This window comes from Scyliorhinus canicula, chromosome 10 (genome assembly GCF_902713615.1).
Source record: "Scyliorhinus canicula chromosome 10, sScyCan1.1, whole genome shotgun sequence".
Classification (NCBI taxonomy): Eukaryota; Metazoa; Chordata; class Chondrichthyes; order Carcharhiniformes; family Scyliorhinidae; genus Scyliorhinus; species Scyliorhinus canicula.
This window is the reverse complement of record NC_052155.1, coordinates 161,403,471-161,547,649: the sequence shown is the minus strand read 5'-3', so window position 1 is coordinate 161,547,649 and position 144,179 is coordinate 161,403,471. Positions and strand designations below refer to the sequence as shown.

At 47.7% G+C, this 144,179-nt stretch overlaps 2 protein-coding genes across 5 annotated transcripts; one reads left to right on the top strand and one right to left on the bottom strand.

Moving 5' to 3' along the window:
- Nucleotides 1-5,672: 5,672 nt before the first annotated feature.
- On the bottom strand, nt 5,673-60,394 carry fbxo15 (F-box protein 15). 3 transcript variants are annotated; one of them, XM_038810058.1, is made up of 10 exons: nt 60,075-60,394; nt 58,691-58,792; nt 42,757-42,861; nt 41,435-41,677; nt 27,897-28,103; nt 22,716-22,845; nt 16,988-17,070; nt 10,277-10,422; nt 8,398-8,522; nt 5,673-6,509 (listed from the first exon to the last, which is right to left on the bottom strand). In XM_038810058.1, the coding sequence occupies exons 1-10, from the start codon at nt 60,158-60,160 to the stop codon at nt 6,240-6,242; spliced, it is 1,497 nt and encodes a 498-aa protein (XP_038665986.1). In that variant the 5' UTR covers nt 60,161-60,394; the 3' UTR covers nt 5,673-6,239. The 3 variants fall into 3 exon arrangements, with proteins under 3 accessions (XP_038665986.1, XP_038665987.1, XP_038665988.1); XM_038810059.1 differs by having other exon boundaries at nt 58,691-58,786; XM_038810060.1 differs by lacking the exon at nt 58,691-58,792.
- Nucleotides 60,395-88,248: 27,854 nt separating this feature from the next.
- timm21 (translocase of inner mitochondrial membrane 21) lies at nt 88,249-128,269 on the top strand. 2 transcript variants are annotated; one of them, XM_038810062.1, is made up of 6 exons: nt 88,253-88,651; nt 101,202-101,264; nt 110,875-110,972; nt 124,924-124,997; nt 126,685-126,787; nt 127,794-128,269. In XM_038810062.1, the coding sequence occupies exons 1-6, from the start codon at nt 88,342-88,344 to the stop codon at nt 127,884-127,886; spliced, it is 741 nt and encodes a 246-aa protein (XP_038665990.1). In that variant the 5' UTR covers nt 88,253-88,341; the 3' UTR covers nt 127,887-128,269. The 2 variants fall into 2 exon arrangements, with proteins under 2 accessions (XP_038665991.1, XP_038665990.1); XM_038810063.1 differs by lacking the exon at nt 126,685-126,787 and having other exon boundaries at nt 88,249-88,651.
- Nucleotides 128,270-144,179: the final 15,910 nt, after the last annotated feature.

Below are 144,179 nucleotides of genomic sequence, written 5' to 3'. Positions count from 1 at the left end.
GACCTATATGCCAAATTGGCAGGTGGGCTTTTGTTCACGAAACTGGACATGAGCCACGCCTACCTGTAGTTAAAACTGGACAAGGACTCTCAGAAGTTCGCTACGATCAATACCCTGAAGGGCCTTTTTCGTTATACTAGGCTACCTTTCGGCGTGTCATCCGCCTGTGCTATATTCCAGCGTACGATGGAAAATATTCTGCAGGGACTACTGCAGGCGGCGATTTATTTGGACGATGTCTTAATCACGGGTAGGACAAACAGGGAACACTTAAGGAACCTGGAGGAAGTGCGTACGGCTTAAAAGAGAAAAACGTGTTTTTCTGGCCCCACAAGTGACGTACCTGGGATATAAAGTAGACGAGTCGGGCTTACACCCATTGGAAGACAGAGTAAGGGCAATAAAAGAAGCCCTAGCTCCCACCACGGTCCAGGAGCTACGATCATTTCTAGGGTTGGTAACCTATTATGGCAAATTTATTGAAAATATGGCATCCATCCTAGAACCCCTCCACCAGCTACTAAAAAAGGGGCAAGAATGGAAATGGTCCGCCCGCCAAAACCGAGCATTTAGGGACATTAAGGAACAGCTGTCATCTGAAAATGTCCTAGAGCATTATGACCCAAGGAAGGAGTTGGTGGTCACTTGTGATGTATCCCCTTACATGGTAGGAGCCGTCTTAGCCCATAGAGGAAGGAATGGGGAAGAACGGCCAATAGCCTATGCTTCGAGGACCTTGGCGATGGCTGAGAGGAAGTACGTCCAAATCGAGAAGGAAGGACTGGCGGTGATATTTGCAGTAAATAAATTTCACCAGTATCTGTACGGGTGGAAATTCACCAGTGACGGACCATAAGCCGTTATTAGGGTTATTAAAAGAAGACCAGTCAATACCCCCGAACGCATCAGCTAGAATCCAACGCTGGGCGTTGCTACTGGCGGCGTATAGATATGTTCTGGAGCACAGACCAGGAACGCGAGTAGCACATGCAGATGCTTTGAGCAGACTTCCCCTCCCGGACACCCCGCCGCTAATACCGAAAGTAGAGAAGACAGTAATGACTCTAAATTTTTTGGACACCCTAACAGTGGAAGCACAACATATTGGGTAGTGGACGCAAAAAGACCCAGTTTTAGCCAAGATGAAGCATTCACTGCTAACAGGGGAACTGGAAAGACCAGGGGAGCCCCAGATGCACCCATACTGAAGGAGAAGGGACCAAATAACCATTGAAGATGGTATCCTATTATGGGGAGCCCGGGTAATAGTCCCAGCTCAGGGCCGTCGGGCAATCTTAACCGAGTTACATCACGGACACACAGGGGTGTCTAAAATGAAGATGCTAGCTCGAAGCTACGTTTGGTGGCTAGGATTGGACACAGACATAGCAGCCTTGGTACGTCGGTGCCAGGAGTGCCAACAGGGGAAAAGATTGCCACCAGCGGCGCCATTGCACCCATGGGAATGGCCAGGCAGACCGTGGACCCGCCTGCGTATTGACCACGCCGGCCCTTTCATGGGCTCAATGCTTTTGGTGATAGTGGACGCCCACTCCAAATGGTTGGACGTCCACCGGGTAAACACGGCAAGCACAGCATCGACAATCGAAAAGCTCAGGGCCTCGTTTGGAACACATGGACTTCCGGAGGTATTGGTGTCGGACAACAGAACGGCATTCAGAAGTGGGTAATTTGGAAAATTCCTAAAAGAAAACGGAGTCCGCCACATCAAAATGGCCCCTTACCATCCAGCGTCCAACGGCCTGGCAGAGAGAGCGGTCCAGACACTAAAAGCGGGACTCGAGAAGCAGCCGGCAGCGTCAATGGACACAAAGCTCTCCCGCTGGCTGTTTGATTACAGGACCACACCGCATTCCATAACGGGCATACCGCCAACTGAACTCTTAATGGGAAGGCGACTGCGAATGAGGCTGAGTCTCCTTTTCCCAAATTTAACGGGGAAAGTGGAGAAACAACAGGAGGCCCAACGCAGGGGGCATGATAATAGTCGGCAGCAGAGACATTTCCAGGTGGGGGCACCAGTTTGGGTCAAGAGTTATCGGAATGGACCAACGTGGGTCAAAGGCACGGTAGAGTCCCAAACAGGGCCCATATCCTATGAAGTTTCGATAGGAGGTAAGGTGCTGAAGAAACACCTAGACCAAATAAGGGCAGCGGAACCACACCTGGAGGCAGGCGAAGCAGGACCGCCTCAAGCTGGGATAGCCCAGTCGGAAAAGATCCCCAGCCCCGAGCAAATTCTCCAGACCCCGTCACCCAGTCGCCAGATTCGGAGATGGACACGTTCGACGAGGCCGCTGCGACACCTCTCCACGAGGAGGAGGAAGAACAACTTCCAAGGAGGTCGTCAAGAAAAAGACGGGCACCTATAAGGTACACCCCTCCCACGTCGGAGAACGACCCGGCGGACGACACAGAGGTGACAGACCCGGACATGAAGAGCAGGAAGAAGCTCAGAGGAATGCCATCTGGCAGGAATTCCTCGGACCTTGAGGGGGAGGGGGGGGGGGGGGTGTAATGACCTCCAATTAGCATTATTGGTTGGCCAATTGGAGTATGAGCTCCCTCAATGATAGCTCATTGAGGGGGCCCATATAAGCACCTGTGTCGGCTTTGTGATCCAGTCTTAAGTTGACTGGAATGCTAGCAGCACTGTTGGAGCTGCTCTTGTATATAGTTATTGGCAATAAATATTGGTGTGGTGACAGGATTCCTGCCGCCTGTGGATTATTACACTAGGATTGTTTTCACTGGAAAGACAGAGGCTGAGGGGAGACCTGATAGAGGTCTACAAAATTGTGAGAGGCATAGGCAGGGTGAATAGTCAGAGGCTTTTTCCAAGGGCACATGTTCAAAGTGAGAGGGGGGAAAGTTTAAGGTGGGCGTTTGGTGTCACGTTTTTCACGCAGGGAGGGTAGGTGCATGGAACATGCTGTCAGAGGATGTTGAGGAAGCAGGCACATTAGCAACATTTAAGAGGCATCTGGATGGGCACATGAATAGGGAGGAAATAGAGGGATACGGACCAAGGGCAGAAGGTTTTTTTATTTCGTTTTTTAGGGCATCATGATCAGCACAGGCTTGGAGGGCCGAAGGGCCTGTACCTGTGCGGTACTTTTCTTTGTTCTTTATATTTTTATTCAATCTGGGCTATTAATGCACCAACCATAAGGATATTCAGAAATCAAGCTATTTGTTTAACTCAAAACATTTAACTTGTTAATCAACACCAATGTTATGCCATTATACAGAAGTGAAATTATATCAGGACATGGCTGACCAACTGGTCTCGTTAATGGGGAGAAGATAATTTTCAAATGCCTTCTCACTTCATTTCCTTTGGTGAATAGCTGTACAAGATTTTTTTCAGCAGAAGGAGCCAATGTGCTGCAAGGACCCAAGATCATAAGCATCAGCCTGGTTTCAGAAAAGCAGTTTCTAACACCAACTACGTTGATGAATGCGCAAAATAATTTTGCAGGTTAGAACCTTCTAAATAGCATTTGCAATCTTGGCCCTAGTACTGCAGTTAAAACAGAGCGCAGCAACTTTGCAATAAAAGGAGAAGAGGACAAGAAATACAAATGGCAATTTCAAAAAAGGATTGAACATGAACTTCCACTTCTTCTCCACTGTCCTTTCTTTTCAATCACACACATGCCGGGCGCATGTGTTCAACCCACGCAATGTGCACATGCAACACACGCACATGTACACACACATATGCACGCAGCATATGTGCATGCAACACACACACGCACATGCAAAATGCACAAAACTAATTTACAAGGGACAGGAATGAAGCTGGGTTTTAAATTTTGAACCACTTTGGACAGCTAGAATAAATGGTGTTTAAAATTGCAATTATAGCCAGTTGATTAGATGACTGTGCGATGGTCTCTGAAATATGACTGCACTCTTTCGACTTAAAACATTCTATCTTTCTATTGCCGAAGTACTTTGTGAAAACTTACAGCAATTTAAACAAATACTATAACTATAATTCAAAGGAACGACAACACAGTTAATCAACTAGTTATAATTATCTTTTTGAACCACTACATAAAATAGCTGTCAACAACATTTGAAAATACGCTGCGCCTCCTGGAAAGTCTCACTTCAGCTACTTTAATATTCCCAACAGCCGCCTAAGGCTATATTTAAAAATAATGGATGCACTTCTCTGGCCGCATTGCACCCGGCGCAAACCGAGAGAGTTCCGGGAGAGGCCCAAAACAGGATTTGAGCCGGGCGTCATTCAGTCTCTGATGTTCGCTCGCTGCAGCTGACGTCATCTGGTTCACGCAAATTAGCATATTCAAAGTAGCTTTTAGATATTCAAAATCGGCTTTAAACCAAATTCTCACTACTCCTGCCACTCTGCTGAGACAGATGTGATGACTACGGAAAAGCAGTTGTGTAGTGCAATTGTCACTGGACTAGTAATCAAGAGACCCAGGGTAATGCTCTGGGGGCCCAGGTTCAAATCCCACCGTAGCTGATGGTCAAATTTGAATTCAATAAAAATCTGGAATTAAAAGTCTAATGTTGACCATGAAACCATTGCCGATTGTTGTAAAAACCATCTGGTTCACTAATGTCCTTCAGAGAAAGAAATCTGCCGTGCTTACCCAGTCAGGTCTACATGGGACTCCATAAGCGATGCAGTGGACTCTTCCTGCCCCTACCTGAAATGGCCTGGCAAGCCACTCAGTTCAAGGGCAATTAAGGATGGGCTGGCTCTGCCAGCGACGCCCACATCCCAAAAACAGAAACACCAGGGGAGACCATTGTAGCCCTTGGGTGGTTGGGATATGGTCTGACAGTGCTCTGGCACAGCTCCCTGGCAGTGCCAACCTGGCAATGTCAGGTATGCACCACCAAAGCACAGCGTCTGAAGGAGACCCATTAAGAAGTTTCCAGTGGCCAGCGATCTTTTGGGGGAGGGGGGGGGTACGGCTGATGTCACTGGAAGCCCCAAAGCCAGCCATGGTGAGGGAGGGGGCCTTGATCATCACTTTAAAGGGTGCCCCAATCTCTGTGAAGCACGGTTTATTTAGGACCCGACCCTCCCAATGCCGGTGCAAAACACACTCCCCCTCTCCAAAAACGTTTCTCCATGTGGGTGGATTACCATCGGGACCGCGCTGACCCACCCACGGGAATTGAACCGTGTTTCCCACTGGAGAACGCACTTGGAAATGTTTTGGGAGAAATGTGCCTAATGTCATTCCCTAGCTTTTATTTGCTGGAGGTGCTTCAGGTGTTTTGAACCAAAGTAGAAGTACTCCACATTTCTTTCAAATTACAGGCATATAAATTCCAGGTACTGAAAGAACGCAGCCATTGGAAACACAAGTCCAACTTAAAGAGGTACAGTAGGGATTACACCCTACTACACAAATAGAAAATAACTGTTGGATACAGATTTGATGTTTCAGATTCACACTACACCGCTATTATATATAGGTCACCTGATGTCAGTTTACAGTCAATCATTCCTCCAGACTTATTTTTCCTTTAGTTTCTCTTTGTTGTTTTTTGTTGGAGATCTTCAGAATCTCCAAACAACATGTTCACTCAGAGTTCTTACAAGCTAACGGAGTTAAGCGAAGGTGCAAGCAAATACAGCAGCCCAGTCTTAAAATATGAATTATTCAAGGTCTTTGAAATGAGAACCACTTTATTCTGAATACAATAAACGTTAACAAGACAAACAGCAATCCACTGCACTTGGGCTGCCTGAAAACATGATTGTTACTCAGCGTAAGCAGGCAAATATTGAAGAATTTTAGCGAACATAACGCAAAACATTTTAAAATGGAAGAAACCAGCCGGAATTCTCTGGCCGTTTGCTGGCGGAATTCTCTGATCCTCCCGGCAGCAGCCCCCTGCCGATAGCGCGGGATGGCTTCAATGGGAATTTTCATTGACAGCAGCAGGAGCAGAGAATCCTCCCGCCGGCGAACGCTCCACCACCTCCGCCGCAGAGAAACACGCGGTTGGGAGGCCAGAGAATCACACCCACCATTATCGGAAAGGCTGCAATCCGACTCCTGGGATTATAACCAATTCGATTTTTTTATTATAAACGATCAATTTTGAATATTTGAAGTCCACAAATTCAGCCACATGACTCAACTCAGATTGACACCTCAATTTACTTACATTGGACAGCTGTTTGCTAAAGTCAGCCATGTAGGGGTTAATATAGACAATTAGTAATTTGTTGAAAACCAGGCATTTATTTTTTTCACAGTGAAAAAAAGGACAAGACTGACAATGTAATATTGATTTTCTTCTTCCAACCACATTAGCTCCATATGAACTTTTCCTTCAGCATCCTTATAATCAATTGCCTGTCTCTTGCCCAGGTAGCTATATCGTACGCCAGGTGTACAGTCAGGATGCATAGCTACTGGTGAGCTAACCCACCAAAATGGTTTTTCTGCTTCATCTAGAATAGTCACATCCATTAAGCAGCAGTGCTGAAATGAAATTTAAATGCAATATAATGCTTTGAAAATAAATAATGTCAAACAGTGCCACAACTTAAACCCAATCACTAAGAACAAGAATTTAGCATTTTTTTTTTGCCAACACAATATCGTAAAAATACCAGCTTGCATTTTATAGTACAATGGGAAAGCTACATTATGGCACATTTTACAGTCCAGTATAACTCATGGCTTCAAGTAAACATGCTAATCGGAAATCTGTAAATAACTCCTCGGCCCATTTTCCTTTTTCTGCTCCATGGCGGGACAAAGCCAATGCTGGAATATAGTTTCAGCTTTCTGGTAATCGTCCAAGTGCCACTCCTCAGGTTGAGGATCAGCAGAGCGTTCAATGATAGCAATACCCGATTTACTGTCACCTGAAGGTCATGAACTCCAGTTCCCATTCAGAGACTCGAGCACATAATCAATTCCATGCAGTGCAGTATCGAGACAGTAAAGCAGTCATTAAAGTGGGGCTCGGCCTGCTCTCTCGGATTGATTCCATGGCATTATTCGAAGGTGATCAGGGGAATTATCCTAGCGTCTGGCTAATACTTCTCCCTCGACCAATCTCACTCGGAAAGATTGCCTGGGCATGTACCTTGTTCTGTCATAATTTTCTTTGTTGTCCTACAATACAACAGTAACTGCATTATATGCACGGTAACACAGTGGTTAGCACTGTTGCCAGGGACCCGGGTTGATTTCCGGCTTGGGTCACTCTATTCGGAGTCTGCACGGTCTCCCGTGTCTGCGTAGGTTTCCTCCCACAAGTCCCGAAAGACATGGTTGTTAGGTGAATTGGACATTCTGAATTCTCCCTCAGTGAACAGGGCGCCGGAGTGTGGCAACTAGGGGATTTTCACAGTAACTTCAGTGCAGTGTTAATGTAAGCCTACCTGTGACACTAATAAAGATTATGTTATTATTATTAAATATTCAATAGCTGTAAAGTGTGTTGTGAGATCCTGAAGTAATGAAAAAGCGTTATCAATGCAAGTTCTCTACTTTCCTTTTACAGTCTTCATCTCAAGTCCATACAGAAATCACTGAACAATAGTCAAATAGGAGCTTAGACAAATGCCGATCACTTTAAAGTGAGGGGCATTTTTGCACCAACCTTAGGACAAATTATCCAGAAGTTGAACAGCAAAACAATTATGGCATGATAAACAAGAGATTAGTTTATCTTGAAAAAGATTTATGAGAGGAACTTCAATCATGTAACATTTCCAACTGGCATTAGCAATTGATCTTATAGCATCTACATTTGCTACAGTGGCCTGGTCTGTAAAAACATTAACATGAACAAGGTCTCAATCAATTCTTATGCCATGCTCAATGCTTAACAATGAACCATCAAAACTTGGTACCATACAGTGAAAGAATACAATGAGACTTTTCTGATTTTTCTGCCTCAGGCAAGCTCATTGGAAAGATATTGGGCGGGATTTACCACCAACCCGCTGTGACACCAGAGGCGGCCCGCCAATGGCCGGCAAAGAGATCTTCTGGTCCCGTCGGAATTTCCCTTTGAATGCACCCCTTGCTGCCTGGAAACCCGGGATGTGGGTGTGCCAGCAGCGGGACCGGAAGATCCCGCCAGCATGAATGGCCGGAAAATTCCCGCCATTGAGTGGAAGCCAAACACTTCCATCCTATGGTTAAGACAGAAAAGAAACTCCAGACTACTGTCTCATGTGATTAAGTTGCTTGTCAGAAACTACATGGATGGAAGTTCATCTCCTCCCATTTAGATCACATGAGGTGTGTGGTCCAATGAAAAATAGAGTATGGAAAAAGAGCTTGGAATCAAAGGATTTCCAAACAACTAACAAAAAATCCAATTTCAGGACAAAAATATTAATTCTCACACCTGTATATTTCCTTTTAGGAACTCCGTATTCCAAGGGAAGGAAATATTTCCACTGATGGTGCTGTGTTGCGATTCTTTCTTTGAACTTATGACTGTTATTCGCAAGAAACCATTCTGGATAGATTCTGAAATTGGGAAAGAGCATTAAGTTCACAACACCAGAATTCAGTGATCAAGCAGTTGAAACTAAAATGCAAATGGGAAGGTTGGCAACAGGTTGAGGTTCTTGCTACCTGGGTGGATCAGGATAAGGATGAGGGTGAAGTCTGCAGGTGTGGATGAGCAAACTGGTCACAACATTGTGGTACAGGAGGCCATTCAAGTGGGGGAGTGAAAAGGAATGTAGCAGTGATAGGAGACTGTATAGTGAGGGGCATAGATACCAAATCCAGGTGCTCAGGTTTCCTCCCACAGTCCAAAACATGCAGGTTAGGTGGACGAGCCATGATAAATTGCCCTTAGTGACCAAAAAAATGGTTAGGAGGGGTTATTGGGTTACGGGGATCGGGTGGAAGTGAGGGCTTAAGTGGGTTGGTGTAGACACGATGGGCCGAATGGCCTCCTTCTGCACTGTATGTTCTATACTGTTCTCTGCAGCCACAGCTGGGAGTTCCGAGGTTTTACTGTATATCCAGGGCTAGGGTTAAGGACATTTCATGGATGGAGAAGAATTAGGAGTTTGAGAGGGAGGAACCAATTGGTGTCATCCACAAAGGAACCAACAGCATAGATATGAGTAGGAATGATTTTCCGCTGAGAGTGAGTTTGAGGAGTTATCTAAATTACAATGCAGAACCTCAAGGTAACAATCCCTAGATTGTTACCTGATCCATACTCAGACTGGAATAATGATAAACAGATTAAAAGATTGAGTGCATGGCTGAAGGAGAGTTAAGTGAGGCAGAGGATTTGCTTTATGGCCCAAAGGAATGAAGGGGGTGGGAGTATTCAGTAAAGGGCAAAATGAAATGTCAAGGCTGTAAAGCAAAGTAATGATTTGGGTGAAAACAACAATAATAATCTTTATTGTCACAAGTAGGCTTACATTAACATTGCAATGAATGTTGCTGTTAGCCCTGATAATAAAAGGTTGATATTAGGACAGTACAGATAAAGGATCTTGGTGTGGATAATCAAGATGTAGGATCAGTTTGTAGGGAGCTAACGAAGAACATGGGACAGAAAACTTTGGTGCAAGCAATTTATAGGCCTCCTTAATGGTAGTTGTATTGTTGGACAGAGTGTAGATGATGAAATTAGAGGTGCATATAACAAGTGTATTGCAGCAATCATGAGGGACTTCAATAGAATTACAGAAATTTACAGAAGCATGCCATTCCATCCCTTGTGTCCATGTCAACCAACAAGTAGCCATCCAGCCTAATCTCACTTTCCAACTCTTGTTCCGCAGCTTTATAGATTGTGACACTTGCATACAAAAAACGTTTTTAATCTTTGAGGATTTCTGCCACTCCTCACTGCAAGTAGTGAGTTCCAGTTCCCTCAAATCTTCTAATTCAGAAAGGGAAGAATTTACCCTTCAACTTATAGCAAGAGAACCGGCAGCCTGGTAGATCTTGGGAAAAAAACATGTTGAGATTTGTAACAAAACAGAACAGTGAATGCAAAGATGTACATTTTATTTTCTAGTTCTCCAGTTTGCTCTGCATAGTTTGCATGGCAATAATCATAATTCCAATATTGAGGATCCACTATGTCAACGCAGCTGTGGATTCCATGGCTCAGACTAAAAGCGCAGACCAGGGAAATCTTGTCTGTTGTGTGGCAGGGCAAAGCAAGCAAGGTGCAGCTACTGGTACTGTAAATATATCCCATACCAATAAAATAGCATCACAAATTAAAATGGAAGCCTTCTTACCTTTTCTACAGAATAGGTTATGAAAATTACCGGACATGTAGGAGCTTTTTCCATTATGTAAGGTAATATGACAATGGTACCCATGCAGTCCATATTCTGGGTCAATATCATCCAATACTGGCTCATGAGATGGCGGTGAGTATTTGCTTTTATTTTATTGGCAAACAGAGAGAAGAGAAAGAAATTAGACAAATCATCATGTCTGAAGGTCATAAAACTCCAAATGCATACCACCTAACACACTAACACATTCATGAAGAAAAGGATGGCCACTATGTACTTGAAAAGGGTTGGCATTAAAGATATCCAAGCCTGCTGAATTATCACCCATGTTATAGAAATGTAGAAAGATGTATGGCATCCTATCCTTGCTGGCTGAAAACGAGTTAACCAGCCTAACTCCACCCTCCAGCCCCCAGGTCCACAGCTCTGTAGCTTCCAGCACCTCAAGTGCATACCCCAATGTTTGTGATGAGGGTTTCCACCTCCCAGGCTCGTATCCAGATCTCCACCAACCTCTGGGTGAAAAAATTCCACAACTCCCCTTCAATCCTTCACCAATCATTAAAATCTATGCCCTCTGGTTGTGGTCTCCTTTACAAATGGAAATAGGTCAGTCCTCTCCACTCCATCTGGGCCCCTCAATTTTATACATCTCAATTAAGTCTCCTCTGTTCCACAGAAGAAGATAGGAAGTCTTAGATTTATATAGCGGTTTTCACAACCCATTCTTTTTAAAAATAATTTGATTCTCCAGGGCTGCCAGCCCTTGGCAAGAATCGCAGTGGCCCGCTAAATGGTATGAGGGCAAAATTGGGATTCTCGCCAGGTGTCAAATCTGTTGAGAGTTTCCCGGCTCATCCCACCAAATCCAACGAGGTTCTCACCCAGAGCGGGCGGGAACCATGCAAACGTCTAATTAAATTTCATTACAATATCATTATCAGACAGGAAGCCCGATTCACCAAACTCTTGGGATGCTCCAGCAATCCCAGTAAGGAGTCCCACTGGCATGAAGTCGTGCAAGTACTAACAAGCGGAGACGTAGCGTCTTGCACTTCGATGGGGTTAAGGGCACCCTCTCTATCCTTCAGGGGAGGCGAGGGTCAGGAGCTTGGCCTGGGCTGGAGGGGTCTGTCCCGGGATGGGAGTCATTTGGCAGGTCGTCCCAACTGTAGCTTTGAAAATCATTAAGTGTCTTTCAGCATGTCAAGTTTCAGTTCAGTTTTCCCTCTGATGTGGTGGAACCCTTTGATGCCTCTCCCAACATGTCAAGTTCAAAGATCTGTCAAAAGACAGTGAAAGTCTTCCCTGTAGCCTTAAAACCTTGAAACTGTTTCCAAGCATGTCAACATCAATAATCTGTCAGATGAAGGTAAAAGTCTTCCCTTTAATGTGGTGGAAAACTTTGAAGTGCTTTTTTCACAGTCCCTTTCATTAGCCTTTGTTATAACCCGCAGGAGACCTGCAGGGATGGGCCAATGAGCCTCCCCGTGAGCCTTGTTGAATACGAGCTTCCCCGCTGAGGGGCGGGAACCCATCTGTGAAAATGGACTCCAGCATAAAAGCCAGCCCAGATGAGAGCAGAGTATGTGTAGCCCTGGCTGGACCCTGAAGTGCACTGTGTATATAGTAAATTTTATTTGTAATAAAACAGTTTTCTTTACGCCTTTTGTTTGGACTCCTCTGTCGCCACTAAATTGGCAACAATAATAAAGATGGAGCTATATTCAGCGCTGCTAACTGTTGGAGGAACGCTGCTCTCCTACCGCACTGCCAGAACAGGGTTTGCACTGATTTCCAAATGCCGTTCTATGGGAGGCTTGATGTATTCTATTCTAGCGTGGAGGACTGGACGTAATTTGCAGAGTGTACGTGATACTTTTTGAGGCCGCCCCTATAAGTGGTGATGAGCGACAGACAGTCATACTCCTGACTGTCTGTGGAGCCCCCACCTTTAGCGTAATAAAAAGCCTCATGTAACTCAAGGGGTCGGATGCCAAGACCTTTGAGGAGATGGTAGCACTAGTAGCAAAAGTATCACAGGGAGCAAAAGCCACACTGGGGAGAAGGGGGGGGGGGGGGGGGGGGGGGGGGGTGCCAGCAAGCCGGGGGTGGGGGGGGGGCAGCAAGCCAGCTGTCCCATCGGGAGGAGGCGTCAACCTATTTTCCCCTATTTTTCATTTGGAACAAGCTGACGGAAAATGCATGCAGCTGAACTGCATTGCAGCTCCCAACGCTGCCCACATTAGGATCACCATCCAAGTCAACGGTCACCCTGCGGCAATGGAATTAGACACGGGAGCCGCAGTCTCGGTCATAGGGGAACAAATCTTCGATAAAATTCAGTCAGGAGTACAAGTTAGTTTTACATAATACGGAGCCAAGACAGACCATCTACAGGGGGGAATTGCTTGCCATAGGGGACCATGATGACCCGGTGATTAACAAGCAGATATCTGTAAGACTGCCATTGATTGTGGGAAAAGGGCAAGGCCCTAGTCTGTAAGAGACTGGCTGCAACACCTTTGTCTAGATTGGCAGCAGATTTTTCAGATGAGTACTAGAGGCCTCGATGAGGTACTGTGGAAATACCCCAAAGTTTCTAAACCGGGCAGGGGAAAATCAAGGGAGCAATGACAAAATTAATGTCGACCATGGAACACAGCCTAAATATTTTCGGGCCCGCCTGGTCTCCTATGTGCTTTTGGCAAAGGTTGAGGTCGAGCTCAGCCAACTAGATGGCCAACTTGGGATCATTAGGCCGGTAAAATTCGCTGATTGGGCAGCAGCAGTAGTCCCCATCCTCAAACCAGATAAAAATGATCGACATTGCGGCGATTATAAATTGAAGGTACGTGCCGCAGTGGTTAGCACTGTTGCCTCACAGCGCCAAGGACCTGGGTTCAATCCCAGCCCCACTGTCCGTGTGGAGTTTGCACATTCCCCCCTTGTCTGCGTGGGTCTCACCCCCACAACCCAAAGATGTGCTGGATAAGTGGATTGCCACGGTAAATTGTCCCTTAATACAAAAAATGGTAAAAATACATAGATTGACGGTAAATAGGGCCTCCTAATGGGATAGGTATCTGATGCCATGCCTTGAGGACTTGCATGCAAAACTGGCCACTGATTTATAAAGCTTGACATGAGTCATGCCTATCTTCATCTGGAGTTAAACTCTGAGTCCAGACAATACGTAACCAGAAATAATCACAGGGGCTTTATAAGTGCACTAGATTGCCCTTCGGTGTATCGTCGGCCTGCCCCATTTTCCAGTGCATCATGGAAAGTATTTTGCGGGGCCTGCCTCATGTGGCGGTTTATTTGGATGACATATTGGTCACGGATATGATGGCGCGGGAAACTTGGGCAACTCAGAGGAGGAGGTATGCCACTGTTTCTCAGAGGCAGGCATCCGCCCAAGTGCTTTTTCCTCACAAGGTCATTCATTTAGGCTACTGCATGGACAGGGATGGACTACACCTGGTGGAAGAGAAGGTACGAGCGATCCAACAGACCCCAACACCAGTGAACACAACTCCGCACGTTTCTGGGGCTCATGAATTGCTACGGAAAATTAATCTCTGCATTCGCAAACCTGCTAGCCCCCTGCATGTCCTGAAGAAAAAACAGCCATGGGTGTGGAAAGAGCCACAGGAAGAGCCGTTTACTCAAGTGAAGGCAAAAGTGATTTCATCTGGCCTGCTGACACACCAAGATCCTGCCAAACCACTGGTGATCACATGTGATGGCTTGCCATACGGTACTAGCGCCATGTTATCACGCTGTATGGACAATGGTAGAGAGCGGCCGATTACACTTGCCTCCTGGGCGTTGGCTGTGGTGGAGAGAGCTATGCACAAATTGAGAAGGAAGGATTGGCCGTAGTTTTCGCAGTCAAAAAGTATCATCGATACGTGTATGGGCATCACTTTACAGTATTGACAGACCACAAACTGTTTTTGGGGCTCTTCCAGGAAGATAAGGCTACCCCATACCGTCTGCCCGTAACCAGAGATGGACCCTTTTGTTGGTGGCTTATAAATACAAATTTGACCGGGCACAAAGATCACAAACACAGATGCACTGCATAGACGTCCGCTGCCGACACGTCTCCCAACTCCCCCCCAAAGCCGACAAAGTGTAGCCACGTTGAACTTCATGGACACATTATCAGTCACGGCAGCCTAAATAAGTGAGTGGACACAAATAGATTTATTGTCCAAAGTCTGATATATCATGCTATATAAGGTGGTCAACACCAGAAACTGCCCAACGAGTTTTGTCGAAAAAAATGTCAAAGTTCAGCTTGGAAGACGTCATCCTTTTATGGGGCACTCAAGTTGTGGTCCCGCACAAGGGTCAGGACTTTATATTGCACAACCTGCACAACAGGCACCCAGGCGTCTCAACGGTGAAAATGCTTGCCTGGAGTTCCATCTGGTGGCAAGGCCTGGATGCGGAGATAGAGCGATTGTCCCAACAGTGCGCCGTTTGCCAGGAGCAGCAAAGGCTCGCCGCAACTCTTCACCCTTGGTAACGACTGGGTCGGCCTTTGGCGCGGCTTCATGCCAACTTTGCCGGTCCTTTCCAGGGCTCCATGTTTTTAGTTGTTGTGGATGCCCTTTCAAAGTAGCTAGAGGTCCACAGAATGTCATCCACTACTTCAAAGGCAACGATTCAAAAACTGTGGCTCCTGTTCAGTGCACATGATATCCCAGAGGTGTTGGTCACCAACAACAGCACGCCTTTTACTAGCGAAAAGTTTGGGGTTTCATTAAGGGAAATGGAATGTGGCAGATCCGTACAACCCCGTACCACCCGTTTTCAAATGGGCTGGCCGAAACAACAATACAAACGTTTAAAAGAGCCTTGAAGAAGCAGACCGCGGGGTCGCTCGGCACACGATTGGCCAGATTTTTATCCTGTTGCCGTACCACCCCACATGCCATGACCAGCGTAGCGCCGACTGAGATTTTAATGGAGTAAACACTCCAGACCCACCTCAGCCTCGTGTTCCCAGATATTGGTGGGAAAGTATACCATAGTCAAGAGCAGCAGGAGCATTGTCCTGACAGGTAAAAGCGGACAAGACAGTTCGGACCAAGTGACGTAGTTTGCATTCTAAACTTCGGACAAGGCACCACTTATTTCCCAGGAATGGTAGTTCAACAGACAGGGCCAGTTTCATACCAGGTTTGTATTCAGAGTGATGAAGAGGCATGTACACCACCTCAGACGCAGGAAACCGATTCAACACAAAGCTCCTCCGGAGGTACCAGTTTCAAGTCAGACAGCAATGACACCAATGAATGCATGAGCGTTACCTCCCTGAGTGACTAGATGCAGAGATGTGGGAGGTCGAGGACTCGGACCCCGATATGGAAACCCAGGCATCAGAAGTTTCTGACAGTGAAACAGCCAGAGAGCAGCCACCAGGGATGGCCCGACCTGTGGTGGTCAGCATAGAAACGGCATTCGCCATCCAGATATACCCCTCCTGATCCAGCCCTGCAGTCAGAAGAGGCACAACGACGGGCAAAAATGAGCAAGCGCCCTCCTGCTCCACCTTCCTCCGACAGGTCTTCAGACTTTGGAGGGGGCAGGAAATAACATAATAACATAATGATATAATAATAATCACTTATTGTCACAAGTAGGCTTCAATGAAGTTACTGTGAAAAGCCGCTAATCGCCACATTCCGGCGCCTGTTCAGGGAGGCTGGTACGGGAATGAAGTCCCGAATTTATTGTACATCCCTAATAGTCCTCAAGAAGGTGGTTGTATGCCACTTTCTTGAACCGCTGCAGTCTAAGTGCTGTTCAGGCTGTCCAGTTTCATTCCTTCTTTTAGACTTTGTAGCCATTTAATACAACTGACTGGCTTGCAAGACCATTTTTAAGAGTCAACCACGGTGCTGAGCGTTTGGAGTCACACGTATGCTGGACCAGGCAAGGGCAGCAGGTTTCCTTCCCTCAAGGAGAACTGTGAACCAGTTGTGGTTTTACACCTATCAACAATGGTTCCATGGTCATTATTAGACTTACTTTTAATTCTAGTTGCCATGCTGGAATTTGTAGCATTAGCCTGGGCCTCTGGATTACTAGTCCAACCAATTACCACTACGCCACTGCCCTCCCCTTATGGCAAATAGTGTGAAATTGCAAGCAGAGTCACAGTAGGTTGTTAACTTTTAAAATATACTGTATGAGAGTTCCACTGAGCTTTTCTGCTTTTTATGCACATTCATGTCTACTCTTAACAATTCCAAATGACACCTGACCTTTACCAAAGTGTGCCCCACCGTGAAAATGTGATTGCTGGGTTTGGGTCAGGACTTCCAGATTCAGAGTTCCAGCGCCTTTGTGGCTAAGGCACAGCCCTCCCAGCTTTGCACAAATTTAGGTCTAAGTGTTTAAACATTAAGTTATAATTTATTTTATAGGGCAGCAGGTGGCACATTGGTTACCACTGCTGCCTCACGGCGGCGAGGTCCCAGGTTCGATCCCAGCTCTGGGTCACTCTCCGTGTGGAGTCTGCACGTTCTCTCCGTGTTTCTGTGAGTTTCACCCCCACAACCCAAAGATGTGCAGGCTAGGCGGATTGGTCACGCTAAATTGCCCCTTAATTGGAAAAAATGAATTGGGTCCTCTAAATTTATAAAGAAATAAATTATTTTATAAATTGAGAGAATGCATTATTCTTACCAGGTGATTGATCCTAAAGTGCTCTTCTCAATGAGCTGATGGAAATGAAGATTTGCAATGATAACAGCCAATTCTCCATCTTCCTAAACGTTTTAAAGAAAAGCATTGGTGGTGAAGGAGAACACAATGTTTTATCTCAAGACTCTCAGTATTCATAGGGAAATTTATTCTGGTGCCACTGTCATTGCATGCGTAAAGTAAAAAAACACAACAACTTTTCTAATTGTTCGATACTATAAAGATAAAGCATGAAGTTATTACTTTCTGCTAACTGTCAGAACAGACAAGGATCTGCATATCTACTTCCTATTGGGATAATTAAAATATTGATGATTGTGAATAAACCCCTACACTGGACAACTTTGGGATATTTAAGACCACAGAAACCCAAGGCTTATTTGTGGAAATGCAGCCATTATGCAAGTATTTCTTTCGCCTGGCAGTCAGCTTGCTTTGTCAGTGACGTAAATACAGGAGACCTGAAGATGTTAAAAAGATGATCAGTAAGCAATAAGCAAAATAAATTAGAAAAAGATAGACACTTTTCTAATTTTGCATGTATTGCAATTTAATTTAGCAAAGCATAATTGAATTGAGAAGCAGTTTTCTGTGCCTTTCAGCGGGCAGAAAATAACCAATTTTTAAAAAATCAAAGTATCCCTATTATACTCAAAAACGAACAATCTACAAACTGACAATTATTCTTCTAAATTCATCTTCAAACATGTTACGTTATTATTCTTATATCATACTTTCTTAAACCTGATATTACAATTCACATGTTTCTTAGTCTGGACTCATATCAGTAGGTGTCGCAACCAGGGATATAGTAATATTTGAGACTCAACACTCCACTTCAGCCATTTAGGTAACCTCCCAATGTTTTCAAATGCAATTTTTAAAATGGCCCCCTTCACCATTGCACATTTCCTATGCTATTTGCAATTGATTCCAATACTAAATAGCATTTCTTCCCATTTTATTCAATTGCACATCATAATTTTACTGCTTTACACTAAAAATAGGTGTGACAATATGTATGTAAATGATTATTCACTAGAAAATTGTTACCTTTGAGATTTAAAAGGTTATCGTATTTTGGAGCTGCCTCTTTAAGTTAAAATGAAGGGGTCATGTGACTTTTGCTGCAGTTTGCCTCACAGCAAACCTAGCCGGACTGATTGTTAGAGATAAGGTGGTGTGGGGAGTTTACACTTTGAGACAATGGCAGCAGGAAAGTGTTGCAAATGTAGAGTTGTAAATAGTTATGCTTTATGCAGTCTTTTACTTTCAGGGAGGTATATTGAAAGACTTCATTGAAAATGTCCAGAGGCGAAGTTGAGGCTTCAGGAGCACACAAGCCTTTAAACAACCCTTCTATCCAACCCTTCAAGTACCACCTGTCTCACATCTGGCAGAGTCAGCAGGTCACACATTGGACTTGTCAGACAGCTCAGAACATATCAAATTGGAATGAAGCAAGTCATCCTCAAACATAAAGGACTGGCTAAGAGGAAAATCGCTCCTTGATCGAGTATTTTCCTACTTTTAACGTTTTGGTAAACTCATAGACACAGCCCTGCTTTTAAACCCAAGTCACCTTCTTAAACAGGGAACGGAGGGTCAATCCCAACTCTAAAATCATTCCCACCCATTTTTAATTTAACAGGCACATTCCACCCATTCAAAATTTAACAAACAGCCATCAAGAAGACAGGAAGGGGCCTAATTATCATTCAAAAGTCACTCCTAAATTACATCTCAAAGAGGCAGACCCACATTGTGGAACTCCCTTTGCAGATTTGGGAGGTTAAGTCCTAAAGATCTGTTCCTTACAATGCTCTTTGTAGGCCAGGAGGAGCGCTTCATTAACAGGAAGGGGTTCCACTCCCTGAATGTCCACCTTGAGTGCGGCCAGCACCTCAAGATCATGCACGTGTGTGTACGCATCCTCGGGAGTGTGCACGACAGCTACATCCTGGGGCGTCTTTAAGGGACACTCCAGGATGACCAGCTGGCTCTTGAGTATAAGGACTGCCTACTTAGGGCCTGACTAATGACACCAGAACGGAGACCCGATATAACGAGGCCCATGTAGCCACCTGGACTTCATTGAGCGATACATCGGACATGTGGTTCCAATGCCTCGACCTCTCTGAAGGTGCATTGCAGTACAACCCTTGAGGGTCGCCTGCTTTCTGGTGGTCTGCTGTTCCCTCCTGGCACAGCAGCGCGGCAACATGCTGGAGGTGGAGGAGGAGGAGGACAAGGAGGAACTGGACCAGGAGGGGCTAGAGGACGGGTTCAGGGAGCACCCGCGGGAGCAGTTGAAGGATGGTGGACAGGAGACAGTGCTGAAGGTCTGGCATGCCCAGAGGACCAGGGAAGCCCTCCAGGCTTCTCATAGGATGTGGCTTTGTCCGTCATCTCACCCCCTCTTCTCATCCCACCCATAGTTCCCTCCCCAACTCTTCCCACCCCTCACCACACCCGATCCATCTCTCCCTCCCCACCTACCTTTTCCACCCTCCACCTCCCACCACCCCCCGCCCAACATTCACCCCGTTCCATCACTCCAGGGTGATGGGCCTGGGCTGGAATTGCCAGCGGGTCAATATACAAGACAATAGGGTGAGGTGAGCTCTGGTGCTTCTCAATCTATGATTGCCGACAGCATGCTCACACCCATCAGCTGCACGTGATATGCCTCAGGGGCAATGGGGTGCAGGATGGCCTGTAGTGTGGAACAAGTTGACAGATGCTTTACATAAGGGGCCTCACGGTAGCATGGTGGTTAGCATCAATGCTTCACAGCTCCAGGGTCCCAGGTTCGATTCCCGGCTGGGTCACTGTCTGTGTGGAGTCTGCACGTCCTCCCCGTGTGTGCGTGGGTTTCCTCCGGGTGCTCCGGTTTCCTCCCACAGTCCAAAGATGTGCGGGTTAGGTGGATTGGCCATGCTAAATTGCCCGTAGTGTAAGGTTAATGGGGGGATTGTTGGGTTATGGGTATACGGGTTACGTGGGTTTAAAGTAGGGTGATCATTGCTCGGCACAACATCGAGGGCCGAAGGGCCTGTTCTGTGCTGTACTGTTCTATTATGTCGCCGGTGTAACGAGTTTTAATCGTGTACAATCATGGCCCTAACTATCCCCAGCTACCGATTGTGTCATCCCCCCCCCGCCACACACACACACACACACACACACACGTGTCCGTCAGTGCGCTCTCAGTGATCTTCAATCTTCCTAACCTTCCGTATACTGCCATGACGTCTAGGTGTACCCCAAAGTTGCACATCAGAGGTGGAGGTAGCCTGCTGCTTACCGCGCCCTGTGGCCTTCAATGCCCCTAGTGGGCATCCTCTGGACGCCCTGGGTTTGGAGGGCCCGGGCCGACTTGCTGGTGGAAAATGCCTCGCCATGCCACTTTCTGACAGTGATACAGCCAGAGAGCAGCCACCAGGGATGGCCCAACCTGTGGTGGTCAGCATAGAAACGGCATTCGCCATCCAGATATACCCCTCCTGATCCAGCCCTGCAGTCAGAAGAGGCACAACGACGGGCAAAAATGAGCAAGCGCCCTCCTGCTCCACCTTCTTCCGACAGGTCTTCAGACTTTGGAGGGGGCAGGAAATAACATAATGATATAATAATAATCAGTTATTGTCACAAATAGGTTTCAATGAAGTTACTGTGAAAAGCCGCTAGTCGCCATATTCCGGCGCCTGTCCGGAGAGGCTGGTACGGGAATGAAGTCCAGAATTTATTGTACATCCCTAATAGTCCTCAAAAAGGTGGTGGTATGCCACTTTCTTGAACCGCTGCAGTCTAAGTCTTGTTCAGGCTGTTCAGTTTCATTCCTTCTTTTAGACTTTGTAGCCATTTAATACAACTGACTGGCTTGCAAAACCATTTTTAAGAGTCAACCACGGTGCCGTGGGTTTGGAGTCACACGTATGCTGGACCAGGCAAGGGCAGCAGGTTTCCTTCCCTCAAGGAGAACTGTGAACCAGTTGTGGTTTTACAACTATCAACAATGATTCCATGGTCATTATTAGACTTACTTTCAATTCCAGTTGCCATGCTGGAATTTTTAGCATTAGCCTGGGCCTCTGGATTACTAGTCCAACCAATTACCACTACGCCACTGCCCTCCCCTTATGGCAAATGGTATGAAATTGCACCCCCCATGCCATTTTGTTCCGTCCACTGGCTCCGAGATGTACTGTTGGCATGAGGGGGTGATTTTGAGAACTGGTGACTGCCGTTGACTCCCTTTAGGGTGGCTCCGGGTCGGCCTCCAACGCTCCCATAGGGCCCGGAGGGGGGGGACCTTGAGATGGAGGGATGGTTGGATTGTGCTCCAGAGGCCCCTGCACCATCTGGCTCTGCCAGCCCTGGTGGCTCACCATTGTCTGTTCAATGGTGCCGATGCCCTCAGTGATGCTCCTCTGTGAACGGGCCACGCTCTGTAGTGCCACGCCAATGTCCACCTGCATTTGGAACATGCTCCACAGTGCCACGATAATGCCCAGCTGAGACTGCGACATGCTCCCGAGCGCTTTGGAAAGGTCCACCTGCGTCATTGACACATCCCCCACATGCAGCCGAGGCTCTCAGCCATGGCCATCATTGACTGAGCAAAAGATGAACAGCACCACTCGTGCTGCTGACGTCATGCTCGAGGCTCCCCACTGCGGTGGGCCCCCTGCAGTGTTGGCCTCAGTGCCAAGCATTGTCGGCACCATCTCCTGCGCCTTTAGCCTTTGGGACTCCTCCAATTGGCTATGGACCTGCTGGAGTGTCGCTGACATCCCCCTCTGAATAGCATGGCTGCACCCTAGCATCTGCATCAGCTTCAGGATAACCTGGGCCAGAGGCTCAGCATTTGACTCGGGCCCAGCTAGGTCCTGTGATCCAGCAGAACTCCGACTGCTGTCCCCCCTTGTCGTTTCTGCCTCCGCCTTATGTGCATCAGCAACTATGTGGTGCTCACCAGATTGTGCCCCAGAAGTCTGACCTCTATTTTTTCTCACCAAGGTGTGTGTCTCTGTGCTGCTGGATGGTGGGGAAGATAGCTGTGCACCTTGATGGTGCCATCCTCGGAGCTCTCCTCCGAGGTGTTCGCTTGGATGGTATTGTGTGTGTGTGTGTGTGTGTGTGTGTGTGTGTGCCGATGACTTCAGGTCTGATGGAGGGAGCTTCTTATGGCATTGGGTGGCAGTCCTCCTCGTGACACTCCCCGTGCTGACAGCCGCTGCCACTGCCTCCCAGGCAGCACCAGCTGCCCTATGGCTGACGCTCGAATCCCCTTGGGGGAAACAGGGTATCCTTTCTGGATTCCACTGAATCCAACAGTCGGGCCAGGTCGGCATCACCAAAACATAGGGTGGGTCTGCGTGGTGGCATGGTGCTACAATTCCTTACAATTTCACAGAACTTGCTTATGAAAAGCTTACTCATTCTTTGATAGGACTTATGGTAACCTAGTGCTTATGGTCGAAGATTCAGAACCGTGTTACGGTCAAATTCCATTATGGGAAGTTGTGAAAGAGTTTATGTATCATTTACTTAATTTCTGTCTTTGGGATCTTGTGTCGATCACAACAGTATCTGTACTTTAACAATTTGGGAAGTTTCAAGGCTGTGAAAGGCACTCATACAAATGTCAATTATTTCCTTTGTTAGACAAGAATGCAAAGCAAGTTAAAACTAGTTGCTAACTCACTTGCCAGCATCCCAGCAACATGCCAGGGTATAAGCACTGTAGCTTGACAAGCTTGTCACCACCAATATACGTACTCGATTCTTCCAGGTTCGTTAAATTATACTCTGCAAGTAGAGATCTCCTGCGAGGTCTAAAAATAAAGCTTGAAATTAATCACATGCATCAATTTGAGAGATTGCTCAGAATTATTTCTTATAGAAAATAAGGATTTAAAATTTTTGAAAGAACCGAATTTAAGCAGCAGATGATCATGGTACTACAGAAAGTTAAAGTGATACAGGGTAGGGGGGAAATCCTGGGAGAATTTTCCCACAAGTTTCAAGTTGAACACAAATGTGAGGTAGTTGGAAAAATGAGAGGAAAAAAGGTTTGCTTCCAATTTTTCCCTAGTTCCAAAATACAACTTCTCAAAGAATGGATGTAGTAGTGTAGTGATTATGGGTGGAATTATACAACTCGCAGGTTGGGTAGTCGGGCTAACATTGGGTGGCATGGTGGGACCACGTACCTGTATCCATTGTAATTCTATCACTGGCAGGGACCGGTCCTTGGGCCAATTGAGGTCCTTACTTATTGCATCAGCAAGGGGGGGGGGTGTCATGGAGGAGGTGTTCCCTTCCTGTTCAGACACCTTGAGCCTAACAGGGGGCCCTTACCATGTTCCTGTCCTCCCACACCTTCCCTCACCTTGCCCTCAGCAAGCACACCCCCCACTCACTTTCTACTCTGGCTCTAACATCAATTTTCATTGAGCACTGCCGCAGTCCCAGGAATGGGCAACACTCCCTGTGGCCCCACTGGGATTAGAGAAAGGTAATTTTTCATAGTCCATAATGGATCATAGGCATCTGTCTCCATTAGAGACAACTGTTTGTCTATAGACTGACGGGCACCAATTCACGAAAGTGGGGCAAGGCAAGGAGGCAAGCCCCCATGAACGGCTCCAACGCAGTTATCTATGCCCCGATTGATAAATACAAGTGTCCCATTTGCCTTCTTCACCACCCTATTAATCTGCCCTTCTGCCTTCAGAGATCTATGGACAAACATGTCAAGTTTCCTTTGTTCCTCGAACTTTCCAGTGTCATGCCATTCATTGAATACTTCCTTGTCACATTACTCCTTCCAAAGTGTATCACTTCACACTTTTCAGTGTTAAATTCTAATAGCACTTTTCTGTCTATTTGGTCACCGCTTCTATATCTTCCTGTAACCCAAGACACTTAACCTCACTGTTAACCACCCATTAAGAACCATTTGCACTTATTCACATGCTCCCGCTAGCATGGGCTGTGGACCTCATTCTCACCACCAGCCGGGAGGGGGGGTCGGAGCATCACGATCGGATGGGCGTCCGATGTCGATCCTGATTTTGCCCTGACTCCCGGTTATTCGTCCCATTGGAGTACATGATCCGGGCGTCCCACGGCGGAGAATCCCTCCCTTAAAGAGGGAATTCCAGAGCTTAGGGTCAAGGAAGTTGAAGGCAGAGCCACCCTAGAGTGCAGCAATTAAAACTGGGGTGCTTAAAGGCCAGAATTAGAGTGCAGATACCTCAGAAGATTTCAGAACTGAACATTATGGACTCACAACAGGAGTCAATGTTCACTAGGTTTGCCAGTAAACTCCGGTTTGTTTAAAACTTTGCTAAGAAACCGGAAGGCTCAGATTCCTTTCTGTATTTACCTGTTTTGTTACCCATTTCAGTTCAGTTTTCATTCAGGTCTGCCTGAAAACAAACTAAATTTAAAGGTTCCCTCACAATATCCCTAGCCTTCTAGCAACCATCCTCTAAATGGGTACAATGGCGGGAGGATGGAAGAGAGTGGCACAGCAAAAAAACACTGGTCAGGTACAGATTTATATTATCCTTCTGTGGTGATCACACAGCAATTCAATATGGATAGAGTGAAACACTCTGTTTCAGGTAGGTTTCTGGCTAAACTTCCTTTGCCCCTATATCTTCAGGAGGGCAGTCCATGATGCCCTGGATATAGGGAAAGTAAGCCATGTTTGTAAATCTCAGAGTTCTCTTATTGAGACAGGTGATGTACAGGCAGGGAAAATATAAGTGCTGTCTCCAGTTTGGAAGGAACCCATGTCCAAAAGATTAGGGGTTGGTGAGCTTGACAGCCACTGGCAATAGCTGGAATCCCTGCTTCAGCAGGCGACAGGTCTTATTAAAATAGGCTGCATAAGTCAGCAGCAGCCTGTGTAACAAAACTTAGTCTCCTCCTTCACTGCTCTTCAGAAATATCCAAGAAAATAACTTGGTTAAGCATACCTCTGGGCTCGGCAAATCCTTTTACTGTCACTTTGGCCTTCTAACAAGCACAGATACTATGGGTGCGATCAAAAGGAAATGAAACAGAGTCCCGTGTTGAGCACGTTTAGCCGGGTTTTTCCCGATTCTAGCAGCGCTAGAAAGGGACTCTGTTTTATTTTGGAACCTCAGCAGGGAAGGCCCTGCCGAGGCCACACTTAGTCTCATCATTTGAGTGGAGCTCCTCAGTGTAGGAAGCCATTTCTCGAGACCTCTCAACCCGATCCCTGGATCTCCCCCAACTCAACTATAAGTGGTCATCGAGCAACCCAAACCCCACCTCATAAGGACAGGGCACCCTCAGGCCCGATCCCCAGCATGGGCAAAATGCCACCCGGCACCTTGGCACTGCAGGCCTGGCACCCCTGCAAAACCACCTGGGGGCCCACCACTTGAAATGAAATGAAAATCGCTTATTGTCACGAGTAGGCTTCAATGAAGTTACTGTGAAAAGCCCCTAGTCGCCACATTCCGGCGCCTGTTCGGGGAGGCTGTTACGGGAATCGAACCGTGCTGCTGGCCTGCCTTGGTCTGCTTTCAAAGCCAGTGATTTAGCCCAGTGAGCTAAACAGCCCCTAGGGCCCCGAAATGCTGTTTTTGGAGATCCATGCTAAAAGGCACAGGATCTCTGAGGCAGAGGGACTTGGGTCCCAACACCTTGGGTAGATTTGGCGAGTGCATATTAAAGTGAGACTAGCTGCTGACTTTATTATGCAAATTTTCCAAATACAGATCCCACTTACGGATCACGACATCTCGCAGGATCCTGGTAGATTTAGCGAGGCATGGCGAGCCCCTCGCGAGATTTACCGGCCGTGTCGCGCCCGAGTTGGACGCGTGAGGGCCGTTAAATCACACCACAAGTATCCTGTTTCTTTAGATTGGTGTTATTGTTCCTCTTCTTTGAACTCATCCAAAAAGAGTGAAGAAAAGCAAAATTCAGAATAAAGTGAGTTTTGAATAAATCTAGGCAAAAATTAAGATGGCAGTCAAAATTGTGAACAGTGCATTTCCAAGGCATGACATCAAGATCATAATGACTTCAGTGCCTGTAAATGAACTGAAGGTGCATTTAAAAGTAACGTGAAAACAATGCTACTAACATTCACTATCATGGTCACTGGGTGGGACTTCTGCCTTGTCCAATTAAAATCATGTCAGAATTCCTTTGATAACATTTGAATTTACACCGAAGACAAATGCCTCTTTGTGGCAGATGAATTTCCACCAGTCAGCAAAATAAAAAGATGTCCAGTGAGCTTCCACTGGGAATGAAGTGATATGTCAATTTTAAACCATTTACTGACAGGGTGGGTTGGGGCAAAATTGGGTGCACTCATGTTGGATGGGGAACATCCAACACTCAAAGATACAGAATGCTGGGACAGATTCATGCTCGTGACATCCTTCTGGGAGGAAGCAAGGGTTGATCACATAAAATAATCGCACAAACCTCACAAAAGTCATTGTTATGCGCAGAATCAAAAACAGGAGGAAAACAAAAAACAGGCACTAAATAAATATGTGGTAGTTGCATGGAGATTATACTTTGAATAATAATCATTTAAAATTATTTGATTTTCCTTTCAGCACTGCTAGTTTAAATAAAATCTGAGACATTTACAAAACTACAAAAGGGCAAACCCTTGGTGCTAACAGCTCCCCGCTCTCTCCCCCCAATCTAATCAACTTGATAAAATGCAGAAAACAAAATGGTACAGTACTGAAAACAGTACATCATTTCTAAATGGTTGTCAGGACCAGAGTAATGCTCCCTCATTAACATTATGTTCTTACCTAATCTAAAAGTGACTGGATATTACAAAGAAAAAGCACCACAAGTTTCAATTTTTCAGACTGACAGATAAGCAAGTGACTGAATAATTTGATACAGAGGAACTGCAACATGAGGACAAAATACTTCAAGATTCATTAAGAGTTTAAATCAATACACAGTCTGAATAAGCACTGTGATGTTTCTCTTTATTGCAGGTGGCATGGAGCAGGTTATTGGAGGGGTGAGGGAGAGGGGAGGGGTGGGAGAAGTATTCCTATTCTGTAGTAAGGAAGCAGTTGGTAGTGACTAAGAGACCAAAGTGAACAATTTCATCAGTTGCCAAGGGGGCTTGTGGCAGTTTCCTCCCGTCAAGTCCAAATATATCACAATTGTGAAAGAACATCAAGGGAGTCACTCAGGATGGAACACTGTCACCATCAACAATAGCATGCTCCAACAAGGTTAGAAGCAGCAAAATTGTTTTTTCTAACTAAACTCTCAGGTTAGATATCAGAAATAGAATCTGTAGCATTATATCTTCCTGAAAGCAATTTGCTCTTTACACTTGGTGCTATATGAAACAGGTGCAATTTAAAGTAAGATTCCATGGAGTCAGTGCCCAGGAATCCCAAGTAGATGTTGGTTGAAACTCAACATATGCAGAACAGCTGTATAAAATAGCCGGGTCAGTTTCATTTAAATGTATTATAGAATGATATAATCTGCTTTTTATTCGTGCCATATGTAAATTCTACAGGTCAGTTGTTCCACTGTGGAGGATTTCCAAATGCTCTTGGTGGCCAGGACCACATGACTTTAAAAACAATTTGAGTGCAGGGATCACACATTCAATTGCACAAAATGTACTCTGATTACATCTACTTCAGGTGCCCACACTAGAAGCCACAGAGTAATCACAATGTTATTTAGACTCAAAATGGAGCAAAAGGATCAAAACCCATTTTCCCTCTTCATTAAAAGTTTTGTAACACTGTCTGGGAACAGGAAAAGGGACAAACAAATCACCCTTGTATCTGGTTCGCCATCTGCACTTATTTAACAATGAATCTAGTAAGCTCACCCATTTGTTGCAGGAGTTTTACTTGGTTGGAGCAACGGTGTGACTCCGTACACACACAGTACTTTCAGGCTAGAAAGAGGTGGCCAAACTGCACTGTTCCAGCACAAAGTAGCAGATGTGTCACTGAAGTAGACCTTACTCTGCTCCTTAACATGCTCTTTCCCATTTCTTTCTCGAAGAACAACCATCCATGTAATTCCAAGAGTTCTGTATACATAAAACATTTTGAAGGCAGTTAATTATAAGTTATTACTGAGGTCAATTTGATTCCAATCCTTAGAAACAAGCAAACACGCAAAGTTTGATTAAGTTGAAAGTCAATCTTATTCAGTGTGCTGTTACAGAATATTGCATCAATTAACTTGTTTATTTTTGCACCACTAATGGTTGCAACAGCAAATGATCATTTTGGGTCAGATCACAGGAAACAAACGTTAAAGATTTTAAAAACCTACAATTTTCCATCTCTCCAGATAGAGCATAATGTGAAGAACAGCAAAAGATAGTCATTTGGTAGTGCAGAATTTGAGTATTACTGAAAAGAAGCATGTCAAAGTCTTTTGTCTTGCACTCATCAAGACACTTTGCAACAACACCAATACATGGGGAAAAAACAATTTATGCTGTACTAGAAGAGAATGCTGGTTCGTTGGCAAGTGGACTCTGATTGGTAGAGGTGTTGCCATGGAGAAAGCACCATATTATGGTGACTGACAATTAACTGCCAAGCATTGTTTGAAATTTAAACCAGGCAGCTTGATCAAGGCATTGCCCCGAGGAATAAGTCAGCAAATGGCTATCACTTACTTTGTTTAGCTGAATCAGGCGCAATGTGTGTACATGTTCTTGCTGTCTGCAAATAACAGGGCCCTGTGTATTAATATATGTAGCTTTCAGGACATGCAAATATGCTGCACTGTAAGTCTGACTGACAAACCTCAATTGGTTTACAGCGTAAACCCCTGTACATTGAGGCTTATGTTAGCAAACGTTTTCCAATTGTTGAATCGCACCTAATGTTGGACACGGTGTTTTGAGTTTTGCAAGCACATGCTGGTGGGTATAGTTTGGTACATTGCCATTGCCTATTGCAAATAGCAGCTAGGACACAGTGTTTGAAACCAAAGAGCGACACGGTAGCACAGTGGTCAGCACAGTTGTTTCATACTCCAGGGTCCCAAGTTCGATTCCCGGTTTGGGTCACTGTCTGTGTGGAGTCTACTTGGGGTTCCTCGGGATGCTCTGGCTTCCTCCTACAGTCCAAAGATGTGCAGGTTAGGTCAATTGGCCATGCTAAATTGCCCTTAGTGCCCAAAAAGGTGAGGTGGGGTTACTGGGTTATGGGGATAGGGTAAAGGTGTGGGCTTAGGTAGGGTGCTGTTTCCAAGAGCGGGTGCAGACTCGTTGGGCCGAATGGCCTCCTTCTGCACTGTAAATTCTATGATTCTATAAATCAGGCAGTCCTTGAGACGTACGTATGAATTTCAGTGCCAATGTGACGCTGAGTATGTGAGATCTCAGTATATAGGCCATACATCCCAAAGACTGGCGGCGAATATATCAAATAGCATATCCCATGAACTGATGCTTTCTTCATGGCAACACCTCTGCCAATCAGAGTCCAGTTGCCAACCAAGCAGCACTCTTCTCAGACAGTGTTAATTGTTGTTTTCCCAGAATATTGGTATTATTGTGACGTGTCCTGATGGGTGCAAGGAAAAAAGCTACATGTTTCTTTTTCAGTGGAAATTAAATAATTTTATTTTTTTTAATTGAGAAATAAAGATGACAACCCACAGTTCAAAACATTAGTATAGTTGAAGTTTTCAAAAGGACTGTAATGACTTAGATGAGGAGAAAGAACTTGCAATGACTTAAAGATGGAAAGTGCTGTGCAACAGCTGTTGCACAAAAAGGTAGCTCCTGCCAAGGTCCCACTATTTTGATCCCTTTCACCTGTTTTTTTCGAGAAATTTGGCACTGAAATTCATACGTACGTCCCAAAGACTGCCTGATTCATAGCAGTTACAGTGCAGAAGGAAGCCATTCGGCCCATCGAGTCTGCACCCACCCTTGGAAAGAGCACCTTACCTAAGTCCACACGTTTACCCTATTCCCAGTAACCACAGTAGATTGGTGGAGTTCGAATAGGTTTGCTAAGGAATGTCAAAATCCTCATCGAAGGCGGCTCTGGGGAAAGAAATCCCTCGCTGGGAGCCCGACAAAGGAACCTGGGGAAAAAAAATGGCAAAGGGTACCACACCTATCACACCAGAAACACTGGCTGGGGTGATGGCACAGGAGCTGGAGAAGTTTGACAGGCAGGTGGATGGCCAATTCGATCAACAAGGGAAGATCAGAGTCATCCAAAGTCACCATCGAGGAGGTGTTGGGCCCAAAACGGGAGCAGTTGGGCAAGACTGCCAAAGCCGTAACAGAGCAAGGAGAGACGCTCAAGGGCGTTGAGAAGGCCTTGTCGAGGCATGAGGACCGGCTTGCCTCATTGGAAGCTCAGATGCTTCCCATGTCAGATGGGAATAAGGACCTGCAAGCGTAAGTGGAGGATCTGGAGAACAGGGCGAGGCACACGAACCTCAGAGTGATGGGTTGTCTGGAGGGTTCCGGGCGGACGATATGTGATGGTGGAAGGGCCATCAGAGGGGAAGCAGGTGGTTTTATGCATGCCCAGTATTGGGACGATGTAGCGTTTATGAAGTAGTTGTTGGCTACAGGCTGGATTTGGACACCACCAATTGATTTTGGGGGGCAGGCGGGGGGGGGGCTGAGATGAACAGAGTCAGACCCGCAGTTGGATCGCCCTAGGCCGAAATTGTTGGCCCCGGTGGGGATGGCTAAGGTTCATTTATGGAGGAGTTGGGAACGGCAGACCCTTTATGGTTTATGCATCCCAATGGGAAGGAGTTTCTGTTTTTTCTCTTTGGTACACAATGTGTACTCGAGGATCGATTATTTTATTATGAGCCAGGCACTTCTGGTGGGCGTGAGGATGGCTAAATACTCAGCTGTGGTTATTTCTGACCATGCTCCACATTGAAAGCGCACTAGAGGGTGGTGGTGGGATGTTGAGTTATTTGCGGACTTGGGGTTTTGTGCGAGGATCTCGAGGGCCATACGGGAATACGCGAAACGTAATGATAATGGGAAGGTTACACCCTTGATTTTGAGAGAGGCGTTGAAGCTGGTGATCGGGGAGAGATTATTACGTTTAAGGCACATGCAGAGGCGAAGGAGCAGTGCCAGAAACTGGTGGATGAGATTCTAAGGGGGACGGTAGGTATGCAAGGGACGAGACTCCGAAGCTTTTGGCATGTAGGAAAGAACTGCAAATGCATTTTGACCTGCACCTGCTGTCCAAGGATAGGGCGATGCAGCAATTGAGGCAGGTGAAAGGGGCAGTGCATGAACATGGGGAGAAGGCCAGTCATCTTTTGGCACACTGAGGCAACAGGACGCAGACAGGGAAATTGTTCAGGTTAGGGATCTGGAGGGTAGGTTGGCCTCCATCCTGGGCAAGGTGATATGGTGTTTAGGACCTTCTAAGGGAGGTTATATAGGTTGGATCTGCCCCGGGAACGAATGAGGGATGGCAGAGTATTTGAGGGTGTGGAGTTTCCCACGGTGGGGGAGGAGATGGAGGTGTGATTGTCCCTGGAGGATATTCAGGCAGCGAAGGCACCGGGACCGAATGGGTTACCGTTGGAAGTTTATAAGAAATTTTCAGATCAGTTGGGTCAGTTGCTGTTGGGTATGTTGAGGGATTTCTTGGCACCGGGCACCCTTCCAAGAACACAGGGGCAACTGTCCATCTCTGCTCCTGATGAAGGACAAGGACACCAGTGTGTGGGTCATATCATCCAATCTCCCTGTTAAACATGGATGTCAAGTTGTTGGTCAATGTGTTGGTGTTGAGGTTCCGAAGGTAGTGGGGAGGATCAGACGGGGTTTGTGAAGGGATGGAGGTTGTCGTTGAATGTGCGTCGGATGTTGAACGTGGTGCTTACCCCTGTGGCCAGGCCAGTACCGGAGATAATTGTTTCATTGGATGCAGAGAAGGCGCTTGACAGGGTGGAGTGGGGGTACCTGGTCACGGTGTTCGAGAAGTTTGGGTTTGGCCCTGGGTTTGTTTCGTGGGTACAGTTGCTATATGCGGCTCCGTTCGCTCGTGTTTGTACTAACACCATGAGCCCCAGGACCTTTCAGTTGTATCAGGGTACGAGGCAGAGGTGTCCGATGTCTCCCTTGTTGTTTGCGTTGGCAATCGAGGCATCCATTGCATTGAGGGCCTTGGAGTAGAATGGGATTCCGGAAGAAGTGGGATGGAGCACCAGGTATTATTATACACTGACGATTTACCTCTGTATGTTAGGGACCCAGGGTCGTCCATGGGGAACATTATGGGTATTTTGCAGTGCTTCGGTGCCTTCTCAGGTTATAAATTGAACATAGCAAAGAGTGACTATTTTGTGGTGGGTGCTTCAGGGCAGGGAGCCAGATTTGGGTGTAGGGGGTTGCCTTTTCAGTTGGCAGGGACTAGTTTCCGATACTCAAGGGTCCAGGTGACAGGGGATTGGGGCAGTATCGGAGGTTGAATTATACTAGCCTGGTGGGTAGAGTTAAGGCAGATTTGCAGATGTGGGATAGTCTCCCGTTATTGTTGGCTGGTCGGGTCCAATCAGTTAAGGTGAACACCTTGCTGAGATTTTTATATCAGTGTCTCCTGGTGTTTCTGCCTAAATCATTTCCCCAAAAGGTAGTGGCTTCTTTCCGGTTTTATTTGTGCGGGTAAGGCCCTGACGATTCGGAGGGGGCTGTTTCAGAGGGAGAGACACGCAGCGGACTTAGCGTTACCAAATTTGCTGTGTTATTGTTGGGCAGCTATTATGGAGAAGGTGCTGGAGGAGTGTTGGGATGTAATTGGAGTCATGTCGGGGGAACTAGCAATGGCACCACTTCCGCTGGCACTGGTAAAGTACTCAACGAATCCAGTAGTGGTGGCCATGTTAAACATATACCGCCAGTATTTTAAGTTGGGGGCAGCTTCAACGTTGGCTCCCATTTGTGCTAACCACCTGTTTGAGCTGGCAAGGCTGGGTGCCTCATTTTGTGCATGAAGGGAGAGAGAGTGGGGGAGGGATTTATTTTTGGAGCAGCGGTTTGCCAGCTTGAGAGGAGCTGAAGGAGAAGTTTTGGACTGGTGGACTCATGCAGACTTGGGCACCTCCAGGGGCAGAGTTTTATTAAAATGTTTTTTTCTTCTTTTCCGATGGTGCATCCATCTTCCTTACTGGAGCGGATTCTCTCCTGTGTGGTGTCGGAGGGTGGCAATATGTCCGGCACGTATGCCCCTCTCTTCCTCATCAGAGATCCCACCAGCAGAGTGCACTATCCACCTTGGTGCAGATGCAGAGGACCAGTGCTTTGCAAATGATGGAATTGTTCTCCAATCCTCAGGAAAGCTTTCCAGGGAAGTCCTGAAATGCTGAAAGTCACGCCTCAAACGCTAAACAATACCTAGGAAACCCAAGCTAAAGTCTATACTTTCACATCTACGAACACAAACACAGAGAAACTGTTGCTGCTCCAGGGATGTTTTATCTTGCCCTTAGTTGAGGAAATAGAAAACACATAATATGTGCCCACCCATTTTGCCTGTGCGAAGAGCTAAAAATAGTACGGCAGCATAAAATCCTTGCAGATTAGACTTTTAATAGTCTTGATTGGCCCTTTAATTGTCCGTGGGCGTGCATCAGATTTGCCATTCGCATGACAACTGTGAAATCGTGCATGTGCATGATGCCATCCAAAAGTGCTCCTGATATCTTCTCGTGACATTTCATGCACTTCCAGGTCGGGCGCACACCTAGCCCAGAAATGTTAAATTCTGGCCATTAAGTCTGCCTCTCTCCACAGATGCTTTCAGACCTGCAGATAATTCAGCTTTTATTTCAGATTTCCAACATCTGCAATATTTTACTTCTGGACTTGCAAATGACACTTGGTTTTAGTACAAAGGAGGAGGAAGAATGCAGCTGAGGAAATGCAAATTTATAGTTCGGAAGAAAATAAAATAAAATAAAGCTTCAAAGTTAAAATAGTGAAGCCAAGAATGTTATAAAAACCTGGAGCTTCAATAGGTATAACAGTTTAATTAGACTTTAAAATGCCCCTGAAAAATTTGCTTTTGGAGAAATTAACAGAATTATTGCACCATCGAAGATCACCAGATAAAATTATGCTGATTTAGCCAATATCCAAAAAAGTAAAAGTAAAAACTCACTTGTTGGCTTCATTTCTTTGCTTTATACTCACTAGAGTCAAAAGGCTGTGGAATCAAGTCCTAAATAAAAAGGTAATGTCCCGGGTTCAAGTTCTACTTGCTATTAAAGAATCCAGCCATTGATGGGGTGAATCAGCATGTACCAGAATTGGCCCAGCGAAATGGGAAAGGTTAGCGGCAGGAAGGGCAATCCAGCTATAGAATGAAAACACCTGCCAAATTCAAAAATGAGGTTGGTATGAAGATGATCAACCAGCATTGCAGCAACATGACATGGGAAAAATCTGAAGCTGAGAAGGGAACCACTGTGCTTCGTGACGCAAGGTGACAGGTTTTTGTGTGACAGCAAATTGAGCCTGCAGCCCACACCATGGAAATAAGCCGTCACACAAAGAAGCAGCTCACCAATTGTAGGCAGCTGTAAATCCAGAAGATACACTTCTGAGCCCACTTTGCCTAGTTAAGCAAGAAAGGGGTCAAATTGGCCTTATCCCAAAAATTCTTGCCTTCCTTCTGCCCATTAGTCTGAAGAGATCCCTTCAAGGACACTCCACTGCCCACTGATACTTGAAAATTGAAAAATATGTAGAACTCTGATTTGCAGGGGATTAGATGACATCCACCTCTTAAAGGGCACCTGGACACCCTATTTCAAGGTCTCAATGAAAATACCAGCAACCTCAAAATCACCAATGGGAATAAAAACAAGCCCAGAGAATTATTTCTTTATTTTTGCTACCAGCAGTAAGCATTGCAACCAAATTTTGAAATGAAGTTACATTTATATGTATTTCATCTCTTCAGAACATCTCAAAGTTCTGATAACATTTATTTTTTATAGGCACTGTTAATTCAGGAAATACGGCAGCTCAATTCAGATAAAGCGAGGGACATCAACAAAAAATGGAATGACAATTTTTGAGTGAACCGGTTGAGGGGGGTTCAGACATTCTGAAAGCAAGAGTACCAATGGGGAGAAATGTGTGGAAGATGCACAAGAGGCCAGAGGTGGAGGAATGCAGATTTCTGAGGTTACAGAGGAAGGAAGGGTTGAGGACATGGCGGGACTTGAACACATCAAGAATTTTAAAATTGAAACATTGGTGAATCCGGAGTCAATATTGGTCAGCAAGCACAGGGTGAACAAGATAGGGTGCAAGCTGAGATATGGTCAGCAGAGTTCTGGGTCATCTCAAATTCATGGAGAGTGAAAAATGGGAGTCCAGCCAAAAGTGCACTGGAATAGTCATCTGGAGGTAACAAAAGCATAGCTGAGAGCTTCTGCAGATACACTGAAGCAGGGGTGGAAGTATTAGAGGTAGAAGCATGTAGAAGTTTATGATAAGAGGACACCACATGGGATTGGAAGCTCAGCAAAAAGGTAAATAAGATGTTGGCATTGTGAATAATCGAGTTCAACCTGTGACAATGACCAGAGAAAGGAATATAATCAGCTGCTAGAAAAGAGCGTGTGGCAAGTTCCAAAGCAATGGGTTTGGTTTCCGAAAGTTTAATTGGAGGAACTTTCAGCTAATTTACGACTGAACGTCAGACAAGGAATCAGACAAACAGAGTCAGTGTATCTGACAATACAGAGAGTTGAGCATTGTGTTACAGCCTGCTGAGCTAGTGCATGGTTAATTCCAGCCCCACTTGACCCGGTGTCGCAACACAATTGAAATTAATAATTTGTTCTTAGAAAATGGGGCAGCAGGGTAGCATGGTGGTTAGCATAAATGCTTCACAGCTCCAGGGTCCCAGGTTCGATTCCCGGCTGGGTCACTGTCTGTGTGGAGTCTGCACGTCCTCCCCCTGTGTGCGTGGGTTTCCTCCGGGTGCTCCGGTTTCCTCCCACAGTCCAAAGATGTGCGGGTTAGGTGGATTGGCCATGCTAAATTGCCCGTAGTGTCCTAATAAAAAAAAAGTAAGGTTAAGGGGGGAGTTGTTGGGCTACGGGTATAGGGTGGATACGTGGGTTTGAGTAGGGTGATCATGGCTCGGCACAACATTGAGGGCCGAAGGGCCTGTTCTGTGCTGTACTGTTCTATGTTCTATGTTCTAAAACACTCAAAGTCTTTGGCCCTTAGCTGCCCAACAAATACAATCACCAGGTTTGTAAATTTAAACACAATAAATTTTATTAATAACAATAACTATAATTAAATGTGCAGCACATACAACATGTTAACCATTAGCTAATTCCTAAGCCCCTTTCCTAGCCTCTACACACACACCAGGCAAACCGAGAGGGAAGAAGAGTGGGGTAAAATAATAACTAAAAGGGATAAAAGTCTTTGTTCCAGATGGTTGTTTCTTGCACATCTTCCTTCAATTTAGGATTTCAGTTCAAGGTTTTTACTGTAGGATCATGCAGATTCTGTGTACAGCTGCGTCACTTTTCTGAAGAAAACACGAGAAAGAGCAGCTTCTTTCCCCAGAGCGTCCAGGATTCCAACTGCTGCCCTGCCTCTCTGAAAATCATCCCACTCAGGCAGGACCAAATCACCGCCTGATACGGGCAGAATATTGCCTCTTCGCCAATTCATTGGCCATAATCCAACCAATAGAACTCAGTGTCACCAATCTCTTTGGTGCCGAAAAGTCTGAGTTCTGCTGTTCAAAGACAGCGCAATGTTCTCTTTTGCAACTTTTGAATTCCTCACTTCCCCTGCATATGTCCATTAAGCATCCATGGATCAAAAATAAAGGAAGGGAAAATAAGGGATTCAACAGGTAGGGGCCTTACATACCTCCCTCGCTAAAGGAATGAAACGTCAGGGCACTGGCATTTCAATATAATAATCTTTACTATTGTCACAAGTAGGCTTACATTAACACTACAATGAAGTTACAGTGAAAATCTCAGTCACCACACGCCGGCACCTGTTCGATGACACAGAGAGAGAATTCAGAATGCCCAATTCACCTCACAAGCACGTCCTTCGGGACTTGTGGGAGAAAACCGGAGCACCCGGAGAAAACCCATACAGACACGGGGAGAACGTGCAGACTCCACACAGACAGTGACCCAAGCGGGAATCGAACCCGGGACCCTGGTGCTGTGAAGCAACAGTGCTAATCACTATGATACCGTGCCACCACTGTGAGATATGCATGACATAATCACAAACATGTATCCATTCATTCAACTCCAGTATACAAGTTCCCTTCCAAGTCTCTACATTGGTAATGAGTCAGCTCTTAAACCCGTGACAAAGCATTCGCTATCACATTATCCTTTCCAGGGATACATACAATTTTAACATTGAACTGTTGTAATCACAAATTCCAACGGAATAATTTTGCAGTCCGGGTTTTAAACTTTTCTATAAACGCAAGCGGATTATGGTCTATATAAACTAAACTTTGCTCGTTGTCATGCCGGACATATACTTCAAAATGCTGAAGGGCTAGTAGAAAGGCTAAGGCTTCCTTATCAATGGTAGAATACTTTCTTTGGTACGGATGTTTTTTGAAAAATATCCCACTAGCATCGCTATTCCTGCATTGTCGTCTTGTAGTCGCACTGCCCCTACCCCCAGATCACTGGCATCTATAGCCATTTTAAATGGTTTGATAAAGTCCGGGGCTTCTGTGGACCACAGCATTTTTACTCTTTTCCGAAACATAGTCAACATGCACTGTATTTCAGTTTCTAGCTGAGCCAATCTCCGTAGTTTTAATCAAGACAGATGTGGTTTTAATGTTTCGTACGTCTTCATCATGATTATTTAACCCTGATCTCCACAAATCTGTCTATATTTATTCAGTATCTTTATTAGATCGTCTCTCCGTTCTTCTTCGGTTTTAGAACTCGCTCCAATATCGTCAAACAGTGTCTTGTTTTCATTCTCTTCTTCAAAATCAAAATCTCTTTGTCAGGTTTCTGGCTGTCCAAATTGAAGCAGACCCCTTGAATTAGTTTCTTCTGCATTCCTGTTTCTTTCTGTCTCTCATGTAATGTAGCCAATCTTTTCTGATTGTCCAATAAAGGTTTATCCAAATTTCAGGGATCTTCTGCAGCCAAACCACAAGCAGTATTGTTAATGCTGAGGGAAATATTTTGTTCATTTTTAGTGAAAAAACACTTTTCACCCGCTCCAGATTTATGTTTTTTTTTACTTCACATGGTTACTTTTAGCTATAAGTAAAACTGAGGGTTCAATCTTTGCACAATTGGCTGGCTTCATATGCACCACTCTTGGTTTTACAGCTTTTACCTCCATCAGAGTCTTCGTAATCACGGTATTTATCTCCATTTAGTAATATGGCCTTATACAACTTGTGCTTTCCAGATTTCAACTTTCTCCTTTAATTTCAGATATACTAGGGCAGCATGGTGGCGCAATGGTTAGTACTGCTACCTCAAGGCACCAAGGTCCCAGCTTCGACCCCAGCCTTGGGTTACTGTCGGTGTGGAGTTTGCACATTCTCCCAGTGTTTGCATGGGTCTCACCTCCACAACCCAAAGATGTGCAAGGTAGTTGGAGTGGCCACGCTAAATTGCCCTTAATTGGAAAAATGAATTGGGTACTCTAAATTTAAAAAATAATCATTATTTTAGATATACCAAGGTGAAACTTGTGGGTAGGTGTTTCAAAGGTGGATGTGTGAATTGAAGAGACATTGTTCCTTTAAATGGTGGTGGCCTGCAACTATTTTTCACATCATTATCAGAATCAGAGGATTACACATTGTTGGATCTATGAACTTTCTGTTTTTTGTTAACACATGTGGTTGCAGAATCACTGTATGGTTCTTCATATACCTTCCTCTTCATTTTCGGAAGAAATTGATCTCTACTTATTTCATCTCCTTTGCTGTTTGCTTCCTTTACCTTAAAAGAGGCACTGTGTGCCTTCAAAATGATGTGGGTTAATCAGCCATTTACTTTGTGTTATTTCACAGGCATTGCTGTCCTTATCCCGAATAGCTGATGCTATGTTATTGCTGTCTTCATCCTGAATAGCTGATGCCGTGCTAATATGTATATTTTCCTGCAAGACAGGCATGCTCTGGGAAATATTTATACTGAAAGTGGATGCCAATGGTTTTACTGCAAAAGGCTGTAACAAATTAGTTTTAGGAAAGTCCAATTCACTTCTTCTTTAGCTTTGGAAGAATGACTTGCCATCTGTTCAAGATCAGTAAGTGACAGGTCTATTCGGTTGCAGTTTTTTAACATTTCTTCACAATCAAAATCCAAATTGGATTCAGAACTCTGGTCAGAATCGTCATCATTCTTAATGCTATTAGATTCAGATTCTCTTTCTTAGGACCAACTTCACTCTTGGGGAGTTCTCAGAATCCGGTTTTCTACTAGATTGTATCTTTGAAAATCCTCCGTGAGGAATCATTCTTGTAGAGATAATTTCAACAGTATCAGCAGAAGGAGATTCACTACTATTATCATTTGATGTGCGATTAATGTCTTTCAACATTTCTTTCTTTGATGCCCAACGGGTTTTCCTAATTCCCACTTCTCCTACCAATAGTATCTCTTGCATTATCATCAGTATTTCCCTCGTGAAGCTACAAACTTCACTCCTGCCAAATAATTTCTCAAAAGTACATCTACTCTGTCCATTGGTAACTCCTTGACCACTCCAACAATTACTGAACCTGACACTAAATCACATTCCAATTGTACTTTATACAAGAGAACCAGATACAATATTCACCTATCCCCTTCACTAATACCTTAATTTGCATTGAACTCTCTGGAGGGAAAACCAAATCCTTCTCAAGTAAGAAAGTTTGCGTAGCACCTGTCTTCCTTAAAATAAAATAGTTATGGGTTTGGCTATCCCAGCTATCCATTCCTTACCTTGGCTACCTACCTTGCTTTCACTCTCTCACTTTCTATCCTTTTCAAAATTATGGGGGTGATGGAACAAAGGTTTAAATTTATGGATTAGCTCATAATTGTCAGCCATTATTGCTGCTTGTCTAACGGTTTTCACCTTTTGGTCTCAAACATGAGTTCTTACCTCAGAAGCTAAGGAATTCTTAAATCCTTCTGAGTGAATGGAGCCTCATAGGTAATTTTAATTCCCAATGCTCAAACCCATCTATTAAAATTGTTCTGCTTAACCCTTTCGAATTCGGCATACGTCTGTCCTGAGGACGTGTCTCGGGAACCAATTCAAATGCACCCAGAAAGTCTTTTTTATTTCATCATAAATTCTTAGACACCCCCTGACAGGGAAGCATAAACTCCCTGTGCCCACCCGTCAATTTACTTTGCATGGGTAATGTCCACTTTTCTTTTGGCCATTCCGTTTGGGTTCTTATTTTCTCAAATGCCCTAAAAAAGGTTTCTACTTCCTTCTCTACACGATGGGGAGGGCGAAAGGCCATGATGTGCAGTTTTAGATGAGTGAACACTACCCATGGTCTCACCACCACCTTCTCGAGGGCAATTAGGGATTGGCAATAAATGCTGGCCTAACCAACGACATTCTTCCCATGAATGAATAGTTTTTAAAAACCCTGATATTGTCTGCCAAAAAAGTCACCAGGCACTTGTGCAGCATGATAGGACATACACTCTGTATTTATGTTAAGTACATTTATAATGCAGACAAAGTAGCAGTCAGTTGGTGCACAGCAAGTTGCCACAACATCACGGAGATGACCAGACACCTATTTTTTTGGCAATGCAGGCTGAAAGATAAATATTTATCAGGACACCAAGAATACACTCCTGATACTTTGCTTTATAAAATTAAAATGATTTTGTACTATAAATTCCACTTTATGTATATGTTATGCTGCTAGCCATGCTAGACAGGTGTGGGTGAGAAAAGTGGCTAAAAGAACAAAAAAAAGAGAACCTAAAGTTACATGGTAACAGAAACAAACCCAGCTGCATTCTGGTAGCAGAAAATCTGGTGAAATAATACATCACACCACGGTTCTTGTTTGGACATTTTCTACAGAAAGGGTGGCATTAGTGAATTCAAATTCTATTCCAAATGGAGGCCCACATATTGAGAAATATTTCTTTAAGAATTATGATACTTAGGAGATCAATACAGAGCTGACTGACATCACATGTTTGCCACCATTGCCTTTTGTTCAAAATAATCTGCAAAGGAAGATAATTTGAAGAAACGATAATCGGTAAGCTCTACATTTCCAACATCAAATAGTCCTGAATTATTAATATTGCAATTCTCCCCATCGCATTTACTTCTAATTCTCCTAGTACAAATTTGTACTGAAAGTTTAATCTTACTTCACAGCTTCTTTGAGCTTTGATGGCAATCCTGTGTAGCGGTTAATGGGTTTCAACAACTGTCCTACTCCTCTTGTGCCCAAGCCTGCACATTTGCGGATGTACTCTTTTTTCCAAAATCCTGCTGGGCTGTCCAGTATTGAGATTTTACTGAGCTCTTCAGTAGCTGTGTCTACAGTCTTGGGTTTCCAGGCTTTCCTTTTGCAAGCAAAATACTTGCAGTAGATTCGGTGCCAAATTAAACTAGAAGATACAGAAAGCATAATGTTTTTTAATTGTACTATAACATTTTAAAGGCAGGTCGCTGTATGCCATCATCATAATTTGGCAATAAATATGGCAAAATAAGATGTAATGGACTCAAAATTACACTGAGATATTCACATACAGAAGCTTGAAAGATTTTGCAAAAATTATCTTCTCTGCTGCAGAGACATTAGTGCATTTATTTTAAAGACGCAAAGAGAATTTCCAATGAAACCATTAAGCTATGAGTGGCAATGGTGTATTTTAAAGCCTTAATTGACTACAATAAATAATGGGTATAATCTAAAGTGATAGAAAACAAAAATATTCTGCACATTATTTAAATACAATAGCAAAAAAAGTAATAATATACATGTATAAAACATTATTCAAACAAACAGAGGGCCTGTTGCAACATTACATGCAATACCTACGATGACATGGACAGCACTGTGATAGAAGTATTGTTGAACTAATGCCATAATATTATTTTATAGGAATTGATCTTGAGAAATTTGCCTGGTCAGAATTCCAGAAATTTTAATAAACAGGCATGTTTCTTTTAAAAAATATAAAAATATCAGAACAGCTTAATTTCTTGAAGAGCTAGCGTATTTAAAAAGTTGAGGCTTATTTTAGGTTTTAAAAATATTACAATGCTCAGAAGCATTTTTCCAACCCCCGAGTTGAGTTACCCTCACCCTTCCTCGAGCCTCTTTCCCATTCTCTGTCCCCATATATTGTTTTCCCTCCACCCGCTAACCTTGCCTGGTGTGAAGACAGCACATTTGATCTTGGCTGCCTGTTTACCATGCCAAAAGTGATCAACATGCAAGTATGGCTCTTGATTTCCCCCTGAGAAAATTAAGTGATAACTCTGCTAATCAAAATAAATGGTTGCTCATTACGAGATGCAAGACAAATTCCAGAACTTCAGTACTTCACAGCCTGGTCAAAATGTGCCAGGTGAGATTTGGGATTTAAATTACAGGATGATTGCTTCACATGCAAAGATTGCTTCAATAAGATTAAACAGTACCCAAGAACCTTCATCAGCAGCAAAAATGTTCACTTACTTGTCATTAGACACCTGGTAAAAGGACTTGCTGACACATCCTGCACACAACAAGGATGATATATCTAAGTAGGAAAAGATTTGCTGAAGAATCTCCCATGGTAAGCTAGAAATAATTTTCAGATGATTATGTTGTTGTGTGAAATGTAAGATATAACACCATCCAACACATCCTCATTTTGGTGACCTGAAAATATACTCAAAATAATTTTTACTCAATTGCTTTAACAGTGAAAAGATACACATCACTATGCGAGTTTTGGGAAATGGTTGACAGATGTTCACAAAATTAATTTCTTAGCACATTGGAGACAGCCTTTAAAGTGTTTGAGTTTTCTATAAACAAAAGATATTTACTGTAATTCTGACACTCCAAAACAAGATTGTTTCATAGCTAAAATTGACAAGGCTCCAGCAACACAGGCTCTGGCATTCAAGATGCTGGCTGAACTACTGCACTAATTCCCACTTTCTTATTCAACCCCCATATCCAGTGATAACTTTATTGCCAAAAATTAATCAGTCTCAGTCATGAACATACTTCATATCAAAGCACCCACAGTCCTCGGGGTAGAGAATCTGAAGATTCACAGCCCTCTCAAATGATAATATCCCTCCTCATCCCCTGAGGGATCAGGCAAGAAAGTGGAGCTGAAGTTAAGAAGAAAAAATCAGAATGATCTGACTAAATAACAGACCAAGCGTGAAAGACCACATGGTCCTGCTCCTATTTCTTATGTTCTTAAAATGTCTCACTCCATGGGCGGGATTCTCCAGTACCCGTCAGGGCGGGGGGTCCCGGCGGGACGGAGTGGCGTGAACCACTCCGGCATCGGCCCGCCCCAAAGGTGCGGAATCCTCCGCATCTTCAGGGGCTAGGCCGCGCCGGAGTGGTTTGCGCCCTGCCGGCCAGCGTGGAAGGCCTTTGGCGCTGTGCCAGCCGGGGCCGAAGGGACTCCACCAGCCGGCGCGGGACCGCGCATGTGCGGAGGACCACACAGCCGGCGTACAGGAAAGAGTGCCCCCACGGCACAGGCCCACCCGCGGATCAGTGGGCCCCGACTGCAGGCCAGGCCACCGTGGGGGCACCCCTTGGGGCCAGATTGCCCCGCGTCCCCCCAGGACCCCGCCCGCGCCGCCGGTATGGGACCGAGTCTAATTTATGCCGGCGGGACTGGCAAAGGATGGGCGGGACTTCGGCCCATCGCGGGTTGGGGAATCCCGCCCCATATTTTGGATTAAGACTAGACTCTTCAGCCAGGGAAATGCCTCTTAACATCTACCTTGTCAAACACCACGAAGACTTTTCCACGCTTCAATTTGATCACAACTCATTCTTCTAAATGCCAGAGGATAAAGGCCCATTCTACTACAATCAGTCCTTAAAGCACAGTCATTTCAGGCCAGGGATCAATCGAGTAAACATTTGATGTAGCTCCTTTAAAGGAAAGTGTTTTCATCCTTGGTCAAGGAGATGAAATTTGTGCACAAAACACCAGGTGCGATCTTATCAAATCCCTACAAAAATGGAAGATTTCCTTACTCTAACACCAACCCCTTAGGAATAAGGGTGGATATACCATTTACCTTCTGATTTTCTCACTGTACCTGAATAGAGGGATTACATTTACTACCTCCCAATCCCCATGGATTGTTTTAGAATCTGGAAATTTCTGGAAGAACAAAACAAATGCCTCCACTATCTGTACAGCCACCTCTTAAAACCTGAAGATGTGGGTCATCAGGTCCATGGATGTCAGCTTTTAGTTCTCTTAATTTCTCCAGTATCTTTTGATTTGATTTGATTTATTATCACATGTATCGAAGTATAGTGAAAAGTATTTTTCTGCGGTCAGTGGAACGTACACAGTAGATAAAAAGAATAATCAACAGAGAACATTGACAAATGGTACATCGACAAAGTGATTGGTTACAGTGCGGAACAAGGGGCCAAACAAAGCAAATACATGACCTTGATCACTAATACTAATTACTTGGAAGTCCCTTGCTCTCATACAACCTTTGGTTCCTCACGTTCCAGTATATTTTGCCTTTGTAGTGTGAAGGCAGACAAAATATTTGTTTAACACTCTACCATTTCCTTATTTTCCATTATAATTTCTCTTGTCTCTGCCTCTAAAGGACCCATATTTACTTGTGCCACGCTTTTGCTTTTTACATGTGTGTGAATGCTCGCACAATTTGTAAACTGTTTACCAATTTACTCAATTTTTAATCTCTCTTGATCATTTTCACAATTTTTAAACCACTCAGGCTTACTGCACTTTTGGCAACATTACAAGCTTCTTCTTTTAATTTACTCTACGTTTCCAGCTAGTCAACTGTACATTTTTTTTGACAGAAGTCTTTGGATCCTCACTTGTCTTCAGGTGATGTCCCGGAGGACTGGAGAATAGCCAATGTTGTTCCTTTGTTTAAGAAAGGTAGCAAAGATAATCCAGGGAACTACAGGCCGGTGAGCCTTATGTCAGTGGTAGGGAAATTACTGGAGAGAATTCTTCGAGACAGGATCTGCAGTATTAACGAGAGGCAGCATGGTTTTGTGAGGGGGAGGTTGTGTCTCACTAATTTGATAGAGTTTTTCGAAGAGGTCACAAAGATGATTGATGCAGGTAGGGCAGTGGATGTTGTCTATATGGACTTCAGTAAGGCCTTTGAGAAGGTCCCTCATGGCAGACTGGTACAAAAGGTGAAGTCACACGGGATCAGGGGTGAGCTGGCAAGATGGATACAGAACTGGCTAGGTCATAGAAGGCAGAGAGTAGAAATGGAAGGGTGCTTTTCTGATTGGAGGGCTGCGACTAGTGGTGTTCCGCAGGGATCAGTGCTGGAACCTTTGCTGTTTGTAGTATATATAAATGATTTGGAGGAAAATGTAACTGGTCTGATTAGTAAGTTTGCAGACGACACAAAGGTTGGTGGAATTGCGGATGGCGGTGAGGACTGTCACAGAATACAGCAGGATTTAGATCGTCTGGAGACTTGGGTGGAGAGATGACAGATGGAATTTAATCCAGACAAATGTGAGATAATGCATTTTGGAAGGTCTAATGCAGGTAGGGAATATACAGTGAATGGTAGAACCCTCAAGAGTATTGACAGTCAGAGAGATCCAAGTGTACAGGTCCATAGGTCACTGAAAGGAGCAACACAGGTGGAGAAGGTAGTCAAGAAGGCATACGGCATGCTTGCCTTCATTGGCCAGGGCATTGAGTATAAGAATTGGCAAGTCATGTTGCAGCTATATGGAACCTCAGTTAGGCCACACTTGGAGTATAGTGTTCAATTCTGGTCGCCACACTAACAGAAGGATGTGGAGGCGTTAAGAGAGGGTGCAGAAGAGATTTACCAGGATGTTGCCTGGTATGGAGGGCATCAGCTATGAGAAGCGGTTGAATAAACTTGGTTTGTTCTCACTGGAACGACAGAGGTTGAGGGGCGACCTGATAGAGGTCTACAAAATTATGAGGGGCATAGGTGGATAGTCAGAGGCTTTTTCCCAGGGTAGAGGGGTCAATTACTAGGGGCCATAGATTTAGAGGAGATGTACAAGGCAAGTTTTTTTTACACAGAGGGTAGTGGGTGCCTGGAACTCGCTGCCACAGGAGGTGGTGAAAGCAGGGACGATTTAAGGGGCTTCTTGACAAATACATGCAATAGGATGGGAATTGAGGGATATGGACCCAGGAAGTGCAGAAGATTTTAGTTTAGACGGGCAGAATGGTCGGCACAGGCTTGGAGGGCCGAAGGGCCTGTTCCTGTGCTGTACGTTGCTTTGTTCTTTGTATTTTCAGTACAGTTTTTAATCTGTGAAAGGAATGTAAATTCATTGAGAATTATACATTTTTCTTTAAATGTTTGATTTTGCTATATCTTGTCATGTCTTTTCATCTACTTTCACAACCTAACTCAGCCAACCCATCTTAAATGTAAGACCCCGGTTCTAATCTTAATTGCATTACTCTCGAACTTAAATGAAATGTTATCAAACTATGATTACTACGTAACATTTTAACGTAAGATTAATTAATTCTGTTTCATTACACTATACCCGAGATACCAGATCTAAAATAGCATATTCCCTAGTTAGTTCCTGACGAGAGGCTTCTGGAAGACCACATTTTACAAACCTGCTCTCCCAAGGTACTTTTACCACATTTGGTTTGCCCAGGCCAGTTCAGCCTCCCAGGTTACTGCATTACTCTTGTGACATTAACTCCTCTAATTTGCTGCTGCATACTCTGTCCGATACCATCACATACAACAAGTAATTAAGTCACCTACAAACAACTCCATCATTGTTTTCTGCCTTCAGTCATTTCTTAGCTCCACCCTTACTGATTTTCAGGTTAAGATCCTCTTTCCCAACTGCCTTTTTCTTTTATCATTTGGGTATCCCATCTCCTTTTCCATTTTGCCTAATTTTTCCTAAAAGTCCAGAAGCCTGAAATAATCAATTCCCAATGTCAGTCACCTCACAACAATGTCTCATTATTGGATCAAAGTCATTTATCTCTATTTCTGTCAACAATTCATCCACTTCTTCAGAAATGCTTTATGCATCCACATCTACGGCATCTTTAATTTTAACTGGTTAATATTTTTCCCCATGATTCTTGTCTGCCCATTTGTGCCAGCTGATTTCCTGTTGTAGTCCTCACTGTTTGCACACTTCCAAGTTTGTCTAAGGAAAGCCTCCAAATGCTCCTGCTCCGACGTCTCCGTTATCAAAATGACGTCTAAGTAAACAGTGACACATGGTAAACCTCTCAAGATGCCCTCCCTGACGCGTTGAAAGATAGCGCAGGCAGAGGATGCTCCAAAGGGCAACCGTGTATACTCATACAGGCCTCTGTGTGTATTAATAGTTACATATGGCCGGGAAGCAGGGTCCAGCTCCAACTGTAGGTAGGTGTGACTACAAGCTTCGCGTAGAGATCTTCTATGCGGGGCATTGGATTTTGGTCGAGCCGGGAAGCGATATTCACTGGATGTTTATAGTCGCCACACAAGCGAACCGTGGCATCTGGCTTCATTACTGGTACAGCTGGTGCTGCCCAGTCAGCAAAACGGACGAGCCTGACAATACCCAAGGACTCCAAACGAGTGAGCTTGACTGCTACCTTGTCGAGCAAGGCATAAGGCACCGGGCCTGCCCGGAAATAGCACGCCGTGGCTCCTGGTTCATCCTGAATGAAAACCGGGCTGGAGCACATCTGGGTACTATCCTAGCACCTCTTGTCAATCCTCCAGAACCTGCCACTGCAGCCGCAAATGGCGCAATCAGTCCCGACCCAACAGGCTGGGCCCATGGCCGTGCACCACGATAAGTGGGAACCACCCATCCTGGCGTCCATGAAGAACAGGGGTCATCGTAGTTCCTGCAATGTCCAATGGTTCCCCCGTGTAGGTGGCCAACCTGGCCTGTGTATTGGTTAATGCAAGGGTCTGTATACCCTGCTTGATGTGGTCGAATGTCCTCTGGGCAATCACGGAAACCGCTGCGCCAGTGTCCAACTCCATCTTAAGCGGGTTACCATTGACCCGTACTGTCACCTTAATGGGGGCCACACGGGGAGGTGCCACACAATGCAGCTGCAGGCAGTCATCCACCGTCTCCACGTCCTCGGGAGTAGACGCCGCAGGTTCACCCAATGGAAGGTATGGCCCCTGGGCTGGCCACAGTTTGTTGGAACGACGGCGTCTCTGGCACCCCCAGGCCCAGCATCCGCGATGGGGTCGGCATCCACACGTCAGACACTGACATGGTTCCTCATCCATCGTTCTGGAGAAGGCCCCCTTCGGGGAGGAAAGTCTGGCCGCCACTGGCATTGATCCGGATGCCACCCCGCCCCAAGGCACGGCAGAGGTGCAGGGAAAAGATTTTGGCGGAAAGGGTCGCGCCCTAAGGCATGCACCTCCATTCCGTGTAGCTTCTGCACGTCCCACTCTGCTCTCTCGGGACAACACTATCTGAATGGCCTGTTGAAAAGTCAATGAGTGCTCGGCTAACAACTTCCTCTGGGTGGCCACATTGTTAATACCGCAAACCGAGCCGAGGAGCCGGAGCCGAGGAGCCGGAGCGGAGGAGCCGGAGCGGAGGAGCCGAGGAGCCGGAGCGGAGGAGCCGGGGAGCCGAGGAGCCGGAGCCGAGGAGCCGGAGCGGAGGAGCCGAGGAGCCGGAGCGGGAGCGGAGGAGCCGGAGCGGAGGAGCCGGAGCGGCGACAGGGGGGCCCAACAGCAGCAGGTCCATCCCCTCTCCCTCCCCCCCCCCCCCCCCCCCACGCGGGCCAGGAGCGGTGCGGCGGCGGCGGCGGCCCCTCTTCTCTCCCCCCCCCACGCGACCCAGGAGCGGTGCGGCGGCGGCGGCCCCTCTTCTCTCCCCCCCCCCCCCCCCCCGCGGGCCAGGAGCGGTGCGGCGGCGGCGGCGGCCCCTCTTCTCCCCCCCCCCCCCCCCCCCCCAACGCGGGCCAGGAGCGGTGCGGCGGCGGCGGCCCCTCTTCTCTCCCCCCCCCCCCCCCCCACGCGGGCCAGGAGCGGTGCGGCGGCGGCGGCCCCTCTTCTCTTCCCCCCCCCCCAGCCAGCAGCGGGGACCCCCCCCCCAGCCAACAGCGGGGACCCCCCCCCCCAGCCAGCAGCGGGGACCCCCCCCCCCCCAGCCAGCAGCGGGGACACAACCCCCCCCCCCCCAAGCCAGCAGCGGGGACACAACCCCCCCCCCCCCCCCCAGCCAGCAGCGGGGACACAACCCCCCCCCCCCCCAGCCAGCAGCGGGGACACAACCCCCCCCCCCCCCCAGCCAGCAGCGGGGACACAACCCCCCCCCCCCCCCCAGCCAGCAGCGGGGACCCCCCCCCCCCCCCCAACCAGCAGCGACCACCGGCCCACTCGCCCCTCCCCCCCCCCCCCCAACTGCTGTGACCACCACGTGGCAAAGACAAAGGGACTCTCTCTCCTGGTTGAGTGGGGAAAAAAGAAAAAAGAGACTTGTATTTCTGTTCTTCCCAAAAGAAAACTGGTAAAGAGAAAAGGGGTAGGGGAAATAAATTTTAAAAAAAAAAAATATATATATATATATATATACATACATATATAGATATATAATAATAAATAAAATAAAAATAGGGTGCGGAAAAGGGGGAAAAAGAAGAACAAGGAGAGAAGAAAAGATGAAGGGGAAGGGGGAGAAAAAAGTGCCAGAAAGGAGCCAAGAGAAAGGGGGCACCGGAAGTAGACTGGGCAAAGGGAAAGCCAGCTCGGGCGAACGAGTCAACACGTGAAGCGGCGGGAAGGATGCTTCGCCGCATCCAGAAGAGCTGGACGGGCGGGCAACCTCTCCCCTGGGGTTAGAGGGGGGCGTGAATTGGAAGGAAGCCTTTGCCGAGGTGGTGAGGGAGCAGCTGCAGGCATTCAAGGCAGAGTTAAAAGCAGACGCAGAGGCCGCAGCACAGGCAGCAGTGACCAGGGCCATGTCAGGGGTGCAGCAGGTTCTGACCAGATTGGAGAAGAAAGTGGATGCCCAAGGGAAGATACTGGAAGCCCAAGGGAAGATACTGGAAGCCCAGGGGGCAACCATTAAAGAGCTGGAGAAGGCAGCGACTGACGCGAGCGACCGGGTCATATCCCTGGAGAGGGGAATGGTGAAACTGAGTGCAACACAGGGGAGCCTGAAGGGCAGGGTAGACGACCAGGAGATCAGCTCGAGAAGGCAAAATATCAAGATAGTGGGCCTGCCAGAGGGGATAGAGGGTAGAAATCCCACAACATTCGTGGCTGCGATGCTGGGCTCCTTAGTGGGGCGGGAAACTTTTCCCACCCCACCGGAAATGGACAGAGCTCATCGGTCACTGCGCCCGAAGCCCAAGGAAGGGGAAAAACCGAGAGCAGTTATAGCCAGACTGCACCGGTACCGGGATAGGGAGACAATCCTGCGCTGGGCCAAGGAGAATAGAGCCTGCAATTGGGACGGGCACGCCATCCGAATCTACGAGGATTTTGGAGCGGACATAGCTAAGAGACGGGCGGAGTTCAACAGAGCGAAAGCAGCTCTCTATAAGAACAAAGTACGTTTTGGTATGCTGTACCCAGCAAAACTCTGGGTCACATACCAACACAAGGAATATTTCTTTACAGCCCCTGCCGAGGCGAATAGATTCGTCGAGGAGCACGGGCTGGAAAAACGCCATGGGAAGTAGGGACGAGGGGCCCATGGCAAGGAGACACGTCATGCCGACGGGGGGGTGGGGAGGGGCGAGGCAAAGCCAGCCCCCTCCCCCCTGGCAGAAACACCCAGAACGGAAAACAACCCAATGCCCTAGGGCCCGCTCCAGGTGGGAGGCCAGGCCCCGGCACGAGGGAACGGGAGTACTGGAGAGGGGAGAGGGGAAGCGGGACAGCAACCTCCGAGAGGGGAGCCACCGTGCTAGCAGGAAAGCTAGCGAAGGGGGCGCGCAACAGAGCAGGGCCGCAGCGCACCCCCAACAGGGGGGAAGGCGCCAGGCAGGGGAGGGGGGGGATCACCCATCAAAGGTGGGAGAGCAAATGGGGACAGGAATGGGGGAGAGAGGGGCAATGGAGGGGTACACAGGGGTATCCCCGAAAGGGATAGAGCGGGGGGGGGGGGGGGCACCCGGGGGGGCGAGAGACCAGGGAGGGGAAACGCAGGGACGAAGGGACAAAAGAGGCCAGTAAGGGAATAGGGCCACAAAGTGCCACAGACAAGGGCTCGAAACAGGGAACTGCTGCAAGCACCCACCCAGTACGGTCTGTGGGTGAAGGGGCCCCCCGGAGTGCAGGGGACTACCCGCGTGGCGGACACAAAGTGGACGGCCATGGCGGGTGTCCCCGGGACAAGGGGGAACCCCGGAGCGCAGGGACCCGACCGCATGGGGAGAGCAGTGATAGTGGACATCCTGGACGGCCCCCTAACATAGGGAAACCCCAGAGGGCAGGGGCGCGTCCACCGGACAAATATGGTTAACCCCACAGGAGCAAGGGGGCAGAAGCCCCCCACCAGAATAGTCACCTGGAACGTAAGGGGACTTAACGGCCCAGTGAAGAGATCTAGAGTCCTCACCCACCTTAGAAACATGAGGGCCGACATAGTCTTCCTCCAAGAGACGCACTTGAGGGAGCAGGACCAACTGCGGGTAAGAAAGGGCTGGGTGGGACAAACCTATCATTCCTGTTATGGGGCAAGGGCCAGGGGGGTGGCGATCCTGATTGGCAAGAGGACAATGTTTAGGGCGACAAAGACGGTTACGGACCCAGGGGGACGGTATGTCATGGTCAGCGGGGCCCTGGATGGGGCGCCGGTAGTTCTAGTTAACGTGTACGCGCCCAACTGGGACGACACGAGCTTCATCCAAAAGACCATGGCAGAAATCCCGGACATAGCGACGCACCGACTAATCATGGGGGGGGACTTCAACTGTGTACAGGACCCAACGACGGACAGATCAAACCCCAGAACGGGGAAAACCTCAAACATGGCAAGGGAACTCAGCCACTATATGGAGCAGATGGGAGCAGTAGACCCCTGGAGATTCGCCCACCCGGGGGAGAAAGAATTCTCTTTCTTCTCCCCAGTACACAACGTGTACACCAGAATTGACTTCTTTGTGGTGGGGAAAACGGTGCTTCCAGAGATAGACAAGGTGGAATACTCCGCAATTGTGATATCAGACCACGCTCCACACTACATGGATGTGCGGCTAGAGACGGGAAGGGCCCAGCGCCCCAAATGGAGGTTGGACGGTGCCTTACTAGCTGACAAGGCCTTCAGCGAAAGGATAGCGCAGGCCATAGCGGAGTACACTGAGATCAACCAAAACGGGGAGGTCTCACCCTCCACGTTCTGGGAAGCGCTTAAGGCCGTACTAAGAGGGGAAATCATAGCCTACAAAGCGCAAAGAGATAGGGAGGAAAGGGTGGCTAGGCAGAAGCTGGTCGACTCCATACTGGAGGTAGACCATAAATACTCCGAGGCCCCGACTGTAGAACTCCTGGCGGAGAGAAAAGAATTACAAAGGAACTTTGACCTGCTCTCCACCAGGAAAGCAGTACACCAACTCCGCCAGGCACGCGGGGCCCTATACGAACACGGAGACAAAGCCAGCCGCCTGTTGGCCCACCAGCTGAGAAAGCAGGCAGCCAGCAGAGAAATTGCGCAAATCAGAGATACCAGAGGCACGTTGGAAACAGAACCAGAGAAGATTAACAAAACCTTCAAGGCCTTCTACCAAGAGCTGTACACCTCAGAGCCCCCAACGGGGAAGGCTGGGATGAACCGGTTTCTTGACGGACTGAACATACCAGTTGTGGGAGAGGGCAGAAAACGGGATCTGGAAGCACCACTAGCACTGGGAGAGATCATGGAGAGCATTAGCTCCATGCAGGCGGGGAAGGCGCCGGGACCGGACGGATTCCCGGCGGACTTCTACAAAAAATTTGCGACAGCGCTGGCCCCGCACATGCGGGAGATGTTCACAGACTCGCTAGCTAGGGGCACGTTGCCACCCACGTTAGCACAGGCCTCAATCTCGCTGATACCTAAGAAAGACAAAGACCCAACGGAATGTGGGTCATACAGACCCATATCTCTGCTGAACGCAGACGCCAAAATACTGGCCAAAATCCTAGCCAAAAGGCTAGAAGACTGTGTACCTGAGGTGGTCACAGAGGACCAGACGGGCTTCGTCAAAGGTAGACAGCTTACCGCGAACATCAGGCGCCTGCTGAACGTGATAATGACCCCCTCCGGGGAGAGAACACAAGAGGTGATCGTCTCCCTGGACGCAGAAAAGGCCTTCGACAGAGTCGAATGGAAATACCTCATAGAGGTACTGGAGCGGTTCGGGCTTGGAACAGGGTTCACCGCTTGGGTAAAGCTCCTGTACAACGCTCCCATGGCGAGTGTACAGACCAACAATACCAACTCCCAATACTTCCAGCTGCACAGGGGCACCAGACAAGGATGCCCACTGTCCCCGCTGCTGTTCGCACTAGCAATCGAACCGCTAGCAATCGCGCTCAGGGCAGCAAAAAATTGGAGGGGGATCCGAAGGGGAGGTAGAGAGCACAGAGTCTCACTCTATGCGGATGATCTGCTCCTCTATATCTCGGACCCACAAAGCAGCATGGACGGAATCATCGCGCTCCTGAAAGAGTTTGGAGCCTTCTCGGGCTACAAACTCAACATGAGCAAAAGTGAGATCTTCCCATTACACCCGCAAGGGGGGGGGGGGGGGGGGGGGGGGGGGGGGGGGCAGCACTAAAGGGGCTGCCGTTCAAACAAGCCCGACATAAATTCCGCTACCTGGGGATCCAAATAGCCCATGACTGGAAAGGGATCCACAAATGGAACCTCACCAGCCTGACGGAGGAAGTTAAAAAGGACCTGCAAAGATGGAACACACTCCCGCTCTCCCTCGCGGGGAGAGTTCAGACGATCAAAATGAACGTACTGCCCAGGTTCCTCTTCCTGTTTAGATCCATTCCGATCTACATCCCCAAGGCCTTTTTCAAAGCGCTGGACAAACTCATCATGGCGTTCGTATGGGGGGGTAAAAATGCTAGGATCCCAAAGAAGGTCTTACAAAAAACAAAAACCAGGGGAGGGTTAGCCCTCCCGAATCTACAATTCTACCACTGGGCAGCAACAGCCGAGCGAGTAAGGGGATGGATCCAGGAGCCAGAAGCTGAGTGGGTGCGTGCGGAGGAGGCCTCCTGCATGGGAACCTCCCTCCGGGCCCTCGCCACGGCAGCACTCCCATCCCCACCCAAAAAACACTCCAGCAGCCCAGTGGTGACAGCCACCCTCCAATCCTGGAACCAACTGCGGCAGCAACTTGGCCTGACCAAAATGTCGAACAGGGCTCCCATCTGCAACAACCATAGGTTCAAACCAGCACTGACCGACGCCACCTTCAAAAGGTGGAGGCAGGACGGGGGGACACTGACAGTCAGGGACCTATACACGGACGACAGGATCGCAACACTGGACGAACTGACAGAGAAATTTCAGCTAGCTGGGGGGAACGAGCTACGGTACCTGCAGCTCAAAAACTTCCTACGAAAGGAGACAAGGACGTACCCACAACCGCCACGACAGACACTACTGGAAGACCTACTGGACGCAAGTATCCTAGAGAAAGGGAACTGTAGTGACATGTATGACCGACTGGTAGATAGGGACGACACCGTACTGGACGCAACAAGGAGGAAATGGGAGGACGACCTGGGGATGGAGATCGGGTGGGGACTCTGGAGCGAAGCACTGCATAGGGTCAACTCCACCTCCACGTGCGCAAGGCTCAGCCTGACGCAACTAAAAGTGGTACATAGAGCCCACTTAACAAGAACCCGTATGAGTAGGTTCTTCCCGGAGGTGGAAGACAGATGTGAACGGTGCCAAAGAGGCCCGGCCAACCACACCCACATGTTCTGGTCCTGCCCCAGACTCGTGGAGTACTGGACAGCCTTCTTCGAGGTAATGTCCAAAGTGGTGGGAGTGAGGGTGGAGCCATGCCCGATAGTGGCGGTCTTCGGGGTTTCAGAACAGCCAGATCTATTCCTGGGGAGGAGGGCGGATGCCCTTGCCTTTGCCTCCCTGATCGCCCGCCGTAGAATCCTGTTTGGCTGGCGGTCAGCAGCACCGCCCAGAGCTGCGGACTGGCTGTCCGACCTCTCGGAATCTCTCCAAATGGAGAAAATCAAATTTGCCATCCGAGGGTCGGACGACGGCTTCCACAGAACGTGGGAGCCATTCATGCAACTGTTCCGGGACCTATTTGTGGCCAATGTACAAGAGGAAGAATAGTCGGGGGAAGGTAGCGGGAGGGGGGGGGGGCTACAGGTTCGTTACGGGGGTTCGATGGCTAGCTAAGGCCCAAAACCAAGCTAAATAAACATGTTGAGGGGGGGAGGGGGGGGGGGGGGGGCGCAGTTACTACTACGAAGATGCTTACCTGTAAATATGTATGTTAATTTTTGCGTGTTTGTTTTTGTTTGTTTTTTTTTTTCTCTCTCCTAACAATTTGTAATTTGTTCAATATAAAATACGAAAACTGAATAAAAACATTTATAAAAAAAAAATACCGCAAACCAAACGGTCGCGTAACATTTCTGACAAAATCTCACCATCATCACAGTACTCCGCAATTCTGCATAGCCTGGATAGAAACTCAGCAAAAGATTCTCCTGGGGTCCTCTGTGCGGTATTAAACCGGGAACGCCGGACTATCGTGGACGGGGTTGGGTTAAAATGTTGCCCCACCAAGGTCACAAGTTAATCGAACATCTTGCTGTCAGGCACAGCTGGGTACTTAAGGCTCCTAATCACCCTAAATGTATGCGGGCCGCAGGCGGTGAGCAAAATGACCACCTGGCGCTCGTTTTCGGTGACGTAATTCGCCCGGAAATAGTAACGCATCTGTTGTGCATACTGGTTGCAACTTTCCAGCGCAGCATCAAAGACATCCAAACATCCATACAGAGGCATGGTGCATCAGAAAAAAAACTTCCAACCCTAATCCAACAAAAATCCAGGGAGGTGGCTTCAGCAGCATAGACAGCTATCCACTTTAACGCTCATCACCAGTTTTGTGAGGGCCATGTAGAATCCAGCACGAGTTTGGAGAATCGAAAGAAATAACTTTATTTACAATTATATATATACAACAGCAGAACTCCACCACTGCTCTCTCCTCTCTGGCTGGTTCCACGCTGGCCAGCTCTATTTATGCAGGTGACTCTGCTAATGATTTCTCCGCCCTCCTCATTGAGGGAGCTCATACTCACTAAGGATTGTGCGATGGGCAATAGTCCCCAGCCAGTAGTAATCAGGCAGGTTATAAGTGTCCTCGTGCACAAATCACTGAAACAACAATAAGCAATTAGGAAAACAAATGATATGTTATACTCAAATCCTTTTGCAAAGGTTAAGTAGTATTGCAATCATATAGGGCCTTGGGAGATCAGACTGGAGTACTGTTTACAGTTTGGTCCCCTTACCAAAGGAAGAATAAACTTGCTTTAGCGGGAGTGTAACAACAAGATTCATTAAACTGCCTCAGCGCCAGGGACCTGGGTTCAATTCCAGCCTTGGGTTACTGTGTGGAGCTTGCACGTTCTCCCAGTGTCTGCATGGGGTTCCTCCGGGTACTTCAGTTTCATCCCACAGTCCAAAGAGGTGCAGGTTAGTTGGGTTGACCATGCTAAATTGCCCCCGAGTGTCCGAAAGATTAGGTGGGCACACTGGGTTACATAGATAGAGTGGAGGTGAGACTTGGTAGGGTGCTCTTTCAAAGGGTCGGTGCACTGGTGTGATTTTGTGATTCTATTCTTGGAATAGAGTGGATAGTCATCATTGAGTAAACAAGACGATATTCCCAACAATTTGAAAGAATAAAGGGACTTCATTAAAACATACAAAATTCTTAAGGGGCTTGACAAGGTAGGTGCTAGAGGATGTTCGTCCTGTTTGGCAAGTATAGTGCTCGGGGTCACAGTCTCAGGACGAAGAGTCAAGTTATTCAAGATCAATATAAGGAGTTTCTTCACTCAGGAGGTAATACTCTACTGCAGTGATCTGCTGATGCTCAGCCGTCAATGCTCAGTCAGTGAGCAATACAATTTGTATTCAAAGTGAATTAAAGGATCGGGGGATAACAACGGCAGGTGTGACTGAGGTAGATCTGCCATTACTGAACAGTTGTGCAGGCTCAGTGACCAAATGCCTTCTCCTGCCTCTATTTCTCACATTAAGTTCTTATACCATGTTTACTTGGTAGAAAGGAATAGAGATGACAGAATATATGAATGGAACTCAATGTAGTAATAATTCCCACTCCACAAAGTTAACAGAGAAGGCCCACCAAAGCACTAAAAGAACAGAAGAAATCCATTTGAATGTCGGCATGGAAACTCTGGAATATTTCTTCCTTAAAGTTGTAATTACACATTGTACACTTTTTTAAAAATGGTAATATTTAAAGCGCTCTGTAATTTTCTGACACATCGTTAATCTTAAACAGCTATATTCTGTAAAACACTTTGTGCAATTCACAATTTCGATTACACATAATGTTCTACATAAAAGGAGAGCTTGACAGAAAATTCCCAGGCTGCTTCAAGCCAATACTATTAAAATACAAAACGCTAACAAGGGATTATTTAAGACCTCTTTGAAATAATTATAAATGAGACTATGGGGATGTGAACGCACACATTTCATATTGTTCCAACTGATAGTGTTTAGCTAACGTAATGCATACTTAAAGTGCTTTTAAGTGCGTAGAACTATGCACTTTGAAACAAATGTACTAGTGTTATACAATTTACAATAATTTGGGATGGTAGATCCTCAAATATATTATCTTGGACCACAAACAATTTTAGCAAAATTAATAAGTTGCCTGCTGCACAGCTTCCACTCAAGCACTTCCCTCTACAGTAGTAGGGTGGCACGGTGGCACAGTTGTTAGCACTGCTGCCACACAGCACCAGGAGCCCAGGTTCAATTCCGGTCTAGGCTGACTGTCCGTGTGGACTTTGCATGTTCTTCCAGTTTCTGTGTGGGTTTCCTCCAGGTGCTCTGCTTTCCTCCCACATCACAATGATGTGCAGGTTAGGCGGATTGGCTATGCCAAAAATAGTGCCCCTTTTGGCCAAAAATGTGCACATTTTATGGGGTTACAGGGATAGACCGAGGGAGGGGGCCTCAATGCGCCGAATGGCCTCCTTCTGCATAGTAGGGATGCTCTGGATTGTATGGATAGTGCAGCTAATCTCACAAAGTGGCTGACATTGATAAAAGCAAATGAAAATTGGAACTGTAACATACTAGGGGGAAAAGAGAAACTTTGTCAGGAATATATCAATATCTCTAACTAGTCTTCATCCCTTTTACCAACCTCTCGATGCTGATCAGACTTGCAGATCTCAATTTACCACCTTTTGCTCTACCTAACTGGAAGGACCTCGAAAGCATACTCGTATTCCATTTTTGTCTGAAACTGAAACATTATATTGAATAATTGAACAAAATTGAATAGTTGTTTGATTAGAAAAAAAATACCTATCATAGTTTGAGCATGCAACATCTCTTACGCCAAGTAATTGCAATCAAGGAATTATACATCTATCCAGCCTGCTTTACATAATTTTTAAAGCTTTTAGCGTTATTAAACTAACACAAAAATATCATATCGTTGGATCACAGCTAGTTATTGCTGAGAAGCTAAATCATACTGGGCGATTGCAAGTGATCACAGTCTGGAAACACAAGATGTGGAGATGCTGGCATTGGACTGGGGTGAGCACAGTAAGAAGGGGCTGTTTAGCACAGGGCTAAATCGCTGGCTTTGAAAGCAGACCAAGCAGGCCAGCTGCACGGTTCAATTCCCGTAACAGCCTCCCCAAACAGGCGCCGGAATGTGGCGACTAGGGGCTTTTCACAGTAACTTCGGGCAGCAGGGTAGCATGGTGGTTAGCATAAATGCTTCACAGCTCCAGGGTCCCAGGTTCGATTCCCGGCTGGGTCACTGTCTGTGCGGAGTCTGCACGTCCTCCCCCTGTGTGCGTGGGTTTCCTCCGGGTGCTCCGGTTTCCTCCCACAGTCCAAAGATGTGTGGGTTAGGTGGATTGGCCATGCTAAATTGCCCGTAGTGTCCTAATAAAAGTAAGGTTAAGGGGGGGGGGGGTTGTTGGGTTACGGGTATAGGGTGGATACGTGGGTTTGAGTAGGGTGATCATGGCTCGGCACAACATTGAGGGCCGAAGGGCCTGTTCTGTGCTGTACTGTTCTAAGTCTTACAACACCAGGTTAAAAGTCCAACATGTTTGTTTCAAACGCTAGCTTTCGGAGTACTGCTCCTTCTTCAGGTGAATGAGGAAGGAGCAGTGCTCCGAAAGCTAGTGTTTCAAACAAACATATTGGACTTTAACCTGGTGTTGTAAGACTTCTCACTGGAAACACAAGGTGAGAGGTGATGAGAAGGAACCACTGCGAATGCAGAAAACCCAAGTCAACAGCAAAATGGTGCAAAAGCACAGCGACCTCTGAAAGGCAGGTTAACGACCTGTGATGTGTGACATGGGGTAATGGGAATCAACACTCATTTATCTCCTAATACCAATATCGTGGGTGCATCCAACGGGTAATACCACCGCCAACACTGTGCAACTGGTGCATGCACAGCTGGGCTGGACTATCTGAGCCCCTGACTTGGGCAGCATGCGCTGGGTGGGGCTGGCACACACCTGAGTGACACCTGTCCCCCCTCCCCAGCCACTTACCTGGTGGCCTCGAGCCGCCCGCGGCCGCCGCCGCCCCGCGCCTCCACCCTCGTACCCGGCATAACCCAATCGACACCTGTCGCCATGGAAACCGGCCAGACGCGGATTCGAGGGCGGGTCTAAAGCCACAAACGGTCCCGGCAGTTAGTTCGATCTCGAGGAGGAGCCCACCAACTTCTCAGAGGGACTGTGTGTGGGGTTGTGGGGAGGGGGCGTCATCGGCCCCGCCGACCCAATAATGTGAGGTGGGGGGGTCAAACGTGTCTGTAATCCGCCAATGAGAATTCCATGTTCACGCGGGGACGCATTACAATCAAGGGGCGGGGCATGTGTTGCTGTGACGTTGGTGAGGCGGGGCATGTGTTGCCGTGATGTTGGTGAGGCGGGGCATGTGTTGCCGTGATGTTGGTGAGGCGGGGCATGTGTTGGTGAGGCGGGGCATGTGTTGCCGTGACGTTTTGAGGCGGGGTATATGTTGCCGTGACGTTGGTGAGGCGGGGCCAGGCTTTGGGCGGGCGCCGGTTTGATTGTCTCGAGCCTTCAGCCTGAGAGTGAGCGGTTTGCTCCGAGGCGGAATGTACCCGGTCAACTTGGAAAGCAGGGCCACCTTTCAATTAGTGGGGATTTTTTAGGCTCACCCCCCCTCCCCCAGTTTGGTCACTGCTTATTTGAAACCTCAGACCCCTGAATGAACAGAGAAAACGCAGGAAAAGCTCAGCAGACCTGGCAGGGACTATGGAGAAAGAGAGAGAAAAACAGAGTCAACCTTTCCAGTCCCTGTGACTCTTCCTCTGTACCTTGCCTGTGAGAGCACATTAAAAGGACGCCATAAAAGGAAGTCAGGATTCTGAAGTACCATCTCCCAGAAGTATCCAGTGCTGAGTAAAATGAACATTTTGTTACTATTGCACTTCATGACGACCTACATGGCGGGAGTAACTATGACTCTCTTGGACAGGTCTCCCAAGAGTGTCAATTCTGGCTAGTTACCCTTGTGTTTTAACGTGTTTTTGTCACCACATGGAAAGGCGTGCCTCCACGACGGCCCCGCTGGTAAGTTCAATAGTAGTCACCGACTATTGACAGACTAAACGGCGAGAAAAAGCATGAGACGGCTGTTGTGATCTGCGTGGATCCGAGATATCTTGCGATATCGCTTTGCTAAAAAATTATAGAGATGCTATCACTGATAGATGAGTCCGGTTGGGCTGCGTCAGATGCGTCAGCAGCAGCACTCTGTGAAAAATGCCGATGCTGCCCATGTTCTAGCCGCCCCGCCAGGCTAGTAACAGCGTCCACCTTGCCCCAGACACCAGGTGAAGACGCGAGACCTTTTAGACGATACCTCCTTCCCTATTGGGAGCTGAGTCCGGGTGCCAGACCACAAAGACCAGTATCCCCAATAGTCGATGACGTAAACACTGCTATGGAAGAACCTGAGCGGGCGACCCACCCGACAGGAGTATTAGTTACACAAACCTTCTATAGTAAGAAATATAATAAAGGGAAACAGGGAATGGAAACGGAAAATAATTTGGGTGCACAAAATATGTGCGATGAAACAGCCGATACGGTCGCCTTCATGGAGGAGGTCGTTATCGAACCCAGTTATGACCGAACAGCAGTCAAAGAAGTTACGATCCACTATCCCACCGATGGGTTCTACTGCAGGATTTGCAATACTGTCCTCCCCAGCATGGGACTATTCAATAGTCATATGACAAAACTCCCATCAGGTCAAATCCATCAGGACCAAATGCTCAAAATGCGGCAAAACGGGCGAGTACCACGCTATCGCCTGCCACTTTGCATGTGTGAGAAACGGTTCTCGACCAAAATTGGACTCGGGCAGCATGAAAGGCACGGGCACCCTGCTCTGCGGAACGGGAAAAGGTCATTACCAAGTCATTGGTAAAGTCATTACCAAGCCGGGGAGACGAGACCAAAAGTGGTCCGTTGAGGAGGTTGCCCTCTTGAGACAACTTGAGGTTCAGTTTGAGGGAGAGCGGTATATCAATAAAAAGATTGCCACTGTCTTGACAACTAAGTCTGCAAAACAAATCTCAGACAAGCGCAGAATTCTGCCAAGGACCCTAACGGTAGCCCCAGCAGCAACTGAGGACCATCTTGCGGAAGATGTCCCAGAACCCGAGCCTGAAGGGGAGACGAGCAGCCCCGATGCGTCAAACCCACGCCCACAGAGAGTGTTAAGACCACCGACAACCACCCCTCGACACAGGGAAGTGGATGAACAGCTAACGAAAGCTGAACGATTACTGTGCGTGAGGAATAACCCCAACAGCCGGGCTGAGGGCATTGGGATAGTGGAGAGCATCACCAATTTGCTGCTGACAAGGGGGAAGAAACCCCAAAAAGCTCAAGGGCCTCGAAGAGGTCAAGAAAGAAGGAAACGGAAAGAGAAGTGCAACGTTAATAGCGGCGCACGCAAAAGATGGGCCACCCGGAAGGCAGTCTTTAGAGAAACACAGCTACTCTATAAGAACAATAGGCGCCAACTGGCAAGACAAATCATGGGTGCCCCTACCACATCCACATGTCCTCTAACCATTGAGGAGCTCGAGCGGTGCTTTCGAGACAAACTCTCAAAACCCAATAATAAGGTGAATGTGAGCAAGTTCGCCACATACAAAGGCAATACCGATAAGGGGGAGCTGATGAGACCAATTGAGGAAGAAGAAGTAACTAAAGCAATCAAGGGCGTGGACGAGAAAAGCGCGCCCGGCCCGGATGGCATGACACTGTCAGACATCCAGGACATCCATGACGAGGATGATACACGGCTTCCTCGGCTCTTCTCCCTTTGGTTAAAATCAGCGACGATCCCTGAATCACTCAAAAAGAGTCGAACGGTCTTGATTCCTAAGTGCGAGGATCAAGAACGACTGAAAGACATTGACAACTGGCGCCCGATTACCATCGGTCCTATGCTGCTTCGCCTCTTTACAAAGATCATGGCGAAACGTCTCAGCGAGACAGTTTGGATTAACCCTAGGCAGAAGGGTTTCCAAGCAGCTACTCCCGGATGCAATGAGAACATTGCAGTCCTTGAGAACATCATCAAGGGAGCGAAAAAGAACAGAAAGGACCTCGCAGTTGTGTTTGTCGATCTGGCAAAAGCGTTCGACTCGGTTGGGCACAAGCTCATAGTCAAAGCATTACAAAGGATGAAATTACCAACAAATTTCATTACAATGGTCACTGACCTGTACACCGGTAATACTACCATGGTCGAAGGGAACAAAACTAAGACCGCTGAAATTAACATTGAGAGGGGTGTCAAGCAAGGAGACCCACTTTCGCCAATTCTATTCAACATTGCTCTGGATCCATTGATATGCTCCCTGGAGGAGGCCAACTCAGGGGTCGTCATGCCCCTGGGAGAGAATCGAGTCAACTGCTCTGCTTTGGCCTTTGCGGATGGCATTGCCCTTCTGAGTGACTCTCACGCAGGGATGGATAAGAACCTGAAGCTCCTCCGGACTTTTTGCGCAAATACGGGCTTGGCGATTAATATCAATAAGACCAAACGTTTTCACTTTACCTATAAGTCAAAAACCTTCATATACAATCACCGCGAAAACTGGAAGCTCGGGAACGAGGTTATCGCCTACATCCCTCCAAGTGACACAGAGAAATACCTGGGAGCCCGAATAGACCCATGGGCTGGCGTGACAGAAGGGAAGTGGTCGGAAAAGCTCAAAGCCTGGACTAGTGCTTTCCAGGCGGCGGCTCTCCGGCCAGCACAGAAAATCGAGGTCCTGAAGACCCATGTCATCCCCAGGATGTATTTTCATTTGATCCTTTCCGAGGTATCGCAGAATACGCTCCGAAAACTGGATCAAATCATACGGAATACCACTAAAGAAATCCTACACCTCCCACCGCACGTGACCGACGGACTCCTATACTCGAACTACAGGAGTGGTGGTCTGGGAATGCCCAAACTCGAAGTGCAGATTTCATCCGCAATTGTTCGCAAACGCGAAGCACTCGAGAAATCCACGGACAGGGTCATAAGGGCGTCCTTCCAGTACCGGGACGAAAGCAATACTGACACCATCGGGGGACTGCGCATGCTCAAGGTCCTAAAGGAAGTCGAGGACTTCCGTTCCAGCACGTCAGATTGCAACCCGGATGAAGAGGACCCCAGAAATCTTGTTGCGGCGGCATTGCCCATGTTAAGAGACCAAGACCGACCCCAAGACAAGCCGGTGAACCGGTACGCTGCGTGGAGGGAGTGGGAGTTCCAAAGGAAAAACCTGATCAGCCAGGGCGCTGGCATTTCATATTATCAGAATGATAACATCTCCAGTACATGGATCAGATCCTTTCATCAATTGAAGTCGCATAGGCTTATCAATAACTTGTTGCTCGCACCAACTTGTACCCTACACGGACTACCCTATCAAGGGGACGTCCAAACTCTGTTAAAGCGTGTAGAAGGTGCGAGGCACCACACAAGACGCTGTCACATATTTCTGTTGGCTGCCCGTTTGTAAAGATGGCTAGGATCAAGCGTCATAACAAGATCCTAGACCAAGTACGCATGTATGTATCCAAGTACAGCTGGACATCCTACGTAGAACCAAGGCTAGTGGCAAAAAATGGAACCCTCTGGAAACCTGATATATTCAGGAAGGACCAGAAAATAGCAGTGGTGGATGTCACAGTTCGTTACGAGGACAACAACATGTCACTTGAGAAAGCTTGGAATGAGAAAAGGCTTAAATATAACCACTTGGGATCAGAGATCATGGAACTAACAGGAGGCTCTCAGCTTGAACATTTTGGCTTTGTACTGGGCGCGAGAGGCAAATGGCTAGAGTTGAACAATACCCTGTTTACGTTCCTCGGTATCAAAAGATATAAGTGTTTCGCCCAGCAGGTATCCCGACTTACAATCTCCCTGACGCTGGAATTACTGCAAATCTTCAGTGACAGGTAAGGGATACCTCTATACGTCTCCAGACACCAGCTGGAGAAGACAAGCCCACCCCCGAAGGGTCGGGTAAAGGCGGATGGATGGCCTTCACCCGGGATGTGCGAGATGGCTTGTTGCTTCCATTGTACATCTGTAGCCGTTTATAACTAACCGGTCTACAGCTCATAATTGGTGGGTAGTGACACCACGCTTGGAAACCCGCGGAATGAAAGGTCATTTAGTACTGAACAAGATCCCCCCGGTCCACCACATAGTTCCGGCTGTGGTAACATGCTAGGTGGTATTACAAACCGTCGACGAGCGACGTAAAGACTCGGACAAGGCACTCTCCGGAGTGACGTCATGCTGGCAGGTAGTTCTACATTCATCAAGTTAGATGTGAGAAATGCTTATTTCCAGCTTAAACTACACAAGGCCTCGAGAAAATATGTCACTATCAATACTTATAAAGGATTATACGTGTACACCCGGCTCCCATTCAGCGTCTTTTCAGCATGCGCCGTGCTCCAACAGGTCAAGGAGAGGATATTACGTGTGCTTCCACGTGTGCTATCTATCTTGATGATATGTTGATCACGTAGGTAGAGCACCTGCAAAACCCTGAAGTGCAATTACAGAGATTTTCGGAATATGGCATCTGCCTGCGTAAGACAAAGTGGGTGTTCAATGCGAAAGAGGTGGCTTATTTGGGCTACTGGGTTGACAGGGATGCCCTGCACCCATTGGACGACAAAGTACAGGTGATCAAGATGTGACGTTATAAAGCTTTGCTCCTTCTTAGCCTGATCAATTATTGATCAATTTTATTCAAACTTTGGTGACAATCCTGGTCCCCCTTCACTTTCTCCTGCAGAAACGATGGCCCTGGGTTTGGGACAATGAACAGGAGGCTGCTTTGCGGCTGGTGAAGCGGACATTGGGTTCATCCAGAGAACTGACCCATTTTGACGCAACTAAACCCCTGTATCTAACGTGTGACTCTTCGCCATACAGCATCGGTGGCAACTCTCCCATCAGATGGGTGGCGACTACGACCGTCCAATAGATTTTACCTCCAGAACGTTGACGGCAGCGGAGCGTAACTATGCGCACACAGAGAAAGAGGGTCTAGTGGTCATGTTCAGAGTCAAATGTTCTGATCAGTATGTTTACAACCGCCATTTTCTAATCATTATTGATCATTTGGGCAGCACTGTAGCACAAGTGATTAGCAGGGTCCCAGGTTCGATTCCCCGCTGGGTCACTGTCTGTGCGGAGTCTGCATGTTCTCCCCGTGTCTGCGTGGGTTTCCTCCAGGTGCTCTGGTTTCCTCCTACAGTCCAAAGGTTAGGTGGATTGGCCATGCTAAATTGCCCTTAGTGTCCAAAACAGGTTAGGAGGGGTTATTGGGTTACGGGGATAGGGTGGAAGTGAGGGCTTAAGTGGGTCGGTGCAGACTTGATGGGCCGAGTGGCCTCCTTCTGCACTGTATGTTCTATGTTCTATAACATTCAATCAATACATGGTCATGGGCAGCATAGTGGCATAGTGGTTAGCACTGCTGCCTCACAACTCCAGGGACCTGGGTTCAATTCTCGCCTCGGGTCTGCGGAATTTTCACTTTCTCCGCATGTCTGCTTGGGTTTCCTCCGGGTGTTCCCATTTTCTCTCACAGTCCAAACTGTAGCCACCGAGGTTGGCCATTCCCTAAATACAAAATGGAGGAACGCAAAGCTTACAGGTTAAAATGGACAATGTTAACACAGCACAAGCAGGCTGCACCAAGCCAATGTGTATTCTGTCTGCTGAGAGAGCAGACAGCACTGAAACGAACATTCCACATACTAATGAGGCAATCTCCGGGATAGTTAACATAGTAATGGAACGATCCCAGAGACAATGGACACAAATGGGGAAGTAACTGCAACAGTGTATGGGAAACCAGACACCCCGGCACCAGTGGGGTCCGAAAACAAAGCACCTGAAAGGCCCGCCCAGTAGCCAAGGAACAGCCTCAGTATTGGGGGGATTCAAACATATCGATTGGGAAGAGACCCAATCGATTCCCAGCAGGAAAAGGGTCCGCCCAAAAGGGCGCGGAGCCCTGGAACCTATAAAAGACTGGTCCCACACTTAGTTTGTTCTCCTTGACCAGCCCTCCTCTCTGGACCAGCACCTCGGCCAGCTTTTGCCAAAAAAGACCTTGAATGAGAGAGAGGAGAGGTTTGGGACAGCAGTCGCCAGCAAGTAAGTGTCTCACAACGATCGCTACCAGAGATAGACACTCCTGACCCCTTTTTAACCCGTACCAACCTGAAGTCTGCAGACCAGAGCAGAGCAAGAGGCCTTGTCCCCTGATCCGGCAGTTCCTTCGAGATAAGTATTTGTTTATTTAGCAGTAGGAATAGTTTAATCCTCTTAGCGTGTGCATGGGTAGTATTATAATTGTATTATAATAAACTCAGTTGTTTGAACTTACTAATTGGTGTATGGTTTTATTGCTTTGAACTTAACCTTGAAACTTGTGGCGGTATCTTAACGATACCTGGCGACTCCAGAGCTTAGTAACGAAACCTAGCCAAATTGAGTGTTAAGCACACTCACCCAGAACGAGCAACAAAACATGTGCAGGTTAAGTGGATTGGTCATGCTAAATTGCCCCTTAATGTGCAAAAGGTTAGTTGGGGTTACTGGGTTATGAGGATAGGGTGGAGGCATGGGCTTAAGTTGGGCGCTCTTTCCAAGGGTCAGTGCAGGCCCGATGGGCCGAGTGGTCTCCTGCACTGTAGGGATTCTATGATAAATACTGCTTAGCCTGTTTTGCAAAGATAAGACTGTGCCGTTGATCGCATCTGCCAAAATCCAGAGATGGGCTCTGCTTTAGGCTGCGTACCAATATTCTTTCAAGCATCACCCGAGAACACTGATAGCGAATGCCCGTGATTTTGGTGGATCCGTCCACGGCCGATGAAATTGTAGCAGTCCTAAATTTCATGGGCACTCTGCCCGTGGGTGGATACAATACGATCCGTTGCTGGCTAACATGTGACATTTGATTTTGTCCCTTGGACCATGGTGACAGTTTCCAGTGACGTTAAAGGCTTTTTCTACCAAGATGTCTCCTGGTTTTAGGTGATAATTGCTGAATGAAAACCAAAGGCAGGATGAACTGTTTTTCCACCAGTAACAGGCTATTTAATTCACTTACTGTGAATATCACTGATAATAGTTATAGGTGTAATTCCCTGATATTCCCACCTTTAACTTGCAGTAATCCTTTAATTCATTGATAATTACCCTGGAAACATATTCAGAAATCCTACTCACTTTGCACAAGCTGTAACAATAACACTTATTTCAGTAATTGCCTTATTAACATGTTCTGTACATTATACCATATGCACACAATGACAGTAAATTCAGATTTGGTGGTAAGATTCAATTCTTGCAAATATTTTGACTACCTGCTCTGTATAGAAAAGAAAGACCATCTCCATGCTACATCTCACATTGTTTAATTGTTGGAGAGTTGTAGAAGGGGAAGAAAGATGGAAGTGAGTAGATGAGGAGGAGAGGGGACAGTCCCATTCATTTCCTGCTGCCCAAGTCCCCCCCACCCCCCCACCCCCCCCCCCCCCCCCCCCCCCCCTCCCCGGTCACACTGACACAGCACTCACTCACCTCGCACAAGATAACTCTCACTAAGAGCGAAGTTTCCTGGGATAGGCTCATGCAGTGGATGCGGACAACAGCCGGGTCCAGCCTGGCACAAAGCTTAGTGACGGCTTCCCCTGGTCTCTTACGGCGTTGTTATCGGCACAGATTCATTCCATTCATTTTCTTCTCCTTGGCCTCCAGAAGAAGTCACAAATCATTCAGAGCAGCTGCAAGATTCCTGCACTGTGGCCAGCAGAATGGTCACAGCTCTTCCAAACACAGGTTCCCTATATCCTGCCTTTGCTGCTCCTCCATTCATAGATTTTGTCTATGGATGAGTGGTAAAATTGGGAGAGAGAGAATCTGTGATTGACTAACTTGATCACTGAATGCACAGTCTTATCTCATGGGGTCCCCCTGTCAATTGCATGCAACAGGTCTCCGCAACCTCAAGGGAAGATAGCATAAGAGCTTTGACAGAAATTCCTCAGTAGTACACTCATACCTGCAGATCTGTTTGTACATTATAATTTATTCACACACACATCTTTTTAAACTGGTGATTGAAACACCCCTCCTTTAAAGTGAGCATCTTCAGCTTTAAAGCAGGGGAGGGAAGGCCAGGGAGCAGCAGGGGTTTGATTGATTGATTTATTGTCACTTGTACCGAAGTACAGCGAAAAGTATTTTTCTGCAGTCAAGGAAACGTACACAGTAGGCAAAAAGAATAATCGACAAAGTACATTGACAAATAGTGACTGGTTACAGTGCGGAACAAGGGTCAAACAAAGCAAATACATGAGCAAGAGCAGCATAGGGTGTTCTGACAAGGAACTAATCAGTCCGAGGGAGTCGTTGAGGAGTCTAGTAGCTGTGGGGAAGAAGCTGTTCCTATAAAGTTCTGAAAAACCACTGGACTTCTTCAGATCTGCACTGTTCCAAAGTGCCATACTTGATTCAAAACATTCACTCTGTTTCCTTCTCCGCAGACGCTGGCAGACCTGCTGAGTTTTTCCAGCATTTTCTTATCTCATGGCTGAATGTGTTTTCCTATTAACTCAAAAGTTCTAAGAAACAAGTATATCCCTTGTTCAGGATAGTTAGAAATGCCTTGCCAGAAAAGCCAAAAGGATTTAAAATACATCAACTAAATGCATTTAATGAATACCATTATTATTAATATAGGCACATTCTTTTTGCTGTTGCAGGGTGCATTATTTCAACTTTCCCAAAGAAATTAATATTCTAATATTGTCGAGCAGAAATCTTGTAATGTTAGAGTTGCAAAAATGGCCAGTTAAAATTCTGCAGCTTAAAAAAGAAGCCATTAGGGATGATAGTGTTGTTAAATTTAATATATCCATTGTGAGCAGATGGACAACACCTCTGTTTTGTTATATAAATCTTAGCTAAAAAGAGCAAAATAAAATCTCTTAAACTTTTAAACCTGTGAATTTGATGCTGATCAAAACCTTAATGATTTATGATAGATGTATAAACAATCACTCGCACCAACAGATCTGTACTGGTCCCTCAAGGATAGTAGATTTATTTCAATGTATTTTGAAGCACAAAAAATTATTCTCTGATTCCCAGTTTCCATTGTGATTCCAGCTGTTTTAGCTACTTTTCCCCCAAAGGACACCTGCACAATCTGAGTCCAAGAAATATTTGCTTTGTTGCCTGTCATCCCTGCAGACATTTCCATATTAACCTTTGTGCACCTCTAGTACACCATAGCCTCTGTGATTAGACGGATGCTGTATTCCAATCCTTTTTCTGGCTCCCTCTCTCCACCCCAACACCCTCTCCCTTGGCCTTACAATTTCTAAAAGCACATCCTCCTCCTCAAATTACCCTTTTCCCCCCGTCATGGGTTGAATGCATAAACCTCAATGTAATAGATTTTTTTAAAAAAGTATTCTATATTCACTGAAGGCTATCTGAAGAACATTGGAGGTCAGTGCACATGTGGGAGGAGCACGACCTGTCATTGGAGGAGCAGCTCTGTCTTTCGCGCGCCTGCCGCCCCTTCAATCTCTGCTATCAGTTCGATCTCTGGGCGGCTTAGCAGTTAACTGTTTTCAGAGAAAAATGGAACGAAGCTGCCTAAAGGTCTGAAGCAGTAGTGCAGCAACCCAGTGGAACTAAACCTTTAAAAAAAATCCAATTGCCAGGCGTGACAGTTCCGGTTTCTTTTTAAAGCCGGTCTTTCAGGTCTGAAGCCCTGACTACACAGTGTAGACGACAAGAACGTCTACAATACCTGGGTCCTGGTGCTGTGTACTCACTCTCCCAGGCCATAGAACCATGGAAAAATTATGGCACAGAAAGAGGCCAGTCAGATCATCATGTCTGCACTGGTCAAAAAGAACAAAATAGCTTTGTAATCTAATCCCGCCTTCCAGCACCTGGTCCATAGCCTTGCAGGTCACACCACTTCAATTGCAGATCTAGGTCCCTTTTAAACAATGATGTGGATCATTCACCTGAGGAAGGAGTAGTGCTCCGAAAGCTAGTGATTCGAAACAAACCTGTTGGACTTTAACCTGGTGTTGTAAGACTTCTTACTGTGCAAACAAAACTTAAAATACTGCACAGGCAGGTCAGGCATCATCTGCTGAGAGAGGAAAAAAGAATAGGCAAACATTTCAGGTCTTGTGACCCTTTGTCAGAATGTGACCTTCTCAGTGTATACATTATTTTCTGCTTTAATTTTAATATTCAATATTGCTGCTAACACAAAAGCGGGGCCTGAGACTTCTTACTGTGCCCTTTTAAACAAGATGAGGATTTCTACCTCCAGCACCAAACCACGCAGCGAATTCCTGACATCCACCACTCTGGGTGAAGAAGATTTTCCTCTTTCCCCCTCAAATGCTTCTACCAATTACCTTCAATCCGTACCCCCTGATAATTGATCTCTCTGCTAGGGGAAACAGATCTTTCCTGCCTACTCTATCAAGGTTTCTCATAATTTTGTACACCTCACTCCTCAGCCTCCTCTGTTCTAAAGAAAATAACCCTAGCCTATCCAATGTTTCTTTAAAGCTGCAAATTACTAGCCCTGGAACGTTTTTGTCAAGCTCCTCTGTACTTTCTCCAGCATTTATGTCCTTGTAATGTGGTGACCAGAACTGTTCACAAAATCGCAGCTGTGACCTAACCAGCATTTTATACAGTTCCATCATTACATCCCTGCTTTTGTATTCTATATACCTCATCCAATCAAGGAAAGCATTTCATATGCTTTATTTACCACCTTATCCACCTGTCCTGACACCTTCAGAGATCTGTGGACATGCATTCCAAGGTCGCTAATTTTCTCTACCCCTCTCAATATTCCCCCCCACCCCCAACTTGTTTATTGTGTATTTCCTAATTTTGTTTGAACCTTCCAAAATTCATTAGCTCACATTAATCCAAATTAAATTCCGTTTAACACTTTTCTGTGCACTCAACCAAACCATTAATATTCTGGAGTCAACAACTATCCTCTTCACTATCAACTACAGGGCCAATTTTGTGTCATCTTTAAATTTCCCCAGTGGTGTCTCCCACATTTAAGTCCAAATCATTAATATGTACAACAAACAGCAGGGGCCCCAATACTAAGCCTGCTGACTCCCCAGTCAATGCCAATTTTAAGGGGCTGGTTTAGCACAATAGGCTAAATGGCTGGCTTGTAACACAGAACCAGGCCAGCAGTGCGGGTTCAATTCCCATACCAGCCTCCCCGAACAGGCGCAGGAATGTGGCGACTCGGGGCTTTTCATAGTAACTTCTTTTGAAGCCTACTTGTGACAATAAGTGATTATTATTATTACAACACAACACTGAAATACTGTGCATGCTGTATATCTGACATAAAATGATGGAAATAGTCAAGCAGCACCATGAAGAACGAGAGAAGGAAAGTTAACATTTCAGGCAGCTACATTTTTGTCAGAAATCTCTCTCCTTATCTTCCTGGATCTGGTTGGACTCCAATTCTGTGCGAAATTTCATTTAGGGGCTTTCTAGAATACTTATGAAATCAAACGTGATGTGCTCAATTCCTGTGTGGTTCCAGTGACCTCATGATTGCCTTGAACATTACAAGGGCAGCAATAGACCATTCAGCTCCCTCAACTTGTCACACCAATCAATTAGATTATAGCTGATTTGTACCTTAAATCTATTTATCCATCTTGGTTCCTTAACCCTTAACACGCTTTCCTCAGTCTCAGTTTTGAATTTACTAAGGCTCAAAACTTTTTGGGACGAAAGAAGTTCAGATTTTCCCTGCACCAGTTGTCACATCCTGGGCGGCACGGCAGCAAGTAGTTAGCGCTGTTGCTTCACAGTGCTGGTGACCCGGGTTCGATTCCTGGTTTCTGTCACTGTCTGTGTGGAGTGTGCACATTCTCCGCATGACTGCGGGGTTTCCTCCAGGTGCTCAAGTTTCCTCCCACAAGTCCGGAAAGACATGCTTGTTAGGTGAATTGGACATTCTGAATTCTCCGTCGGTGTACCCGAACAGGCCCTGAATGTGGCGACTAGGGGATTTTCATAGTAACTTAATTGCAGTGTTAATGTAAGCCTACTTGTGACACTAATAAAGATTATTACTATTATTAATGAAGATTATTATTATGCTGCTAATTTGAGAACGTACCCAATATCGCTGCTGTCTGTCTAATGGAAATATATTGCCTCCAATTTAATGTGCTCACATTTTATTAAATCTCTTCTTTGGGGGCAGGACGGTGGCACAGTGGTTGGCACTGCTGCCTCACGGCGCCGAGGTCCCATGTTCGATCCTGGTTCTAGGTCACTGACCGTGAGGAGTTTGCACATTCTCCCTGTGTTAGCATGGGTTTCACCCCCACAACCCAAAGATGTGCAGGGTAGGTGGATTGGCCACACTAAATTGGCCCTTAATTGGAAAAAATTAATTGGGTACTTTAAATCTCTTCTGTGGAATCCTACCGCAGTGCCATCTGGAAGTCCATATAAATATTATCTATAGGCGCACCTTTATCTATCATATTTGTTTATCAACATTCAGTTAGCCAAGCCATTTCTAGATGTGCTCATAATTTAACTCTTAGCTCTGGTATTATTCTGATTAATCTGTGCAGCATCCCCTACCAGTATATTATTTCTGTGATGCAGTATTCCAGTTGGTGTCCAACCAGAGCATTCTACAGCTGTAACATATCTTCCACTCCTTTGTATTCCAGCCCTCTTAATATAAAGAACCTCAAAGTGCTCTGCTCACAGACAAGTCCAAACTTCTTATCATTTAAAAACATTATTTTATCTTTCCAAGGCCCAAATTGGATGACCTCTCACTTTTAAATGCTAAACTCCATCTGTGAATTTTGCCCACTCACTGAATCAGTCAATATCCCTTCCGTCCCTGCCGTCCGCTTCCCCTGACCCCACGTGCGATCAGTGGTCATCGCCATCTTTCGCCGCCCCCGCCACGTGCGCTCCATGGGAGCCGCCATCTTCATCCCCCACCGCCATGTGCGTTCCATGGGCGCCGCCATTTTGTCCCGACCCCACAACGTGCGCTCCATGGGCGCCGCAATTTTGTCCGCCGCAATTTTGTCCGCCGCCATCTTCTCCCACACAGATACTCCCGACGCCGCCATTTTATCCTCCCCCGGGACGGGGCCACGGGACACGGGTCGCTACCGCTCCTCGTCGGACTCATCTGACTTGACCGTCAATCGCCCGCTACTCGCCTCCGTTACGCTCGACCAGTCGCGTCCTCGCAACCTGGCACCCTCTTCCATATCGGTGCTGGTCAACGGCCACATGACCTCCTGCCTCATCGACTCCGGGAGCACCCAGAGCTTCGTCCACCCGGACACGGTAAGGCGCTATTCCCTTGCGGTCCATCCCGCCAACCGGCAGATCTCTCTCGCCTCCGGTTCCCACTCTGTCCCGATCCGGGGTTTTCTGCCTGGTTAAACTTACTGGACAGGGCGTGGGATTCGACCGTTTCCGTCTGTACATTCTCCCCAACCTCTGCGCATCACTCTTACTAGGCCTGGATTTCCAGTGCAATCTCCAGAGCCTCACCCTCAAATTTGGCGGACCCCTACCTCCCCTCACCGTTTGCGGCCTCGCGACCCTCAAGGTCGAGCCTCCCTCACTCTTTGCCAATCTGACCGCAGATTGCAAGCCCGTCGCCACCAGGAGCAGACGGTACAGCACCCAGGACAAGGCCTTCATCAGGTCCGAAGTCCAGCGGCTGCTTCGGGAGGGTATCATCGAGGCCAGCAACAGCCCTTGGAGAGCCCAGGTGGTAGTGGTTAAGACCGGGGAGACGCACAGGATGGTCGTGGACTACAGCCAGACCATCAACTGGTACACGCAGCTCGACGCGTACCCCCTCCCCCGCATTTCTGATATGGTCAATCAGATTGTACAGTACCGGATCTTCTCTACTATTGACCTGAAATCCGCATACCACCAGCTCCCCATCCGTAAATCGGACCGTCCCTACACTGCCTTCGAGGCAGACGGTCGTCTGTACCAATTTCTTAGGGTTCCCTTCGGCGTCACGAATGGAGTCTCGGTATTTCAACGAGAAATGGACCGAATGGTTGACCGGTACGGACTGCAGGCCTCCTTCCCGTACCTCGACAGTGTCACCATCTGCGGCCATGACCAGCAGGACCATGACGCCAACTCCACACCGCATCTCTCCTTAATCTCACGTACAACAAGGAGAAGTGCGTGTTCCGCAAAGACCGCTTAGCCATCCTCGGCTACATAGTCCAAAATGGACTACTGGGGCCCGACCCCGACTGCATTCGCCCCCTTATGGACCTTCCACTCCCCCACTGCCCCAAGGCCTCAAAAGCTGCCTTGGGTTCTTTTCTTATTACGCCCAGTGGGTCCCACAATACGCGGACAGTCCCGCCCACTTATCCAGTCCACACATTTTCCCCTCCAGGCCGAGGCACAACAGGCCTTCACCCGCATTCGATCTGACATAGCCAAGGCCGGGATGCTTGCAATAGACAAGACACTGCCTTTCCAAGTAGAAAGCGACGCTTCAGATGTCGCAGTTGCTGCCACGCTGAATCTGGCTGCAGACCCGTGGCATTCTTTTCACGCACCCTCCACGTCTCCGAAATTCGACATTCCTCTGTTGAAAAGGAGGCCTAGGCAATTGTTGAAGCTGTGCGGCACTGGAGGCATTATCTGGCCGGCAGGAGATTCACTCTCCTCACTGACCAACGGTGGTAGCCTTCATGTTCAACAACACGCAGCGGGGCAAGATCAAGAATGACAAAATCTTGCGGTGGAGAATCGAGCTCGCCACCTTTAACTACGAGATCTTGTATCGCCCCGGCAAGCTCAACGAGCCCCCAGATGCCCTCTCCCGAGGTACATGTGCCAGCGCACAAGTGAACCAGCTCCGTGCCTTGCATGAGAGCCTTTGCCATCCGGGGGTCACTCGCTTGTACCATCTAATCAAAGCCCGCAATCTGCCCTACTCCGTCGAGGAAGTACGGACAGTCACCAGAGACTGCCAGGTCTATGCCGAGTGCAAGCCGCACTTCTACCGGCCAGATCGCGCGCACTTGGTGAAAGCGTCCCGCCCCTTTGAACGCCTCAGCGTGGACTTCAAAGGGCCCCTCCCCTCCACCGACCGCAACACTTACATCTTTAGTGTGGTCGATGAATTTTCTAGGTTCCCCTTCGCCTTCCCATGCCCGGATATGACGTCTGCCACCGTCATCAAGGCCCTGGATTCCATTTTCGCCCTGTTCGGTTTCCTCAACTACATCCACAGTGACAGGGGATCCTCGTTCATGAGTGATGAGCTGCGTCATTTCCTGCTCAGCAGGGGTATCGCCTCCAGCAGCACGACCAGCTACAACCCCCGGGGAAACAGTCTGGTAGAGAGGGAGAACGGGACGGTATGAAGGGCGTTCCAGCTGATCCTACGGTCCAGGAACCTCCCAGCCGCACGCTTACAGCAGGTCCTCCCTGATGCGCTCCATTCCATTCGGTCACTACTGTGCAGCGCAACTAACAGTACACCCCTTGAACGTGTTTTTGCCTTCCCTAGGAAGTCTACATCCGGGGTGACGCTCCCGACGTGGCTCACGACTCCGGGCTCAGTCCTTCTCCGTAGGCATGTCCGGCACCACAAGGCGGAACCCCTGGTGGACAAAGTACGCATTCTCCACGCCAACCCTCAGTATGCCTACGTGGAGTTCCCTGATGGCGGCCAGGACTCAGTCGCGCTCCAGGACCTGGCTCCCTCAGGTGCCAATCCCATGCCCACGCCCCTTTTTCCCCCCGCGCCACCCTCCTTTTCCCCGGCACCCCCCTATTCGTCCCCACCAGGTCCATCCCTCGTCCCCCTGCCCACACTGGAGGACACGGAAGATTTCGGCTCGCTCTCGGAGTCACCCCGCCAGCAGCCAGCCCCAAAACCACCAGCACCTGCACCGACGTCGCCACCACAGCTACGCCGATCACAGCGGAACGTTCGACCGCCGGTTCGGCTCAACCTGTAACCTGCTAACCGGATGGACTCTTGGTTTTCTTTGTTTGAACCCTTTTGTACACGTCACCCCCGCCGGACTCATTTTTACAGGGGCTGAATGTGGTGATAACCACTGTAGATATGCATACTTGCAGTAGGGGGATGTATGGCTGTACCTGTAATACAGGTTCCTCCGGTAAGCCCCTGCCGGCTAGCTCCGCCCACAGGGAGCTTGTGTATAAATATGCATGTGAGTCACTCAGACCCTAGTCTACAGTTGCAGCCGGAGGAATAGCATCACACAGCAATAAAGCCTTGATTGTACTTGTCTCTCGTCTTTGAGTGCAATTGTTTGCGCCACACTGAATCTATCCTTTTTAGCATGGTGGGTGTTCCCCACATGATGGAGTGTGTCCTCAATGTAAGGAAGGGACTTGATCTCCAAAGGGACAGTGTAGTAATCATTCCTACCAATACAGCCATAAACACATGCACCTGCAACAGGTAGATTGGTGAGGGTGAGGAGTTAAGATTTTTCGCCTCTTGTGGATTGCCTCACCATCTGCTTGCTGCAGGACCAGTCTGGCACATATGTCCTTCTGGACTCAGCCAGCTTCATCAGCAGTGGCGCTACCAAGACACTTCTAGTGATGGACATTGGAGTCCCCCACCCAGAGGACATCTGTAACTTTGATACTGTGGCCCATAACTTCCTGCTCGCAGCGGAAAGCCACAGGCTGCCAATTTTAAAAGAGAAATGTGCACTGATGATGCGATGAACCTTCCTTTCACTTTGGCAGCTTGGGGCCTCCAGTGCCCTGATCTGCACAGGCTCCAGCACGGCGCAGGAAGAGTGCAGTCCCGCCACCTTATGATGCGGTCAGCTTGGGGACGCCCATTGAGGGCAGGCATTTAAACAATAGATTTAGATAGAAAATAACAGGTAATTTTTTAAAAAGTGTTTTAAAGATATGTAGACTTTTTTGTTCTGTCTTGTAATAATATTAATAATCTTTATTATTGTCACAAGTAGGTTTACAGTAACACAGTAACACTGCAACGAAGTTACTGTGAAAAGCCCCTAGTTGGCACACTCCGGCGCCTGTTTGGATACATTGAGGGAGAATTCAGAATGTCCAATTCACCAAACAAGCACGTCTTTCGGGACTTGTGGGAGGAAACCGGAAGGTGCTTAAACATTGTTTATTCGTTCAAAATTTTTAATTTTTTTGATTAAAGGTGATTATTTATAAGTGAACATGGAGTTGGTTATTTGTTGCAAATCTTTGAAACTATTTAAATCTGCACTCTATTATTATATAATTTTATGTGTGGTATGCTTAAAAATGTTTTAATTTAGATTATGGTCATAAGATTTTAAAAGCTTCCGAGGGCTTTTCGCTGTTATTGTCCTTGTAACATCTGATTTTTTTTTGATTAGTGTTTATAGAATCATTGCAGTGCAGAAGAAAGCCTTTCCGCCCATCAGTCTGCATTGGCACTCCTTTTTTAAAAAAAATTTAGAGTATCCAATTATTTTTTCCAATTAAGGGCCAATTAAGCGTGGTCAATCCGCCTACCCTGCACATCTTTGGGTTGTGGGGGTGAAACCCACGCAGACACGGGGAGAATGTGCAAACTTCACACGGACAGTGACCCAGGGCCAGGATTCGAACCCAGGTCCTCAGCGCCGTATGCAGTAATGCTAACCACTGTGCCACCATGCTGCCCGTGCACTGGCACTCCTAAAGAGCACCCTACCCAAGCCCACGCCCATGCCCTATCCCCGTAACCCCACCTAACCTTTGGACAATGAGGGGCAATTCAGCAAGGCTAATCCACCTGACCTGCACATCTTTAGACTGGGAGGAAACCGAAACACCTGGAGAAAATGGTGGCGGGACAGTGGTTAGTACTGCTGCCTCACTACGCCAGCAACCCAAGTTCACTTCCGGCCTTGGGTGACTGTCTGTGTGGACTTGATATGTTCCCCCCATGTCTGTGTATGTTTCCTCCGGGGGCAAGAGGGTTTTGACAATTATTAATTGACAAGCTCAACGTCTGAAAGCAACAGCTACTGAAGCACAGTGTCCTGGCACACATCTCTGACACCATTTTGGCAGTATGCTCTTAAGGGTGGGTGATTGATTTGCTGCCATACTTGTCAGGCAGGCATTAGCTTACAGGAGGCTTGCATATATCAACTAAGGCATTAAACTTTGTTAAACCATTTGAACTAATCACTGAGGCTTCTAAGAATGAACATTACATCAGGGAGACTCGTAAACAACTCAGCTTAAAATACATTGCAAAATCCAAGTGTACTTTAGCTCTGAATCAGCTGGGAGGCCAGACGCGCTAACATTAGTGTCCTTGAAGGAGCCAATTGCACCAGTATCGAGGCCTTGATCATCCAAAATCAACTCCGCTGGGCTGCCCATATGCTTAGGGTGTCAGAGTCCCGACCGCCAAAGCAAATCTTCTTCACCCAGCCCATGGAAGGGTGCCGAACAAGAGGAGGACGAAGGAAGCTCTTCATAGACATCTTGTAGGCTTACTTCAAGAAATGGAACATAGACATCCATGGCTGGGAGACCTTTGCTCAGAAGAGACCTACTTGGAGGAACCTCCTGACTGACGGGTCACAATACGTCAAGAACAGCCAATGGCAAGAGGAGGCCCAGAAAAGGAATACCTGCGACTTAGCATCCAAGGACCAATGCCACTTTTTAGAAACTCCTGCCAAGTGAGTGATTGAAGGTGTGGCTCTAAGATCGGGGTCATCAGCCATGCATGGACCTACAGAACCCATGACCAGTAACACGGAGTATCTTAGGTGGGCAATCATACTCGTTAGCGAGTGATCGCCGCATTCTAGCCATTATAGTTCCTTTAATGGAATTAACAACCTCATGGCAAACCAAAGTTTAAAAGAAATAAAAATATATCTTCTTTACATTTTATTTGCATTTTAAACATATTTATAAACGTGAAACACTAATAATATAAAACATTAACCTACCAAAGACTGTCTCCCAATGTCTCTGCCAGACCGAAAAGTTGGCTAAGATCAAATGTAGTAGTCTTTTGGCTCAGATCTGGGGCGAAATTCTCTGCAGACCGTCGTAACGCCGTTTTCCGGCGAGAAAAATCGGTGTAGATGACTCCGGCGTCGGGGCCTTCTTTTAGGCCGCTATTCTCCATTCCCGGAGGGGCCAGCAGCGGACTGACGCGATACGCGTCAGTTTCACCAGCTGTGGAAGTGGTGAGTCCCGGCGTTTTGGGGGGGGGGGGGAGGAGGAGGAGAGAGACAGCCCGGCGTTTGGGGGGGGGGGAGGAGGAGAGAGACAGACTGGCATTTTGGGGGGGGGGGGGAGGAGGAGAGACAGACCCGGCATTTGAGGGGGGGGGGGGGGAGGAGGAGAGAGACAGACCCGGCGTTGGGGGTTTGCGGCGTTGAGTTGAGGGGGGGGGTTTGCGGCGTTGAGTTGAGGGGGGGTTTGCGGCGTTGAGTTGAGGGGGGGGGTTGCGGTGTTGAGTTGAGAGAGGGGGGTGGCGTTGGAGGGGGGGCGGCGTTGGAGGGGGGTAGGGGTGGTGAAGGGGGTAGGGGTGGTGAGGGGGGGGTTGGGGTAGGGGCAGCGACGTGCAGAGGAGGGGGGCGACGGATGCCCGGGGCCAACGCACCGTCGGGGCCCTCTGCACGCCGCTGCCCCTACCCCAACCCCCTCCCCTCACCCACCCTACCCCCTTCACCACCCCTACCCCACTCCAACGCCGCACCCCCCCCCCACTAACGCCGCACCCCCCTCCCCTAACGGAGGAAGGAAGGGGGGAGGAGGAAGGAAGGGGGGAGGAGGAAGGAGGGGGGGGGAGGAAGGAAGGGGGGAGGAGGAAGGAAGGGGGGAGGAGGAGAGAGGGGGGAGTGTGTGGGTACCGGCCTTCAGAGGGAGGGGGACGGGGTGTGGGTACCGGCGTTGAGGGGGGGGGGGGGAGACCCGGCGTTGAGAGGGGAGGGACCCGGCGTTGAGAGGGGGGGGACCCGGCGTTGAGAGGGGGGGGTTGCGGCGATGAGGGGGGGTTGCGGCGTTGAGGGTGGGGGGTTGCGACGTTGCGAGAGATGGGGGGGCGGCGTTGGAGGGGGGTAGGGGTGGTGGGGAGGGGGGTTGGGGAGGGGGGGTAGGGGTGGTGGGGAGGGGGTAGGGGCGTTGGAGGGAGGTAGGGGTGGTGAGGGAGGGGTGGTTGGGGTAGGGGGCAGCGGCGTACAGAGGGGGGGGGGCGACGGTGCGTTGGCCCCGGGCATCCGTCGCCCCCCCCTCTCTGCATGCCGCTGCCCCCAAACCCCCCCCCGATGCCGCAACCCCACCCCCCCGATGCCGCAAACCCCCCCCGATGGCCGCAACCCAACCCCCCCCCCGATGCCGCAAACCCCCCCCCACGATGCCGCACCCCCCCCCTGATGCCGCCAAACCCCCACCCCGATGCCGCAACCCCCCCCGATTGCCGCACCCCCCCCGATGCCGCAAACCCCCCCCGATGCCGCAAAACCCCCCCCGATGCCGCAACCCCACCCCCCCCCCTGATGCCGCAAACCCAACCCCCCCCCCGATGGCCGCAACCCCACCCCCCCGATGCCGCAACCCCCCCCCCGGTGCCGCAACCCCACCCGATGCCGCAACCCCCCCCCGATGCCGCAACCCCCCCCCCGATGCCGCAACCCCCCCCCCGATTCCGCAACCCCCCCCGATGCCGCAACCCACCCCCCCCCCCCCCCCCCACACTGAACGGCGTCAACCATCATCAATGGTTGACGCCGTTTTAAAGCAACTGTGATTTTCGCCGAGGTGACCCATGGCCACGTCGTCGGGACTTCGGCCCATCCGGGCCGGAGATTTGTGGAAACTAAAAAAAAAATGAAATCCCGCCGGCGCCAGCTGTTTTCAGAGGCTGCCGGCGGGATTTGCACAGCGCCGGTTTTTGGCCGGTCAGAGAATTAAAAACCCTGCGGGAGCGGGATTAACGCCGCTGCCGGCCGATTCTCCGACCCTGCGTGGGGTCGGAGAATTTCGCCCCTGGTATGTCTCTCTTGTGGGGACCATGAATTAGATTCAATTTGAATTGGTTATTGGAGCAGGCAAGGAGCTGGATTAGGGGTTTGCCCCTGATCACACTCTCTGAGCCCTGGCTTTGTAACTCAGAAAAAGTAATTTAAAAAAAGGTGTAAAATTAAAAACTCACCAAACATCCAGGTAAGTGGCCCAAGTTAGTGCTGCAGCTGGATTTTTCATTCAGCTGCTCCAGCGCAGGACTTCAAACAGTCAAAAATAAACTAGCAAGGAGTTTAAATGCCACCCGCTTCCAGCACGCATGTCTGAACGCCTGCACTACTGGGTTGTCGCGCTGCGCATGTGCAGTGCACCAGCGACTTAAGTCACGAATCATGCTGGAAGGTAGGGGCCTATCGGTCCTTCTTTCAAGTGGTGTTCAACTTGGAGCAGCATCGCGAAGCAACTTGATAAATAGTAATCAGCAGGGTTTCTTTGCCCATGTTTAGCCTAATACAATGAGATTTCATAGGTCCCGAGTCAATGTTAAAGACTCACTGACCACTGTGCCGCCACCCCTGGTAGGTCTGGCCTGACAATGGAATAGGACCGACCCAAGAATGTTGATGGAGGAATCTGTGACATTAGCTTTAAGATATGATCCAGTTGTCAGGCTGTTGCGAGCCCGTGGGACTGATCTTCCAACTTTGGCACAAGTCGTCAAGATGTGAGTGAGGAGGAGTGTTCAGGGCTGATTGAGCATGGGGCGGAATTTAACCAGTTTTTCAGGGAGTTTCGAGTTCCTCACCACTATCAAATGATATTTAGTCACTTTGTTGGGCCTTGGGAGTATCTCACCGGTTTAGCCCACGCAACTTTTTCAGCACTGGGGAGCTAAACTCAGAGATCGGGCCGCCATTTTGAAAGAGTGTCCCAATCTTTAAGTGAGCTTGTGGACCTGCTCATAACCCCCACCCATGGGCAGTGTCACCCCCAAACACATGGGCAATTCTCCACACTCCCCCCAAGTGAGGACACCCCATGATGCAGTGCTTGCTGGTCCCCCCCTCTTCAGGCCGCTCCATGACTCCTCACAGGCCCTACCCTCCAGGACCGCCAGCCATCAACCCCCCCCCCCCAAACACCCAGAGACCCCTACTTACCTGCCACGCACCTGTCTTAAGAAACAGTAAGGAACGACTATGGAATCAGCCCTCAAGCCTGATCGACTGGAACTCGACCCACAGGATGCAGAGGCGAAAGAAATCCTTTCACATTGGCTCCGATGTTTTAAGGCCTACCTGGCTGAAGCAAGCACCCCAGAAACGACGGAGGAGCAGAAACTCAGCCTACTGCATGCAAGGGTGAGCCATCGTATATCTACTCAGTTAATTTGTACCGGCTCATATACAGAGGCCCTGGCCCTACTCGACAAAATGTACGTGATGCCCGTCAATGAGGTCTACGCGCGCCACGGTTTTACTACTCGCCGCCAGAGCCCCACAGAATCGCTAGAAGAATTTCTAAGAGACTTAAAAGCCTTATCCCGGGACTGTAATTACCAGGCAGTAAATGCTGCTGAACATAGAGAACTTGCTGTCCGCGATGTCTTTGTTGCAGGCCTTAGATCGAATTACGTGCGCCAGCGACTGCTGGAGAAAGGGGCTCAAAATTTAGAAGAAACTGTTGAACTCGCTACAACTATGGAAGTCTCGTTTCGTAGCCTCACCTCGTTTCCTGCGGACTCCGTGACCCCATCATGGGCCCCCGACCAGCGACTGCCCCAGGCCTGCGCCACGCGGCCACCCAGCCACCATGCTGCCCCAGCCTGCCACTTTTGTGGCCAGTCCCAGCACCCGCAGCAGCACTGCCCGGCCCGCAACGCGACCTGCAGCAGCTGCGGGCGAAAAGGTCACTACGCCAGAGTGTGTCTGGCAAGGAAGGCCCCAGCCCCTAACCCTCCCGTGGCACAAAGCAACCGTTCTCCGCACTCGCAGGCCCGCAGGCCCCGGAGCGCTGTGGCCTATACCCCGACTCCGCCCCCGCCCACCACGCGGCCGACCATGTGCGACTCATGGGGGCCGCCATCTTGGATGCCATCTTCCTCGCCGCCCGCCACGTGCGATCCACGGGGGCGGCCATCTTGGGCGCCATCCTCTCCAAACTCAGAAAATTTGATTGAAGACTGCGACCTCAGCGGACACTCATCGCGGGGCCACCCCAGCGCAGCCGTCTGAGCCGCCGCCGACCCGCAACTCATCGCAGTCACACTGGGCCAATCGCGCCCAAAATATCTCTATGACGACGGTCCAAATGAACGGGTACAGTACACCGTGCCTTTTCGACTCCGGGAGCACTGAGAGCTTCGTACACCCAGATCTGGTAAGATGCTGTTCGCTCCCCGTTTTCCCTGCACGGCAAACTATCTCCCTCGCTTCGGGTTCCCACTCTGTCCATATCCAAGGGCGCACCGTCGCAACTCTAACAATCCAAGATGCTAGCTACTCTAATTTCCAACTATACGTCCTGCCCGAACTCTGCGCCCCACTCTTATTGGGACTCGACTTTCAATGCAATCTCAAGAGTCTCACCCTCAGCTTCGGCGGACCCGACCCCCACTCACTATCTGCAGCCTAGCCACGCTGCGAATCTCCCCCCCTCCTCTCTTCGCCAACCTCACTCCGGACTGTATACCCATAGCCACTCGCAGCAGGCGGTACAGCCTACAGGACAGGGTGTTCATTCGATCCGAGGTCCGGAGGCTTTTACGTGAGGGGATCATAGAGGCCAGTAACAGTCCATGGAGAGCTCAGGTGGTGGTCGTCAAGACCGGGGAAAAATTCCGCATGGTCATAGACTATAGTCAGACTATTAATCGGTTTACACTCCTCGACGCGTAACCCCTCCCCAGGATTGCAGACGTGGTGAATCAGATCGCTGAGTATCGGATTTTTTCCACGGTAGATCTGAAGTCTGCATACCACCAACTCCCAATCCGCCCGGAGGACCGCCACTTCCCGGCGTTTGAGGCCGATGCCCGCCTCTTCCACTTCCTCCGGGTCCCATTTGGCGTCACGAATGGGGTATCGGTATTCCAACGTGCAATGGACCGAATGGTGGACCAATACGGGCTGCGGGACACGTTTCCGTACTTGGATAACGTCACCATCTGCGGCTATGACCAGCAGGACCACGATGCCAACATCACCGATTTCTCCGGATGGCCCAGAAGCTTAACCTCACATACAACAAGGAGAAATGTGTTTTTCGCACAACCAGACTAGCCATCCTCGGCTATGTCGTGGAAAACGGAGTCCTGGGTCCCGACCCGGACCGTATGCACCCCCTCTTAGAACTCTCTCCCCCTCATTGTCCCAACGCCCTCAAACGGTGCTTGGGATTATATCCGTATTATGCCCAGTGGGTCCCTCAATATGCGGACAAAGCCCGCCCACTCTTTAAGGCCACACTTTTTCCCCTGTCAGCTGAGGCTCGCCAGGCCTTCAACTGCATCAAGGAGGACATCGCCAAGGCTGCCATGCAGGCGGTGGATGAATCCGTCCCTTTCCAGGTTGAGAGCGATGCCTCAGAGGTAGTTCTTGCAGCCACACTAAATCAGGCAGGGAGACCAGTCGCATTTTTCTCCCGAAACCTCTCCGCTTCGGAACTTCGACATTCCTCAGTCGAAAAGGAAGCACAGCCATTGTGGAGGCTATTCGGCACTGGAGGCATTACCTCGCAGGTAGAAGGTTTACCAAAGGCTTCTAGGCCCTTTGAACACCTCGCTATCGATTTCAAAGCGCCGCTCCCCTCGACTAACAGGAATGTGTACTTCCTGAACATCATAGACGAGTTCTCCCGTTTTCTCTTTGCTATCCCATGCTCCGATATGACCTCCCACACAGTCATTAGGGCCCTGCATAGTATCTTCACCCTGTTTGGTTTCCCCAGCTATGTACACAGCGACTGGGGTTCATCCTTTATGAGCGACGAGCTGCGTCAGTACCTGCTCGGCAAGGGCATCGCCTCGAGCAGGACTACCAGCTATAACCCCAGGGCGAACGGGCAGGTGGAGAGGGAGAATGCAACGGTCTGGAAGACCGTCCTACTGACCCTCCGGTCCAGGAATCTCCCGATCTCCCATTGGCAAGAAGTCCTCCCCGACGCGCTCCACGCTATTAGGTCCCTCTTATGTACCGTTACCAACCAGATCCATCACGAGCGGCTCTTTAGTTTTTCCAGGGGCACTACCACAGGGGTTTCACTCCCGGCATGGTTGAAGACACTGGGCCCAGTACTCCTCCAGAAGCACGTCAGGGCACACTTAAACTGACCCACTCGTAGAGAAAGTGCTCCTACTGCATTCGAACCCCCAGTACGCCTTCGTAGAGTTCCCTGACGGCCGTCAGGACACTGTATCCCTCCCGGACCTAGCACCTGCAGGATCCACTACCACCGCCGAGGTACCCCTCACACTACATCCCACCCAACTCGCCCCCCACGCCCCCGCACCTACCAGTTCGCTACATTATTTTTACGCGCCTGCGCCAGCTAGCTCCCAGCGCCCCCAGTCGAACCAGACAGGTACGAAGCTCGGGCGGAATCGCCCCTGGAGTCCGCCATCGTACCCCAACCGACGGTGCCCATCCAGCCACCAGAAGGGGCTGCAACCCCGGTGCTCCGCCGATCACAGCGGACAACTCGGCCACTGGACAGACTCAATCTGTAAGCCACCACCCCCGCCGGACTTGATTTTTTACAGGGAGTGAATGTGGTGAATCACAATAGCGTAATTCACACTGTATTACGCATGTTGTACTATGTCTCTGTAAGCTCGGCACACGAGCAGTTGCGCTGCTCTGCTACTAGGGGGAGATGCACTGGGAGTGTACGGGAGTTTGTACTGGGCTCCACCCTTGGCTCCAGCCATGACTTCTCCCCCTAACTGGAAGTATAAAGGTTGATGCTGAGAGCCTGCCTGCCAGTTCATCTGGAGTTCATTTTGTCACAGGCAGGCTCTGTTGTGAGACGATTAAAATCACTGTTCACTTCTAACCACGTGTCCCGTGAATTGATGGTCTCATCAAGGGTGCCATTACGCCTGATCCACGATTGTATGGATCAGTACTGAATGGTGTGGGGCTGCAGCCACCCTGGAAGGCCATTAGATCCTGGGAGGCCGGAGGTTTAAAACCTACTTAGGTGTGCCGTTTGGTCACGCCCCTACTGGGCATGATTCTGACGCCTTGCGGACCTGGTTAGATCCCGCAAGGCGTGAAGGCTGCCAGGAAACCCGCAAGAGGCCTCTCTCAGTCTGATACAACTGAGTGACTTGCTTGGCCATTTCAGTTAAGAGTCAACCACATTTGCTGAGAGTCGTGAGTCACATGCAGGCAAGAGGGGGGCAGCAAGTCAGAGAACCACGCCATGGAACTGCTCCAACCCAGGTGGTCACCAAATGTCTCGACTGCACCCCATGACCCAAGAGGGTCATTAGGCTCAAATGCCTGCCTCTTTAATGATCAACCCTGGTCATATTGGATGTGGGAACAAGCCCAAGGGAACCATGTGGTTGCAACTGTTCCTATCAATGTTCTTCGTAGGCAAGCCTGCACCCTGGTGTCCCTGCAGATGGTGTATGCTGTATTTGCTAGTATATTTGAGGCCCTTTACAATCACCACAGGATCTGGAGTGTGTCGACAACGGGAAATATATTGATGTTTCCTTCTGCTTTACTTACGATTTGGAAGTTGTGCTCCTAGAAACTATGAACTTTTGTTCATGAGAAATGACACCCAATGCCTAATTGGCATTTTATATGAGTACGGATTGCATTGTGCTTAAGTATTAGCTTTGTGTTTTGGAATCATCTCTGATTTGGGACAGTTGAGGACCTAAAATAGATGTTCTCTCACCGTTTGAGCAGCAGCCATATCCCATATACTGCAGCTACAACCAATTCAAAACCAAGGAATGTAACATGGGTTTTGTAGTTTTCTGTCCAATTGCGTTCTTGCAGCCGACAAGCTGACTAAACTACATATCCCATTGATCCGTTCGATTGAACAATGGCAGCGAGGTCGCAACACACTCGGAACACATAACTTGTCGGCATTTCAAAAATGGCCAACGTTTATATTTTGCGAGCGATGTGCATCCACGGAGTTAGGCTGATGCCCCAGTACAAAACGCAACTCCGGCTGCGGTACTCCACACTCTCCGGAATCAGTAACGTGTATTTTGCAAGGCCCGGAACTGAAGGAACCAGCGCTAGTCTGTTGCAAAAAGTGGACTCGCTTTACAGTATAGGTTCAGCTCCCAGTCGGTGCATTTTTACAGAGACCAGACTGAGAAATCCAGCTCCAGAGAGGAAGCCAGACAACAAAGTATCTTTAAAAAGGAGTGCACCACCCGCATCAACAACTCAGAAAGGTAATTGTCGCAAAGGTATCCCTGCAAACTAACACTTTGAAGAAGGTGGGTCAGAAATGCATTCCCCTTCCTTCCCTCAGTCTAGAATACAAGGTTGCATGTTAAAGAAAATGGAAGAGGACAGTGAGTAGTAATAATAATATTAATCTTTATTGTCACAAGTAGGCTTACATTAACACTGCAAAGTTACTGTGAAAAACCCCTAGTCGCCTCATTCCGGCGCCTGTTCGGGTACACAGAGGGAGAATTCAGAATGTCCAAATGACCTAATAGCTTGTCTTATATTGTATTGGTGAGTGATCCTAGGAAAATAGTTTAATGCAAAGAACTTTCAATTGGACTGCACTTATCAGGGCACTGGACATACCACGAAGTGTTCCACATGTTTGGTTAGAACCTACCTGACAGAGTAGAAACACACGAGAAATATGTGGCATCACGTCTGCTGAACCCTTCAGTGCGATCGTGACTGACCTTGAGCTTCAACTCCATTTTCCTGCCCGCTCCCCATAATCCCTTGATTCAGTGAGACCAAAAGTCTGTCTATCCCAGCCTTAAATGTATTCAACGATGGAGCATCTGCAACCTGCCGTGGTAGAGAATTCTGAAGATTCACAACCCTTTGAGTGAAGAAATTTATTCTCATCGCAGTCCTAAATGATCAGCCCCCTTACCCTGAAATTGTTTTGAGATTCCTTATCCGGCAGGTAGAAACAATCTCTCAGCATCCACTACACTCCCCTTTTCGATTGTTGTAGCTTTCAAAGAGATCACCTCTCATCCTTCCAAACCAGAGAATATAAATCCAATTTTCTCAGGGCAATCCCATCGCCTCGGAGACCAGTGTAGTTAACTGATATGAAACTAACTGGCTTGTAGTTCCATGTTTTCTCTTTACCGCCTTTGAAAAACAGAACAACATTTGCCAATTCCAATCTGATGGGGTTGTTCCCAAATCTAAGGAATTTTAGAAAATCATAACGCATCTCCTATCCCTGGAGCTATCTTGTTGAGATCCCTAGCGTATTGGCCGTCAGATTGTCGTTCTTTAAATTTCTCCAATGCCCTTTCTCATTAATTTCCTCACCCTTTTGACTCATAGGTTACTGTCTATTGCAGGTTGAAACCTGTGCCTTCTGCCATGAAGAAAGGCGCAATATTTGTTTAGAGCCTCTGCCGTTTCCTCATTCCCCTTGGTAATTTCTCCTGCCTCTGCTTTTAAAGGATTAACATATACTTTAGCTACTCTATTTATATACTTATAAAAGTTCGTGCAGTAGGTTTTTGTATTTCTGGCTAGTTTACTCTCCTATTTTGTTTGTTTTCCCTTTTTATAAACTTGTTGGTGGCTAAAACACTCAGATTTGCTACTTTTTTTTGCAACATTGTAAATCTCTTTTAATCCAATACTATCCCTAACTTTCTGAATGAGCCACAGATGGCCTTTTCTTGGTGAGTGTTAATTTTTCAGTGGAATGTAATTTGCTGAGTTTCTTGAAATGTTTCTCCCTGTTCATTTACCTTCATACCTTTTCAGTCCACTTACCCAATCAACCTGAGCCAGTTCTCTCCTCGTACCTATGTAATTAGCTTTGTTTGAGTTGAAGATTCCTGTTTGTGATTAGAATATGTCACTTTGAGATTTAACTTGGAATGCAATGATATTATGATCATTTTCCCAGTGGTTTCTCTGACATTACTAATTAGTCCTGCTTCATTGCACAATACTTTATTCCTGTTTTATCTCGAGTCACGAAACTTACAAAATATTGTACAACTCATCTTCTTGACTACGCTTGCCAATTTCGTTGATCCAGTCTATATGAAGGTTAAAGTCCCACAAGTTACAAGCTCGAATAGTTGTTTAATGCTCTGTCCAATGATACAACTACTGTTAGGAGGCCCATAAACTACTACCACAGTTTTTTCTGACTCTTGCTAGTCCCAATTTCCTCATATACTGATTTGATTCAACTTCATATTCTTCTGAGGTCAGATCCTTTCTCACTGATGTCCTTATGTCATCCTTTACTAACAGAGCTATTACTCTTTTGGCATTGTTTTTCTGAAACATTGTGTACCCTGGAATATTTGTTTCCCAACCTTGATCATCTTGCAACCATGACTCTATTACAGATGCTTCATGCATTCAAATAAAAAAACCTATAATTTAATTTTTTTACTTCTGCTCCCTGCAATTACCTTATTTGCTGTTATACAGCACGGTAGCACAGTGGTTACAGGGCCAGGATCCCAGGTTCGATTCTCGGCTTGGTCACTGTCTGTGCGGAGTCTGCACGTTTTCCCTACGTCTGTGTGGGTTTCCTCCGGATGCTCCGGTTTTTTCCCAAAGTCCCAAAAGACGTGCTGTTAGGTAATTGTTATAACCTGCCTGCTTACCACTGGCTGGGGACTAATGGCAATCCCACAATCCTTTGGGAGTATGAGCTTCCCTAATGAGGGGGGGGCGGAGAAATCATTAGCAGATTCCCTGCATAAATAAAGCTGGCCAGTTTGGAACCGGCTAGAGGAGAGTGAGCAACAAGGTGTTGCTGCTGCTGCTGCTGTTGTGTGTATATATATATATATATTGTAAATCAATGTTATTTTTTTCTATCCTTCAACTCGTGCTGGATTCTTCGTGGCCCTCACAAAACTAGCGAAGAGGGTTAAAATGAATAGCTGTCTACACTGCTGAAGCCAACTCCCTGGATTTTTGTTGGTTACAGGTTGGAAGTTGTTTTCTATTACACCATGCCTCTGTATGGACGTTTGGATGTTTCTGACGCTGCGCTGGAAAGCTGGAACCAGTACGCACAACGGATACGTTACTATTTCCAGAACCAATGGATGAGGAGCCATGTCCGTGTCAGACTTGTGGGCACTGACCCATCGTGGACGCCGGTCCTGGGGGTGCCAGAGACGCCGTCGTTCCGACAGAAACTGGGGCCAGCCCAGGGGCCGTACCTTCCATTAGGATGAACCTGCTGGAACTACTCCTGAGGACATGGAGATGGAGGACGACTGCCTGCAGCTGCAATGTGTGGCAGCTCCCCATGTGGCCCCCATTAAGGTGACAGTACGGGTCAATGGTCGCCCGCTTGAGATTAAGTTGGACACTGCGCAGCGGTCTCCGTGATCGCCCAGAGGATTTTCGACCGCATCAAGCAAGGTATACAGACCCTTACAATAACCGACACACAGGCCAGATTGGCCACCTATACGGGGGAACCATTGGACATTGCAGGAACTATGATGACCCCTGCTTATGGGCGCCAGGAGTGGCGTTTCCCACTTATCGTGGTGCGCGGCCACGGGCCCAGCCTGTTGGGTCTGGACTGGTTGTGCCATTTGTGGCTGCAGTGGCAGCACATACTCCAAACAGTTTCTGGAGGGTTGACTGGGGTTCTAGGATGGTACCCAGATGTATTCTAGCCTGGTTTGGGGAAAATAAAAAGGGTCAGGGCCCATATCGAAATCGAACCAGGAGCCATGCCGCGCTATTTCCGGGCGCGCCCGGTGCCTTGCGCCTTGCTCGAGAAGGTAGAAGGGGAGCTCACTTGTTTGGAGACTTTAGGTATTAACAGGCCCGTCTGTTTCACTGACTGGGCAGCACCAATTGTACCTGTAATGAAGCCAGATGCCACAGTTCGCTTGTGCGGCGACTATAAACATACAGTGAATACGGCTTCCCGGCTCGACCGATATCCAGTGCCTCGTATAGAGGATCTCTACGCGAAGCTTGCAGGCGGACTCTTGTTCACGAAATTAGATATGAGTCACACCTACCTACAGTTGGAGCTGGACCTTGCCTCCCGGCCATATGTAACGATTAATACACACCGGGGCCTGTATGAATATACACGGTTGCCCTTTGGGGTATCCTCTGCCTGCGCTATTTTCAACGCATCATGGAGGGAATTTTGAGAGGTTTACCACGTGTCGCTGTCTCCTTAGATGACGTTTTGATTACAGGGATGTCGGAGCAGGAACATTTGGAAAATTTGGAGGCTGTCCTTAGACGCGTTTCAGAGGCTGGAGTCCGTTTACGTTGCACAAAGTGCGTCTTTCAAGCGAAGGAAGTAGTCTACTTGGTTTATTGGGTGGACCGCGAACGTTTGCACCCCGTTGTAGAGAAGGTGCACGCAATTCAACAGGCTCCCGCCCTGACTGACTCTTTGCATCTTCGTTCTTTTCTCAGCCTCATAAATTATTACGGGAAGTTCCTCCCTAATCAGGCAACTACACTGGTCCCGTTACACCTTTTGCTAAAGAAGAATCACACCTGGGTTTGGGGTCATCCGCAAGGAACCTCTTTCCGTGGGGTAAAATAACAATTGTCGTTGTCTGGGTTACTAACCCACTATGATCCTTTGCTCATCACATGTGATGCATCCCCGTATGGTATTGGGGCCTTCCTGTCCCACAAGATGGAGAACGGTGCCGAGCGGCCGATAGCTTTTGCCTCCCGTACATTGACTGCAGCGGAAAAGAAATATGCGCAGATCGAGAAGGAGGACCTAGCAGTGGTCTTTGCGGTGAAACGCTTCCACTAATATGTGTATGGCCGCCACTTCACTATCGTGACTGATCATAGGCCTCTCCTGGGACTTTTCCGAGAGGATAGGCCAATACCGCCCATTGCTTCCGCACGGATCCAGCGCTGTGCTTTGTTGCTCACTGTCTACGAGTATTCTCTGGAGCACAAACCAGGAACCCATATAGCAAATGCCGACGCACTGAGCCGATTGCCTTTATCAACTGGCCCCATGTCGACTCTATGACCGTGAGTAGGTTGCAACCCTAAATTTTATGGACACCTTGCCTGTCACGGCATTACAGATCCGTGAGTGGACCCAGACGGAGCCAGTCCTGTCAAAGGTTTGGCACATAGTCCTGTATGGTGGGCAGCATAGACAGCTCCCAAGCGAGTTGCGGGCATTCCTCCAAGTTGTCAGAATTTAGTGGAAGACGATATCCTCTTGTGGGGGACGTGTGTGATTGTCCCGGAGAAAGGACAGGAGCTGATACTAAAAGACTTGCACAATGGGCATCCGGGTGTAACCAAAATGAAAATGTTGGCCCGGAGTTATGTCTGGTGGCCAGACCTCGACACTGACATTGAGAAGGTGGCAAAAAAACTGCTTCATTTGCCAGGAGCATCTGAAGCTTCCACCAGCCGCACCCGTACATCACTGGGAATGGCCAGGGCGGCCTTGGGCGCGCTTGCATGTGGATTTCGCCGGCCCTTTTCAAGGGCCAATGTTCCTTCTATTAATCGATGCCCATTCTAAATGGTTAGAGGTGCACAAGATGGTAGGCACAATGTCCTGCGCAACAATCGAGAAGATGCGTTTGTCTTTCAGTATGCATGGCCTCTCCGAGGTGCTAGTCACGAACAACGGCACTCCGTTCACAAGTGAGGAGTTTGCGAGGTTCATGAAGATGTACGGCATACGCCATATCCACACTTCCCCATACCACCCGGCTTCAAATGGGTTGGCGGAGCGCGCAGTGCAGACATTCAAACGAGGCCTAAAGAAGCAGTCTTCTGGGTCGATTGACATGAGACTCGCTCGTTTTTTGTTTTCATATAGGACCACCCCACATGTGGTGACTGGGGTAGCTCCGTGGAACTCCTCATGAGCCGGAGACTTCACACCCACCTTAGCATGGTTTTCCTAGACATTGGCGCAAAAGTACGCCGCGCTCAAGAACGGCAGAGACATGGTTTTTCTCGGCATCGGCCAATTCGGCAGTTTGCGCCCGTTAACCCAGTGTTCATTCGGAATTTTGCTGGTGGTGCCCAGTGGGTCCCTGGCGTAATCTTTCGCAAAACGGTCCCTATCTCTCACCAGGTGCAAGCCCAGGGTCGTCTCCAGCGCAAGCATGTAGACCACGTTCGGTCCAGAAGACCATCCCTTCCAAAGGTTCCCCACCCCCGGAGCTCATTTCTACAGCCACAGAGACCAGACACAGTGGAAAGAATTCTTCACAATCTTCCTCTGGTGCCGCACTCAAAGCCTGCACAGCTCGCTGCAGAACCGCGTGGAGATAGAGACGCCGAGATGACGGAGGCAGCGGACTCCGACTCCGAGATGGAGACACAGGATGCCTCAAGAGGGGGAATCCTCGGGCCCACGGGCCGTGGATGTACAACAGTTATGCCGTTCATCACAGAAGCGCCGTTCTCCGTCTCATTACACGCCGCCCGATCCAGTGCCCCGTGCAGATGGTGTCTGTGGCAAAACGAGTCCGATGCCCTCCTTCGCCAGGGTCTTCGGTGGATTCATTGGACTTTGGGAGGGAAGGATGTTATAACTTGCCTGCGTACCACTGGCTGGGGACTAATGGAATCCCACAATCCTTTGGGAGTATGAGCTTCCCCAATGAGGCGGGCGGAGAAATTATTAGCAGATTCCCTGCATAAAGTGTGTGTGTGTGTGTGTTTATGAGCAGGTCATGTGTTGGACATTCACACCACCAGGGTGAGGGCGCGGCTGGGCTCGTCCTTCAGGTAGTGATCGTGGGTCCTTGAACTTGGCTAGTTGATATGCTGCAATTGGTCTCACACAGGCCAGTCCGAAAGAAACAGAAATCATGGCTGCATTGTCTTTTAACTGGCTTTAGTTTTCCCCGCCCCTTTTGTGGGAAGTTTCTGGGTCACTGTCAATCAATTCCTCAGGGCTCCACCCTCTGGTCACATCCAATCGGGGCTGCCACATCACTTTTGGGGTGGGCACTCAGTGGCCAATCCTGGGGGGGTTCCGAGCAGGAGCTCAGTGCTGTCTGGTCTCGAAGATGATGCGATGGACCTGATGGCCCCGTTGTTACTTGAATCGCCTTGAATAGCCCATTTGGTGTGAATTCCTGCATACTTCTGGGCTGCCGTTTGCAAAGATACAAGCTGCAGCTTGTCTGTGTCCCAAACCTGACCACAATTCCCATCATTCTTTGCGGGTGGCCATTTTAATTGGCCACAAGTGTACCTATGCCACATGACCCGTAACACAAGAAAGAAACTCCCGCACCAAGGATGATTAGGGATTGGCAATAAATATACGCCTTGCCAGTGTTAGGAAAATGAAGGTAGTTTTAAAGGATTTGTATTGATAAACATTAGATATAAAGTATAGTTTTATGTGGGTTTAATTTAATGTTTCTGTGCCTGGAAGGTAAAACCTGTAGCTAGATTCATGCTGAACAAAGGCGTTAATATGTGTGATGGTTGATTAAGTTCCCACTGTGTCTCTATTGTGCATCGAGGCGGCTACAGTGTGAAGAATAAATAAACCAGTGGTGGTTGCTTAACAACTGGGGCCTTTTAAGGTAGAGAAGTTTTTAAGTTTTAGTTTAGCTAATTTGTTTGCAATTGGAGATGAGTAGTGAGTGAGAGGTGAGAGGCAGCTGTCACAGCTCTGTTAGAAGCAGTTGGTTTAGAAGGCTAGAGCCATACCATGGAGTAAAGAAGAAGTGCAGAGATCTGAAGAGCAGCGAGTTAAGGAAACTAGACAAATGAAGAGAGGTTTCCAAGATGTTTGGGGTTAAAGGTACTAGAACAGAGCAATGTTCAGTAAAATCAGGCAGAGCTGAGAAGAAGGCTGAGACGCCAGAAAGATATCTAAAGTGATTTTCAGGTTTGTGAGATTTTCCTTCAGCCTGTGGAATGCGAGTTGAAATAACAATGGAAATCAGTAGCTGAATCTCGGGAGTTTGTATAAAAGCAGTTAAGACAAAGGGAATGGTGTAAAATCCTGGACTGGACTCTGTTAAAAGTAGAGCAGAAGCTTGAATCAAAGTGATATTTGAAAAATTTTGATTGGATTTTGTAATGTAAGCCTCCAAGGAAAAGCATTATTATAATGAGAGAAGATTTCAAACCATATTTATGGGAGTTGAGTTTGGAAATTCTCATGTGACAATTATCTGGGTGGATTCTGAGGAGAATACCACAAACACTAACTTGGGTTCAGAACATCGGGCGGGATTCTCCCCTACCCGGCGTGACGGAGGGTGCCGGCGTAGGGGAGTGGCGCCAACCACTCAGGGGTCGCGCCTCCCCAAAGGTGGGGAATTCTCCCCACCTTTGGGGGCCAGCCCCGCGCCGGAGCAGTTTGCACCGGTAGACTGGCGCAAACACCCGGCGCAGTCGGAAGCGGGGCTGGCCGAAAGGCTTTCGGCGGTCGGCGCATGCGCCGGCAGTGACGTCAGCGGCAGCTGGCCGCTGACCTCACTGCCGGCGCATGCGCGATGCGGGGTTCTCCTCCGCGTCCGCCATGGCGGAGGCCGTGGCGGCGCGGAAGGAGAAAGAGTGCCCCCACGGCACTGCCCCGCGGAGTGAGCGGGGGGCCCCGATCGCGGGCCAGGCCTCCGTGGGGGCACCCCCCCGGGTCCGATCGCCCCCCGCCCCCCCCAGGACCCCGGGGGCCCGCTCGCGCCGCTGAGCCCGCCGTTTCAGAGGTGGTGTACACCTCGGCGGCGGGAGAAGGCCTCCCAGCGGCGGGACTTCGGCCCATCCGGGCCGGAGATTTAAGGTAAGTTTTAAAAAAATGAAATCCCGCCGGCGCCAGCTGTTTTCACAGGCTGCCGGCGGGATTTGCACAACGGCGGTTTTTTACCGGCGGGAGAATTCGGAAACCTGCGGGAGCGGAAATAACGCCGCTTCCCGCCAATTCTCCGACCCTGCGTGGGGTCGGAGAATCCCGCCCATCTTGTCTGCTGAAAGGGGACTTTGTGTGTAAGGACCCTCCCATTAATCGCTGTTTGTCCCTTGTTTATTCCCTTTATTTTATTTTGTTTGGCTTTTATAATTTTTGGATCTGGACAATTAATAGCACCTACACCTTTAAGATCAACTTCACCCTTAAATTAAAAAACAAACATCCAGCAGGCTGTGCTGTTGTTCTGACATCAATGATGACACATCTTGATTGGCCTGGCTGTGGCCAACGGATTGTTCCAGATTGCTGGGCCGTGTCAATGGATTGTGCTGATTGGTCAGGTTTTTTTCTGGAATATGCCTTACTCTGTGAGACTCTGTTTTGGCTTATAGTTTTATTTTCATCAAGAACCTGGCGGGTTAAAGCACTGATCGCTCTCTCTCTCTCACCTGGTGGACTATGTCTAAAGGTTCAAAGTAAAGATATTTCTCTACTGTCAGATTGAATGGCAAGGATGTTCAGTCCAACCACTAGCTGAAAGCAGGGTAAGTTGTTTAAAAAAAAAACCCTTCTTTCAATCTTTTCTAAAGAACTCTGTTCTTCCCTCGGAATTGTTGTTGGTCATTCTGGTGGAGTTGGAAACAAGTCAGACCTGAGACGATCCTTCGAGTGAAGGCCTCGGTTAATAAGAGTTAAGATGAGTCCCACAGTCTGGGGACTTGGACTGAATGTTGCAGCCAGAAGATCCTTATTAGCCATCCAACCGGTGGTTCTCAATCACTCTACATCCTGGAAGGACAGTCAGCTGAAAAAACACCTTCAACAGCCGAAGTAAGGGCACTCATCTTTCAACTCACATTATTTTATTTTTGCCCTCCCGCCTCCTATGTGTGTTTGTTTGTTTGTTTGGGTAGAGGGTGGGACTGTAAAAGGGGGGAATAGTAGATTAATTGGCCATTATTCTATTATAATTGTTTCATCTCTTATCTCTGTTCTATAAGTAAACAGTTGTGTTTCACTTACAAATCTGGTGCCTGTAAGTCATTGGAGCAATCAAGAGCCAAAGATCTCAGAACCTTTATACAAATTATTGGTTAATTCACTTGTGTTGAGATTCTGGGGCCTATGGCGCTGCAATTGACCATGTACTAGCCCAGAGTGTCGTAACGTTAGTTCATGAGACTATTGTGGATTAAGATGTACTTTGTAATCTGTGTTAATCCTAAAACCCTGTGTGTAATTGTTAAGCTAAGGGGGAGAGTAAAGGAGTATCATATAATAATTCAACTTTTTATGTTTGTTTATATTTTTTCTTGTTAAAACTAATTAGCGATGCCGTGAGTCTGTTCCTCCACACTTTATAACAGTCTTTTGAGCTAGGGTGCCATTCTGGGATCTTCTCATCCAGTTGTAACATCAACTGGGATTGTGATACAAGTGATGCCCATGACATCTGAATTATTTTTTTTAACTACATTAATTCCTTTGATCCAGAGCAGCATAGACTGTATTTCATTTGTGAGAGCCAATTTGAGAGTCAACAGCATGGTGCCACCTAAAGCAATGTGCTGATTGGCCAGTTATTCTGTTTCTGGTGGTGGTGATTTGAGGAATGTTGCCCAGAGAAGACAGGAAGGCAAAATAACAGCCAAGGAATGCAATTGAGATTATTGTCACGTCATTCAGTTGTATATTTGTGGGGAGACTGGGATGTTAGTGGAACCCTGAGTATAGTGATCACATCTGAGATGTAAATTCAGAACATAATGTCGAGATGAATGCTGCTGGAATAAGTGGAGGGGCCCAATTCAGAATGATGCCAAGTAGTTCTTCACACACAGTAATCTGCAATTACAATTGACTTTCAAGTAACGAAAGAAGAGTTGGAGTCAATTAAGAGATGGTGGTTGTGATAAGAGGACGAAGGGTTTTTACCAACTCTATAAACTAAAATGGGCTGAATAGATGAGGAAAAGAATATTTAACAATGTGACCAAGTGTGAAGCTGCTCTTTCTGCCTGTTTTCCAAGGTGAAAAAACTCAGCACAGACCTGAGATTAAACCTGGGACCTCTAGTTTGTGTAGCTCAGTGCACCACTCAAAGATGCAATTATCCATTGATCCAGGGTATTAATCTTCATCCACTCCTTAATTTTCAAACTAATAAACATTTGTAAGTCTTTTAAAGTACTGATTGTTGCAGTTTGTACTTTCTCCAAAAATGATCATGTTTTCATAACAAAAAAGTGGTTTGCATAAGCAGACTGAACATCGAATAAACCGAAACCTGTACCTGAGTGAGCTGCAATTACTCTTCCGTTATGGTGTACTGTACTGGTGACCTTGTAGGATTATAGAATCATAGAATTTACAGTGCAGAAGGAGGCCATTTGACCCATCGAGTCTACATTGGCCCCTGAAAGAGCATCCTACATAAGCCCACATCTCCACCCTATCCCTGTAACCCAGCAACCCCACCTAACGTTAGCCTGACCAATCCATCTAACCTGCACACTTTTGGACTGTGGGGGAAATCGGAGCACCCGGAGGAAACCCACACAGACACTGGGAGAACATGCAGACTCAGCACAGACAGTGGCCCAAGCCGGGAATGGAACCCAGGTCCCTGGCGCCGTGAAGCAACAGTACTAACCACTGTGCTACCATGCCGCCCCAGGCTGGCCATCGTACTCTCCTACCTACTCTGACAAATTAGAACTGCTGCATAGACAGTTGTTTCTATTCAGACTGCAAGTGAAAAATTGCATAAAAGTAATATCCAAGTGAAACAACTTGGATGTTTATCGATAAAATCTGTCCAGGAATGGTGACGATGTCCATGTGTGGCTCATTGCATATTTGCACAGTGGGATTTGCCGATGAAAGGGTTGTAGATGTTATAGAAACGCATGAAAGTGATATGGATGTTCTAGCTCAAGTGTCACTTTCAGGATCTTAAGCAGACTAAAGATTGCAGGTTTACTAATGCCAACTTCCATCACCCAAGGTCAGAGATACTATTAAATGATAAGTAGTTCTCACCCGTGCCATGAATTTAAGCAATGTACATCCGTTACATGGTTATGGGATTAATCAATCTGACTTATTTCACTTGGTCAGGTCCCTGTTTGAATTTCAATAAGGAAAAACAGAGCCTATTTTCTTCATTAGCAATGAAACATTTTGGATCATTCTTGAGGGAATGAAACAACCTATGTAAATGAAAATTATTTATTTGGTATAATAAATACATTTTATGAAGAAATTACTTATTTTTCTTACAGTAACCTAAGGATAAGTAAGAAAATATTTCCAATAATTGATGGAAGGTTTTAAGTATGTATGAGTGGCCAGGGCGGCATGTGGCGCAGTGGTTAGCACTGGGACTGCGGTGCTGAGGACCTGGGTTTGAATCCCGGCCCATGGTCACTGTCCGGGTGGAGTTTGCACATTCTCCCCATGTCTGTGTGGGTTTCACCCCCACAACCCAAAGATGTGTAGGTTAGGTGGATTGGTCATGCTAAATTGCCCTTTAATTGGAAGAAAAATAATTGGGTACTCTGAATTTATTTTTTAAAAAAGCACTGCTGCCTCACCGCACCAAGTACCCAAGTTTGATCCCGGTCCTGGGTCACTGTCCGTGTGGAGTTTGCACATTCTCCCCATGTCTGCATGGGTTTCACCCCCACAACCCAAAGATGTGCAGGTTAGGTGGATTTGCCACGCTAAATTGCCCCTTAATTGGAAAAAAAAATTGGGTACTCTAAATTTAAAAAAAAAGTATGAGTGGTCATCTAATCAGTCAAATCATTTTAATACTGGTAACATACTATTTTAAATTGGAACATTTGCTGTTCAATAACTTTCTTTCAATTTCTTGTGTTCTTCAGTAAAAGAAGCTGGAAAAGACCTCACCTATCTTATAGTGGTCTTGATTGGGATTGGCATAACGGGTAAGAAATCTTTTGTGTGCATATCTTTTTCACAACGCCCTATGCTGCTTTAATTCATGTATTTGCTTTGTTCGGCCCTTGTTCCGCACTGTAACCAATCACTATTTGTCAATGTTCTCTGTCGATCATTCTTTTTGTCTACTGTGTACGTTCCCTTGCCTGCAGAAAAATACTTTTCACTGTACTTCTTGTGACAATAAATCAATCATTCAATCAATGAAGATTGGCGATTGTTCAACGTCTTGCATTATCTAAATCGTAGCACTTAGAATGCCAGGGATGACAAGGTGGAAAGAAATGTTTGGGAATGAATTGTTCATATTTCAATCTATGAATTAATCATATGTCCTCCTTTATGAAACACAATAGGTTAGCATGCAGGCCCAGCAAATAATTTGGAAGGCAAATTGGAATGTTAGCTTTTATCACAAGGGGGATGAAGTAGCAAAGCAGTGATGTCTTGCTATAACTGTAAGAGCATTGTTGAGACCACACCTGGAATAATGCCTGCAGTTTGGTCTCCTTATTTAAGGACAGATGTAGTTACATTGGAGGGGGTTTTGAGAAGGTTAATTTAGTTGATTCCTGGTTTGAAGAGGTTGTCTTATCACTTATGATGAAAGATTGAGCAGTTTACGCTTACACTGATTGGAGTTTAGAAGATTAAGGGTGATCTTATTGAGATATATTAGGCTGTGTTTTTGGCTGATTTGTGTCTCGGGCTCAGGAAATGTGAGTCAGGGTAGTCCCTGACCTCGACAGCGTGGATCTGCCACCTCCTCCCATATACGTCGTAGTTTTGACTTCTAGAGACATGGGAAGTCAACATGCAGGTCTGCTGCTTCCCTAGGCATCCCAGGGCAGGGCCAGAACAGTATGGGTGCCGAGGCAGGCTGGTTAGGAGGTCAGTCTTGACTCTCAAGGACATTGTCCAGATTTCCAACGTTCTCATGCCCCATCAATTGGTCTGATCCAATTTTTGTTAATTCCACAGCAAACTCGAGATAGGGGAAAATCAGGGCTTAGTTTATTTTACACACATTCAAAACAGGGTTTGCAATGTCTCCACGCATTTCACATTCATAACCGTAAAAGCAGGATATGGAACAGAAAGAGGTACAGGGCAAAGACCTCAAAAGTGAGAATTACTGTCCCAAGAGTCCAGATCAAAGGTCAGGTGGTGCATTCCTTTACTCGTATTGGCAGGTTAAAGACTGGTATTGGGTCATTCACTTTTCCAGTAGAGATGACTTCCACGATGTGATGGACACGTAGAGATTCTAGGTGCTGGTACAGATGTCCCAGCAGAAAGTGTAGATAGGGCTAGGCATTTGCCTGGACTGGAGCTGTTGCTTGATTGATATATGGTAAGAAGTCTTACAACACCAGGTTAAAGTCCAACAGGTTTGTTTCAAACACGAGCTTTCGGAGCACGGCTCCTTCTTCAGGTCATCATGATCCACATCATGATTGATATATAGCTGAAAAGCAGACTGTCATCCTATAGGTGGGGGTGGGGAGAGAGGTCATGTGATGTGTTTCCCTCTTCTCCACTTTGGTTTTGTCAAAGGTGTATATTTTGCTTTGACAGAGGGTCATCTGGACTCGAAACAGCACTTTTCTCTCCCTTCAGATGCTGCCAGGCCTGCTGAGATTTTCCAGCATTTTCTCTTTTGGTGTATATTCCTTTGCCTGGATTCTTGGGATGGTTGATGTTTTGGGGGTCCTTTTGGGGGGTGGGGGGGGTTTCCCCCTATTACAGTGGTCGGAGGGGGGGGGGGGGGGGTCGGGTCGCCCTGTACTTGAGGGTGGAGGAGGCACCCAGACAATCTGGGGGTGGGGCTGTAGTGCGGTGCACGGTGGTCAGGGCAGATTTGTGATGCTGGGGGTTGGTTCTGGGCTGATGTGCAGGGTGGGGGTGCTGGACACTGGATGGCCCGACAGCAGGATCCCCTGGGAATCCCCTCGTATTCCATGCCATGCATAAATCTGCATGCCATGGTACACTGAATTGCATCTTACTTTACGACTGCAAGGGGAACACAAAGCTAGTATAATTCAGCTCCGACGGGAGAACATAGTCTCCCGAACGGGGAATCCATCCCACTGCCTTTCATACTGCACATAAATAAACTCCAGACTCATTGGAAAAAGGTTAAATTCCCTCAAGTGGTCATTAAGTTGTAAAAACAAATGGAGATCTATTCAGAAACTTCATTAAAGACAGAATATCCTATAGTAACCTCCTAAAACTGTCAGTGTACACCACCAACTGCTGAGCTAGGTCTTTTAGCAGATTTTGAAACCAGCCAAGCATTCAGTTGTAAAAACAATGTATTACAGCTCCAGACAATGGAGCCTTTGAAACTGAAAGAGCAGGTGGCTAAATTTTTTTCTAAGCTACACCAGGTGGCATGTCATTCGAAGAATTCCAGGAGCTTTTTTTAAAAGTTAAAGCAGGAGGCCAATTCTTTTCAAATTTAAAGCACAGTGGACATTTAAATCACTTCAGATCGTGACACGAGAGTTGCAGAGTACTGATTTCTTCAGTTTTGAATGCACAATCACACTTTTTTCCAATGGAAAAGTAATCTAATGCATCTCAGCGCTTAAAGCTGGTCAATATAATCATCATAGAAGATATTACAGAATTTACAGTGCAGAAGGAGGCCATTCAGCCCATCGAGTCTGCACCAGCTCTTGGAAAGAGCACCCTACTTAGGCCCACACCTCCAACCTATCCCAGTAACCCAGCAACCCCATCTAACCTGAGGGCAATTTAGCATGGCCAATCCACCTAACCTGCACATCTTTGGACTGTGGGAGGAAACCGGAGCACCCGGAGGAAACCCACGCAGACACTGGGAGAACGGTTCACTTACCTTTTCAGGACAGAGCCCCCTGACTAATAAGACCGCATCTCGTTTAATACTTGCCTGTCAGAATGTTCCTGACTTCTCAACACTTTCCCCAGGGTTCCTGAACACTCTCATCCGGTGAGTTTTCCAAAAGTTTCCAAAACCCACCTAACCCAATTGAAAAACATCGTAGGAAATATAATACTAATTTCCTCGAGGCCTATCAATGGTAACACCAGCACCATTGGATGTGCCTTGGCAGAAACCAAACTAACCTGAGCCTCTTCCCAGTTATAGCAAGTTTGTGTGGGGCTCTTTTTGAGGGGGAAATTCAAATCTCTGGTCCCGCAGCCTCCGTTTATGGTCACCCCACCCATTGCTGACTTTTCTGGGACACAAATTCGGCCCACAAGATTCTGAGGGAGCTTGCCATGAGAGCATTTTTCATACCATGGGCAAATGTAGAACTAGGGGGACCCAATTCGGAATAAGTAATCTCCCATTTAAAACTGAGATGGGAAGGTACGTCTCTCAACAGTTCGTTCATTTTTGGAATTCTGTTCCCCAGGGAGCACTGGAGGCAGGGTCATTTAATATATTCAAGGCTGTATTAGACAATTTTTGTTATCCAAGGAAATTGAGGGTTATGGAGGGCAGGCAGGAAAATGGCGTTGATTCCACAATCCGATCTGTCTTGATCCAAAATTGTTTTTAACAATTAACGAGCATCCAGCTTCCAAAAAGACATTCAGTATTCAAAAAGATTAATCTGCTCCGTTTCACTTCAATGATGTATGTCAGTGCCAAAACACTTGCTGATATGCTTTGAATGATGGAACATTTTTTAAGAGTACCCAATTCATTTTTTTCCAATTAAGGAGCAATTTTTAGTGTGGCCAATCCACCGAGCCTGCACATCTTTGGGTTGTGGGGGCGAAACCCACGCAAACACGGGGAGAATGTGCAAATTCCACAGGGACAGTGACCCAGAGCCGGGATCGAACCTGGGACCTCGGCGGCGTGAGGCAGCAGTGCTAGTCACTGCGCCACTGTGCTACCCTTGGAACAGGCTCAAGGGACTGAATGGCCTAGACTTGCTATTTCTTATGTTCCCAAAAATAATTAACCTGCATAATTGTTCTTTTGTGAAGCTCAGGGAAAATAAGTCTTCAGTTTGTTGAATGATCACTGTCTTCCTAAAACCATGTACACTTTTAGATTGGCTGTGGATTTTTTTTGAACGCTTGTTTCTTTAACTAGGCTCTCAGCTAGTTCTAGAAGTTGTATGACAGTGTCCTGAGATATTTTTCTGATTTTCTGTCCCACTACAAATCAGACTGATTGCAGATCTGTTGTGGACCTGAGAGTTTCATTTTGTTTTGGAGCATTGTGACACTCTGTTCAACTGGTTAGAGATGTTGACAGCCAATGTGTGCAATGAACCATTTATTAATCCGAAATTGACCGCAATATGGAGAAGATACCAATGATTTTCAGATTTGTTTTGTGGGGGCAGGGGTGCTGTTTGCAAATGTTGTCAATATCCTGTCTTAAAACTTTTGAAAAGATATGCTGAAATGTGGTTTATAACTCTATGTGTAAGAATAAGATTTACATTTTACAGTTACTTAGAGGATGTTATACAAATCTAACATAAATGTCATATGTACGTGTTTACCCTTAACTGTTTAACGTTCACACACTGGAGCCTGCATAAGTGTTTCTTTTGACTGAACAGAATTATACCTTTGATAACGTGCTAACTTTTTTTACGGGTTACAAAACTTCAAACAGTGACGATATATGTGATTTACGTCTGCTATGTGAAGCCTAAAGTATTGCACTGCATTGTGCTGGTTTGGAAATTGGGACGGAGGATTTAAAAAGATGATGCTTTTTAAAAAAAATTATTTCATGGGATGTAAGTGTCATTGGCTAGACCAGCATTTGCTGTCCTTCCCTCGTTGCCCTTGTGAAAGTGGTGAGCCACTTTCCGAAACCAATACAGTCCATATGTAATGAAGGTTGCACCCACAATGCTATAAGGAAAGAGTTACAGGACTTTGACCAAGCGACAGTGAAGGAACGGCAATATAGTTGTGTGCAGCTGGAGACTTCTGGCCTGAGAGGTGAGGTATTTACTTGAACCATGGGGACACGATTGTGAAAACAATAGTCCACCCTACTGCAGACATAAGACAGAGGAGCAAAAGTAGGCCTATCGGCCCATCGAGTACACTGCCATTCAATGAGATCATGACTGATTTGATACGATAATTCTTAACTCCACTTTCTGTCTTACCCCCGTAACCCTTGATTCACTTAATAATAAAATATGTCTCAGTCTTGAACACACTTTTTAAAAATACATCTTTTTATTAAACATTTTTTAATAAATACAAAGCCATAAAATAAAACAACCGCACAGCAGCATCAGCACCCCCTTAATGGTGACTAGCTTTTGAAAGAACCCAATAAAAGAGCTTTTGTAGAACCCCATATTTGCACCACTTAACGTGTATTTAACGTTCTCAAGATGCAAAAACACCATGGCATACCCCAGCCAAACCGAGGCACTGGGTGAAAAAAGTGACCTCCATTTCAACAGAACCTTCCTGCCAGTGATCAATGAGACAAAGGCTAAGACGTCCTTCCCCACCCCTGTCTGCAACTCCAGCAGGTCTGACAACCAAATATGGCCATTAGGGGACTGGGCTCCAAATCCATCTGTAAAATCGCCAACATAGTGCTGAAGATGGAGACCCAAAATCTTACCAGCTCAGGACACACCCAGAACATATGCACATGGTTTGCCTGGCCCCTCCCACAGCGCTCACACTGCCAACCTCTCAAATAGCCAAAACAACTGAGCCCTAGTTAAGTATGCCTGATGTACCACCGTCAACTGTATCAACCCCAGTCTTACACACGGCAAGGAGGGATTCACTCTACGCAAGGCCTCATGTCGTAACCCCCCCCCCCCCTTCTAATGCCACCTCCAACTCCTCCTCCCGCTAGGTCTTAAGAGGGATGCAGTATCTTCTGCCATTATGCTCCCGGAAATTCCCGAGCTACTCCCCTCTTCCAGCCCCGCAAACTTTGAAACCCTTTCCAACAGTGAGGATGGCGGAACTACTGGAAATGACGGGAACACCTTCCTCAGCCTTGAACGTCCTTAACGACCCAGTCTCTACAGCTCTCTGCGATAAAGTATTCCACAGATTCACTTTCCTCTGAGAGAACAAATTCCTCCTTATCTCTGTTTTAAATTGGCGATCCCTTACTTTTGAGATTATGCCCTCTGATCCTAGATTTTGCCACAAGGGGCAACTGCCCTGTCAAGTTTCCTGAGAATCCTATATGTCTCAATAAGGTCGCCTCTCATTCTACTGAACCCAAATGAGTACAAATTCCCTCCAGAACCAGGATCTACCTAGTGAACCTTCTCTGGACTGGCTCCAATACCCGTATATCTTTCCTTAGATAAAGGGACCAAAACTAATCACAACATTCCAGATGTGGTCTAACTAGTTCCTTGTATAGTTTTAGCAAGACTTCCCTGTATTTACACTCCATTCCCTTTGAAATAATGACCGACATTCCATTTATCTTCCCTATTACCTGTTGAGCTTCCATGCTAGTTTATTGTGATTTATGCACGAGGACCCCAAATCCCTCTGGTGTTGCAGCTTTCTGCTGTCTTTCTCCAATTAAACAATATTCAGCTCCTTTATTCTTCCTACCAAAGTGCATAACTTCATATTTTCCTACATTATATTCCATACAGGAAAGGGTGCAGAGGAGATTTACCAGAATATTGCCTGGTATGGAGGGAAGATCTTATGAGGGAAGACTGAGGGACTTGAGGCTGTTTTCGTTAGAGAGAAGAAGGTTAAGAGGTGACTTAATTGAAGCATACAAGATGATCGAAGGATTAGATAGGGTGGACATTGAGAGCCTTTTTCCTCGGATGGTGATGTCTAGCACGAGGGGACATAGCTTTAAATTGAGGGGAGATAGATATAGGACAGATGTCAGAGGTAGGTTCTTTACTCAGAGAGTAGTAAGGGCGTGGAATGCCCTGCCTGCAACAGTAGTGGACTCGCCAACACTGAGGACATTCAAATGGTCATTGGATAGACATATGGATGATAAGGGAATAGTGTAGATGGGCTTTAGAGTGGTTTCACAGGTCGGCGCAACATCGAGGGCCGAAGGGCCTGTACTGCGCTGTAATGTTCTATGTTCTATTTGCCATGTATTTGCCTCCTCACGTAACCTGTCTATATTCCTCTGTAGATTCTCTGTGTCATCCTCACCACTTGCCTTCCCGCCTGTTTTTGTGTCATCTCCAAACTTGACATTATTGCATTCACTTCCCTCATTCAAGTCATTGATATATATTGTAAATAATTAGTTACAGGTTGCCATCCTGAAGATCCCATGCTTATCCCAATTCTCATTTTCTATTAGTTAGCCAATCTTCTATCCATTCTTATATACTACCCCCAACACCATGGGCTCTTATCTTATTAAATAGCCTTTAGTACAGTAGCTTATTTGAACGTGTTTTGGAAATTCAAGTATATTATATCTACTGGTGCCCCTTTATATATCCTATTTGTTACCACCTCAAAGAATTCTAATAAATTTGTCAGGCACGATTTCCCCTTCATGAAGCCATGCTGACTCTACTTGATTGTATTATGTATTTCAAATGCTCTGCTATTATATCCTTTATAATGGACTCTTAACATTTTCCCAATGACAGATGTTGAGCTAAGTAGCCGATAGTTACCTGCTTTTTGTCTTCCTTTTTGATGATTTATCCACTTCCTAGAATCCTTCTTCCTCCCTTGGATATATCTTTGTTATGAATCATGAACTATTTTCAGAAACCTCTGCCATTGCTGATCAACCGGCTTTACTACTAAACTCCTTTCCCAGTCCACTCCAGCCAACTCTGCCCTCATTCCTTTGGAATTATCCTTTAGCACAGTTGTTTCTGACCCAATTTCTCTCACTCAAACTGAATGCTAAATTCGACCATGTTTCCATGGCCATTGTTTCCTTGGGGGTCTTTTACTCTGGGATTGTTTATTAAACCTGCCTCATTATACATTACCAGGTCCAAAAAAGGCAGATCTATGATTCTAGATCCCCGATTGGATCCACAACATATTGTTCTCGGAAACTATTCCAAATACTCTCTGAATTCTTCCCCATGGTTACCTCTGCCAATTTGATTTTCCCAATCGACATGAAGATGAAAGTCACCGATGATTAATGTCCTCATTATCTCCTGATTTAATCTCTGTCCTACATTATAGCTAGGGGGCCCATAACTTACTCTCTCCAGTATCTATCTTCCCCTTGTTTTTTCTTACCTCTACCCATATTGATTCTAAGATCATTTCTTGCTGTTGTAATTCTTCCATCTCCCAACAACAAAGCTATCCCACCATCCTTTCCTTCCTGCCTGTCCTCATGAAAAGTCACATACCCCTGAATATTTAATTGCCAGTTTTGATCTCCTTGTAACCGCATCTCTGTTGTGGCTATAAGATCATATCCATTAACCTCAATTTGTGCAGTTAATTCATTTATTTTGTGCTGTCTTATTCTTGCTGTTTATCCTTCTGTTCACTGCTAGCAATGCAATCTCAAATAAATGACTAACTTACTTCAAATTCACTTCCTCATTCCTATATCTTCTTATTTTACCAGCTTCTCCTGCTGCATACTTATGATTATTGGGGCCTTGAAAATCCTTAGGGAGCACGCTGAAAGGGACCATATATCACAGTCTGAAACTTACTACCTTAACCTATTATTCATTGTCACTAAATGTCAACCTGGTCAGCTGCCAAAAGCGACTGAGTTTGTGTCTGATCGAACTCCATTGTCTCTTCAAGACGGGGTTTAGTATGCTGCCATGATTCTCCATACAGTGGAATAGTCAAATGTACTCAACAGTTAATAACCCAGCAAGATGGAACCTGTTCCAATCTTTCAATTTGTGTTTCCAACACCATGAGGCATTTTCATTTCAGTCCACTTGTGCCATTATACAATTTGGAATACATATATACACTATTGATGGCTGGCATTCTTGTGTGCCATTTAGTTTTCATTCTCTTTCTGCTCACCCCAATTGTTCAGAGGATTCCTCCTCTCTAACCAAGAGGGTTATGTTTGTTGCAGAGCACCAGATGACGATTTGAAGCAGGATTTTGTATATAAACCCATTTCTTACCCTGTAACTCTTCTAAATGTGTGTTTGAGATGGAGAACTTGCAACAAGACTATAGCTCTGTGGCGATAGAGAGTTGGTGTGTAAGTCCATTGCAACATTTGGCCAAGCCTGAAGTTTTTAAAAGAACAAGGGGCCTCCTTTTCTCAACCACACTCTCTCAACTTCAGCTGCATACGTTCAATTATTAATGTGCTTTTCAGAACGTGACATAATTTTTGTCTCCCAAGGAAACTTGTCATTTCAAGTTGTCTTGCACATCGAGGAGGGGCTCTAACAAACAAGCTGCGGGCATGTCTCAGTGAGGTTCCCTCAACCGAACTAGATAAGTTGTCATTTTGCCTTGAATGCATATCTTAAGTACTTGTAAATATTGATTTGAGATTACCTAGATTCCTTTTAAGGTCTTTTTGTAGCAAAAGCATTTGAGTTACTTCCTACTGAAATACTTCAGCACATTATTTCCCCCTCCATTAAAATGCAGTTCTTGTAATTTCAGGTGGATTATTCTATGTAATATTTAAAGAGCTGTTTTCCTCCTCAAGTCCCAGCAAAATATTTGGAGACGCACTGAAGAAATGTAGAGCGCATCCTGAGGTATTCAACTGTCTTTTTTAAAAAGAAATCTATACATATTTATCATTTCTGATGCTTGTGTGGAGGTTCATTTTTTCATGATTTCGGGGTTTTATATTTGTACAACTCCCACTACAAGCTATCATCCCTCTACTTCAAATACTTTGTAGAATTGTAAGTATCAAAAGAGGGATGAAGGACTTCCGAGATATTAGAAAGGCTGCGATTGTTCTCCTTAGAGCAGTTAGATGAGGGGAAATTTAAGAGTTGTGCAAAATTGAGAGGTTTTGATGAAGTAAATAAGGAATTGTTTCCATTACTGAGTGTGTCGATAACTTGATGTTACATATTTTGTTGTGATGATCTGTAATGTGTTGCCTGAAAGGATGGTAGAAGCAGGTTCACTGATAACTTTTAAAAAAAATGGAATGTATACTTTGAAAAGTTACAGATTTGTGGGAAAAGAGCTGAGGAGTGGGACTGATTAAACAGTTCTTTCACTGCAACAGGCACAATGGGTTGAATAGTCTCCTTCGGTGCTGTAATATTCAAAGACTAGGAGAAATAGGTATTGTGGGGATTTTAATTTTGTCAATTAATCTTTGCTGGAAGGATAATGTTGTTAAGCTAATGCTTATTTTGCATGTAGCTTGGCTTATTTTGCATCTTTAAAATAAATTAGTCTAACTCACGCAGTAGTGCACATGAGGGTATTCAAGTGCAGCATTTAAGTCGAGATGAAGTCAGGGGATAACTGGACCAGAGAGGTGGAAAATTATTAGATAGGGGAGGGCAGGTATGTAAAGAGGTCAGTTTAGCACTGATAATTCTGTGCAGTTATATTTTGATTTGAGGTGTTCTCTGATTCAGTCCGAAAAAGGTCCAACTGTCTTGAAAGCATTTGCCACACTAACTGACTGTCTCTTTTCAGGGGCGAAATTCTCCGACCCCACGCAGGGTCGGAGAATCGGCCGGCAGCGGCGTTAATCCCGCTCCCGCAGGGTTTTTTATTCTCTGACCGGCCAAAAACCGGCGTTGTGCAAATCCCGCCGGCAGCCTCTGAAAACAGCTGGCGCCGGCGGGATTTCATTATATTTTTGTTTCAACAAATCTCCGGCCCGGATGGGCCGAAGTCCCGCCGACGTGGCCACGGGTCACGTCGGCGAAAAACAGAGTAGCTTTAAAACGGCGTCAACCATTGAAGATGGTTGACGCCCGAGGGGGGGTTGCGGCGTGGGGGGGGGGGGTTGCGGCGTGGGGGGGGGGGGGGGGGGGGTTGCGGCGTGGGGGGGGGGGGGTTGCGGCGTGGGGGGGGGGGTTGCGGCATTGAGAGGGGGGTAGGGGTGGTGGGTAGGGGTGGTGGGGAGGGGGTTAGGGGAGGGGGGTAGGGGCGTTGGAGGGGGTAGGGTGGTGGGGGGGGTTTGGGGGCAGCGGCGTGCAGAGAGGGGGAGCAACGGATGCCCGGGGCCAACGCACCGTCGCCCACCCCTCTGTACGCCGCTGCCCCCTACCCCAACCACCCCCCCCTCACCACCCCTACCTCCCTCCAACGCCGCCCCCATCTCTCCCAACGCCGCCCCCCATCTCTCGCAACGCCCCAAACCCCCCCCTCAACGCCGCAACCCCCCCCCCTCTCAACGCCGCAACCCCCCCCCCCTCAATGCCGGTACCCACACCCCCTCCCCCTCCCTCTGAAGGCCGGTACCCACACCCCCTCCCTCTGAAGGCCGGTACCCACACACACCCCCCTCTCTCCTCCTCCCCCCCTTCCTTCCTCCTTCCTTCCTCCTCCCCCCCTTCCTTCCTCCTCCCCCCCTTCCTTCCTCCTCCCCCCTTCCTTCCTCCTCCCCCCTTCCTTCCTCCTCCCCACTTCCTTCCTCCTCCTCCCCCCCTTCCTTCCTCCTCCCCACTTCCTTCCTCCTCCCCCCCTTCCTTCCTCCTCCCCACCCTTCCTTCCTCCTCCCCCCCCCTTCCTTCCTCCTCCCCCCCCCTTCCTTCCTCCTCCCCCCCCTTCCTTCCTCCTCCCCCCCCCTTCCTTCCTCCTCCACCCCCCTCCTTCCTCCTCCCCCCTTCCTTCCTCCTCCCGCCTTCCTTCCTCCGTTAGTGGGGGGGGGGGGGGGGGGTGCGGCGTCAGTGGGGGGGGTGTGGCGTTGAGAGAGGGGGGGTACCGGCGTTGAGGGGGGGGTTGCGGCGTTGAGAGAGGGGGGGCGGCGTTGGAGGGGGGTAGTGGTGGTCGGGAGGGGGGTAGGGGTGGTGAGGGGAGGGGGTTGGGGTAGGGGCAGCGGCGTGCAGAGGGGGGGCGACGGTGCGTTGGCCCCGGGCATCCGTCGCCCCCCTCCTCTGCACGCCGCTGCCCCTACCCCAACCCCCCTCTCACCACCCCTACCCCCTTCACCACCCCTACCCCCCTCCAACGCCACCCCCCTCTCTCAACTCAACGCCGCAAACCCCCCCCCTCTCCTCTCAACTCAACGCCGCAAACCACCCCCCCCTCTCCTCTCAACTCAACGGCGCAACCCCCCCCCCCCCCCCCCAAATGCCGGTCTGTCTCTCTCCTCCTCCCCCGCCCCCCCAAATGCCGGTCTGTCTCTCTCCTCCTCCCCCGCCCCCCCCAAATGCCGGTCTGTCTCTCTCCTCCTCCCCCGCCCCCCCCCCCCAAATGCCGGTCTGTCTCTCTCCTCCTCTCCCCGCCCCCCCCCCCCCCCAAACGCCGGGTCCGTCTCTTTCGTCCCCCCCCCCCAATGCCGGGTCTGTCTCTCTCCTCCCCCCCCCCCCCAAATGCCGGTCTGTCTCTCTCCTCCCCCCCCGCCCCCCCAAATGCCGGGTCTGTCTCTCTCCTCCTACCCCCCCCCCCCCAATGCCGGGTCTGTCTCTCTCCTCCCCCCCTCCCCCGCTGCTGGCCCCTCCGGGAACGGAGAATAGCCGCCTAAAAGAAGGCCCCCACGCCGGAGTCATCCACACCAATTATGCTCGCCGGAAATCGGCGTTACGACGGTCTGCGGAGAATTTCGCCCCAGAAATCCACTACCCTGGGAAAAGTACCACCTCCTCCACCTATCCTAGATCTGGACTTGCAAAACATAAAACTCTGACTCTTGGTCAGCCCTAGCCTAATTATTGGAACAACCTGTTTACTCAAACTATTCCTTTAATCACCTTGTAAAAGTCAATCAAATCAAAGTGTAGCATCCAGGCCACTTTAGTCTATCTTGATAACTGAGATGCTTCAAACTGGGAATTGGCCCAGTGACCTAGTGAATATCTTTCAAAAGCTTCATTACCAGTGATCATCAGAGTAGTTAAAAACCAGTTACAGTAGCATAACTGAGGCCCAACCAAGGTATTATGAGGACAAAATCTCATGCCTTGGCATATGCAGCTCAACATCCTCGCTATCACTTCATCGTATTGAACTGCAATGCTATTGAACTCATGAAGAACCTTCAGCGAATTATGCCCTAAAATGTCCAGATCTTTTGTTTTTCTCCCACCTGCTTAGTGCTTTACCTGAAGGGTTCAGCATTCACTCTGCTTACATGCAAAACACTGCATTTTTATGACTTCAACACCATTTTCCAGTCACAAGCCAACACCTCTGCTTGAAGCAGTCTTAATATTTTCTGAGGTCTTGGCACTTGCACAAATCTTAGTATCCTCTATAAATCCACAGATCACGCCCAGTACCTGTCTCAGTAATAATATCACAAAGATCACCAATCCCCGTGAGACACCACCAGTGACTGGTCTCCAAGCAGACCCAAAACCACCAACAGGTTTTTACTGCCAGGTTTTCTTGCCAGTTCTTAACCCAGCTCAATAAATTATGAATGATATCAGAGACTTTAATCGTGTAGATTAAGGTTTCCCATAATTAACCTCTAAGATTAAGATTTTTTTCCCCCTAACCATGGGAAATGATGGAATAGAATCAAATTTGTAAGGGAGCGCAATGTTTTTTATTTGAAGCCTATTTAGGTACCCCTAATATCTAACTCCTCTATTCAATCATACATTACATCCTTATTAATTCCTTTAATCACCTTTCCTTTTACTGACTCCAAACTAATAGGCATACTTTGGGCCACCTTATCTCCTTTTATTTTTAAAGAAGGGGACTACCTTAGATCCTCCCAGTCTAGGGAATCAACGCAGAGTACAATGAGCTTTAAAAGATATGGGAAAAGGGTTCACAAAGTCTAACTTAATATTTCCGTCATCCCTAAAGAGTCCTTCATAACCTGCCGTCGAATATCTACCAATGGTCTGACATAGTTTGGCATTTTTTCTTTAAGAAATGTATTTTATTCCAAACATATTCAAAAATACTAAAACATAAATAATTGGGGAACATTCTCCCCAACTCACAACTTTACAGTTTGTACATGTTTTTCCCCTTTTTCACCACTTCCCACCACACTCCTCCCACGACAAACAATTCCTCAAATATGGTCGTGAACAATCTCCACCGTGACTCAAAGCCCTCCGCTGAACCCCTCAATTCAGATAAGATCTTCTCCAACTGAAGGAAGCTGTACAAATCCCCTAGCCAGGCCGCCACCCCCGGTGGCGTTATCGACTGCCGTTCCGGCAAAATGTTATGGCAGGCACCGGAGAGGCGAAGACCACAACGTCGCGTCAGCCTTCCTGCCCTCCATCATTTCCGATACCCCAAACATTCTGCCTCTGCAGAAGGGCCCTCTTTACCCTTGGCATCTTCCCCGCCCATATAAACTCTGAAATAGCTTCCTCTAAATAGGTTAGAAATAGCTTTTTCTGTGCTGCCTGGATAATGTCCCAGACCCCATCTCACTGTACAGTCTTCCTACTTTAGAGAAACCAAATACAGATTAGATCATGTTTTTGTTTCTCTGGGACCCACTTTTGCCAACAAGCCAAACTTCGTGGCCCAAGCTGATTGACCTTCGCAACACGCCACGTTCACTTACCTTTAATGTGAAAGGGGAGCCTACTTGGTCCTCACAATCTCACTCCAATCAAGTTTGCAGGAGGAGAGGGCAATGTGCATATCAGTTGCAGACTTGAGGCAGTTCCTTTGTGCCATCTTTTTTGTGAAAACGCAACCTCGCTAATGTAGGTCGTTGTGAAGGGCAATAGCATCAAAATGCTTGTTTTACTCAGCACTGGATACTGACGGGAGATTCTACTCCAGAATGGTGACAGCCTCGTGGGCATTTGGTGTGTTTTTAATGTGGTATCACAGTTCAAGTACAGCAGCATCAGCTTTTCATTTGGAGTCAGCTGTAAGTTAATAACTGACACTGGGGTCTCAACCTTAAAAGGATTTTTAGTTGACCACTTCTGTACTAATTGTAAGTCTGACCGTGTCTATCAATGGCTGTGTACATCATTCCAAAAAGCTCATTACCAGCTTCAAAAGTGGCTTCCTGCCACTTTCTTGGTTTGTTGTTGTCCTCAGTCACTTCAGAATTTAGGTATATCCATATTTTTAAACCTGTTTTTAATTTCGTACCCAATCCCACACCCATGGCAATCACTCTTGTCGCATTCCCCCAGACCCCTCACTTCCTTAAACAAAAAAGAAGCACAGATGCTGAAAATCTGAAATTAAAACCGGAAATTCTGAAAATGCAGTTGATCAGTATACATCTATGACAAGCGAATGTTTCCGATTTCAAATTCTTCATCAGAATACACACTCTGTCCATTACTTGACCTATTAACATGATTTTGTGGTTCTCTAGATTTGCCTGCTTCCCTGTTCTATTTGCATCAATGTGCATGTCCACCTGTTGTGCACCAGTTCTTAACAAAGGTACACACCTGAACTGTGAATTGTTCAGACCTGGTGCACAAGAGGTGGACCGGACCGGTACATTCATAGAATCCTAAAATCATAGAATTCCTGCAGGGCAGAAGGAGGCCATTCGGCCCATTGAATCTGCACCAACCCTCTGAAAGGGCACCCTCTCCCGCAAACCTGTAAGCCCACCTAACCTTTAGGCACTAAGGGGCAATTTATCATGGCCAATCCACCTAACCTGCACATCTTTGGACTGTGGGAGGAAACCAGAGCACCCGGAGGCAACCCACCCAAACACTGGAAGAATTTGCAAACTCCACACAGACAGTCACACACGGTCAGAATGGAACCCAGATCCCAGGCGCTGTGAGGCAGCAGTGCTAACCACTGTGCCGCACTTCGTTGATACAGGGAAATGGGCAAACTTCGAAGAGCCACATAATTATTTTCGGTTGGTAGATCAAGCAATAGACAGAAGCAGTAGTATATTAAGGTAGTAAACATTTGCTTGTGATAGATGTATACTGACCGGCTGAAATTCCAGCATTTCTTGTTTTGTTTCAGAGTTGAATGAAAAATGAAAATCGCTTATTGTCACAAGTAGGCTTCAAATGAAGTTACTGTGAAAAGCCCCTAGTCGCCACATTCCGGCGCCTGTTCGGGGGAGGCTTCTGCAGCGATTGACTTTTTAAAAAAATCTTTGCTTTGAAAACCCTTAATCTCCTATTTCTTGTTTGATTTCTAATTCTCTTAAATGAAAAATTTCTGAACAGATGGTTGCAGCACCAGGGTTTAAACTAAGTAAAATGCCAAGTCTATCAGATGGAGCAAAATGACAACCCCCCCCCCCAGCCCCACAGGGCCTTGCTCATCATAGTGTATCGCAGAGCTGTAATTTATCATGCTTTTTCTCACTTAGCAGTATCCCTGCCAAATGGAGAAATTAATTATGCATTGAAAGAAAACATACAGACTATGCCAAGTATTTTGCATGGAACAATCCATATCAAATACCCATTACCACATATTTGAGCAGATCTTGTTAGCCTTTTGCCACCAGAATCCGTGGTAATTCGGTAGAAGCCAGAGATGTCGTGATAAGGCTTAATGCAGGACACCAGGGAATAAAATTGGTAGGCAGTAGCTCAATACGGATGATAACAAAGCAGCAACCTGATTAACACGCTGCCTGAATTTCTTTTTACATAAAGAAAATCAAAATCTGTGAAACAAATATTTTGCATTGCAATAATAACTGCACTTCAAAAGTACTTTGCCTAGAAAGAGCTTTAGGAGGTCCTGGGGTGAATAAACACTATATAATTTATTTCCTTACTGATTCGCCTGTACCTCTACCCAAAGCCAGTTTCACAGTTCAAGACCAATTTCACCCTTGCCCCACCATGAATAATGGCACCAAAATAATTTGTCACGAATGTAACGTGCTGTTTTTTAATATAATTTCTCTAACCTAGGAAAGGTCAGTTGCAATTTCTCTAACCTAGGAAAGGTCAGTTGCACCAGAACACTTTAATGATGGTGGAATACTTAACCTATTCTGTTCTGTTCCTGTTCTATTTCAGAATTTTCCAAAATTCTGGTTAAAATGTTGTAACCTTTGGATTAACTGCATTATATTGCGCTAATACAAACCTCACAAACTCGATTTTAAGGTTTTAACTTTCCTCTTTCACTATGAGTCTCTATTCTGGTGTTGACTGGGTTCCAACTTTTAATGAGTTTCATCTGCTTTCAGCTGGCTCTATTGGGAAGGGCAAAATAAAACAGATGGAATTGTAAGTGAGCTTGTATTTTCACTGTAAATAGCACCCTTGCCTGTCCAAACTGGTGATTGATGGTTGTATGATTATTAAATATCCATTTTGCCGCTATAATATATGCTTTTAAAATAGTTTCACAAGGATTAGAACTGGGCCAGACTTGATTTTAACGGCAGCAATAACAATTTTTAAATTTCCATTTTATGTGTTCTATAGTAACTGTCTTGCTATAAGCAAAATTGCTAGTACATGTAACAGTTTATAATCTGTTCCAATTTAGCAGAAATGGGGACGGGCGCAGTGGTTACTACTACTGCTTCACAGTGCCAGGGACCCGTTTTTGATTCTGGCCGTGGATGACTGTGAAGTTTGTACATTCTCCTCGTGTCTCCGTGGGTTTCCTCCAGGTTCTCCTGTTTCCTCCCACGGTCCAAAGATGTGCAGGCTAGGTGGGTTACGGGGATAGGGCGGGGCAGTGAGCCTAGGTGGCGTGGTCTTTCAGAGGGTCGATGCAGACTCGATGGGCCGAAAGGCCTCCTTCTGAACTGTAGGGATTCTATGACGATCTTCCAGCTGAAATAATTTTCAAAAACTGTACAACATCAGTTTAATAGCCCTCAAAAAAGGAATCAAGTGCAACAGTTGTACAGGTTTTTCAATGTTCATTTGTAACCAAATAAATGTTCATACTGTACTTTTCTTAATTTTTCTTAATTGTAACCTTCAGATTTTACACTTGTCCCATCTTTTTTACTTATCCTGATCTGTTAATCCTTTACACACATCATTGGCTCTGAGCTCTAAATGCAACATGGTACTTGTTCTCCCTTCTCACTGCATCCTTGACATGTTAAGTGCATTACATTTCTGATTCTGGTACATTTTCTGCAGGACTTCAATAAATGAAATGAAATGAAATGAAAATCGCTTATTGTCACAGGTAGGCTTCAAATGAAGTTACTGTGAAAAGCCCCTAGTCGCCACATTCTGGCGCCTGTTCGGGGAGGCTGGTACGGGAATTGAACCGTGCTGCTGGCCTGCCATGGTCTGCTTTAAAAGCCAGGGAAGAAAGAATGAAAGAGAATAAAAAGTGTCACATGTTTAATAATCAACCAGTCTCCCAATGGAATAGAATGAACCAAACCAAACTAACGAAGATAGCTTTATTGAATACAGCATCACATCTTCCCATGGGTTTTGAATTCTCGATCTGAGTTTTTAAGCCCAATATCATAACCACTAGATCACTTTTAATTAAAGTAATACTTTGTCTTATTTTTTAATAACGGAAACTTATGCCACTATATGTCAGACATTTTACACCCCAGGCATACAGCACATGCGGAACAGGCTTGAAGGGCTGAATTGCCTACTTCTGCTCCTAATTCCTATGTTTATATGATGAGGGCCCTGAAGTTATCCCCTGCAGTACTGGATTACAAACATGTAACATATTTGTTCGAAATTCCTCTCTGCTATTTTAGCAGTGATGCTAACTTCTTTAAAATAACTGGGTTAATGTCACCACTGTTTTGTGGAGAGAGAATGTCCCGAGAATGTATTCTGTTTTTTATACTTTGTTTCGTTTTGCTATTTACAGCACAGAAGGAGGCCTTTCGGCCTGGCTCCCAAAAGAGCTACCCAGCTAGTCCCATTCTCCAGCCCTATCTCCGTAGCCCTCCAAATTCATCACTTACAAATAAACATCCAGCTCTCTTTTGAAACCTTCTATGGAATCCACCTCCACCACTCTCCCAGGCAGCACATTTCAAACCCCAACAACTCTCTTGAGTAAAGAAGTTTCTTCTCGTCTCACTCCTAGCTCTCTTGCTGACCATTTTGAAATTGTGACACCCCTCCCCCCCCCCCAGACCCTGACATACCTGCTATTGGAAACAGAATATCCTTCTTTAATTGTTGATATTTCAAAATTGTTGATATTTTTGAACACTTCAATAGGGTCACCTCTTGGCCTTCTCTGCTCCAAGGAGAACAAGCCCAATTTCTCCAACCTTTCCTTATATCTAAAATTCCTCACTCCTGGTATCATTCTAGTAAATCTCCTTTGCGCTTTCTCCAGGGCTTTAACATCCTTCCTTAAATAAGGTGCTTAGAACTGAACACAATACTCCAAATGTGGTCTGACCATTGATTTGTAGTGGTGTAGTATCACTTCCTTACTTTGTACTCTATGCCTCTATTTCGGAACACAAAGATGCTGTAAGCCTTCTTAACAACTGTTTCAACCTGCATGGCCACCTTCAGAGAATCATGCACTTGAGCCCCGAGGTCCCTCTGCTCTTGTACTCCCCTCAAAGTTGTACCATTGAGCCTATATTGTCTCCCTCTGTTTCTTCTACCAAAATGCATTACCTCACATTTCTCTGCATTGAGGTTCATCTGCCAGGTGTCTGCCCATTTCGCCAACCCTTATCAATGTTCCTTTGAAGTCGCTCAGCGCATCCTCACAATTTCCTGTTCTCCCTAGCTTAGTGCCACCTACAAATTTAGAGATTTTACCCTCAACACCACTTCTAATGCATTTATATAAATCAGAAAAAGCAAGGGTCCCAACACTGAGCCCCGGGGAACACCACTTTCAACTCTTCTCCAGTCTGAGAAATTGTGATCTATATTTACCTTCTGTTTATATCATAGATCATAGAATTTACAGTGCAGTAGGGGCCATTCGGCTCATCGAGTCTACACCGGCCCCTGAAAGAGACGCCTACTTAAGCTCACACTTCCACCCTATCCCTGTAACCCAGCAACCCCACCTAACATTTGGACACTACGAAGCAATTTAGCATGGCCAATCCACTTAACCTGCACATCTTTGGACTGTGGGAGGAAACTGGAGCACCTGGAGGAAACTCACGCAGACACAGGGAGAACTTACAGACAGTGACCCAAGCCGGGAATCGGACCTGGATACTGTGAAGCAGCAGTGCTAGCTACTGTGCTGCCCTATCTCTTGCTCAACTTCTAAACCATGCTGTCAAGGACCCATCAAACCCAAACATTTTTAATTTGCTAACCAACCTGCTATGTGGCACCATATAGGGGCTGGTTTAGCACAGTGGGCTAAACAACTGGCTTGTAATGCAGAACAAGATCAGCAGTGCGGGTTGAATTCCCGTACCGGCCTCCCTGAACAGGCGCCGGAATATGGCGACTGGGGGCTTTTCACATTAACTTCATTGAAGCCTACTTGTGACAATAAGCTATTATTATTATTATTATCAAATGCTTTCTGAAAGTCCAAATATACAGTATCCACGACACTACCTTCATCCACTGCCTGTGCCACCTCGTCAAAGAACGCAATTAAATTTGTCAGGCATGACAAAGCCATGTTGATTGTCTGTCTAGTATTAACTTCTTTTTCTCAAGTGTATATTTATCTCATCTCATAATATGGTCCCCATCGGTTTCCCCACTATTGATGTCAAGCTGACAGGTCTATAGTTTCCTGGGTTATCCTTTGCCCCTTTAAACAACGGCGTCACATTTGGAATCATCCAATCCCCCGGGACTAATACTGTGTTCAGAGAGGCCTGGAAAATTTCTGTCAACGGCTCCGCAATATGCTCTCTTACCTCGCTCAGCAATTTTAGATGTATCCCACCTGGGCCTGGCAACTTCTCTACCTGGAGAGCTGCCAGCCATTTTGGCACCTTTTCTTTATCCTTGTACTGCTCAGTTGCTCAACACCCACATTTACATCTGGGCCATTGTCGCCATCTTCTATTTTGGTAAAGACAGAGGCAAAGAACTCATTTTGTACCAGTGCCATACCCTCTGTTTCAGTGAGCAGTTTATTGTGCTTGTCCCTTATGGGCCACATTCTATCCTTCACTAATCTTTGAAGAACATTTTGCTATTTGATTTAGCACAACCTGCCATTCTTTCCTCATGCCTCCTCTTAGCCTTCCTTATTCCAGCCTTATCTTCTCTCCTGCATTTGAGATACTCTTCCTGATTTCTATTGCTATTATTATTCTGACATGCATCTTATGCCTCTCTTTTTTTTCTTTTTTATTTTAGCATCAATACCCTTAGTCATCCAGGGTACTCTAGCTTTGGATGCTGCATATTTATTTCACATAGGTACATACTTAGCTTTCACCCTATTCCTTTCTCCTTTGAAAGCCTCCCATTTTTCATCCACTGTTTTACCCACCAAAATGCTTTTCCAATCAACCTGCTCCAGTTCAACTTTTAGACCCCTAAAATTTGCCCTTTTCCAATTTGAGATCTTGATCCATGACTGACATTTGTCCTTTTCCATCTCAATATTGAATCGTATTATATTATGATTGATACTTCCCAAGAGCTCCCCTACTCTGACATTCTCCATCTGCCCTGCTTCGTTTCCTAGGACCACATCCAGCACAGCTTGCTCCTTGGTAGGACTGGAAATGTACTGTTCCCGAAAGTTCTCCTGCACACACTGCAGGAATTCCTCCCAATTCCGTGCCCCACACTCTACCCTTTTCCCAGTCTATCTTAAGGTAATTAAAATCCCCAACTATCACAAACCTGCTTGCCCTGCAGGTTTCCATATGCTGCCAACAAATGCTTTCTTCCATTCCCCCCCCCCCCTCCCCCAATCACTATTTGGAGGTCTACAGTAAATATCAAACAAGGCCATTGCTCCTGTCCTGTTTCTGACCTCCAACCATATAGATTCTAATTCAGTAATCACATCTCGTTCAAGGGCCGTGATATTATCTCTGACCTAGACTGATACACCTTTTTACCCACTCTGTTTCTACTAAAATCTTCATAGAAACACAGAAAATAGAAGCAGGAGGAGGCCTTTTGAGCTTGCTCAGTCATCCATCGTGATCATGGCGGATCATCAAGTTCAATACCCTGATCGTGCCTTCCTCCCCATATCCCTCGATCCTGTTAGCCCCAAGAGCTATATCTAATTCCTTCTTGAAATTACACAAAGTTTTGGCCTCGACTACTTTCTGTGGTAATGAATTCCACAGATTCACCACTCTCTGGGTGAATAAATTTCTCCTCACCTCAGTCCTAAAAGGTTTACCCTTATCAAACTATGGCCCTAGTTCTGGACTCCCCCACCATATTGGGAACATTCTTTCTGAACCTACCCTGCCTAATCCTGTTAGAACCCAGGATGTTAAGTATCCAGTCCTGTTCATGCTTGAGCCGTGTTTCTGACAATGCTGCTGTATCATATGACCCTGGAGAAATTTCTGCTTCCACTTCCTCAATTTTGTTCACTATACTCCATACATTTACGTACAATTTAACCCTGACTTTATCTCTTTCTTGTCTTTTGGGAGGCGACCATTTCTTTGTCCACTGTCAACACTCAAATCTCCCTCACTTCTTTTTCCCTATTCCCCCAACCTTCTCTCTTTTGCCCTCACCGGTGCTTCTAAAGCTAGGCCCATTAATCAACCCATCCACCCACTTTACAAGTTTAATTCCAACCCACCTACATTATTTACTCTCTCAGCCACAAGGTTGATTCCATTATGGCTCAGATGAAGCCCATCTCTTCGAAACAATTTTCTCCTTTCCCAAAACCGATCCCAATTACCATAAATCTAAATCTCTCCCTTCTGCACCATCCCTAAAGCCACCTCCCTGATGGTGAAGCTCGTGGCATAGATGGTATTTTTGCGATTACTACCCTGGAGGTCCTACGTTTCAACCTGCTTCCTAACTCCTGAAACTGGTCCTGCAAGACCTCGAAACTGTCCCTCCCTATGTTGTTGTTTCCCACATCAACAATAGCCTCTGGTTGTTCACCCTCCCTTTCCAGACGTTTGTCCAACCGACCCGTTGTGTCCCAAATCCTTGCACCCGGGTGGCAACAGACCATACGGGATTCGCAATCTCGGCTGCAATTGTCTAATTTCAGAGCCGAACTAAATCTTTGCTGTTTTCTAAATTCACTGTTGTACCAAAGGGTACAGAGCTCTTCAAGCTTGCATGGCCAGTCACATACAGATATGCCGTAAATCTGTTTGGATGTGCGAGCTCGCGATTGCTGAAGAACTAATGTTTGCTTAAAATGAAGACAAGCTGTGTTGATGGTCGAGGACTTGGCATTTGTTTCTTTGTTCCGCCTCATACATTACCAATGTACCTGTAATTATTTTATGCCTGCTTAGTGTGTGTGTCTCCTCTGCCTATATGATGTACATGTATCAATATGTAAATTAAACAATTCAGATGGAGACAAGTTCCCATACAATCCATGTTGCTGTTTTTTGCCTGTTTAGTTCCTCTCCTACTATTGGATACATTAATATATGAAAATCAGGGTACAATGAACATTTTATTTTTGCACTGAAAATGGAAGAGTCTTTACAATGGTACGAATACAATTTGCATGTCTAGATTTAAAATCAGCTTGTGTTCACAGATAATTGGAGCACTGGGAGAACCTATAAAAGGCTATGGCGAGACATCTAGACGTGGCAGAAGACGACATGTCAGGTAAATTTAAAGAGCCCATGTAGTAAGATTGTTATGGTCTCAAGTAGTTCCAATACATTAAGGTGTGTCAATAAAGATGGTAATTTTTTTCACCTTCATCCCAACAACAACTTGAATTTGTAGAGCACCTTTAACAAAGTAAAATGTTCCAAAGTATTTTACAGGAAATTGCCAAATAAAATTTGACCGTGAGCCATGTAAGAACATGTTAGACCAGATGACCAAATCATGAAAGAGGTGAGTTTCAAGATGTGCCTTAAAGGAATCAGCAACCATTCTACATCCTTCTGAACGAACAGGGAAATCGAGAAAGGTGAATAGCAATCAACGAACGTGATGTTGCCCAGCTTGCATCGTCACAAGTTAAAATTAATCCATGCTGTCTACAGGTTTAGTATCATTGTTGAAACTTTGTAAATACAATCTATGACCCTCTAAACTTTCTTCCTATTCTTATGTCTTGAGTCCCAAATTTCCGTTAGTAGTTATGCCTTCAGCTGTGTGGACCAGGGTCTCCAGAACTCCCCCTCTAACCCTTTCCATTTCTCTACCTCTCTGTCTGTCTTTAAGAGGCTCCTTAAAACCTCCTCTTTTTGACCAAGCTTTTGAGCATCTTCTATAATATCTCCTTACTAGCAGAGACCCACAAAATATTTGCAGTCAAATTTATGGCACCATGAGGCAGCAGAGCTAGCCACCGTGCCGACCCCTTAAATACAGAATTTCTAGTTCATTTTTCACCAAAGACTTTTAACAGAATCAAAACCACTCACATTATGACTTGGTCAAAATGATAGAATATGAAAGGGACTGTTCTCCTGGGATCACGTTGGAAGATTTTACTGTTATATGTGCAATATAACTGCAAGTTGTTGTTGAATAGGTCAAAAGCTCTCTTGACTCTACAACATCGTTTGATGTAAGGAATATCAGAGGTCTTAACTTTAGAGAAAATAGCATTTTGCAATGGTTTTGTCAATTTTTATTTATGTAAGCACCTTTTAATATATAAAAAAAAGTACGTCATTGGAGCATTGTGAAACAACATTGGACATTTTGTAAGGGCGTCCTCCTGATATAGCTAACGTTTATCCCTCCTTACCAACACCACAAAAAAAGACTAGTTATTCATCTCACTGCTTTTTATGGCATCTTGCTACATGTAAATAAGCTCATTTGATTGCTCCAAAACAACAGTGACTACATTCAAATGTATTTCGTTGGCCATAAAATATTTTGAAACATCCTGAGGATATATTTATAAATTACGTTTTGACAATGAACAGCACGGAGGCACAGTGGTTAGCACTGTTGCCTCACAGCGCCAGGGACCCGGGTTCAATCCCTGTCTTGGGTGACTGTGTGGAATTTGCACATTCTCCCCGTGTCTGCATGGGTTTCCTCCAGGTGCTTCGGTTTCTTCCCACAGTCCAAAGCTGTGCCAGTTAGGTGGATTGGCCATGCTAAATTGCCCCTTAGTGTCCAAAAGGATAGGTTGTGTTATGGAGACAGGACAGGGGCGTGGGCTTGGGTGGGGTGCTCTTTCAGAGGATCACTGCAGACATGATGGGCCAAATGGCCTCCTTCTGCACTGTCGGGATTCTATGATATAAAATACTATCTAAATGCACATTTGTTTTTCTTCTTTCTTCCTGGTGAGATGTAATATTGATTTTCTGTCTTCCAGCCATGTGGAATACATGAAGGACGGTGTGAAGCATATTCAACTCAAATTTTATATTGAGGGCTCGGAGCCCATAAAGGGAATAGTGCACTTGGATGCAAAAGAGGTTAAGTTTGCTCTATTGTTCCCTGGTCTGCCTGGTTATAGTTTACGTGAAAGGTTTCTCTCTTTTGCCCACTCCCAATCTCCATAACACGATAACATTTTTTAAAAAAGTGATGTCAAGTGTTGAAACCTGTTGTCCCTTACTCGACATAGTTCCTCACCTGAGGTACCCAAAGCCAAGATAGAAAATGAGGGCAATGTCTGTTGGTGGTTGCACTGTCTCCTTAGTAGGTGAGGTCGGCAATAATATTAGGTTGGGCAGTTCAGACTCGAGTGATAACTCAGCATCTTGTCTCTGGCGGTGCTCTTGGAGATGATTGGCAGCAGAAGTATGAATCAATACAGTCTAAAGAATGGGGATTTAGAATATCATTCTGAATATTACTAATCAGGTGAATTATAAAAAATTAATTTGTAAATGTGTCACCCATTTCCCTCTGTTAGATTAGACTCCAGCTGCGATGTTTTAATTTTTTAGGGACAAAGATAAAAATTTAAATATTAATTTGGAATAAAATGTCCATGGGATTTTGATTTTTCACATTAAGATATGCTGCTCTGTATACATATCTGCTCGAGAATGCAGCAGTGCTGTTTAAAACACTAAAGAAGTTCAAATGTTCATCCCACAGAAACATATGTGATGTTGCTAATCCTCCGTTTACCGGAGCAAGCCAGCAAACGTACTTAACTCTAAGGTGGTGAGCTGCAGTCCCTTTGGTGTAGGCACACCCAGAGTGCTGTTAGGGAGGTAATTCCAGGATTTTGACCCAGCGACAGTGAAGGAACGGCGACATATTCCCAAGTTGGGATGGTGATGACTTAGAGGGGGAAACTCCAGCCGATTGTGCTCTCCAGTATCTGCTGCTTTGGTCCTTTGAGATGATGGTGGTCTTGGGTTTGGATGATAGATGCCAGTGTTGTAGCTGTTCTGGAACAACTTGGCTAGGAGCCATTCTTGTAAGTTGATTATCAAACAAAGCTATCTTTCTTCTCCTCTATCGCAGAATCCTGAAAGTGGAAGGTACGACTTTCGTTATATATTTGTGGACTTTGACACTTATCCTAAAAGGACCATTATTGTTGAAGACAACCGGTAACGGAGCTGATTGCATTTGTTTCCATGAGCTAATGCTAGACCAGAGATTTCTTTCAACTTTTGTAGATTGAATAAATCATGTGAATGAGAAATGATTTGGATAATTAATCATCCTTTTCAGCTGCTGTCATCCCAATTTATTCTCGTAGAGGGTCAGTCTCTCGTATGAGGTACAATTTCTGTAAATGATACAGGCTTTTTATACAGTGTATTGATTAATGTGCTCTCTATTTTAAATCATGGAGTTTAGCCTGTTGTATTGAAAAATTTTACAGGTAATTTCGAGTTTAAGGACTAATTGCCAGCCTTTTTCTCTGAACAAACAAAATTCTGTTATAGCATGAAAACAAATGATGTTATAAATAAAAATGGTATTGTAAATTATCTTATCTTTCTTGACTTTTGAAAGACCTGCATAAGACATGCACCATACACTGGGCACCTATTTCAAGCTGCTTAACCTATTCCTGTTGGAATGATTTTATTACTTGCCATCATTGCTTTTTTTCTGCTATAATCTTTCTTCCTACCCCTGGCTATACCTCCTTCCTCGGTGGAGAAACAGCTGATATCTTCTTGGCATCCCTGTACAAATATGTTTAAAATCAGAAAGATGGGAAACAATGGACAAAGTCCTATATCCTATTATTTAGCGAAATTACTTGCATATTGATACACCAGCGTTCATACTAATTCAAACATGTGTTTTGGGTTTAACAAGGCTTTCGGAAATCTGAAAACCTGAACGATTTAAGCCTTGCCTAGTGATCTTCATTGAGCACCAGACTTCAGCTGGTGAGAATAGATAACGTTTTTGGCATTGAGCCCAATTGAGACCTGGGAGCTCAAGACATTTTTAAAGATTCAAAACCTCCTTGAAAGCGTGGCTGACATCAGGCTAAGGTTAGCTGCCCTGAGACATTCATACTAATGCCAGTGGTGTGCATATGCTATGAAAATATACCTGTCCCTAGAAATTAGTATGGGGTCGATGTTATGGGGAGAGTCGTGTTTTTGCAATTCAGTTCATAGCTCTCAATCTAGCTCTCAATATCAGCAGTGGAAATGTTAGTAGATTATTTTAGATCTTAATTTCTGTCCTATTTTTTGATTAAAATTAGAAAAATATGACCCACCATCAAAAATCTTTGTCATTTTTATTATTGATCTTCTGTTATAGAAGCCTCTCTCAAATTGGTGGTAGTGTGTTCTTGTACTGTTGACGAGAAAATAATGATTTGAAGAGTGTGGATTGGCTATCATTTTAAACCCCTCTAATAACTAGTCAAAAGTAAAATGCTCACCAACTAACTCCTCTCTGGTTGAACAAGAGATGAAAGAAGTGGCAAAATCAAGAGCTTTCATTTAAATGGTGTCCTCAGCATGTCTCAACCAATAATGTACTGTTGTAACATCGTCACGGTTGTAAGGCAGGACACACAGCTGCCAATTTGTACAGCACAGTCCGTCAAACAGCAAAAAGATACATGACCAGATTATCTATTTCAGTGTGTCATGTGAGAGTACCTTTAAGAAATGGCCATTTATAAATAGCTGTTGTGGATGTACCTTTAAGAAATAAGTGTTTATCAGTGATGTCAGAGTGTGGGTGGAGCTGTGCTGTCTGCTTTTATTTTCACTTTGGGCTCGCAGCTACAGGGTCGGCTGGGGCCAGAGGGCACCTGGGGTGCGGAATTCTCTGCACCTTTAGGGGCTAGGCCCACGCCGGAGTGGTTGGCGCCACGCCGACTGGTACCAAAACAGGCACCAACGACTTTTATCGCCCGCCGCCTGGCATCAGGGCTGGCCGAAAGGGTTTCACCGGTTCGTGCATGCGCCGGTGCATCAGCGGCCGCTGACGTTGCCACCGGCGCATGCACGGTAGGGGGGGTTCTCTTCCGCCTCCGCCATGGTGGAGGCCGTGGCGGCGGCGGAAGAAAAAGAGTGCCCCCACGGCACTGGCCCTCCCGCCGATCGGTGGGCCCCGATCGCAGGCCAGGCCACCGTGGGGGCACCCCCCTGGGTCCGATCAGCCCGCGCCCACCCCCCCAGGACCCCGGGGCCCGCTTGCGCCGCCAATCCTGCCGCCACCAGAGGTGGTTGAAACCACGTCGGCGGGATTGGCCTGTCAGCGGCGGGACTTCGGCCCATCGCGGGTCGGAGACTCGCCGCGGGGTCACGCGGATCGGTGCGCCGTGATTCCCGCCCCCGCTAATTCCCGGGTGGCGGAGAATTCCGGCCACGGGGGGGCGGGGGCGGGATTTACGCCGGCCCCGGGCGATTCTCCAACCCTGCGGGGGGGTCGGAGAATTCCGCCCAGTATTCCAGGTGTGGTCTCACCAGGGCCCTGTATAATTGCAGCAAGACATCCCGGCTCCTGCGCTCAAATCCTCTCACTATCAAAGCCAACATACCAGTTGCCTTCTTTACCGCTTGCTACACCGCATGCTACCTTCCATGGGGCTGGTGTACAAGGGCGCCCAGATCTCATGGCAGATTGACCTCTCTCAAGCTACAGCCATTCAGATATTAATCTGCCTCCCTGTTTCCTACTAAAGTGGATACTGCGTCTACCATGCATTTGTCCACGCACTCGACTTGCCCAAATCACACTGAAGCATCTCTACATCCTTCTCTCACTGCACCCTCCCACCCAGCTTTGTGCCATCTGCAAATTTGGAGATATTACATTTGGTTTCCTCATCTAAATCAATAAATATTGTGAATAGCTGGGGTCCTAGCACTGATGGCTGCGGTACTCCACTAGTCACAGCCTGCCATTTGGAAAAATACCCATTTATTCCCACTATTTGTTTCCTGTCTGCCAACCAGTTTTTTAGCCATCTCAATACACAAACCTCAATCCCATACGCTTTAATTTTACCCGCTAATCTCTAATGTGGGATTTATCATGGAATCCCTCAAGTGCAGAAAGGGGCTATTCGACAAATTGAGTCTGCACCGACCCTTGGAAAGAGCACTCTACCTATGCCCATGGCCCAACTCTATGCCCGTAACCCAGTAACTCTACCTAACCTTTTGGATACGAAGGAACAATTTTAAATGACCAATACAGCTAACCTGTACATCTTTGGACTGTGGGAGGAAATGCGGAGCACCCAGAGGAAACCCACGCAGACTGGGGAGAAAGTGCAAACTTCACACAAACAGTAACCTGAGGCTGGAATTGAACCCGGTCCCTGGTGCTGTGAGGCAGTAGTGTTAACCACTGTGCCGTGCCGCCTCTGCTTCATCAAAAACCTTCTGAAAGCCCATCAACTCTAATAGTGACATCCTCGAAGAATTATAATACATTTGTCAAGCATGGTTTCCCTTTCGTAAATCCATGCTGACTGTCCGATCGTGCCACGGTTTTCCAAGTGCTCTGCTATTAAATCTTTTGTAACGGACTCTTAACATTTTCTCCATTACTGACATCAGGCTGACTGGTCTATAATTGCATGTTTTCTCTCTCTGCCTCCCTTTTTAAATTGTGGGGTTAGCTTAGCTACCCTCCAATCTGTAGGAACTGTTCCAAGAGTCGATAGCAGCTTGGAAGATGATCACCAATACATCCACTATTTCTAGGGTCACGTCCTGAAGTACTCTGGGATGTAGATTATCAGTCCCTTAGGATTTATTGGCCTTTAACTCCATCAATTTCTGCAACACATTTCCCTACTTATACTGATTTCCTTCAGTTCCTCCCTCTCACTAAACCTTGGGCGCGATTCTCTGCAATGGCGGAGAATCGGGAAGACTGCCGTGGAAGAGGCCGTCACCCACGGCAGCCTCCGCGCCCCTCCCGGGACCCGATTCTCCCCCCCCCCCCCCCAATCGGGGCTCGGAGCGGGGCCCCGGGGGTCTCGGCGGCGCGGCCTTGACGACGGTTGTTAAGGCCGCGCGCCAAGAATGACGCGTGGCTGGCGCCTGTATGACGTCAGCCGCGCATGCGCAGGTTGGACGGCTCAACCCGCGCATGCGCGGATGACGTCGTCACGCAGACGGCTCTGACCCGCGCATGCGCGGAGCCGTCTTTTCCCTCAGCCGCCCCACAAGACGTGGCGGCTTGATCTTGCTGGGCGGCGGAGGGAAAATAGTGCGTCCGTTACGGGCGCAGGCCCAACGATCGGTGGGCACCGATCGCGGGCCTTTGCCCTCCTTAGCACGGCCACCACGGCCGTGCCAATCGGGCGCCTAGAAGCCCCAAACGGGCTTGGCGACCAGGTGTGGTTGCCGCCGTCGTGAAAATGTCGTAAACGGCTGGCCACTCGGCCCATCGGCCTCGGAGAATCGCCGTAAAAAATGGCGAGCGGCGATTCGGGGAGCGGGGCGAGCGTGGGGGGGGGGAGAATAGCGGGGGATCGTAAAAAATGTCGAGAGGCCCTCCCGCTATTCTCCCAGGCGTCGTGGGGAGCGGAGAATTCCGCCACTTGTGTTCCCCAACATTTCTGGTACGTTATTTGTGTCCTTTATGAAAACAGAACCAAAGTATGTATTTAGTTGGTCAGCTAGTTCTTTGTTCCCCATTATAAATTCCCCTGTTTCTGGATATAAGGGACCTACATTTGTCTTCACCCATCTTTTTCTTTTCACATACCTATAGAAGCTTTTGCAGTCACTTTTTACGTTCACCACAAGCTTACTCGCATACTCTATTTTCCCCTCCTTTGTCTTCCTTTGCTGAATTATAAGCTGCTCCCAATCCTCAGGTCCGTTGTTTTTTTCTCACCTATTTGTATGCCTCTTCCTTGGATCTAATACTATCTGTAATTTCCCTTGTAAGCCATAGATTGGCCATCTTTCCCATTTCATTTTATGCCAGACAGGAATGAACAATTGTTGCAGTTCGCCCATCTGCATTTTGAATGTTTGCCATTGTCTATCCACTGTCATCCCTTTAAGTAATGTTCCTCAATCCTGTTTCCCAATCCATCATAGCAAATTCACGCCTCATCCCCATCGTGGTTTCCCTTTATTTAGATTCAGGACCCTCGTCTCAGAATCAACTATGTCACTCTCTATCTTGATGAAGAATTCTATCATCCTCAAAGCAGAACTGGATTGCCAATTATTCCTTTCTCATTACACAAAACCCAGTCTAGGATGGCCTGTTCTCTAGTTGGTTCCTCAACATATTAGTCCAGAAAACCAGGAATTCCTCCTCTACGGTATTATTACTAGTTTGATATACCCAATCAATATGCAGATTAAAGTTACGCATAATTGCAAGTGTTCCTTTATTGCATGCTCCTCCAGTTTCCTGTTTAATGCCATTCCCAACATCACCACTTGAGTTTGAACATCTATTTACAATACCCACTTAGCATTTTTTTGCTACTTGGTGTTTCTCAGCTCTACCCACACAGATTCCACATCATTGGAGCTAATATCCTTCCTCACTGTTGTGTTAATGGCCACTTTAACTAGCAATACAACCCACTGCCTTTTCCTTTTTGTCTGTCCTTCCTAAACACAGAATATCCCTGGATGTTCAATTCCCAACCCTGGTCACCCTGCAGCCATGTATCTGTAATGAATCTATGTCACTCCTGGATTGTTTTTCAAACTCAGCTCGCTGCCCCAGTAAAGCTGTCCCTCGCAGGTCTGACTGTCTCTGCTCCAGGAAGGTGAATCTGGCTTTGAAGATAACATGGCTGCCACAAGGAGGCTGTCACCATTAAGGTGGTAGTCTCCCAGGCGGCAGGGAGAGGAGGGGCCCTCCTCTCACAAGGGCCTACATGTGACTCCAGGCCCAGAGCAATGTGATTGACTCTTAAATAGCCTAGCAAGCCACTCAGTATTCAACCACTGCAAAAATACAAAAACGGAATGGACGGTGGCACCAGAAACCATAACCGTAAACCCAGCCCTGTTGACCCTGCAAAGTCCTCCTGATTAACATCAGTGGGGCTTGCCAAAGTTGGGAGTGCTATCTCACAGACAAAAACCATTGAATTTTTACAGTGCAGAAGCAGACCATTGAGTCTGCACCAACCCTCTGAAAGGTCACCTCGGCCCATTCCGCCACCCTATCCCTGTGATCCCCCCCCTAGCCTGCACATCTGTGGACACTGAGGAGCAATTTAGCATAGCCAATCCACCTGCACATCTGGACTGTGGGAGGAAACCAGAGCACCCGGCGGAAACCCACGCAGATGGGAGAAAGTGCAAACACCACACAGTCGCCCAAGGCTGGAATTGAACTCGGGTCCCTGGCGCTGTAAGGGAGCAGTGCTAACCACTGTGCCATCGTGCCACCTCAAGCAATAGCCTGACATAGTCATACTCACATAATCATACCTTACAGACAATGTGGCAGACACCACTATCACCATTCCTGGGTATGTCCTGTCTCGCCGGCAAGACAGACCCAGCAGAAGTGGCGGCACAGTGGTATACAGTCGGGAGGGAGTTGCCCTGGGAGTCCTCAACATCGACTCTGGACCCCATGAAGTTTCATGGCTTCAGGTTAAATATGGGCAAGGAAACATCCTGCTGATTACCACGTACCATCCACCATCAGCTGATGAATCAGTACTCCTGTAGGTTGAACACCACTTGGAGGAAGCACTGAGGGTGGCAAGGGCGCACAATATGCTCTGGATGGGGACTTCGTGTCCATCATCAAGAGTGGCTCGATAGTACCACCACAGACCTAGTAGGCTGGGTTCTAAAGGACATAGCTGCTTGACTCGGACTGCAGCAGGTGGTGAGGTGTAGCCATCTGGTATGGCCACTTTCAGTATATAAAATGGACACTCGCAGAGCCTATAGGGAAAAATGGACAATACTAAGCAACAAGCAGACACAGAGCCTGAATGTATATTTGGAAGGCAGACTGTAGACGGAACCGAAACTCTAGGTCAATTTACATATTGATGGCCCATCTCCGGGAAACAAAGACCGAGTGCTCAGGTAGCCGATACTGTTCCAGACAGTTCGGCGCCATTACCCCAACCAGAAGACACAAACAAAGCAAGGCCAACGGCCACCTAGGACACGCCCAGCCATCAAGGCACCCGCCCCTTTATTGGTTTAGATCGATGGCAGTGATCAAGAAGCGGCCCAATTAATTGGGGCCAAGTTTAAGGCCCGCCTAAAAGCGTGCGAAGCCCCTCCAAGTATAAGAAGGAACCCCCGCCAAAGGTTCAGCCTCTTAGATTTGGCTCTCAAGCGGAGAGACCCTTCCACCACCACCACCAGAAGCAAGTAAGTTCAAGTTCAACGCTCGCTACCAGGCAGACGACCTTAGCTGTTCTCCTGTTACCTCTTCGAACCCAACAGCCTTAGATCCGAACAACGGCCATTGTTCCTCTGACCTAAGTGGGCACCCGAAGTTAAGTATAGGTGTTAGTGATAGATACAGTTTAGCCTGTAGTGTTATTGTGCATGAGTAGATCATACTGTGTGTGAATAAAGTAGTATTGACTTTGAACTAACTAACTGGTGCATTGGCTCTTTGATCGGTATTCGGGTTGAACCTTGTGGCGGTATCGAGAGATACCTGGCGACTCTGAAAGTATACTCATGAATAGGATTAAGAAAGGCGACCTTATTAACCGCCATATTTATAGTAAGTCAACAGAGCAACAGAGAGAACCAACAAGAGGGAAAACACACTTGACTTCATCCTCATCAACCTGCCTGCTGCAGATGCATCTGTCCATGACAGCTTCGGTTGAAGTGACCACCGCATTGTCCTTATGTAGATGAAGTCCCGTCTTCACATTGAGGATATACTTTATTGTGTTGTGTGGCACTAAACCATACAAAATAGGATAGACTTCTATCAGACCTAGTTGGTCACAGGTTTTGTATTGTGAGTTCTGTATTGTGAGTTTTGTATTGTGGGGGCTGGTTTAGCTCACTGGGCTAAATCGCTGGATTTTAAAGCAGGCCAGCAGCACAGTTCGATTCCTGTACCAGCCTCCCGGACAGGCGCCGGAATGTGGCGACTAGGGGCTTTTCATAGTAACTTTATTGAAGCCTACTCGTGACAATAGCGATTTTCATTTCATTTCAATAGTGCTCCACACCATCACTCACACTGGCACTGACTGTGCTTACTTTGTTACATTGTCACATTTGTAGTCTGGATTCTGAAAAGCTGATGTGTTCCCACAGTATACTTTCCCACAGTTACAATATTTTCAAAACTTGGTTTTAATATTTCCCCACAATCCCCCGTTGATTCTTATAAAGATTAAAAGAGAATGAATCAATAAAAGCAAGCAAGTGGAAAATAGCACGGAGGAGCACATTCACATGTGCCTTTGGTGGTCCCTTTGTTTAGGAATAACCTTCAACACTGGAATGGGCAAGTCGATGAACTGTTACAATCCTTTAAATATAGGAAGTTCGCTTATTCGGGAAAAGAGGATGTCGGGCATCTTGTGAGACATAACCTTAGGAGGGGCTTTGGTTAATTGTTTACAGCAACACTTAATAAACATAAAACATGATATAGAATGAGAAGGATAATAAAGAATAAGATCAAGCCTTGAACTAATGAGGTTCCCAAGGAGGCCAGCCATGCAGTTGCCCAACTCCACAAGGTGTTGCGTGGCGATTGTTTGAGTTTTTTTAAATCTCCTTTTGGATGTGCCCTGCCAAATTAGTAATTTCCTCAGAGATGTCCGGGATATCGGTGCAGCACTCTGCCCCTATCAGTGCAAGTCCCAGATTCTTCAGCAAGAACATAGTCCAGAGCCATCTACAGGGCCATGGTGTGAATAGCAACCATATCATTATTTATTTTAACTTGGGCTTCAAAGGTATCATTGTCCACCTTTTCCAGGACGGATGCCATGTTAACGGACTCCCGTGGCAGCTTAGCAGTCCCATAAAAAAGATGAGGATGGAGAAGAATCATTCCATCTCCGTGATAGCGTGGCTATTCCGGGGTCTGAGAGAGGTAGAATAGTGAATAAAGGGGACAACATACCGGAAAATAACAACATCCTGTCCAATGTAATATATTTCACCTCCTTGCTCACATCAAAATAGTGAATGTAATTGCTGTGTCCTACCTCTTGCTCCCTAACCATTTGCTAGGCGCCAGAATGTGGCGACTAGGGGCTTTTCACAGTAACTTTATTGAAGCCTACTTGTGACAATAAGCGATTATTATTAGTTCGGCATATGGATCCTCTGACTCGAGACGGCGGGAAGTCCTATATATGGGGGTCCATGGCTCCAATTATAAGTGGGCTGGTACCACCCCGAGAAAAAGGTCAAACGATAACGTGTTGAGTGTCCATTTTTTAATGTTAACTGCTATGTTGTTCAGGTACTTACCCCCTACACATGAGGTCGCCCCCTCACGGCCGGATAATGAGCAGGAAATGTTCTGTAAAATTTACCATTCAGCCGTTTTGGACTTTAAAAGGACATGGGTCTCAAGGGAATGCCTCGCTTAGAGGAAATGGGAATGTAAGTACATACCCAACGACTGGAGAGGTTGGCATGTTTGGCATACGTATAGGACATGTAAAGGAAGGTGTTAACATTTAGCTCCTTGGGATCCCCTCTGGAACCGGCAGAGCTGGTCTGAACGGACAAGGGAAAGCACGGAGTGCAAAAACTGAAAAAGCAAGCAACGGATAGAACAATATGGTTGAACAAGGTGCCAAATAAGAATTTTCCTTCTAAAAGATTGAGGGCTGGATTCTCTATCGGCAGGATCTTCCATTTCACCGGCAGCGCATTCATGTCTTTTAAATTTCCCGACAGTCTGGGGTGCCCACAGTGGGGAACCCCATTGGTCAGCTGTCGGGATGGAGGATCCCGCTGTTGGCGGTAATGTGCCGCACCAGAAAATGGGTCTGGCGGGATGGCGAATCCTACTCAAGACGTTTTCATAGAATTTCATAGAATTTACAGTGCAGAAGGAGGCCATTCGGCCCATCGAGTCTGCACCGGCTCTTGGAAAGAGCACCCTACCCAAGCCCACACCACCCTATCCCCATAACCCAGTAACCCCACTCAACCAACACTAAGGGCAATTTTGGACACGAAGGGCACTTTAGCATAGCCAATCCACCAAACCTGCACATCTTTGGACTGTGGGAGGAAACCGGAGCACCCGGAGGAAACCCACGCACACACGGGGAGAACGTGCAGACTCCGCACAGACAGTGACCCAGCCGGGAATCGAACCTGGGACCCTGGAGCTGTGAAGCAATTGTGCTAACCACTATGCTACCGTGCTGCCCTCTATGCTACCATGCTGCCCTTTAATCATGGTGTTCTCATTAACGCGAGATGTGTGAATCACGCATTCTTCCCCTGGACCTTAACAGCTGCTTGGGTGGTCAGGAGTACCTGATAGGATCCTTCCCACTTAGCATCCAGAGGTTCTTTTTGTACTTTCTTCACGTAAACTCAAACTCCAGGGATGATGTCGTGTCCCCCTTCTGCCGGGTCTCCCAGGCTGTGAGACCTGTTTGGAAGCAGAACTAATAGTATTTGTAAAATTCTGACAATATTCTAAAGGCATCACTCAGCAAGTGACAATTGGCTTTTTGCAAATCAATGGTTCCTGGCAGGGCCATAGGTCTCCCTGTTATAATTTCAAACGGACTCAGATCCGTAGTTCTAATCGGAGTTGCCTAATATTGCACAACTATTGGTAATGCCTGGGGCCACGGCTTTCCTTCCTGATAATGGGCGAAATTCTCCGACCCTACGCAGGGTTGGAGAATCGGCCGGCAGCGGCGTTAATCCCGCTCCCGCCGGGTTTTTTATTCTCCAACCGGCCAAAAACCGGCGTTGTGCAAATCCCGCCGGCAGCCTCTGAAAACAGCTGGCGGCGGCGGGATTTCATTATATTTTTCTTTCACCAAATCTCCGGCCCGGATGGGCCGAAGTCCCACCGACGTGGCCACGGGTCACGTCAGCGAAAAACAGAGTAGCTTTAAAACGGTGTCAACCATTGATGATGGTTGACGCTGTTCAGTGTACGAGGGCGAGTGCGGGGGGGGGGAGGGTTGCGGCGTTGGGGGGTTGCGGCGTTGAGGGGGGGTTGCGGCGTTGGAGGGGGGGTTTGCGGCGTTGGGAGGGTTGCGGCGTTGGGGGGGGTTGCGGCGTTGGAGGGGGGGTTGCGGTGTTGTGGGGGGTTTGCGGCATTGGGGGGTTGTGGCGTTGGAGGGGGGTTGCGGCGTTGGAGGGGGGGGTTGCGGCGTTGGGGGGGGTTGCGGCGTTGGGGGGGGTTTGCGGCATTGGGGGGGTTGTGGCGTTGGAAGGGGGTAGGGGTGGTGGGGAGGGGGTTAGGGGTGGTGGGGAGGGGGGGTAGGGGCGGTGGGGGGGGGTAGGGGCGTTGGAGGGGGTAGGGGTGGTGGGGGGGGTTTGGGGGCAGCGGCGTGCAGAGAGGGGGGGAGCGACGGATGCCCGGGGCCAACGCACCGTCGCCCCCCCCCTCTGCACGCCGCTGCCCCCTACCCCAACCACCCCCCTCACCACCCCTACCTCCCTCCAACGCCCCTACCCCCCTCACCACCCCTACCCCCAACCACCCCTACCCCCTCCAACGCCCCTACCCCCCTCACCACCCCTACCCCCCTCCCCACCACCCCTACCCCCCTCTCAACGCCGGGTCCCCCCTCTCAACGCCGGGTCCCCCCCCTCCTCAACGCCGGGTCCCCCCCCAACGCCGGGTCCCCCCCCCCTCTCCTCTCAACGCCGGTACCCACACCCCCCTCCCCCTCCCTCTGAAGGCCGGTACCCACACCCCCACCCCCCTCCCTCTGAAGGCCGGTACCAACAACCCCCTCCCTCCCTCTGAAGGCCGTTACCCACACACCCCCCCCCCCTCCCTCTGAAGGCCGGTACCCACACCCCCCCCTCTCTCCTACTCCCCCCCTTCCTTCCTCCTCCCCCCTTCCTCCTCCCCCCCTTCCTTCCTCCCTCCTCCCCCCCTCCTCCCCCCCTCCTCCTACCCCCTTCCTTGCTCCCTCCTCCCCCCTTCCTCCTCCCCCCTTCCTTCCTCCCTCCTTCCCCCCCTTCCTTCCTCCCTCCTCCCCCCTTCCTTCCTCCTTCTCCTTCCTTCCTCCTCCCCCCTTCCTTCCTCCCTCCACCCCCCCTTCCTTCCTGCTCCCCCCCTTCCTTCCTCCTCCCCCCCTTCCTTCCTCCTCCCCCCTTCCTTCCTCCTCCCCCCCTTCCTCCCCCCTTCCTTCCTCCTCCCCCCCTTCCTTCCTCCGTTAGTGGGGGGGGGGGTGCAGCGTTAGTGGGGGGGGCGGCGTTTGTGGGGGGGTGCGGCGTTGAGAGGGGGGGGTACCGGTGTTGAGGGGGGGTGTTGCGGAGTTGAGAGAGGGGGGGGCACCGGCGTTGAGGGGGGCGGATGCGGCATTGAGAGGGGCGGTTGCGGCGTTGAGAGGGGGGGTACCGGCGTTGAGAGAGAGGGGGGCGGCGTTGGAGGGGGGTAGGGGTGGTGGGGGGGGGGGGTAGGGGTGGTGGAGGAGGGGGGTAGGGTGGGGGAGGGGGGGTAGGGCGTTGTGTGGGTAGGGTGTGAGGGGGGTAGGGGCGTTGGAGGGGGTGGGGTGGTGAGGGGGGGTTGGGGTAGGGGGCAGCGGCGTGCAGAGGGTGGCTACGGTGCGTTGGCCCCGGCCTCCGTCGCCCCCCCTCCTGCCCGCCGCTGCCCCCTACCCCAACCCCCCCCCCCCCTCACCACCCCTACCCCCTCCACGCCCGCCCCCCTCTGCTCAACGCCGGTACCCCGCCCTCATCCTCTCAACGCAGGTAACCCCCCCCTCTCCTCCTCCTCTCAACTCAACGCCGTAAACCCCTCCCCCCCCTCTCCTCTCAACGCAGGTAACCCCCCTCTCCCCTCTCCTCTCCTCTCAACGCTGCAACCGCCCCCTCCCTCCCCTCCCTCTCTCCCTCCCTCCCTCTCCCCCTCCCCCCCTCTCCCCACTCCTCCCCTCTCCCATCCCTCTCCCCCTCTCCCTCCCTCTCTCCCTCTCCCCCTCTCCCTCTCCCCTTCTCCCTCCCTCCTCTCCCCCTCTCCCCTCTCCCTCCCTCCCTCTCTCCCTCCCTCCCTCTCCCTCCCTCTCCCCCTCTCCCTCCCTCTCCCCCTCTCCCCTCTCCCTCCCTCCCTCTCCCCCTCTCCCTCCCTCCCTCCCTCTCCCCTCTCCTCCTCTCCCTCCCTCCCTCTCCCCCTCTCCCTCCCCCCCTCTCCCCCTCTCCCTCCCTCCCTCTCCCCGTCTCCCCCTCTCCCTCCCTCCCCTCTCCCCCTCTCACTCCCTCCCTCTCCCCCTCTCACTCCCTCCCTCTCCCCCTCTCCCTCCCTCCCTCTCCCCCTCTCACTCCCTCCCTCTCCCCCTCTCAACTCCGCAACCCCCCCCCCCCCCCAACGCCGGGTCTCTCTTCCTCCTCCCCTCCCCCCCCAACGCCGGGTCTCTCTTCCTACCCCCCCCCCCCCCAACGCCGGGTCTCTCTTCCTCCCCCCCCCAACGCCGGGTCTCTCTTCCTCCCCCCCCCCCCCCCCCACGCCGGGTCTCTCTTCCTCCCCCCCCCCCCCCCCCAACGCCGGGTCTCTCTTCCTCCCCCCCCCAACGCCGGGTCTCTCTTCCTCCCCCCCCCAACGCTGGGTCTCTCTTCCTCCCCCCCCCAACGCTGGGTCTCTCTTCCTCCCCCCCCCCCCCAATGCCGGGTCTCTCTTCCTCCCCCCCCCCCCCAACGCCGGGTCTCTCTTCCTCCCCCCCCCCCCAACGCCGGGTCTCTCTTCCTCCCCCCCCCCCCCCCAACGCCGGGTCTCTCTTCCTCCCCCCCCCCGACACCGGGTCTCTCTTCCACCCCCCCCCCCCCAACGCCGGGTCTCTCTTCCTCCCCCCCCCCCCCCCCCCCCCCCCCCCCCCACCAACACCGGGTCTCTCTCTCCCCACCACACAAACGCCGGGACTCGCCACTTCCGCAGCGGGTGAAACTGACGCGTATTGCGTCAGTCCGCTGCTGGCCCTTTCGGGAACGGAGATTACCGGCTTAAAAGAAGGTCCTGACGCCGGAGTCATCCGCACCGCTTTTGGCCGCCGGAAATGGGCGTCACGCAGGTCTTCGGAGAATTTTGCCCAATGTTTGTCAAGTCGTTGTTTAAGAGTTCTGTTCGTTCATTCCACTTGCCCTGATCTTTGTGGGTAATGAGGACAAAGTAATTCCCAGGTGATGTTTAGTAATCCACTGACTTCTTTGCAGACAGGACCTGTAAGTTCCCTGGTCAGAGTCAATGCTGGTCGGGACTCCCCATTGGGGAATGTAATCCTTACACAGGACCTTGGCCGTGTGATTAGCTGTGGGATCACTGCATCTAGTTTTCCCAAATCCTACCCAATGGGTCTCTGGTGATCCCCATGTTGTTGCGCAAGTATTGCTGTCATGTATCTTTCTTTCTCATGGACAAACAAAGTAAATGGCTTCCCATTGTCGGGGTTCCCTGAGCCAGGCTAAAGATTTGCGAAAGCCTCCAGTTCTTTTCCCGTGAGTTCAATGACTTCTTTGGATTTTCGCTTCCCCTTTAAAAGGTCATTCATGGCTGAACCAGCTGTATATACGAGTCAATCCAATTTCAGTTAAAGTTACACAGATACAAAAACGACCTGAGTTCTTGGATAGTAGTGGGCTGTTTGGCAGCCCGAATGGCTGTTGTCCTTCATCAGTAGTTTCTTCTGACTTAATTTTTACCCGTTTTTTTCTTCCAGAGGCTTGTGTCGCGCCAAGGAGAGTTCCTCCTCTGAACTATTTTTTCCTTTTAACAAAAATAGAGTTAAGACATGTAATACAAGTAATAGAATAACGGCTAGATAATCTACTCCTCCCCCTTTTACCATCCAACCCATACCCAAAACCACACAAGACAGACACTCCAAGAGGAAGGGAAAAGTAAAATGATAGAGATTAAGCTGGACATAGGAGAGTGCCCTTGTTTCTGATATTGAAGTCGTTGTAGCTGACCATTGTCCCAGGAGTGTTGAAACTATCAGTTGGATGCTAACGAGGATCTTCTGACTGGAACACTCAGTCGGAACTCCCAGGCTATGGGATTCCCTGTGGAGTCACTTCGACTTTTACTAAGCTGGGCCTTCACTCAAAAGAACAGCCTCAGGCCTTTGTAATTTTTAATTGTTTCGAACATGTAATCCCTGTCTCTGCATTTACATCTCCACACTTGATGGGACTGTCCGCTCCAGAAGCCCGAAACCCGTCTGGATGGCAGCTAGTCTGCGGGTTCGACCCGCCCTCTGACTGTCCACTCCCTCGGTAGTTTCTACCTCCACCTGATGTACCGGAGCAGCTGTGTGATGCACACCAGAGTGTGTCCTATGAGCCTCTTCACTGAAGTGCCCAACCCGAGGTGAGTGTCTCTGGGATGGTGGAGGGTGTTGGAGGCAGCTGTGATGTGAAGGCAATGTCATCCCCAGACTTGAGTTCCGAGGTGTCATGGGTTTCAGGTTGATGGCTCCCCTCCATGTCGGTGTCCTCATCGCTGGTCGGCAGACTGGCTTGGGATGGGGTCACCAGAAGGGCCCGCCCCATCATCAGCAGGCCTGCAAGACACAAGACAAGACGTATGATTAGACCGCGGTCCGGGGGAGGGAGTGGGGGTGGTCGGTATGAATGTGGTGTGGGGGTGAGGGTGGGATGAGAGTGGTGTGGTGATGATGGTGTGGGGGTGAGGGTGGTGTAGGGGTGAAGGTTAGGGTGAGGCTGCTGTAGGGATGAGGGTGGTGTGGGGCTGATGGGGGAGTGGGGGTGAGGGTGGTGTGGGGGTGAGGATGGGGGTGAGGCTGGTGGGATGAGAGTGGTGTGGGGGTGAGGGTGTTGTGTGTGTGAGGATGTGGGGGTGAGGGTGGTGTGGGGGGTGAGGGTGCATGGGTGAGGGTGGTGTGGGTGTGAGGCTGACGGAGTGAGGCTGGTATAGGGGTAAGGGTGTGGCGATGAGGGTAATGTGTGGGTGAGGGTGATGTGGGAGTGAGGCTGGGGGTGAAGCTGATGTAGGGGTGAGGGTGTGGGGGTGAGGCTGGTTTAGGGGTGAGCGTGTGGGGATGAGGTTGGTGTGGGGGTGAGGGTGGTGTAGGGATGAGGGTAGTGTGCGAGTGAGGGTGAGGCTGGTATGGGGTGAGGGTGTGGGGGTAAGACTGGCATAGGGGTGAGGGTGAGGGTGGTGTGGGGGTGAGGCTGTGGAGGTGAGGCTGGTGTGGGGGTGAGGGTGTAAGTGTGTGGCTTATGTGGGGTGAGGGTGGTATAGGGGTGAGGGTGTGGGGATGAGGGTGGTGTGGGGGTGTGGCTTATGTGGGGGTGA

Excerpts from the sequence above, each read along its gene's own strand:
- fbxo15 (XM_038810058.1), bottom strand. The coding sequence starts at position 60,160 with ATGGCGACAGGTGTCGATTGGGTTATGCCGGGTACGAGGGTGGAGGCG. Across the intron at positions 41,678-42,756 it reads TACCAGGTGTCTAATGACAA|TTTAATTTGGCACCGAATCT; the intron begins GTAAGTGAACAT and ends TGTATCTTCTAG. Across the intron at positions 22,846-27,896 it reads AAAACTCCTGCAACAAATGG|ACCTCGCAGGAGATCTCTAC; the intron begins GTGAGCTTACTA and ends CTTTATTTTTAG.
- timm21 (XM_038810062.1), top strand. The coding sequence starts at position 88,342 with ATGGCCAACGTTTATATTTTGCGAGCGATGTGCATCCACGGAGTTAGG. Across the intron at positions 88,652-101,201 it reads CGCATCAACAACTCAGAAAG|TAAAAGAAGCTGGAAAAGAC; the intron begins GTAATTGTCGCA and ends TGTGTTCTTCAG. Across the intron at positions 126,788-127,793 it reads TGCACTTGGATGCAAAAGAG|AATCCTGAAAGTGGAAGGTA; the intron begins GTTAAGTTTGCT and ends CCTCTATCGCAG.